The sequence below is a fragment of the Sinohyriopsis cumingii genome, chromosome 5 (genome assembly GCF_028554795.1).
Source record: "Sinohyriopsis cumingii isolate HCF-2022 chromosome 5, ASM2855479v2, whole genome shotgun sequence".
NCBI classification, from domain to species: Eukaryota; Metazoa; Mollusca; class Bivalvia; order Unionida; family Unionidae; genus Sinohyriopsis; species Sinohyriopsis cumingii.
The window spans coordinates 25,998,495-26,142,673 of record NC_142965.1 but is presented as its reverse complement, the minus strand read 5'-3'; the positions used below and the strand labels follow the sequence as shown (position 1 = coordinate 26,142,673).

Here is a 144,179-nt window from a genome sequence, read left to right as displayed (position 1 = left end):
GCTGTAAATTTTCAAATACTTTTTATTCCCCAGAATAATTTGAAAGCTTATTGATTGGGGTTACCAAATTTTTATATTCTCAAAACAGTTAAATTTAGAGACTTTGTGAATTGTTTCCATCGTAATGACCTTTCAACGCCTTTTTTGTCGTTTTGTTTACAAACTTTATTATTTTGTGATTTGCCTTTGAATCAAAAATATTTATGAGAACATGTGGACCCCGTAAAAGCATAGTAACAGTACGGGACTTTTACTTCGCTATTAGTCAACTTCTAATCGTAACAAATTATCTAGTTCTTCAAGGAATATAATGATCACCGAAAATTAAATCCTGCTTACTTGAGAAAATGATCAGTCATGACTAGTGGCCTAAATTATATATGGAACAATTAACAGTTTAACGCTTTTTGTCCCTTATCAGTTTCGATAGTATCATAATACCGTCTACTAGATAATAGACAATCATACCTGAAATAAATGTCATTTAATGTGAAAATTAGCCAATGAGCTACATGTCTCGAATGTATCATAACCACGGATATAGTGTCAACATCTTGTACTTAACCAATCTCATTGCTCTTCTCAGTTTTTCTATTATGTTTTCATTATGTTTTCACTATGTTTTCATTTTGTTTTCATTATGTTTTCACTATGTTTTCATTATATTTTCACTGTTTTCATTATATCTTCACTGTTTTCATTATATTTTCACTATTTTTTCATTATATTTTCACTATGTTTTCATTATGTTTTCACTATATTTTCATTATATTTTCACTATGTTTTCATTATATTTTCACTGTTTTCATTATATTTTCACTATGTTTTCATTATATTTTCACTGTTTTCATTATGTTTTCACTATGTTTTCATTATATTTTCATTATGTTTTCCCCGTGGATGATGTGGAAGAGTCAACGCTAAAGAGAAGGAAACTTAGTAAAACAAATATATAAGAAAATCCCTGGTTCAAACCGTTGTTTACGATCGAGATCAAACACGGCATATCGAGAGAGGTGACACCATTGAATTCAAGATTATTTCAAGATCATGAGACAAAAGGTATAATGTCGGTTTTAACTGTTGTTTACAACAAATTCATTAATTTGCAAAAGTATCCAAGCAATGCCTGGATATGAATTTTATATATGCACTTCAGTAACTAAAATGTGGCGCAAATCTTCGTTCGCAAATTATCCATTACTTTTTGACGAACCCTGTGTGTTAATGAAGAATCCGCCACTCGGGTGAAATTTACGCTCCCAGTATTAGCCTCGTTCCCAGCCCCTACGTAACTACCGCCCATATGTGGGCTCGGTACTAGCAAATCCGCTATGGTAGCAGACAGGTATACGATTTTTATTCGAGTGCAATTTCACACAGTGTCAATAAAACTTAAATTTAGATTGCCAATTTTTCACATTATGAATTATGGAAACTTTGGATTCATATCGTGCATAGAATACTCGTACTGGATCAATGATTTAAGTGGCCAGTATCTTGTGTGACAACGTTGCTTCGATTATCAGTGGTTTTGGATTTGCTTAATACTTAGACGGAGTTGAATTCTTATAAACGTTGGACATTTTTACATGGCTTAAATGGTTTTAGCAATTTATTGACTAGGCTCAGCGTAACTGTGGATACATATTCAATGCACGTGCTGTGTTCAGGCAATTAAACAATTAAACGAACTCAAGACGTGGCTAAAGGATGCCCTTTTACACTCCTTACCAATATGGTACAGTGAAGTGGTTGTCTTATTCCAGGGAAGCTATCGGTATTGTCCAAATGAAAGCACATCAAGAATACTCATTTCTCTTCAATTTTCCGTGCAGCTTTATACGTTGCAATCAGTGCTCGCCAATAGGCATCACTTTATCACCGATTACCACCATTCATCTGTCCTGTCCTTTGAAATGAATTCAGATTCAGCCCATGGTTCCCGGTAACTGCTCAACATTCATCTCCAAGCGCATTTAAACAAAGCGCACTTATCAGATGTTATTTTCATACCTATGTCACAAGTCTTTATTTAATGTTTGTGAATGGACATGGCATTATATTGAAACTAAACATCTATATGAACACCTAGTACTTTGAGATCATTAGTCTTTGTTACCTGTCTTTTCATGGGTGACTACTCAAAAAAAATACTGTTATCTCTCATTCTGTATATGCATTCAACGGTCGACTTGTGCAGGTGAGCAGCGCCTTCATTAGGTATTTCAAGCCCATTCATCGGTTATTTCCTTTTCATGCCTTTTTGGCTTTCAAATATAGATTCAACACAGTTATAGAGAGAGAATTGGTTGTAAAATCAACTGTGGTGCCCCAACGACTTCTTGGGTTAAGGCATTGATGATGATGATGATGATGATGACAGTTATACAGATATTTAATTAAGAAAGTTTATTTCTTGTGTATTGTTGATTTTCATATACAGAAACATACACTGTGATAGAAAAGTATACTTTAGTTTGACGAATGGCATTAGATATGAATATTTATATTATATTCAAATAAACCGATTAAACTTTCATGTTCTCTTGGTAAATTGTCATCCTTTGCACCTTTGTAAATATTTGACATTTAGAATTTTTTTACATAGATCTTTTAAAGAAGATTAAGCTAAATTCACTAGAGGTGGACAAATGGAATTCAGTAGGCGTATTTGCAAAACAAAATTAATTCTTTCTCATTTTTTGTGTATTGGATTGTATGGTGACGCTCGAATTCTGTTCACATATAGCACATCAATACAATTACTGTTAATAAAACATTTTGTGTGTTGCAATAAAGAATAGGTAAATGTAGCACTCTCAAGGTTTGGACAAGCTATTGTCTGTAGATAAATATAACAAGATCGACTTTAATTATCATCCTTTACGCCAATACCTGTGTCATTTGTTCCAGAACTGCATGCCTTTTATACATATTTCCTCAGTGAAACAGTTAAAACATTAAACGATAAAATATTAAATCTAATGCTTCACTTATCATATCCAATACATTTATTTGATTCATATACGTTCAAATTCCGAAAATATCCGCATATTGGCAATTTTGTTTACATCCGTGGCCATATTTGTTTAAGGAAAGGTCAAGGTTTACAAATGCTCGTACCTGTCGTAATTATATGTAGAATTCGGCAGGGACCAGTCTACCCCAGAATTCATCAAATTAAGCACTAAAACAAGGAGAAGTTAAATTATTCAAATTAAAGAAATTGTTTATGGCTGGATCTAAGAAGCGCGAATGATAACAGATTTCTTGGAACAGGAAACAAAATGGCCAAAACCAACACGGAATACAAATAACGACCAAAACAAATTGCATATTTATTTTCTTTCCGATTTCATTCCGGTAAATATGAAGAACAATCACATATTTCTATATAGCATTGTTTACGAGGAACAAAGTTTTGCTTACAAGTATTTCTTTTCACTTACTGAAATAAACATTCAATAAATGGATAAAATATCAGTGACGAAAACTGAACGAGTTTGCAAATCGGTTTCAGGTACTATTTCCTACAACTGTGAAATAAACAAAATAAATAGTTTAATTTATAATGAATTTATAATATGATGATACTTAGACTTGATGATTCATTTCAACAACTTACTAACTTTGTATATAAAATATATAGCCTTGCTAACTTTGTAGATACAATAGACAGCCTTGATAACTTTGCACATAAACATATAACCATGCTAACGTTTTTACATAAAATATATAGCCTTGCTACCGTTTTACATAAAATATAAAGCCTTGCTAACTTTGTATCTATACGAATAAGCTATCATAAATCGCTAAAATATTCATTGATTTTAGGCCACATGTTCGCACTTTATCTATTAAGCTCAAATAGAACTAAAACATAAATAATTACAGCAATTCCAAAATATCTACGAAGAAGTTCCTTATTTTAAAAATATATAGAACTATAAATAAACAAGCAGAGATTCTTCGATCGTTTCTGAAGATAGGGCTTTCAAATGGTATATGAGAACTAGAACTTGGTTCCTTTCGGTTTCTCTTCGCTTCTCAATAATTAATAACTTAAAGCTCCTTGAACCATTATCATAAGCAATAGTAAAAGAAAAAATAGGCTTCCGATTATCGAATCTGAATATGAAGGAGTTTTGTTATATTTCATTATTATTTTTTTACGATATGATTTTAAATAGAATATTGTCACATAAAGATAATGATGTAATAATATTTGATCTTTTTGGGGAAAAATAGATAAATGGTTAGAGTTTGGGTTTTTTGAAGGATTAAAGACTTTCTTACTGATGATTGTCTTAATTTCTATGAGGTAAAGAGGAAGGCAACACATTTGACTAAGCAAGCATTTAGTAATTGTATGTAATCGATGCGTGTGGTTCATAGTTCCAAATATTGATCAGTAATACAAACATTAGAGAAACGAATAGGTTTTAGAGGTATTTTATTGAAAGAGAAAAAGTCTATGGAAAATACTTTTCAAGCAAATAATGTAGTACCTGTGGTTATAAGAGATTAAATAGAAAGAATAAAGAAATAAACTTTGAATGAGGTTGTAATGTCCATTTCATTTCAATTAGTATGGTAGCCATATATTAACGAAATGCACCTGACCGTTCAGGTGGCTTAGTGGTTAGAGCGTCCGTCTCGGATGCTGGAGATCGTGGGTTCGAACCCCGACCGAGTCATACCAAAGTCTTATAAAAATGGTATTAACAGTTGCCTCGCTAGGCTCAGCTTTAAGAGGTTAGTGCTAGGAATGGTCGGTCTGGATAATGTGACTGGGTGGGACATCGTGCTACATGTCAGCGACATGCTGCCCCAGTGCTAGACATCGCTATAAACTGCCACACAGCATACATCGTAGCGATATGACTGAAAAATTGTTAAAACTACGTTAAAAGTCCAAAATCACTCATTCATTCATTCAAGAGGTGCACCATGTAGCTCTTATCGTGGGAATTATTTCAACTTTATTTCACGTAATATTGTTTATCTCACGATGGTGTGATTTAACTCCGTTGCAATTTAATGGTTGGTTAAATAGATAACATTTGCACATTTATGATTTTCCAATCTTTTCATTTACAGGTTAGTTATGCCGTATCGTATCATTGTTTTACCTGTGTCAGTTCCAAGATCTTATAGCTTGCTTATAACTCAGCAATATTATTATTTTACAGTATTCTTTATTTATTCGTTAGAAATGTTTGATATTATATTTTATCCATCTTAGAAGCATGAAAATATCTTTATGTAGTCACATATGCCTTAACTCATTATTTTGCCATTGATCATCAGTGTGTGTAAACAACTTTTGTTCTAAAAAATGGAAATTACATTTTTGGGTGTTGACATCGTGTGAAAGTCTCTTCTGTTTGCCATTTATTTAATTCATTACAATTTATTCTTTGTCCATCGTGTTCTATTCGACTTCATAATTGTTTATATTTTTGTAAGCAATTGGACTATTTGGCGACTAATTCAAAGAAACAAAAGTAAGCAAGGAAAATGAATAGAGAGCGGATAGAGAATTCAACAAGTTCTCTTTAACAACTTCTTGTACTGCCATGAAAAATATTTAATGAACTTGTCAGCATGTTCGTTGACTATTGTGAAAAGGTAACCATGTTAATAAACTTATCAGCATGTTCTTGGATTACTGTGAGACAGTAACCATGGTAATACACTTGTCAGCATGTTGTTTGACTATTGTGAGACGGTAACCATGGTAATAATAGGGCCTAATGTTTGCTTATGCAAAGTCGTAATTGTGTAACTAATTCCATTATTTTAATTAACAAAATTCGATTAAAAAATACAAAAGCAATTCTCCTTTTAAAAAAACAACCTCAATTCTTCATTCAAACACAAATGGAGATCACACCAACAATAATGTAAACTTGCAAAATCTATTAAATACGAAATATGTTCCAAATGTCGTGCATGACAGGGCACACAAATTCCAATAATTAAAGGGCATACAAATTCTATGAATTACAGGGCATAAAAATTCAATACATTAAAGGGCATTCAATTCTATACATACAGGGCATACAAATTTTATACGTTACAGGGCATACAAATTCCATACATAACAGGGTATACAAATTTTATACATTACAGGGAACACGAATTCCATGCATACAGGGCATTCAAATTCTATACATTACAAGGCATACAAATTATATACATTACAGGGCATACAAATTCCAAAAATTACAGGGCATACGAATTCTATACATTACAGGGCATACAAATTATATGCATTACATGACATATAAATTCCATAAATTACAGGGCATACAAATTCTATACATTACATGGCATACATATTCCATACATTACAGGACATACAAATTCCATATATAACAGGGCATATAAATTCCATGCATAAAGGGCATTCAAATTCTATACATTACAGGGCATACAAATTATATACATTACAGGACAAACAAATTCCATAAATTACAGGGCATACAAATTCTATACATTACAGCCCATACAAATTCCATACATCACAGGGCATACAAATTCCACATATTACAGGGCATAAAATTTTATACATTACAGAGCATACAAATTCCATACATTACAGGGCATACTAATTTCATACATTGCAGGGCATACAAAATTCCAATCATACAGGGCATACAAATTCCACATATTACAGGGCATACAAATTCCATACATTACAGGGCATGCAAATTCCATACATTAAAGGGCATACAAATTCCACATACTACAGGGCTCGCATATTACAAGGCATACAAATTCAACATATTACAGGGCTCGCATATTACAGGGCATACAAATTCCATGCATTACAGGGCATACAAATTCCATACACTACATGGCTTACAAATTCCCCATATTACAGGGCATACAAATTCCATGCATTACAGGCCATAAATATTCCATATATTACATGGCTTACAAATTCCACATATTACAGGACATACAACTTCCATACATTACAGGGCATACAAATGCCATATATTACATGGCATACTAATTCCATACAGTACAGGGCATACGAATTATATACATTACATGGCATGCAAATTCCATGCATTAACAGGGCTTACAAAATTCCATACATTAGATGGCTTACAAATTCCACATATTACAGGACATACAACTTCCATACAGTACATGGCTTACAAATGCCACATATTACAGGGCATACAAAAATCCATACATAACAGGGCATACAAATGCCATATATTACAGGACATACAAATTCCATACATTACAGGGCATACAAATGCCATATATTACAGGGCATACAAGTTCCACATATTACAGGGCATACACATTTCATACATTACAGGGCATACAAATGCCACACATTAAAGGGCATACAAATTCCTTATATTACAAAGCATACAGATTCCATACATAACAATGCATACAAATTCCATACATTAAAAGGTATACAAAATTCCATATAGTACAGTGCATACAAAGTCCATGCATTACAGGGTATGAAAAGTCTATATATTATTGGGCATACAATGTCCATAAAGTACAGGGGATGCAAATTCTATAAGTTACAGGGCATACAACTTCCATACATTACTGGCCTTATAAATCCAAGAATTACATTGAATACAAATTTAATACATTGCTGGACGAAAAAATTCCATATATTACAGGGCAAAGAAATTCTATATATTACAGGGCAAAGAAATTATGTATATTACACGGCAAAGAAATTCTTTATATCACAAGGTATGCATGGCGTAAGATGAGAATGACTCGATTGCTATCTCATACAAAATGTAAATGTGCAATAGGGAAAAATACATGTAAATATACTTAAATGTTTTTTTTCCTTTTGCATCATCATGTGTGTGTGTGTGTGTGTGTGTGTGTGTGTGTGTGACTATATAGCTACTTTCTAGCATCAATCTTCATACGCTATTTAATCGGAAGTGTTCATGCTCCACTATCTGTCCATCGAAGTGCTTTTTTGATACGGTCTTAATGCAACTCCGTTATCTTTGGCGAGAAACGGAAGTGTGCTAAAGCATGATAATATAATCGGCATTGTCATTTTGTTTTTGTGAAGCTTCATGAAACACAGCAGTGTACATCTTGTTGATAATTGGTTGCACTAATGAAGCATACAGAAAACACTAATGATGCGTACAGAAAAGCAGCATTTTTTGAGACAGAGCTATGACACCATATTTACGGATAAGACTTCGTATAGTATACACGCACAAGATCCACGGGGTCTTTTCAAACTATTTAAATGGCAGAATTTTGTTTTGTTTCGTAATAAAATGAATTCACTAAAGCATTGAACAAACCGAACGCTCGTAATTTTTCGTTCGTGTAAATGTAAATGTAGAGTTGTAATGAACAAAGTTGTGAGCTGTCAGTGCCACATGATATGGTATATAGATTAAAATGTTAGCTTTGTATCTTACATATTCAAAAAATTGATTTTTCTTTTCTTCTTCAAAATAAAACATTTGTTTTATGTCTTTAGATAAGTTACTTATTAGATGTCTCCTTGTTATATTGCATATGGGAGTCATGATGGCACAGTGGCTAGCGTCTAGCCTTGCGATCGAAATGTTGTGGGTTCGAACTCGGATCAGCCCCATTTCGGCTACCATGGTAATTTGAGCCAGACCTATTATTTGCCTTGGCACTAATTAATATTCTTGCATTGCTGTGACATTAGAAACCAAATTTAGACCAGAACATTTCATCTTATTCCATCTAGATCTGGAAACTTGTGAGCATAAGTTGAGTCCTGTAAGTCTGCTTTTGAATAAATATATGATAAATGGCAATAAATGGCTTTTGAATAAATATATGATAAATGGCAATAAATGGCTTTTGAATAAATATATGATAAATGGCAATAAATGGCTTTTGAATAAATATATGGTAAATTGAATAAATGGCTTGTGAATAAATATATAATAAATGGCAATAAATGGCTTTTGAATAAATATATGATAAATGGCAATAAATGGCTTTTGAATTAATATATATGATAAATGGCAATAAAAGGCTTTTGAATTAATATATATGATAATGGCAAGAAACGGCTTTTGAATAAATATATCATAAATTGCAATAAATGGCTTTTTAATTAATATATGATAAATAGAATAAATGGCTTTTGAATAAATATATGATAAATGGCAATACATGGCTTTTGGATAAATATATGATAAATGGCAATAAATGGCTTTTGAATAAATATATGATAAATGGCAATTAATGGCTTTTGAATAAATATATGATAAATGTCAAGAAATTGCTTTTGAATAAATATATGGTAAATGGCAATAAATGGCTTTTGAATAAATATATGATAAATGGCAATAAATGGCTTTGAAATAAATATATGATAAATGGCGATAAATGGCTTTTGAATAAATATATGATAAATGGCAATAAATGGCTTTTGAATAAATATATGATAAATGGCAATAAATGGCTTTTGAATAAATATATGATAAATGGCAATTAATGGCTTTTGAATAAATATATGATAAATGTCAAGAAATTGCTTTTGAATAAATATATGGTAAATGGCAATAAATGGCTTTTGAATAAATATATGATAAATGGCAATAAATGGCTTTGAAATAAATATATGATAAATGGCGATAAATGGCTTTTGAATAAATATATGATAAATGGGAATAAACGGCTTTTGAATAAATATATTATAAATGGAAAAATATTAGAATCAGTTTAATACGTATGCTGAGGCAACAATAAATTAAATCTAAAATAATAAGAACTTCTTTCTAAAGCAGATAAATGTGCACCTTTATCCACATCACATAGCGTAGTTTGTTGTTTACAAATGAAGCCATTATCAATTTCAATTGGATCCATTCTTAGCTACAACTATTGCCAGCTGGTGGAAAGATGGACAGGTGGTTTTAGTTATCACCAAAAAGCAAAATTGGATTTACACCAAATGTAAAAGCTTGCGATAATATTTTGATCAATGCTCTATGTTAAGAACGAGGAGAAAGAAGATAGACGAAACCTGATTTAAACGGCTTTGATGTTTGCCGCAAAAGGTTAAACTTCATTTCTTCAGATCATAAATATTTTGCTGGTGATGACAACAGAGAATGATTTGGCATGGGAACAAAACATTTTCCTGCCCTGTAAGTACCGAAGAAAGATTCTACAGAAACATGTAATGAGGCTCAAGTAAGGTGTATGTCAATTGGTGAGTACAATATGACCTTCATTAATCCATCCCTCCTGATAAGAAAGGTATCTATTTAAAGCCATTTCTTTGTAGTGGATGTGTTTAACTGTTACTACTGATTTTTTCCATCTCCTAACGATACACACACAATACTTTACAAAAGGATCATTATTCATAGATTTGATTGGATGGGGAAGCAGTAAAAAAAAGGTAAAGAACTTATGGTTTTACGAAACAAATCCAAAATAATCCAAGAATAATCCAAGAATTAAAAATTAGAAGTCGTAGAAATAAAATGTTCTAATGAATTTGAGTTCGAGTCCCGACGAAAATCCAAATATGGAAGGCGATGACGTATACTGTAGTCAGTATAGTATTGGCGTGTCAACAGTTCTTTGTTGATCCACAAACAATAATATTCCGGTGTTTGAATTCCGAATAATATTTCAATGAATGTCTTTGTCCAAGAATTCTGTATGAGCACTTAAATATTCCCAAGGAAAAGAACTAATCACTTAGAATCCAAATAATGTAAAGAAAAATTAAAATATAACCCAAACTAGTCACAATAGAAGATAAAAACAAAACACCGCCTTGATGACGAAATGTTTTAAAATCCCAACTGAGATTATTTCTCAAAACATCGGTATTAAACCTGACTACTGCGTAATTCCGGTAAAACCAGAATTTCGAAATAGAGGCTAATGCATGTAAAACCAAAAAAAGTAAAATGAGTGTGTGCGCGTGTAAACCTATATACGTGTGTGTACATGTAAATATATATGTGTGCGTGTGCATGTAAATCTTTGTGTGTTCGTGCGCCTGTAAATCTATATGTATGTGTGTGCATGTAAACCTATATGCGTGTGTACACGTAAATCTATATGCGCGTGTATGAATGTGGTTTACACGCAATTCTACTTGCATGCTTGAGCATAAGTGAATGCATTTAAATCTGTTTCCGTTGTGCATGTGTGTGTGCACCAAAAAGCAAATTAAACATTAGATGAATGCCTATGAAATGAAAAATTGCACAAATCTCTATTTAAGTGTTATTTATTGTTGTAGTAAAATGTGCATTATCGCATATGAAATCCTGTTTAGCTGTGCGGGTTAGAGAGTACATTGAGCAACTTCTATGGACTGATCTTTTGCATTTAATGTTCTAATGTGCACTGAAAACGTATTAGTGTATGCGTAGATATGCTTTTATTTTACAACGAATATGTTAGTTTTTTTTACATTTTGAACCAATGAAAATTTCATTTTCTGATTAAGGTACGCCCCTCACATGCAAGGGGTGTGTGTTGATTGGCGGATTGTACCTTCTTTCAAGGTGTCCGCTTTGTTCGGTTCTCGTTATCTAGAAGATGATCGCCCTCGGAGTTATTGCCCGGACTGAGTAAACTTAGAGGTGAAATAAATAGAGATCTGAGCAGATATATAGAACAGAATGACACGAGCCCCCGTACTAAAAGAATCAAAATTTAATCAATTACATAAACACTGGAGATAATATAATACATTCGGAAGATACACTTCTTTGAAATGAATCTTTCACCGAATTTCAAAACACAAATATATTTATAAAAATAGCCGATCTGTTTTACTGATATAATTAGTCATCATACGATGGAGTGAACAATCGATGTCGTTGCCTTGTACAAATGCAAAACCTGCTTAGCTCTGGTTCCTTCCAATTTCACTGTAGCTGTTCCCGGCCCTTTCGACCCTTCTTTCCTTCCTTTTTCTTTCTCCTCTCCAACCTTTCTACTGCTTCGCCTCCCTTTGGTCCTCTCTCTTTGTGTGAGTAGGTGGATATGTCAGCATGTAGATACACAGCTACTTGGTTGCGTCAGTACGTAGGTACATCTGATGATTCGTCGGAAGAGGTTTTTTCCCCTTTTAAAATAAACAAAAAGCGACCTAAATTTTCCGTCGGCTATCCGACTGGGAATAGGTCATTCCTCCCCTTCTCGTTATCAGATCATACTATCGGCATTCAAACAGTTATCAAAGGCTATTTAGTCGGGCCAAGAATGGAAGACCAAAACAACCCTAGTTTCATAAAATTAATGTACTTCCTAATGGTTATAACGGTTCCACTCTCGTCTCAATTACACAAATGAATGAATGAAATTCATTATAGGTCGTACTTACGCTATTTCAGTGAATATACACATTCAAGTCTTTATCATACGTGAAATCATTTAAGATCGGTGAATTCAAACGGATTCCCGTAACTCATATCAAGAACGGTTATACATGAATTCTTAGAATACCCAATTTCTATACAAACATAACGACAAATTCAAACAATTCATCCACTAATATAAAGGTTATACATAAATTCTTAGAATACCCAATTCCTATACAAATAAGACGACACATTTGAACAATTCGACAATCTTTCTCTACTTCCGCCAAAAATTGTGAACGATGAACCTTCAGACCTCCGGTCCCTTGGGTAAGTGTTTTACGAAAGAGAATATCTTTCAAATTCCTCTCGGAGTCCAGGTACGTTTACTCTTGCAGCAAAGCTTAGACTAATTAGATTTCCGATGGGGCGATATTTAAAACTAGGAAATTCAATGTGGGAAACACGCCCCTTATTTAGCGTAACCAATCATGATTAAATGTAGTTACCACCTTTTATAACTAGTCGCTTAATCTCGGGTCAATTTGGCCTCCTACGTTGCAACTAACGGTTTATGGAAATTTTCACTTTTTGACAGTTCCACTATGAAATCGAACTTTAACCGTGTCCCTAATAGTCCGTCTGGCTGCTATATTAACAAAAGTGTAATCAGCCTCACTACCGTTCCCTACCAGACATTTAGATTTCCTTGCAGTACAGCGATTTAACAAGCGCCTGTCTCCATAAATCTAATTCATTGTTCTCTGGTATCAAACTAATGTGTTCTTCATAGATCGACAGAAATTTGCCCCCCTCACGTGGAAATATTAAGTAACCACTCAACCCGATACATTATTTCATGATCAATATTCTCTCTTCATTTGGAAGACATATTGTTTCAATCATAATGTAATAAATTTCGAGCATTTTGCTAATAGTACTCAATTTTAAGGAAGTCTTATATTTTTGTGATTACTTGTTTGATTACTGAGACTCGGTACAGTGGAAATATTCCTTAGCCCGATATTATTAGCTAATTACTAGGAGCAAACGTCACGGAGTGAAGTGTTCCTTAGTTTCAATGATGATATGGTTTACTTTTGGTGAATTCAGGTCGGATCTGCATGAGTGTCCCTGTCGTTTCACAATCCCTATTAAAATCTAGTGGTGTACATTGGTTGTGTGACTGCAGGTGAAGTATTTATGCTAGGAGACAGGTAAATTACACAATGGAATAAACAAGGGGCTCGGCAGATACCCTTTAGATCGCCATGGTGGCAAATGTGATGCATTTTTACAGGCGAAATGTGGTCCGAAACTATGATTCGACTGGCCTACGGTGCCGTAGTAAAAACAGTTTCCTGTGTTTCGGCAAGTTGTATAGTTTTACGGCGTGAAATGCTGACGGTACGGAAAGTTGATGAAGAGAAACCATGAAGAAGTGCGGTTGATAGACAATTGGAAAGTTGTGAGATCTCTTGTTGAAAGTTGTGAGATCTGTTGTCTTGCACTGATAAGAGTAAACTTTATGTATAGAACAGGCACGTTGGGCTTTCTAATTTACAACAGAGGTTGTATGGAAATCTTTGTAAGTTTGGGGAACACTTATTACTTCTAGCGGAATCGTGCCAGGGTTTGACACCGCTCGGTCAAGCAAATACCCCTGGCTTGTAACAAGAAATACTAAAGACAGTGGCATGCATTGACCCTTTCCTTAAAAAATAGCTCTTTCAATAATGAATGTGCAAATGGCTGTGTTTATTAAATCGTGTCCGTAACTGGACTACAGTTTCCCACCAAAGTGTAATAGACCATTGAAAAGCATTTCCTTATCTCTTTCCCTACAGCCACTGGAAGCCTGGTTATTTACTGCGGTGTATGTAGTTACAGACTTTTGGAGCCTGACCACTTACTGCGGTGTATATAGATGAAATCATTTGAAGCCTGGTTATTTGTTGTGGTGTATGTAGTTACAGCCATTGTAAGCCTGGCGATTTACTGCAGTATATGTTGTTTCAGCCATTGAGAGTCTGGTTATTTGCTGTCGTGTATGTAGTTACAGCCTTTGGAAGCCTGGTTGTTTTGTTGTGGTGTATGTAGTTACATCCACTGGGAGCCTGGTTATTTACTGCGGTGTATTTAGTTACAACCATTGGAAGGAAGCCTAGCTATTTATTGCGGTGTATGTAGTTACAACCATCGGAAGCCTGGTTATTTACTGCGTTATACGTAGTTACACCAATGAGGGCCTGTATATTTACCTTGGTGTATTGAGTTACAACCATTGGAAAGAAGTCTGGTTATTTATTGCGGTGTATGTAGTTACAACCATTGGAAGCCTGGTTATTTACTGCGGTGTATTTAGTTACATCCATCGGAAAGAAGTCTGACTATTTACTGTTGTGAATGTAATTACAACAAGTTTGAGTCTGGATATTTACTAATGTTTATGTAGCTATAACCGATGGGAGTCTGGCTAAGACGGCGCTCTTCAGTTTTTGTATTTTGCATAAGGGTTAGAATTTTAAAGAGAAAGAATCTCCCCAGGTTAGTTACTGGTTATATTGGCTATTTAAAATACAACGTGTATAGCTTAGGCATTGTTGAAAGAACCTTTAATTCCCTTTATTTTGGTGTATGATTAATGGGTGTAATATGGGTTATAGAGTATACAGCTTGGCCATACTCCCAGATGTGCACCTTTCAGACAACTGCTAGCTTCACAAGGTAATTTTTACTTATTGGACTTCAGAGGTAAATTGTAAGAAAAAGAGCCGATAACTTTTTTTACATTTTATATATGTAGTAATTCATCCATTGCACTTTCTGAAGCTGGTATTGTCTACTTAGGCAAAATTCATTTTCCTTATTTTAATAGGTGCAAAACATGCTGTACTTTAGACTAATTCAGGCTGATTTTTTAAAATATGGGAGCAGTCATTTTAGTTACTAGTGTGCTTAGATCATGTACAGTTTCCATAAGTACAATATCCAAAGAAATGTCAGCCACATTACATCAAAGTAGCCCTGAGGTATGCCAACATTCTCTATACTGTTCATGTTTCAAATGCAGACAACTTTACCTTACATAAGTTGCTCTCTCAAAAAGTACAAAATTACTGGTGAGCGCCCTCTAATTACTACTCTGCATGTAGTTACAACCAGTGGGAGTCTTGCCATTTACTGCGGTCTTGTAGTTACAAACAGCGGGAGTCTGACCATTTACTGCGGTGTTGTAGTTAGAACCAGCGGGAGTCTGACCATTTACTGCGGTGTATGTAGTTACAACCAGTGGGAGTCTGGCTATTTACTCCGATGTATGTAGTTTTATGTATTATGTACTTATCTAGGACACGTCTTTCAGCGTTTAGCAAGTGAATTGTGTTACCTCCATTGTGTACTGGAACACGCTCACTCACGATGTTTCGACACCATGTGATAAACAGATCTGGTTTGTATTGTAACCTTGTATCTATAATCTATCTATAAATACGTTGACGCAGTCACACTTGACTGTTAAGCAACGGGTGGTACGTGGTCAAAGATAAAGTAAAGATGGAAGTGATAGGACAGTCAGAAGAGTAATGATAGGAAAGGCAGAAATAAGTAAAAGTGTGTAAGTGTACCTTATCTTGTATCATGTATAAATTCCACCAGGGCATGGTCAATTTTTTCCGTAATTACATTGTTTTGCTGTGCACTCGCTGCCAAAATACGTACTAATTCGCCATTTGTACTCTTCTGGTCAGCGAGCGCTATGGAAGCTGATTGGCTATTGGTCACATGACGTTTTTCTATAAATAGCACCACGTACATGTAATGTAGACCTTCACTATTATCTTGTCCAGCGTTCGGAGCAGACAGAAGTAAAGCATCGGGTGACGTTGTAACCATTTCATCTATTCTATAATGTCTCTAGCTATGTTGGATAAACATAGTCAAGTTGCAATGGTTAGTTCTAATGAAATTTGATATGCTTGCGTGACATTACGGGGAATTCCAGAATTTATTTATTATTCATGAGGTGATGTCTGCTACCGTATTGGTTGATATGATTTCATCTTCGGTGAATTATCACCGCGATTAAACTATGTAAGTGAAGGCGAGAGATTACTACGATATATATAATCCTGGGAAACATACAAATTGTTCCCTCAGGAACTGATATATAAGTACATTAACGTTAAGTCGCTACTAAATCGTCACTCTTCACCTTCGTTACAAGGCGAACTCACGTTGCACCTTCGCCTTACGATACTCACCACCTTCAACACCCGAAGGTTAATACTTCACCGTCACTTTATTCACCGCCCCGATTTAAGCAATTCTTTCTTGTACTTCCATAACGTGAATTCTGTGTGATACAAATCATTACAAATATATTCTTAAATCCACTCAGAGAGGTGGAGAAGGTACAATTATATTTGAAGCTCCATTGCACCTTCCCCGACGGGAGTCGATTACCTTTGTCTCCCGTGATTCTTTTGTTTACCTAGGTCTGGTATTAAATCTTAAATGACATTCAGTAATTGTATGTTCACCTGCTGTTGTACTTAAGGTAATTTACAAATAAATACTTTCGATGTTGATTCTATAACGTCTTGTATTCTTCTTTCTACTTAAAAGCTAGACAGGAGGACCCAAAAATATTGTAGCCGGATACGGCCTTACAGTAGTTACAATCAGCGGGAGTCTGTCGATTTACTGCAGTGTATGTAGTTACAAGCAGTGGGAGTCGGGCTATTTACTGCGGTGTATGTAATTACAACCAGTGGGAGTCGGGCTATTTACTGTGGTGTATGTATGGTATGTCTGACCATTTAGGGGACGCTCACCAGTTGTTATGTACTTTTGAGAGAGTGATGTATGTAAGGTGAAGTTGTTTCCATTCAAAACATGCACAATGGAGAGTATGCTGGCATACCTCTATGCTACATTAATATAATGTGAATGATATTTCTTTGGATATTGTACTTTTGGAAATTGTACATGATCTAAGCACACTGCTCACTAAAATGACTGCTGCCGTATGTGCTAAAAAATCAGCCTGAATTAGTCTAAAGTACACTATCCATAGCAGCTATTGAAATAAGGAAAATGAATTTTGCCAGACTAGACAATACCATCTTCTGAAAGTGCAATGAATGAATTACCAAATATATGGAATGTAAAACAAGTTATCGGATCTTTTTTATACAATTTACCTCTGAAGGTCAGGAAATGAAAATGACCAAGTGGAGCTTGCACTTTTTTGAAAAGTGCACATCTCGAGTAAGGCCAAACTGTATACTCTATAACCCATATTACACCCATCAATCATACCCCAAAATAAAGGGAATTAAAGGTTCTTTGAATTATACCTAAGATATACAAGGTTATTTTTAAATAGCCAGTATAACCAGTGAGGAAAGCAGGGGAAATTCTTTTTCTTTAAAATTCTAAATGCAGTGCAAAATACGAAACTGTAGAGCACCACCTTACTACGGCTTATGCAGTTACAACCAGTGGGAGTCTGGCTATTTACTGCGGTGTTGTAGTTACAGCCAGTGGGAGTCTGACCATTTACTGCGGTGTATGTAGTTACAACTAGTGTTAGTCTGGCTATTTACTGTATTTAGTTACCACCGGCGGGAGTCTGACCATTTACTGTGGTGTATGTAGTTACAGGAAGATGCGGCCTGTCCATTTACTGCGGTGTATATAGTACAAACCAGTGGGAGTCTGACCATTTACTCCAGTTTACGTTGTTACAACCAGTGGGAGTGTGGCTATTTACTGCGGTGTATGTAGTTACAACCAGTGGGAGTCTTGCTATTTACTGCGGTGTATTTGATTATAACAATATGGGGCCTGGCCATTTACTGCGGTGTATGTAGATACAACCATTTTAAGCCGGGCTATTTACTTAAACCTGGTGTCGGTAGTTAACACAATATTGCCTAATAGTGAACAACATGTGTGGGTATTTATCACAAGTTGAACTAAAATATATAATATCTACTTGTTACAGTAACCCAGAAACGGTTGCTTTGTTTTTGCTCAAATCTGAGGTAATTAATGTTTACTTACAGTAACCAGTCTGTACATTTTTATATTTGTTGTTACATTAGAAAAATGTACTTAAAATGAGAGTCGACAGGATCAAAGCAATTTTTGGAAACTTCTATAGAAACCAGTTGAGTGGAACTTTCGTGTCGTGCTTCGTCCAACTGGGTAAAAGCACGCAATTTAAACTAGTCCGCTTTGCCAGTTGTGTACCATGTATAAAACTCTAACGTTCTGTCTCTCACTGTCTCTCACATCTGCATTTTGATTACGTTAATTCACTCTAGTTTAAGCATTTCTGAATCTGCTGGCATTGATAGGATTTCCAATTAATGTAAAGTCCGAATGGGGAGTTAACTCTTCCTTTCTTAACTTTAGTATGCTTTTAATTTAATTTTATTCATGTTTAATGTTAATATTTATTTGTTCATGAAAATCATTTATAGTTATTTTATTTCCCTACATTGTTGTATTATTTCATTTCCCATTTGTTTTCTCCAGAAACTGAAGTGCTAAATCTACTGGATAAAAGGAGGAATTTTGTCGTGACGTAATAAATATCAATTATACTGCCCCTCGGCCATGTTTGCAATAGAAGTATGGTATATTGTGTCCGTGTTAATTTGTATTTGCATCTATCAGGTTATTGTTTATAATTTTATTATAACCTTGTTTGGTATAAATTCTCTCTGTTCAGTATATAATGATACATCTTCACTCATATTATTTCCTCTGTGTTCTGCAGGGCTTCTGTTTCATCTCTCATACAATGTGTATCTTATACAAAAATGGTATCATACTTAGGATGTCGTTTCATATTCATCCCTGCAAAATTTGCCCATGCTGCAGTTCCAGTTCTTGTTATTGATGTAGTATTTGCTCTTTTTCGGATATGCACTTTACATTTCTCTCTAAGGAGAGTGCTCATCATTTCGGGATATGTACTTTACACCTCACTCTAACGAGAGTGTTCATCATTTTGGGTATGCACTTTACACCTCACTCTAACGAGAGTACTCATCGTTTTGGGATATGCATTTTACACCTCACTCTAAGGAGAGCGCTCATCATTTTGGGATATACTCTTTACACCTCTCGCTAAGGAAAGTATTCACAGCCCGACTGAATTATTTATTTGGCTCTTCCGGCAGGTCTCTTTCACCTGATGCCTTTGTCCTCTTTCTCTTATTAGTTTTTCTAATGGATGTAATCTTCACCTCTTTTTTTCGGTTTCCGTTTATTTCTTCTCAGTCGCTGCTTGGGAAATATTAGAGTTTATTCGGGCTCACCTAAAAATACCAATGTTGGGGTGATTTCTGAATCTTGTGTTTCATAACTGTATTATTTTAGTTCGTTTTCATTTACTTGATAGAAAATCTTCATCTCTGAAGTTTGGTATTGGTTTTCATGTGTACCTCCCTGAAGTTTGTTCCTCCAATTCTCCACCAGTGTTCCCTTTTTGTACTCCATTCCCCCCTCAGTTTGATCATCCAATCATAGATTTTCGTTCTTATATCCCGACTATTGGTGGTTCCCATGGCCACTTCTTGTGCGTAGTGTCGGCCTTTATCGTATGGGACACGTTTTTCAGTACTATTCCGTGGGAGATGGCCCACATGTTTGCATCTTCCATATGGTTTAAAGTTGATACACACGTAAGTCCAGGAATTATTTTTAAATACCATGCGGTACAAAAAGCTAAGTATCTTTCTATTCGAGCGTCTTTCCTTTCAGTCTGCACCACTCTAAGTCCCGTTTGGTAACCATAGTATGTTGCCATTTTATGTCCTTCTACGTTTCACTAAAACCTTACAAAAACCTGATCTATTTATTCATCTTTTGATATTTCCAGGGGTATTCTCATAATATGTTCTATCGCGGAAATATTGTCTTGGCCTACTCTTTTGATTAAGTTCCCACCAGCTAGTATGAGTCATTTCCCATACAACACGTGCCTTAATTCCTCCACGTTCTGCGGGGCTTATATTTCATCAGTTGTGACACCCCCACCCCCACAGGCCAAAAAGAGCTGTTAAGATGCATGCAGATCTAGGCCTTGTATTGTACTCCACCGTGTTCAGATCGAGGCCTCTCATTGTACTCTACCGTGTTCAGATCGAGGCCTTTCATTGTACTCTACCGTGTTCAGATCGATGCCTTTCATTGTACGCTACCGTTTTTAGAATTTGGATTCCTTGCAACCTATACGTCCTTAATAGCACCATACACCCGTCATCGTTGGGAACAGCCGCTCTCTGCAAAAATGTATTAAACTTTGTTACTTCCATTTTGTTTTCTACTTAAAAGATTCATAAATTTACAAATGCTTATAGAATGAAGAAAAAGAATGAAATTTATCTAACTTGATGACAATAATCAATCTAAAAAGGGACATGTATCTACGCAGCACATATACTTTCAAACATGCATACAGTACACAAAATAATTGAACACTTGTCAAAATGAATATTCTTCCACGAATTAATTAAGAACTGTCTGAGTTGATGCCTAGACAGTCAAACACACCTACACAAACGAAGGTAACTGTAAATATGAATCCTGAACTGCCTGCACAGTTAAGCATGAAAAGTGAAAAACAAATTGTGAATTGATTGTCAATGAGAAAATAAAAATGAACCAATGTCAAATGAAGTTAACAGAAAGAATGCCTATAATGACTGAATACTCACTGCACGAACTCACTTTTTTATATTTATTTATATTTTTTAATGTGCATTATACATGATACATATATTAATAAAATTGTTTATTTAAATTTATTCATAAATTTTGAGATAGTTATCAATTGAGCTATATGTATATTTAAGATCAGTTTTAAGTATTTTTATGTATTAAAATATTAATCTGTGCTGTATATGCATATTTCCATGTCAATTATTCGTCAAGGAATTATAGGTTACTGCATTTCTATGGGAAAATATGACGGAGATTTTCGAATGGAAATACTGCACGACCTTGGGAGTGAGGTATATCCATCCGACAAAATGAGTTCATATTTTCCCATACAAATGCAGTAACCTTTATATTATATGCTCATTTTTTTTATTCTACCTAATGCTTAAGTAAATTAACAAAATACAATACACGAAACAAAGTAACTGAATGTATGCCGTGTTCCAAACTAAATACACAAGCGCGGATTCATCATTATACAACAGCAACATTATTACAGCACACATACCTCCGATCAGATAAATTTGATCTTAGTTGCGCACTCGACATAACTTTTGAAAGAAAATGGCGTGTCTAGTTAAAATTGAAATTTTGAGTCATATTGTGAATGAATGCGCATTGCAATAACTTTTCCTTTTGATCTGGAATGAATAGATTTTGGTATTTTTCCGATTCTACGAAATTTCGTGATTATGGACCCGATTTATATGTGACAATTCCTCATGAAATACATTGGATTGAATAAGCATGTTGACATCTGCAAACGTGTTTCTGTTTCTGTCACTGAATGTTTGAAATCATAATGTGGGAAAAATATGAAGTCTTTCAATTGCAATTATCGAAAAGACGCGATGGAATTTAATGCTTATTTCATGTTTAGTGCAGCATAAAGGATGTAATTGCACTTATATTCGAAATTACAGTACAATGTCGAAATGTCTAAACAAGATTGAGAACGTATGACATGGCTCGTGTAATTCGGATTCGCAGAACTAAGATAATACATTTTGAGGAAATTTACGATGCAAAACTGTAAGTATATTTTTTTTTTGCCATTCTTATCACCAGCTAAAGAAGAAAGTATATGCCTTGTCACTTGTATGTTATCTGTAAGGACCCTTTATTGCGTCTGTTGTATAGCTAGCCTAAATCCGAAACATTGTATCAAAAAAGGTAATGTGGAATGTGCCAAAGCAGCTGGTATGTGGCAGTCCACGAAACATCTTCTTTACTTTATGCACGTGAGTGCTTAGATCCAGTATTGCCTTCACTAACTGATGTTATTAATACCTCTCTCTCATCCGGGGAATTCCTATCATTTTTCAAAACTGCCATTGTACGGCCTCTGCTGAAGAAACCAACACTAGACCATAACGATTTAAAGAACTACCGCCCAGTTTTTAATCTCCCATTCATATAAAAATTCTTAGAAAAGGTTGTTCTATCCCAGCTTGTATCTCATCTAAATTCAAACAGTCTTTCTAGCCATGTACAATCTGCATATCGCCCTTGCTACAGTACTGAAACTACTCTTCTAAAAATAGTTAATGACATTCTTTCTGCGTTGGATAGCGGAAAGATTACAGTCCTCACCCTCCTTGATTTGTCGGCAACATTTGACACAATAGGCCATGATATATTACTTCACCGTCACCAGCATGTATTTGGCACTCATAATACAGCCTTACTGTGGTTCAAGTCCTACTTGGTCAACAGGACACAAATTGTATCTGCAAATGGAATACACTCTAGTCCATTTGATCTATATTGTAATGTTCCACAGGGGTCTGTTCTTGGACCTGTTCTCTTCATTCTGTACACTTAGTCGCTCTCAAGTGTCATAGATCAGCATCCAGTGTCTCGCCAATTGTACGCTGATGACACCCAAATATACAAATCTAGTCACCCAACTGAAGTTGATGCTACCATCCAAGGTGTAGAGAGGTGCATCTCTGATGTGAAATCATGAATGACATGTAACAAGCTGCAGATGAATGATGATAAAACTGAGGCCATTCTGATCACAACACAAAGACTTTCTCCTTCACATCCTTTACCTCAAACAATAAATATCAGCAACACCAACATTAAATTCACACAATCAGTACGAAACCTAGGTGTTGCTCTGGATAGTACTCTCACATTGCACCAACATGTCATGAACATATGCAAGGCTGCATATCTTGAGCTGAGACGCATCAGATCAATTCGAAAATATCTTTCAGTTCATGTCACTAAAACACTTGTGTGTTCATTAGTACTTTCAAGACTGGACTATTGTAACTCAGTTATGTCTGGTTCATCTTAATATTTGCTCCAGAAACTTCAAAAAGTTAAAAACACAGCTGCTCGGATCATACTTAGAGTACCACGATCAGAGCATACCTCCCCGCTGCTCTGTACCCTACACTGGCTATCCATTCGATCCAGAATCAAACACAAAATTTGTTCTCTGTGCTTCGTTTCACTGTCGGACTCTAGTCCAACATACCTATCCGACCTCACCCATGTGTACACACCAGCAAGATACTTACGCTCCTCTTCTGACAATCGTATGCTCATTATTCCCACTATGAAAACAAAGTCATATGGACAGCGTTCTTTTGCATACCAGGGCCCAGCAACGTGGAATGAATTGCCCACTCAACTTAGACACAAAAGACACAGCGATCACATTCAAGAGTGCTCTCAAAGCTCACTTATTTCGCCTCGAAGAACAAACTTTAAGACCTAATAATGTTTCCTACCTTAAATATTCTCAGCATGTTTTTTTTGTTTTTGTTTGTTTGTTTTATTTTAATGTTTTCTAATTTCATGGTGTTTGTTTTTGTAATCATATCATTATATGTTTTTTATCTTATAGGTGTTGTCTAATGTTGTAAAGCGCTTAGAGCTGCTAAAGATTAGGCACTATACAAAGTCCTCATTATTATTATTATTATTATTATTATTATTATTATTATTATTATTATTATTTACTTCATTCAGAAACAAATTTAAATTACCACAACGTAAGGCGACTACTACGCGAGTGTACATGATTTGTTTACAAATCAAAAGTGCTGGCGTCTGTGTCCATTGTTTGTTTACAATAGAAAGTAGTTCCTTTATGCACGTGAATGCAATATGTGGATTTGCACGCGAGTTCAGTATCGTGTAATATTGCACGATTCCGACAATGTAAAGTTAACGGAGAAAAAAATATGGATATAATAATAAGACAATTAGGTTAAAAATGTAAGCTATGACGTCATATTGTTTATGTCATATTGTTTATATCATTGATCACTTAGAAACAGAATATATTTAATGACGAAAGCAATGATATTAAATTTAGTTTCAATTCAGTCTAATGAAGCGATAAAGTGAAACCGGTCACACATTCTACGTGTTGGTTTTGTTTATTTTATTATATATATATATATATATATATATATATATATATATATATATATATATATATATATATATATATATATATATATATATATATATATATATGTATTTGAATTCATGGAAAATATGGCCAACAGTACATTGTGATGACTGTGGAAAAATAACGTTAACGAGCTTCGAAATGCAATCTAACCAGATATTGTTGTCATTTCATTTCATAACAAACAAGATACAATATAGTGATACTCCCTTTTATATGTAATTGTGTAACAAGTCCATAATTAGAGGCAGAAAGAGGCCTTCATTCTTGTTAGAGAATAATTGCTCGAAGCCTTGTCCACACATAAATGTAATGTTTACGGTCAATAGCTCGAATTGTAATATTTTTAGAAGGTGAGTGAACTTCTTGCTGTAAATTCTATTCAGGATCCGTAAAGCAATTTCAAGGGACGCAGTTTGTTAGCCAGGTGATGGAATAAGTGAGCCGGTTACATTCCATTAGGCACCTGACTACTACCCCGTATCACCCGCAGTGCAATGGTCTAGTAGAGCGTTTCAAAAGGACGTTGAAGCAAGCTCTGAAGTTGTGCAAAGGTCGTCCCAAGGACTGAGATCGGTACCTTCCAGCGATACTTTTCGCGTACTGCGAAGTACCCCAAGCTAGTCTGAGATTTTCACCTTTCGAACTAGTTTATCGGAGGACGGTGAAAGGACCCATGGCTGTATTGAAACAGTTGTGAACTGATGAAAACGCATCCGAGAAGTACGAACAACGTAGCAGTGTGTTGTTGACCTCCGTAACAAACTGAAGGAAGTTTGCAACTTGGCCCAGAAGAATCTATGTGATGCACGAGAACGTCAAACAAAGTACTACAAGAAGAAGGCGAAGGAACGGAAGTTTGAAGTGGGTGACAAGGTGTTGTTGTTGTTACCTGTAAGCGACCCACGGTCCACTTTGTAGAAACCTTACACAAAGTCCCCTCTTCTTGCAAGAGGTTTGTGGATTGGTGGATTGTACCTTCTTTCATGGTGTCCGCTTAATTTGGTTCTCGTTTTCTAGAAGTTGACTACCCTCGATGTTATTGCCCGGTTCGAATAAATATAAATATAAGTGGTGAAACTTATAGGTGGAATATATAGAGATCTGAGCAAGATATAGAACAGACCAACACGAGCACCCGTACATGTAAACAACAATTTAATTAATTACATAAAACAACTGTGAGAATTCATTACATCAGGAATATACTCTGCTTCTAGAAATAAAACTTTCACTGAATTCCCCCCAAATATATATATATATATATATATATATATATATATATATATATATATATATATAAAGTAGCCGATCTGTTTTATCTGTTTTACTGATAGATTTAGTTCATCATAGGATCGAGTGAATAATCGAAGTCAATGCCTTGTGCAATTACATAACCTGCTTCTCCGGTTCACTCCACTTCTACTGTATCTGTTCCTTCGACTTCCCTCTTTCTTGCCTCTTTCGGTCCTCAACTCTGTGTGTGGCACGTAGATTCACAGATACCAGGATCTCAGGATAATAAGTCTCAGGATACGTCTCAGAATACGTCTCAGAAATAATATGTCACAGAGATAATACGTTACAGGATACGTCGCAGAGATAATACGTCACAACAGCTATTTTCTCCCTTTAAAAAAATATAAATTGAGACAACCTAAATTTTCTGTTGCTTATGAAAACGGGCTTGCATTATCCCCCTCTCGTTATCCGATCTTATTATTGGTGCTAAACAGATGCTAAGGCTATCATCAGTCGGCTCCATTTGTCCTATAATGATCCTAGTTTAATGGCTAATTCATCACGCATTAACAACACACATTAACACCATACGAGGCATAACGGTTCCGAGCCAGCCTTATTTTACACAAGCGAATGAATGAGATATATTATATGCTTTACTACGTCATTTCAGTCAATACACACTCAACCTTAATCATACGTGAAATCTTCTAAATTCGGTGAATTCACGCGGATTCCAGTAACTCATATTAACTACTGTAGTGCATGAAATTCTTAGAAACTAATTCTTTTGCAAACAAGACGACAATTCAAACAATGCGTCAAACTTATCTAAAGATTAATGTACGACTTCCTATGTATAAACACAATAAAGTCGTGGTCAGCTTGACCTTGTAGTTTGAGTAACAGTGTTCTGCGATCTTTCAATTTCGACATTTACTCTATGAAATCGAAGTTAGCTTTTGTCTCCACCAGTCTTCTGCTGGCTAAATAAACGAATGCTTAATTACGAATATAATTCTCCCCTCGAAAAGACATTAGTATGGCGATTTGATACGTGCCTGTCCCCATAAATCTAATTAATTGTTTTTTGGCCCAAGTTAATGTGTACTTCGTAGATCGCCAGAAATTTGCCCTTCACATTACGATTGGAGCACAGCAAACTAAAAGTATCCTGGAGGGGACCGTTCGTTGTAACGGAAAAGAGGAGTGGAGAGAACTGCCGTATCCGGGTAGGAGATTAAGAGAAGTTGTACCACGTTAACCTTCTTAAAAGCTACCGTGAAAGGGTGACACCAACCGAGTTCGTGGTTGCTACAGTTATGACTGAAGAACTCGACGACAACGGAGGAGTGGCAGAAATACTTCCTAGTTGTCCTTTGACGAAGGTTGAAACCTACGTCGACGTTGTCCTTGACGTAACCTTAACAATGTGAATAGGTGGAGGACATAATCCACGACTACTCAAGTGTCTTGACAGAAAGACCAGGCATGACGGATTTGGAAGAGTCCAGTTTGAAGCTGCTGGATGAAACCCCTGTGAAACTGAAACCCAATCCACTACCTCATGCGAAGTCAGAAACTGTACGGGGCGAAATTAGAACAATGCTTGACTTAGGGGTCATTGAAACAGTCGAATCTGCATATAGTTCACCAGTTGTTTTGGTCCAGAAGAAGGATGGCGATCACCGCTCTTATGCCGACTATCGGAAATTAAACAGGATCACAGAATTTCAGGTCAAAATGTTACTGGATCCTGAGTCCATATTTGCCGCAGTAACCAACGCCAAATATTTCTCTAAAATAGACTTGTCCAAGGGATGCTGGCAAATTCCAGTTCGTAGGGAAGACCGTCCGAAACTTGCCTTTGCAACACCAGATGGGACATACCAATGGATAGTCATGCCGTTCAGGGTCCGGAATGCACCTAGCATTTTCACCCAAATGATGTGGAAACTGCTAGAGCCTTTAAGACGGAGCGGAGTTTCAAATTTCATGGACGATTTGTTATTGGCGACACCTATTTGGGAAGAAAACGTGATCTACCTGAGAAAAGTTCTGGAACGACTTAGACAGACAGGGCTCACTGCCCGACTGTCTAAATTTCACATAGGATTTCGGAGACTGACTTATCTAGGACGCACCCTCAGTTAAGATACATTAACACCAGACAGTGCTAAAGTTGACCGACTTCGGAACGCCGCACGTCCGTCTACGAAGACAAAAGTGCGATCTTTTTTAGGACTTGCGAGTTATTATCGTACTTATGTCGCAAACTTCAGCGCTAGTGTTAGTCCGTTGACTGACTAGACAAGGCAGAAGGCTCCGACGAAGGTTATTTGGACAGACGCTTGTGAGAGAGCATTTCAGACGTTGAAGGATAGGTTGACGTCAGACGCCGTAGTGAGACTACCAGACGTGACAAAGGAATTTGCCTTACGTACCGACGCTTCTGACAAGGGTGTTGGTGCAACTGTACTGCAGGAACATGATGGGAACTTATTTTCGGTTGCTTATGGTAGCAGAAAGTTGTCGCCAGCAGAGCGTAATTATTCTGTTACCAAAAGGGTAATTCCTAGCGATTATCTTTGGAATCTCTAAATTTCAGGGCTATCTGTATGGACGAAAGTTTATTCTGGAAACTGACCACCAACCACTTGCTTATTTGGCCCAAGCTAAATTGACAAATGGACGTTTAATGAGATGGTCATTATTTCTACAGCAATATCAAGTTCAATTGCGTTACATTAAGAGAAGCGCCAGTGTAGGAGCAGATTGTCTGAGTAGACTAATTGATTCTGATGTGAAGGGTTCACTTCATGACATGTAAACAATAGCTGGAAATACAGCTCCAAAATTCGGAGAGCGAAATCCCTGATTTTACTCTTAAAGAGGGGCCTATGTGAAGTGTCGAATTTTATATTGCAATGAACTTTAAAGTTGAATGTATTGAGCATTAAAATTTTATCGAATTTAAGCCAGAAGAGTCTTTGTGAAGGGTCATTTCGACCTTTCTTCGTTCATCTCCCCCCATGTTAGTGTAAACTTTCAAAGGGGCAGCATTCCAACTCAGTAAAATTGACCGGGGTATCTTAGCACGGTCCTCAGAAAGTAAGCATTGGAGCTACCAGCCCTAACCGCTTGGTAGGAACCTATGTCCACTCATCATTTTTTCAAAGGGAAATTGTTACGCACTGTCGTTCACAGATTCCGAGCTGTCTAAAGCTGATGAAAGGAATTATTTATTTGGGAAAAAGTAGGGACCGCTGCCTACCATTGGGCGGAATAAATTTAGGCGTACACTTTAGAGCAATCAGTGAAGACCTTATTGAAATTCTTTAGTCTGAAAATTGCCTGGAAGAGGAAACGTAGTCGAACCCGTGGAAGCCTAAAGAGAATAGTGCTTTTCTTGTTAAACAAGAAAGGGACCAGGTGGCCGTCTTGTAAAAAAAGAGACAGGTTTTAGTGCTAGGACGCACAAGTTCTGAAAGGGAACAGCAATAAGGTACAAAATTTTAGTTTCACGTAATATTCTATTATTTGATTGTTTGTTTTATGTTCGCTATGACTCGGTTTCTATAATATGTATCGTTTATTCAATTTCATGGAAATGTGTTGATGCTGAGTTATTATGCAATTTTTTTATTCAATTTCATGGAAAGTGTTCATGCTAGAATTGGTATGCAATTCCGCTTGTAAGTGTACAGTTATTAGTTCATTGGTAGAATGGATTGCATGCGATCCAAATGTTCTTATGTTTTGGATTTCATAGGGTTATATGAAAAAACTTCCTTTGTTTGTTAGGACGATACAGATTATCATGGTGTAACGATGCTTACCTAATTATATCTTTTTTTGTAATGTTTGAATAATCTTGAGGTTAAGGATTGCTGTGAGTTACAATTTGTAAATTTCATGCAATAGTAATCGAAGATCTAGTAGCATGTAAAAGAATACGGTAATGTTCGATAGACGCTCACGTGGTAATTTAAGGCCTGCCGCTGGAAGCGAGGTCAATGTCCTACCATACTAAGTCAGAATTTACGCAGTGTGTGGCGCCAACATGCTCTGAGTAACGTAAATGAATTGTATTTACCTCTGGAGAGTGGGGTATACAGAACTATGGGGTAATTTTGTCCTTTAAGGAACAGCTTTCTGAGAGAGAGAGAGAGAGAGAGAGAGAGAGAGAGAGAGAGAGAGAGAGAGAGAGACGGGACAGTCTGAAGACAGAAGTCCGAGGCAAAGAAGGACGAGGTCATAATAAAAGGACCAGGAAGTCCATGAAGGGGACAAAGCATATAGCTTAGGAAGGATGAAATAGGTGACGTTGATATACGGTCAAAAGGAAGGAAGGTGATGCACATCAGTCGTGGACATTGCACTCTTTTCACCTCTCCTTATGATTATGAAATATACACCTGTTAAATTCTATTGATATAATCTAACTTGAATTGGCATTGCCGTTATTAATTTGTTCTGAATAAATTTGTTATTTTCTTGTCAGAGGAGGCTCGTATTGCTTTATGTCTTCCCAGAGTTCTCGCTCAGTTCTCTGTGGAAATTATATTCTTCTTCCATTCCCGCCGGGCTATAATATCGAGGAAGGTCATCCTCTAGATAACGCCAGCCAAATCAAACTAACCACCCCTCTTACTAAGAGGGCGACGTTTACACACATTAAAGCAGACTTCATCGGAATTACCGAGAGACATTTTATATTCATACTCATTGAAGCAGACTTGATTATCATTACAGTGAAACCTTTGACTATCAATTGGCATTGGTACAAACGAACATTACCATTCGCATGAGATTTGTAAGCGAATAGGAGACTCATCAACACTCGATTCACTAAACCAAGATCTCGGTAGCAGTTAAGTGGAAAGTTATTGCGACAAATGTAACCCTTCTGGGGCCAATGGGAATTATGATTATGTCCACCATCTTGAAACAATGACTCTATGGCGACTAGGGGAATTTAACATTACTCCATTGGATTGACATTATAGGACGCTCAGAGATCAAATGAAAATATAACGTTAACAAAGTCCATACCATTAACATTATGTAATTGTATGGCGACAAGGGAATTTAACATTAGTCCACAGGTCGAACATGATGTTAATATGTCTCAACAAGGGGAATTTAACATTAGTCCACAGGTCGAACATGATGGGAATGTGTGACAACAAGGGGAATTTAACAATAATGTATATGCTAAACATGGCTGTACCGTCAGTGATCGGGGGAAAAAGTAATGCGAAAACACACGCCTACTTACCTGCACACTGATACAATGAGCAAGACAAACACCTACTCACGAACAATCACACCTACTCACGAATATTCACTAACACATATACTTATGGACCTGCATTCACGTCTGCTATAAGAGATTTAATGGTGTGAGGCAAAGTAAAGAGGTTCAGCAGAAACCAACCCAATGACACATCTAAATAAGCACATACACCTCCTATAACCCTATACAGCCAAAGCGGGATTAACGGTATGAATGCTCACTTATATACTAGTATACACTAAAAGACAGAAAGGTAGAGGACATTGGGATTGTTTGGACACACTCTCTTTTGTAGCCACGTCTCCTAGGTTCATTGGCCTCCACTTCGCAAATCATGTTTTTGGGGATGTTTAACGCTGATGTTGCAGTTGTTGCATCCACGGTTTTTCCCCTCTCTTTACCCTAATTTAATTTTTGACCCTGTCCCATCTTTTTCATCTAAGCCTTACCTGTTTCTCTCCAAGATACATCCTGCAATGTTCTTCTTCCTCCCTTTGGCTGAAACATTCTTGGACCCTCTACCATCTTTCTGATGGAAATATAAGTTCCTGCTCATGCTTGAGACGTTTTTGTTTCTGCCCACACTAAGTTTGTTTTGCTAATCTCTTCTTCCGATATATTGTGTATCAGTTGCTTGGGTGACCGACAGGAAGTCGTTTACCGTTTCAGATGTGTTCTATTCGGATGGATTTGTAACTCTCCACCTGACACATGAGCTCTCCGACTGCGACTGAACGAGTTGACGGTAATGGTTACAATGGGCGCATATTATTTTTGGGCACACTGCTAATGTTCTCTATTGTGAGGCTTTAATATATCACTAGTCAAGAAAGAATTTAATTAATGTTTTAAACAAAGCAAGGGAATTTGAATTACGTACTGTCAGGGGTAAGGAATTTCATTCAGTAGGTGCTGATATAGTGAATGAGATATTGTATTTGTTGGTTTTCAACCACGGAATCTGGAGATCGTTGTTAGTTGTTGATCAGAGATTAGACTCAGTATTTGTTGATTTTGGTGCAGTTGGGTTACATATTTAACTGGAGAAAGATTGTTCAAAGTCTTATATGTCATTATTCCTTTATAATAAAGAATATGTTTTTGTAAAGGTAGATACTGAAGACGTGAAAACAAATTATTCGAAGGAGTCATAATAGGAAGTTTCAGAATTATTCTTCAGGTCCATTTCTGGAGTTTGTTAGTTCTGTGCAGATTATAATTGGATGTGTTTCCCCACATGGTACTGCCGTAGTCTATCAGTGGTAGTATATATCCCAAAAAAATAAAGTTCAGATGACGTGTGAGGTAGAAATATCGACAGCAATTTAAAGAGACTTAGACTACCGTTACACATAGGTGATCGATCTGTATACTGATCAATGTATATACCAAGACGTTTCTGATTTTTGACAATATATACGTCTATGCTATTTTGAGTTGGAAGTAAGTCCGTGTTAGTCGATAGGCCTCTGCCCTTGCTTTCGATACATTAATATGCATTTTCCTTTGCTGACACCAACGTTATATTTTCTTGAGGTTGATTTGAAGTTCAGTTTTAATGGATTCAAGAAATCTGGCAGATTGATGCAATGTAGAGTCGTTGGCGAAACGATCTGTGTTAGAGTGCACTGGATACAAGGCTAAGTCACTGATAAACAGTAAAAGCAAGAAAAGGCCCTAATTATAGAGCCTTGATAAACACCACTTATAATATGACTTGATTCGGAAGTATATTGTAATAAATTTGGAATATGCTCATTTGTTTATAGAACTCCATTTTAAGGATTTCTTAGATTTTTGCGATTACTTGTTTGATTATGGGAGATCGGTGCTGGGGATATAGTCCTCAGACCGTACAATTAACTAATTACGAGGAGCAAACATCATGTGGTGAAGTGTTGGTGAGACTTCATGATGTCATGGTTTACTTTCGATGAATTCAGGTCAGAGTCGCGTGAGTGTCCCCGTTGCTCAGTAGTCCCTATTAAAATCTCATTGTTTACATTGTACGTCTGACTCCAGGTGCAATATTTATGATTGGAGACTGGTAAAATACACAAAATAATAAACAAGCGGGGCTGTTTCGTCGTCAGCAGGTGCCGTTTATTGTTGCAGTGGTGGTAAATATGGTGTAGTGTTACATGCGAAATGTGGCTTAAAATCATACCGTAGTGAAAATAGTTCCCTGTATTAGGTGGTTAAGTTGAATAGTTTCACGGCGTGAAATACTGGCTGTACGTTACGGAAAGTTAATGAGGAGAAACCACGCAGTTGTGCGGTTGACAGGCAATTGTGAGATTCACAGGCAGTTGTGCGGTTGACAGGCAATTGGGAAGTTCTGAGATCTGTGGTCATGTATTAATTAGAGTAAAATTATTTTTAGTTTGGATGCGTTGGTTCCAGTTTACAACAGTAGTAGTATGCGAGTCTTTGGAAGCGGGAAAGCGGGTTTGTCGCCAGCGTTGACGTCGCTCTGTCAATAAACTCCTCTGGCTTGTTACAATATTTCCACGTGCAAACAAACTAGAGTATGTTAGTGTGATTACAACGTGAACCAAGAAACTGAGTTTGAAGAACACTTATTGGCTCATATAATTTTAATGAGCACCAAATTGTCAACCAAACCGAATGCTTTTTTTTAAAAATCTATACAGACTGAGACAGTAAATTCGTCTAATTCAATCACTAATAGCCACTGGTCTATAGGTTTTGTCAATGCAGATTGACATGAATGTTTCTGTCGAAAGCCTGATTGTGATTTCAATCAGACTTTCAAGCTGTGAAGATGAAAAAGCCACAAAAAGTCACAGTTCAGGTCAGAAATTTACAGATAATTATTGGAAAATGTACAAGGTCGAGCAAGACCTATGGAGAGATTCATGACAACTCCGCACGTGATAAATGCGATGAGTCTACTTATCCCTGTCAAGAGACAGGATATATGATTCCAAAATGTCAGCATCGTCAAAGAAAAGGAATATCAGAGAAAGGGAAACCCGTCACCCAGAGAAAGGCAAAGATATATGCCACCATTGCAAGAAGTAATAGAAGAAGAGACAAAGGTACCCGCTGATACTAAACAATTCAAACGGAATGTAAAGATAGGGGAAACGGTAGATAAAAGAGATTTCAGAAGAAGAGGAAGAAAAAACCCACAAAAGCTGATTCCAGCTGAGAAATTCAAAGCAAGACATAAAAAAGAAATAAATATACTTTTGTGACTTGACTGAAATGTGTTGTGATTATTTTTCGCGAGAATATACCAAACGTATGTGTGTCAGTGTCTTCTGTTATTTACGTTTTTCATTATTATTATTATTATTATTATCATTATTGGTTTTGAAAAATATTAGGTCTTGGATTTGATAATATCAATTTCAACAATCTTATACATTTTACAAATCCAAGTCCCGCTGCTGCTGCTGAATTGATTGGTACAGTTCGATTACAAAAACCTTAGACACTGCCCTGTTGAATGACACGGTTTTAAAAAGAATGTTAGTGTATGGACTCCAAAAGCAGCGACGAAGGACAATGAAGCAATGTCACCGCTGTTGGTAATCTTTTAATAACCTCAAACATGTTTTTGCGATGTCATCCAGATCTCTCAAAAATAGAGTTTTATGTTTATGAATTTGTTTTTTGTCAAATGTTTGCTATATATTAGCCCCATCTACGCTCCCGTAAATTCCGTTTATGATAGTATAGCATATTATGTAAGTGGCGGCATTCATACTGTTTCGTCCCACTTTGGGCAATTCTTTTACAAATACTAATTGTAACCTCGGTCAAGTAGAGCACTTTATAATCTAGTTTGTTTATAAATTACTCATTCGGGCTGTAAGATCTTGAAGCAGAATCCTTTATTGTGCTCAGTAACTCATTTGGGGTGGAATTATTTATTCAAATTATTGTTCACTGAAATTACAAAGTGCTCTGTAATATTTTGGACAGATATTAAATGGGACTTACAGTGAATTCAAACAAGGGCATCTTGGATTATATTACTGTGATTCATCACAAGCCTTTGGACTTTTGATGGTCAATTAGTCAGCACAAAACTGGCAGTTTACGAAAAGTTTAATTTAGAATCGGAATGTCTAAAGATGTACTTATCATACTTCGTATCAACCCACATACACACGTACATACATACTTACACACTTATACTTTATATGCGTACATAATTTTAGAGCAATCACTGTTATAAACCTGAAGTGTTTATAAGAGATTGTAATACGTCTGTTACAAAGATCTTCAAGTCAAAATTCTAGTATCGATCACTGGAGCATGATTGCACTGCTCTTATTGCTAATAAATAGCCATATAACCGTATGCGATCAATGTTCGTGCCATCTCTGATATCCACATAACGGTATGCGATCCATGTTCGTACCTTCTCTAATATCCATATAACCTATGCGATCCATGTTCGTGCCTTCTCTAATATCCATATAACCGTATGCGATCAATGTTCGTGTCTTCTCTAATATCCATATAACCGTATTCGATCAATGTTCGTGCCTTCTCTAATATCCATATACACTGTATGCAATCAATGTTCGTGCCTTCTCTAATATCCATATAACTGTATACGATCCATGTCCGTGCCATTTCTAATATCCATATAACTGTATGCGATCCATGTCCGTGCCTTCTCTAATATCCATATAACTGTATGCGATCCATGTTCGTGCCTTCTCTAATATCCATATAACTGTATGCGATCCATGTCCGTACCATCTCGAATATCCATATAACTGTATGCGATCCATGTCCGTGCCATCTCTAATATCCATATAACTGTATGCGATCCATGTCCGTGCCATCTCTAATATCCATATAACTGTATGCGATCCATGTCCGTGCCATCTCTAATATCCATATAACTGATGCGATCCATGTCCGTGTCTTCTCTGATATCCATATAACTGTATGCGATCCATGTCCGTGCCATCTCTAATATCCATATAACTGTATGCGATTCATGTCCGTGCCATCTCTAATATCCATATAACTGTATGCGATCCATGTCCGTGTCTTCTCTGATATCTATATAACTGTATGCGATCCATGTCCGTGCCTTCTCTAATATCCATATAACTATATGCGATCAATGTCCGTGCCCTCTCTAATATCCACATAAGCGGATGTTATCCATCTCCGTGTCTTCTCTAATATCCATTTAAATGTATGCGATCAATGTCAGTGCCTTCTCTAATATCCACACAACTGGATGCGATCCATATCTGTGCCTTCTGGATAAAATATTATTTGAATGCTGAAAAACGTAAAATCTGCACGTATCGGCTCTATTAATCACATTATTGTATTTTATTGTATTTTATTTTTCTTTGATAACTCAAGAAAAAAAACTGTGACGAAGAAAATTTATAATATTCAAGAAAAACGTTTCTACGCCATAAACGTCAAAGAGATGTTTTATATTATAATCTTAATCTCTGGGCTCATTTCGATTTTTTAATTATCTACAATACACATCAATCAATTCTGTATTTACCGTTTTGCAACTGACATTAATCAATTCGATATTTACACTATCGGCACTAGAGATTAAGAAATTCGGTATTCAGAGTTTCGCCAATAGTCATCAATCAATTCGATATATACAGCATCAGCAATATACGTCAGTCAATTCGAAGTAAGTTTCGTTGTTCAAAAGCTGGGTAAGAATATTGTCAGTTCATATTAACTCATGTAACTTATTTTAGACAGAATAAATAACGTTAAATAGCGATGAGGATCTGGGGCTCAAGTTCTGTAAACACCCAATATCTCTCTCTCTCTCTCTCTCTCTCTCTCTCTCTCTCTCCACTTTCCATTTGTTTTGTTTAAGAATTTTTGATCTTTTTTTCTTTCTAAGTTTCATTTTCTCATTGCCCAACATCACCACAAAAGGAGAGAATATGAATATAAATTAATAGATCAAATTATGAAGGAATCCTTATTGATGAAAAACGTCTTTTCGCAAAGAAAAAGTATGACTTTCGCTATAGAAAAATAAACAGTAGAAGGACAAACAAAAGATAAACAGAAAGAAGAATACCACTATCCTGATCCATAAGGGCTCATTTAACATTTATATTCAAGCACAATTCAATTTGGATTAACGTAATACGTCAAGATCAACCACTGATCTCTCCTCAGCTGAATAAAAGGAAGGCATATCTCTACTGAGATACAATGATCTGCAATCATCAATCGACATTAAATACAAAGCATGTCTCTGATGAAACCTAAATACAGGAAATACAATGCATTATTCTGCTAAAATCATCAGCATATTTCTGTTGAACTCTGATGATATGCGATCCTCGCAGACATTCAATGTTTGCTAGGCTTTGTTGAAATTCTAATGGTCTGCATTCAGTATAAGACAAGCTCTGCTCAGAGTTGATCTGAGATCATCGGCAGGCGCTTACTGTAAGCCACGGTTCTGATGAGAGTTGATCTGAGATCATCGGCAGGCGCTTACTGTAAGCCACGGCTCTGATGAGATCATATGATCTGCAATCTCCAAGCATTGAATCAAAGCCATGGCGCTGGTCAGATCTTATGATCGGCAATCTGCGTGCATTGAATAAAAGCCTTCGCTTTTGTGAAATCATGTGATCGGAGATCAGCATTAGACTTTCGATAAAAGCCACATTTCTCTCTCTCTCTCTCTCTCTCTCTCTCTCTCTCTCTCTCTATCGCTATATATATATATATATATATATATATATATATATATATATATATATATATATATATATATATATATATATATATATATATATTCAAATATATGTACATCAGAATGTACATCAAATTATGCATTTCAGCTTAATGTAAAATCGCTTTTGACAGTTTTTAAACAATTTATTGAGCTTAAACTAAAAGTGTAATTTTGACACAAATTCAGTGCCAATGGGGACTTGAATATAGTACATTAATGAATAAAATAAAATTCTTCCTAGTTTAGACAGTGCCCATATACGATAAATTTCAAGGTGACCTCCCTTCCACTATTACATTTCTGACAAGGTCAATTTACTTAAATCCTACTAAACCAAATATTCATCAATGGCCGCAACAACTGGTACTCATACAGGGGTGTGGTAGATAAGAAGTAAATTCCGACTAAGTCACACATATTATCCGAGTGCTTGTTTTATAAGTAGATACATATGTATTGCAGTTTGACGTTCCAGTCTCAACGAAATTCCCAAATATTTTTTTACCGTAGTTCCGTAACACACTCAAGACTGGAGTGTAATCACGTGAACCCCATGTGTATGTGTACCAACTTCACCTCACTATTTGCGCTGCTGATACGGTGTGATCGAATTAAACACAGTACTTCTATTAACACCTGGTGGATTAATCGATTCACTAGGTAACTCATTATTGCAACATTTTTTTTTCTGAGCCTATCAAAATAGTCCCAGGCTGTGCTGTAAATACTCGTGCACTTCGCGTCTCAGATTCCACGCAGACTCGAGCGCTCTGCATCCTTGCACTACCATCATGTTATGGCCCTGCCGGAATGAAAAGTCGCTACGTTGATCTATCTGTACTGTATGAATTGGGTTTGTACCAGCAGATTCATTGCTTTCAGTAGATTACTGGATTTTGCTGATGCAGGCGTCTTTCACGCGTACTGGATTGATTTGATATCGATAAAATTTGGTTTTGGCCAAGTTAGATTTAGTCGAAAGATTCGTCCTCGCTCTGATATTGGGAATTATTTGAAGTAGCATAAATCCACTGTTCTCGTGTAAAATGGCAATCACTCCTTATGTTTCTCAGAAGGAGTGGTTGTTCGCTTGTGAACGGATTAGCTGAATAATCATGGCATATTCCGTGTCAACAGAAGAGATCGATACTTGACCTGTCACGTTTTACAGAACTGCTTTAAACTTATTTGTGTTCTTCAGTGTGGATAGCATCGACATGATGAAATGGCATAGATGCGGCGTACCGATGAGGTATAAACCGATTGCATGGTAAGTATTGTGTCCATTTTTACTGGTACAATACATAAAAATATGACTTTTATGTTCAACGCGGAATTTGTACTATTGACCAAGAACACAATCAACTGACTTAGCTATTATTGGCGATTTCAAAAGAGATCACTTAGTGACGTGTATCTTAGAACTATTAACCTTAAGGTAAATACATATATGGCTTCTCAAAACACCGAAGTAGTTAACCCAGGCAAAGGTCAGTAACTACAAATCCACACGGCATGCTTCAAGTATTAACATTTGGGTTTTGGTACTGGGTCATCTTCGGCATTCCTCGGTCAAATTTTGCACTATTCATATCTGAAGACTTAGATATATAATCAATCTTACGTCTGAAAACATCTGGGAAGTAAATCGTTCTTTGTATTCGTTCTTTAAGAATTAGTTTGATAAATTAAAGGTCAATTCAACCTTCCAAAACTAAAAATTGGATCATTTAACAAACACGGGTCAAGACTGGATCACACTGTATGTCTCATATCGCTTGATAGGTGAATTATATAGATCAACCTAAAAATTGTAAAGACACTAAAAAGTAGACGTGGTAATAAAATAATTGTTATGCCATGATTTGACTTTGAATGTGATACCCCTCCCTCCCCCACACCTGAAACATCTGAAAGTCTTACTTTAATGTGATACCCCTCCCCCTACAGCTGAAACAGCTGAAAGTCTTACTTGGCGGTCTATCGGGAAATATAATATCGAGAAACTTCCCTTTTTCACTCTTTCAAACTGCTAAGTAATTAATGACGTCACCACGTCGTCATGAATTCGATGTAGGTGCCCATGACAAGTTGTTAAAATATGCAACATCAACACTTGATAAGAACAGTATGTGTGTGTGTGTGTGTTGCATTTTTAACGTGGCTTTAACAAGTTTTCAGTCATAACGCTATGATATCAGCAGTGTGGCAGTTATGTTGATGTCTACCACTGGGGCATCATGCCGCAGACATGTAGGTCACTTTTTCCTGACATCAAGCCGACCAGTCGTAACACTAACCTCTTAATGCCTAGCGCCAAGCGAGGCAGCTGTTAGTACCATTTTATAAGCCCTTGTTATAACTCGGCCAGGATTCGAACCCGCGACCTCACGCATCCGAGGCGGACGCTCTAACCTCTAGACCAACAAAGCGGCCAATAAGAACAATATAACCACACTGTACAATAAATACTATGATATAAGAAAGTTACAACATGGTGTATGAATCTTACATTACTCTTATGACATAAGAAAATTACAACACCGGATATGAATGTTACATTATTCTGTGACATAAGAACGTTACAACACACTGGGTATGAATGTTGCATCATTATATGACATAAACAAGTTATAACACACTGGGTACGAATGTTACTTCATTCTTATGGCATAAGTTAGCTACAACACGCTTGGTATGAATGTTACATCATTCTGTGACACAAACAAGTTACAAGAAACTAGTACGAATGTTATACTTTTATATGACATAAGAAGGTACAAGACAGGGTATGAATGTTGCTTCATTCTATTGCATAAGAAAGTTAAAACACACCGGGTATGAGCATTAGGAGTAAATCATTATATGACACAAGAACGTCACAACACTATGGGTACAAATGTTAAATCATTCTATGACAGGAAAGTTACGAACACACAGGGGTATGACAGTTACATCATTCTATGACATACGAAAGTTACAATACATACAGTATGCATATTACATCATTCTATGACAAGAAAGATACGAACACACAGGGGTATAACAGTTACATCATTCTGTGACATACGAAAATTATAATACACAAAGTATGCATGTTACATCAGTTCTATGGCATATTCAGACACCTATCTATCAAAGCTGACTCATTTAAAAAATAGTTCACAATCCAGCCTTCCGAATAGGCACTCCATGTCCACCAGATCCTTGGACTTGTCCCTCCAATTACGTTTTCTCCATGTTTTACTTCACTTCACACTTAAGTTAGGCAACCAGACTTCTTATTCCATTCTAAATATGTCTGGTAATGTTGGGGGTGGGGGTGGGATGCATTTGTTAATCTAGTAAAACAACAGTGGAGTTGGCTGATATTTTTAGTAAACATAGTTACCATGACGGAGTCGTGGAGGTCTATTGTCAAATGAAACCAAACAATGACCAATACGAACTAATAATCTTTAAAAGTATTTGTACCAGCTCTGCTCACCTTTTAGAAGAAAAAAAAAGCCAGATCGTTATAAATTTGGAAACAAAAGTCAAACTCGGAAAGTTGGATGTTTCTGTCCGTGTAAATAAATCGTCTCTGTGAATGATTCTCTCGTTTGTCACTTTTAACAGAATTGTAGGCCTCCCATCTGAGATAACTTTGAAATAATACCAATTTTACAAGTCAAGTTTTAAGAAATGTCATCCGACCAAAATAATGAATTACGACATTTATTTCGTGTAATACTACTTATAAACTGATAAACATTTGTTGAATAGACACATATATTAGTCAACTGAAAGACACGACATTATCAAGCGTCGAAGCTTAACTATTTTAGCTCTATCATTCGGAAAAATCAACTGTTGATTTGGAGAAATGTATGGTGAACATACGCTTATATATATGTTAAACACTGACGATACGTATTTATGAGATTATGATTTTAAAAAAACACTGACGGTACGTGTTTATGACCTGTATGCTAAACACTGACGGTACGTATTTGTGAGATGCATGCTAAACCCTGACGGTAAGTATTGATGACATGCATGTTAAACACTGACGGTACGTATTTATGAAATATTGATTTAAAAAAAACACTGACGGACGGTATGTATTTATGACATGTATGCTAAATACTGACGGTACGTATTTATGAGATGCATGCTAAACACTGATGGTACGTAGTTGTGATATGTATGCTAAACACTGACGGTACGTATTTATGAGATTATTTTTTTTTAAACTGACGGACGGTACGTATTTATGACGTATGCTAAACACTGATGGTACGTATTTATGATATGCATGCTAAACACTGATGGTATGTATTTATAAAAAATATGGTGAACAAAGACGTACGTATTTATGATATGTATTTATTATGTGTAAAGGAATGTGCCTGTTTCAAGGGGTCTCCGCGCGTGTCTATTTCTCAATATACGAACAACATAAGGGAATGTCGGACGCAAGAGAAAATGACAATATTAGACTATGAATGAGAATGATTGATCGAAGAGTATCTGTTATGGTTTATATTAGGTTATCGTGTATGGTTTATCTAAGGTATAAACAAAACGTCCATCAATTAAATTTGATTTTTCTTTTCTGGAGCAAATGGAATCAGTTTTGATGTGAGCAGCTATTGACTGGTGCAGAATTGGAGATAAACAATGATTACCTTATGCCCAATTTGTTTCTGCAAAAGTGATGGGCGTGTTATAATCAATCAAAATCAACCGGGACTCAAGGAGGAAAGCATTTTTAACATGAATTGATTTATCTTATGATCTGAACAACATGCGTGATAAACAAAGGAAGAAACTACTTGACAAACACTGCATTTTGGAACATATTACGTGATAACCACTGCATATTGGAACAAATTATGTGACAATCACTGCATATTTGGAATAAATTACGTGACAAAAGTTGCATTTTTAGATTAAATTACGTGATAAACACTGCAATTTGGAACAAATTACGTGACAAACACTGCATATATGGAATTACCGTTGAGGATACTGATTGTGTTTTTCCGATACATGTCAAAGAAGTAATGTATTTTTCGATTGTTTTCCAATGCAAATATTTGTGATAACATTATATATATATATATATATATATATATATATATATATATATATATATATATATATATATATATATATATATGTACACACACACATGGGCGTACCGTCAGTGTTAACATACATGTGATACATCAAAAGTGATGTCAAGAAAGAGTTGATTTTAACTTTATATTTTTTTTGTTTGTTATTTTGAGCTGACTTATTTTAGTAAACAACATACAAAATGTCACCTCTTAAACTTCTTTTATCCAAAGTATTTGTGTTTTCTTTCTTCTGTTTTTCTCATCATTAAGTTGAAAATTCATGTATGATTGTTTGTTTGCTTGTTTTGTTAAGCGTGGCATGTCGTATTAGGATGAGTCATCAGTAGAAACGTTTATATTCCGATTGACGTGAGTTACTTTCATAAATATGAAAGCTGTAATTTTGACTTTTCAGTGTGAAGGTCAACAGAACATGACATCATATCGGTGTCTTTCACAATACTCTATCTCTATTTTAATCAGGATGTGTTTTTAGTTGATGTATATACATTGTTTGATTATTTATATTATTTCGTTATAAAATTAATATATTATTGTAAGTGAAATTTAATACAATGTTATGATATGAGCATATCTATTTGCGTACTCATCTCTCCATTGTGCGGACGTACCGACGAAACACATTTGGCGTCTTAAAATATGAGGGTGTATTGAATCAGTCGATGTTTTTAAATATGTGCTCTATTTAGAAATGGGAACTAACAACTCTATAATACAACTCTATGATACTCACTTTATCAGCATGTAAAGCAACTAGGCTCTTGATTAGCTCGTGCGAAATCTAAATAAATACACACAATTCTGATTGTAAATAAACACCGTGACGATGACATTTACAAAAGTTATTTTTATTTTGTATTTAAGGCCAATAGTCCTTCGTTAGTTTATATAGCCACTGTCCCATAATAGTTGGTATTTAATGCCACTGTCCCATAATAGTTGGTATTTAATGCCACTGTCCCATAATAGTTGGTATTTAATGCCATTGGCCCATAATAGTTGGTATTTAATGCCACTGGCCCATAATAGTTGGTATTTAATGCCACTGGCCCATACCCGATTCGTGTTATTAAACAAATGTCGCAAGAGCGTCTTAATGATGCTGGTGGTGTACTTTTTAATCACGATGATGATAATGTTGATGTCGCTGTTGTTGGTATTCCTATTGCGTTAATGGAGTGGAAATTAAAAGGAAAGTAGCATACAGTCATGGTGTTTCTCCATTGTTATTTGACGTTTTCATTTTTTTTATTTTCTAGTGTTTTTCATGCAATAGAGGGTCTATGAGCTATTAGTTGTAATTATTACAAACTCTGCAAACATGAATTATGAGTGTAACCTATTAGTAACACTTCGTGTCACATGATGTTTTTCATCTTTGGAAATATTTATTTAGCTGTAACAACAACAACAAAATTTAAAAAAAAATACAAATCCCCCTCCCACCCCCCACCCACCCCCCAAAAAAAGAAAAGAAAGGCAAAGGCAGCTTTTGGTTTGTAAAGTATTATAGTTTGTGCATGCCACCAACGTTTCACTGGAAACCAGGAATTTGGTACCTGCAACCACAATATAAACAGCGAAATGGAATATATATAATTTATGGCCGCGTTGTGCTGCAGTTCCGCAATACTTTCGTGATTACACACACACACGCACACTACCTTGTACGTATTCTGTTATATTTGTGGAAAACTTTCTAGTGACTCGTACATTTCATTATTCATTATTGACTGTTTATCCGGATGTAATGTTGAAAATGAATCAGGCATAACACTGTGATTAAATATGCATTTACTAAATTTAGAAACCGGTTAACAGTCATAAATTACGTACACATAAACACATATAGACATTCTTTGATTTCGTAAAAAGGAAACTTTAGGAATCTTAAATACAGACAACCTATGAATTTCGAATCACTGGCAACTAACAGTGGAGTTAAGCACAAACTGTTTTGTTACGAATGACGTTACGAGTATTACGCTCTATTGTGTCCTATCTCGGTAGTATTAAATTGCAGTGACCCGTTATTCCTCCCGCGTTGTTCAACCTTTCAAAACACATGCTCGTTGTTAATAATGTATGGTTGACTGTAGAGAGTCACTCGTAGGCCACAGCTATCGCCTAGTGTACACCAAGTTTAGTATTTGAACGGTTTAGGGCGATACCGCCTCTCATCCTGTAAAGCCCATATCAATCAGACACTTTAAATAAGGGCTTTCAAAATACCTTTAAAAAAATTCCCGCTTTGCCTGGTTACACCTTATGTGACGTCGCTCATTGTGATTGTGTGTCTCATATAAGCTAAAAAACACGAGGATTGACTGGTACAGAAATAGTCACGTTTGTTAACAGCCAGTCATTATTCGGATTTAGTGGGAAATCTAAAGTACTGTATGCTGTATGGACAGTCTCACTTTCGGTGATTCCTTTGACCGTTGGTCTTAAAGGTAAGTTCACGATTGTATTATTGAATAACATTTTTCTAGATGACTTTGTGTATGATTTATTGTGTGCAATAGATCGCGCGCATGAGAGATAAAGAGACAAAGGTATTTGATACTGAAAAGCATGGGGATGTAGTCATAGTTAAATTTGTGCGGGTTCGCTCAATTACCGTACTTGTAGAAAATACAAGTATTAGGTCGAATAACCACTGTCGTACACATGTTGTGCGCAGATGTTGCACATTTTATCATACATAAATTGCCTGTTTAAATGTTATCAGTACGCCCCAAGTGAGATATCAAAATATACATCCATAAATGAGTAACTTTCTCTTTGTGATGCGTACATGAATGGGATTATTCACCAAGTTATGCGACCAGATGTAACAGTTAGAACACAGAGGACAATTCTTTTACGTACCAACAGGTCAAAAAAAGAGGCAACGCTGTCAAACTTCACATCAAAGCTTTCAATTTAATAATGGGTGAGTTAACAATACTAATGTTTTCTATAGATTGTTGGTGGATGTTCCGATCGTTCCAATATCGATCGGAACATCGTTGGGCCATTTCCGTCAGGTCATGAATTAACATCGGAAGTGTGTCTGTGTGTGTGTGTGTGTGTGTGATTTGTATTTTTAACGTAGCTTTAACCATTTTTCAGTAATATTTCTTCGATGTCTGCATTGTGGCAGTTTATAGTGATGTCTAGCACTGGGGCATCATGACGCAGACATGTATCATGATGTCCCACCCAGTCACATTATCCTGACATCATGCCGAACAGTCCTAACACTAACCTCTTAATGCTGAGCGCCAAGCGAGGCAGCTGTTTGTACCATTTTTATAAGTCATTGGTATGACTCGTCCGGGGATCGAACCCACGACCTCCCGCATCCGAGGCGGAGGCTCTAAACATCGGGAAGTAGTTGTAACAATACGCATCAATTCGATGAGTTCGGTGATTGGAGCACCGCATATGTTACGACAGGAAATACCGCTAATGTTCCGATTGTGACTTTGTCTTCTTCCACCGCCATATTGTTAAAAACTGTTTTATGATTTAGTTCTCAATGTCGACGAGTATCCTTCCCAAAATGACGAACTAATCTGAAGATATTCCGTTTGTTCGAATGTATGTCGAAAGTGTCATTCGCACCACTTTGGCTATTTACGAAAGTTTGATTGACCCACAAGTTAAGGATGATCGAACTTTTTTTAAACATTCGTACCTTGTCTGTAAATCCTAGTCAATCCAATCGCAGAAATACCATAGGCGTTCTGTGTATATTGGTGTTGGGTTGGGTTTGCTTAGATCTTTCCAATGAGCAAAATGAATGGTTTTTCTGTAAATTATTGCTCCGACTTACGTTCGAATGATGTTTGGGGGTGGGGGTGGGGTGTGTGCAGAAATGGCCGAGGTTGCTCCTAATGTACACGCGTCCGCCGTTACAATGCTTATTACGTGAACCGATTATATACGTGTACTGACTATATACATGTACTGATTATAACCTAAAAACGACTCAAAAAGACAGATGTGACACCTCAAACACTTCTGTATTTGTTTTTCACAATGGTAAACATTATTTCGAACAAAGCTTCGAATTTATATTCCCGTACTTTAGAGTAATAAAATCCGCTAGAATATAATCTTTTAAACATTTAACTTTAACCGTCACGGTGATAAAATTTAATTGTCCGTGTTTATTAAAAGAGAAATCATCCAGGAAACTATAGGACTTACCGATATGTCCCTGAAATTTAAATGAACTTTCAGATTGAAACGTACAGAGGATTTCTGACATTTTAAAAATTATCCTCCAATAAAAGAAACCAAAATGCCAAAAATATCGAAAATCATTCAGATTTAAAAAAAAAAAAAATGCTTTCGTTTGTATACCTCTTTGATATATCATCACAAATGAAGACTAATTATGCTTACCGACATGTTTCTCATTTTCTTACAACTAAATACACTTGAGAGAGTGCGGTATTTCCATTGTTTTAAAATTTTAATACGGTCATACTTTTGTGATTTTGTCATGCAAGTAATTTCAGGGAAGAAACTGTATTTTTCTTTTGTAATGTTTATACAAGGCAAATCGTTATCTTTTCAATTACTAACCAAATAGATGAATTTTAACCCAGAAAGTTGGAGAGAAAGGATGGTCTAGATCGGGGTCGCAAGTATTTCATCATCGTCTGGTGTTGTTCCACCCGTTTTCTTTGTAATAAGCAATTTAGTGTATAGAAAATGAAATCGTTTATATAGAAAATGTTGATAAATACTGAAATTTATTCATGACGAAAGTGACAGAAGTCATTTATTTATTATTTTTATGCAGCAGTGTTGCTTTTGAGATATTGCAAACTATTATGAAAGTTGTAATCTTTTGATTGGTAAAATAGTTTACATCTTGTTAGTTTTCCGGTAATGTATAACCCTGACATTCATCTGTTTACTGATTATAATAGTATTATTGATATATTTGCAAATAAAATGGGTTGTTCAATTACTTACTTATTTCACTCGGTCATTAGGGTATTCATATATTCATTTAAGTACCGATTTACGTCAGATTAAAAAAGAAAATAATTAATGAATGAAAGGACACGTGAACGAAAGGTTAAGGTGCGTAATTAATGACATGCGGATATGGACACGTGAACGAAAGGTTAAGGTACGAAAATAAGGATATATTGACAAGGATACCTGAATGAAATGCAAACGTAAGAAAATGATATTAATAAGGATACGTGATCGAAAAGTAACGGTAAGAATATAATGACATACTGATAAGGATACATTAAGGAAAGGTAATGGTACGAAATAATGACAGATTGATAGGGATACGTGAATGAAAATTAAAGGTACGAACATTTTGACGTACAGATAAGGTATAAATATTTAATACTATGTGCACATTATTTTTAATTATGTAATGAAATTAGTTAAAAGTTTCATAGTTTAGAACTAAAATGTAAATCATAGAGGAAAATAAAAACCATCTCTTCATATAATTCCTCGGGAGATAAAAGGAAGCAATTAGATTAAATTGTGCGGCATAAAGCTCATATTGAACGACAGTGAAAGTTTAGGTTATGCAGTGCACGTAATATGTTTTTCACATCAACCAACTTTATAACTTACATACTTGTGCAAATAAATGACGTTTGCAATTAAACTGTACAACATTTTCGGCAGCATCTTGCAACGGGTGATATAAGTTGGGTATTGGCTGGCGGCACCCATTCAATCATGGAAGCGTCATCATCTATATAATTTTTTTCTTTCTTCATCTCCGCTGTTTCGGGGCACAGTTGAGCGTCGACAAAGGCACGGTGCAATGTTGCTAACTCTATAACACTAACAATGCAGAGAAAGTCACTGTTAGGACAATTATTTTGTTGTCTAAAGCAGACAGCTGATGAAAATGATTGTCGGGGAAATGTATTTGGAATAACACCAGGAGCACTAACTTTCCATGTCCTTACCATACAGAAATTCATTTTTACATTGTGTAGGCCTTTCTATTTTCTGAAAGTGCCCTGATGAAATTAGCAAATATGAATAAAATACGTAACATTTTCAGCTCTTTTCTTCAAATCTGACCTTTGAACTGCCTGAGATGAAAATAACCATTCAGAGCCTACCAGTTTTATATGAGGCACACATTAGAAATATGGCTTAGCCGTGTACTCTCAAACCTAAATCAACCCCATCATTCACATATAAATCATAGAAACTGTGTACTCACAAAGCCAAATCATCCCCATCTTTCACATATACATCATAGAAATCGTGTATTCTCAAAGCCAAATATATCCCACCATTCGCATATATATCTTAGAAATCGTGTTCTCTCAAAGCCAAATCAACCTCATCATTCACATATCAACCATAGAAAATGTATAATCTTTAAACCTATCTACGAATATACCCAGTTCCCTTTCACGATAGCGAGTGGGTAAATCAGGAAAATACCAGTGGGTAAAATCTGGGGATATCAGTGGGTAAAATCAGAGGGACACCAGTGGGTAAAATCAGTGAGATATGAGTGGGTACAATCAAGGGATAAAAGTGGGTAAAATCAGAGGGATACCAGTGGGTAAAAGCAGTGAGATATCAGTGGGTAAAAGCAGGGGATAACAGTGGGTAAAATCATAGGGATACCAGTGGGTAAAAGCAGTGAGATATCAGTGGGTAACATCAGGGGACAAAAGTGGGTAAAATCAGGGGGATACCAATTCGTAAATTGATGTAGATAACAGTGGGTAAAATAAGGGGGATATAAGTGGGTACAATGAGAGACAGACCAGTGGGTAAAATCATGGGGATACCAGTGGGTAAAATCGGGGAATAACAGTGGGTAAAATCAGATGGATATAAAATACGTGTGCATAAATCATGTGCCAAAAACATGTAACTACAATAAACTTGACATATTCACAGTTTATCATTTTACCAGGTAGTAATTTTCTTATTGTTATATAAAAACTGAATTTGTTTATCTTTCACCCAAAACAATGACTGTTCCCCTTCATTTAAGCACCATCGAATGATTATTTACTGCGGACCCTCGTACTTGTCTGAGAGAAGCCGTTTGCCGTCACGAGAATAACCAATCGTACATTGTTTAAACATTCCTTTTCTCACTGATATTCGGACATTTTTTAATCTGGGGTATGACGAATTATGGATTCGAAGCAAATCGAACCGAACAGGACTAGATCGCACTATGACGACACTTAAGTACCTGCTGAGGGGATCCGCGTATGCTCAGATGGTAGAGTGTAGGACTCGTAGTCCAAGGGAGCTGATAGATACCAGCACAGTCCAGCCCAGGTCAGATGTCACGGTGTGTCCTTGGGAAGGTGCTTTGCTCCATTTCAACGGCTAAATATATGCAATATTGTGTTAAAAGTGCTTTCAAAAGCCACTGGAACAAAAGCACAACTACAATATTTAAAAATAAATCTAGACAAGATATCTAATGAAGGAATACCGTCAAACTGTAACAGGTACATGTACAAGACAAGGAATACCGTCAAGCTGTAATAGGTACGTGTACAAGACAAGGAATACCATCAAGCTATAGCACGTACATGTCCAAGACAAGGAATAACGTCAAGCTGTAACACGTATATGTACAAGACAAGGAATACCGTCAAACTGTAACACGTATATGTACAAGACAAGGAATACCCGCAAACTGTAACAGGTACATGTACATGACAACAGATACCGTCAAGCTGTAACAGGTACATGTACAAGACGAGGAATACCGTCAAGCTGTAACAGGTACATGTACAAGACACGAGATGCCGTCAAGCTGTAACAGGTACATGTACATGACAAGAGATACCGTCAAGCTGTAACAGGTACATGTACAAGACAAGAAATACCGTCAAGCTGTAACAGGTACATGTACAAGAGAAGGAATACCGTCAAGCTGTAACATGAACATGTACAAGACAAGGAATACCGTCAAGCTGTAACACGTACATGTAAAGACAAGAAATACCGTCAAGCTGTAACAGGTGCATTTTCAAGACAAGGAATACCGTCAAGCTGTAACACGTATATGTACAAGACAAGGAATACCGTCAAACTGTAACACGTATATGTACAAGACAAGGAATACCGTCAAACTGTAACAGGTACATGTACAAGACAAGGAATACCCGCAAACTGTAACAGGTACATGTACATGACAAGAGATACCGTCAAGCTGTAACAGGTACATGTACAAGACAAGGAATACCGTCAAGCTGTAACAGGTACATGTACAAGAGAAGGAATACCGTCAAGCTGTAACATGAACACGTACAAGACAAGGAATACCGTCAAGCTGTAACACGTACATGTAAAGACAAGAAATACCGTCAAGCTGTAACAGGTGCATGTACAAGACAAGGAATACCGTCAAGCTGTAACACGTACATATACAAGACAAGGAATACCGTCAAGATGTAACACGTATATGTACAAGACAAGGAATTCAGTTACTAAAAGATGTTGACAATTGTCGGAGAGTTTTTCACTTATTGATGACTTATATGTATTGCGACTTTTTATATTTGCAACGGACTTTTATATTTACTGAGGACTTTTTGTATTTACTGAGGACACCATGAACGCGTTTACTTAAGCCTGAGGAGGTCCTGAATAGCGTTAAACATGAGATAGTTGTTCCAATCATGTTTTGGAAAATATTTAACTCTGGGATGCACTTTATTGATCACCCATCTATGGTTAAACATATCTTTAGGATACTCCAGTTTACGTCCGTTTTAATGACTGCTCTATTTGGGAACATTTGCCCCGCCAAGTATTCAATGACATAGTTTTCTCCGTGTCACTCGGCGGCTTGCATCCCTATCTAAATATGTCTAAATAAAATCAAAAAATTGTAAACTTATCCAAGATAATGATTAATTTCTCTCAAATATTCTGAACTTTTTCATTTTTTTAATGAACAGAAAACTGCGCCCCTTAAAAGTACACCCGCTAGCAACAGGAAAAAACTGAAGCTCGCACTTGCCGTCTGTACTCGTTATAAGTCATATCCAACTGCAAACTACTATAGACCCAGATCTTTTGGCGCATTAGGCACTAGTCAGGTTTTTAGCAGTAAAGAGTAGAGCAAACAGCATAGATCCTGGCCCGCCTGCACATTAAACGACTTCAGATTCATGATCTTTGCTATTTGTCGATGGACCCGACTTATAAGCGAGATGAAATAGTACGAGTCGATTCAGTGTATGATTGTTAGTCGATGGAGTTGCACGCTTTGGAACTATTCATTAGATTGCCTGGCATACACTGATCTATATCCATTTGGTTTACTTCACATTCACGTAAATATTATTGCCTGACTAACTCCATTACATTTTCACCTTTGAGCGCAAGTCGCATCTTGCTTCATCAATCACATTATATCGTATTCACTCTGTTAGGAGAGATCCCTGCATATCTTTCCACTGTTCACTGTAAATTGTGTACGCACAGACCAGGAATATTCGATGGATAAATATTCGGACTGGTGGATGGATAAATAAATGGACCTATGTATAGATAAGTAAACGGACTGGTGGATGTATAACTATATAGATGTTTAGACTGATATGAATGGATGATACAGAAAACATGATGTTCATTAACATTGTCAGGTGATATAATTCACGTTTGTTGTAATGGTGTTATTTCATGATATTATTCACTCTTATTGTAATGGTGTTATTTCATGATATTATTCACGCTTATTGTAATGGTGTTTTTTATGATACGATTCAAGCTTGTTGTAAAGGTGTTATTGCATGATACGATTCAAGTTTGTTGTAATGTTGTTTTTTCATGATACGATTCAAGCTTGTTGTATTTGGTGTTATTTCGTGATACGAATCAACCTTGTTGTATTGATGCTAATTCAGGATGCGATTAAACCATGTTTTAATGGTGCTATTTCGTTGTTACATTTCAGTAAACTTTTTGTAAACTTAAAAATAACCAGTACCGTCGTATCTACCCTAAATAACATGTAACGATGCCAATGAACATAATGCAGGATTTTACCTTTTTTTTTTTAAAATACCCCCCCCCCCCCCCATAAAAGGATCGTTTACAGTCAGCAATATATAAGGTACTTACATTCAGGTAATATACATCGAGTGACAAACACTAATTCTACATATATTCAGGTAATATACATCGAGTGGCATACACTAATTCTACATACATTCAGGTAATATACATCGAGTGGCATACACTAATTATACTTACATTTAGGTAATATACATCGAGTGGCATACACTAATTCTACATACATTCAGGTAATATATATCGAGTGGCATACACTAATTATACTTACATTCAGGTAATATACATCGAGTGGCATAAATGATAAAAACGATGGCATACACTAATTCTACTTACATTCTGATACGATACAAGCAGTATCATACACTAATTCTACTTACATTCGGCTACAATAAAAACGGTGGCATACACTAATTCTACTTAATTCGGATACGATGCAAACAGTGGCATACACTAATTCTACTTACATTCAGATATGGTACAATGGCATACACTAATTCTACTTACATTCAGATATGGTACAATGGCATTCACTAATTCTACTTACATTCGGAGACGATACAAACCATGTCATACACTAATTCTACTTACATTCGGATATGTTACAAACAATGGCATACACTAATTCTACTTACATTCGGATATGTTACAAACAATGGCATACACGAATTCTACTTATATATCACTGGTGAAAGGCTTTTTTTTTATCAAACAACTTGGTCTATTTCGTATTGCCGAGTGGTCTACAGCGCTCTCCGTTACGAATCACTGCCATCTCACCTCTGCGTGGGTTCGAGTCTAGGATTCGGCCAATGTGGGTATGTGAGAAAGCTTGCCAGTAGCTTCTCGTGGGTCGGTGGCTCTTCCCGGGGATTTCACGGGTTCTTCCTTCACCAATAATACTGGCCGCCATGCATAGCCTATAGTGTGCTGAAATATGGCGTTAAACCCCACAACAGCAAAAACTATTTCGTATTATACAATAAACTTACTAGATGTTGAAAGAAATAGGCTGAACTGACACCTTTACCTTTGTGTTAGTTAAAACCAGTAGGAATTACCTTAGAAGGCCTACAGCTTTATCCATGCTCATGACATCATTTACAGCTGATAGCCAGACATACATTCAATATATATGCCAGACATACAGTCAGTGTATATGCCAGACATACATTCAATATATATGCCAGACATACATTCAATATATATGCCAGACATACAGTCAATATATATGCCAGACATACAGTCAGTGTATATGCCAGACATACATTCAATATATATGCCAGACATACAGTCAGTATATATGCCAGACATACATTCAATATATATGACAGACATATAGTCAATATATATGACAGACATACACTCAATATATATGACAGACATACGATCAACATATATGCCAGACATGCAGTCAATATATATGCCAGACATAGTCAATATATACGCCAGACATACAGTCAATATATATGACACATCTAGAAAAGAAGAAAGACAATGGCTTGTGTTACAAGTAGCGCATTACTTTTCTCCCTGTTATTCATTTCATTGTTTTCTATTTTTAACAATGAAATCATCTTTTTTTTTTTCAACGAATCATTTAATTTCCGTATCTTCACATGATCACGTGTTAACGGACATGTAGAGCATATGTTCGTAGGATTTCCTTATGAAATGTCAATTGTTTGTCTGTCTATATTTCTCTTTGTTGATTAAAGAGATTTCTTGTTACAAATTGATGGTTTGTTGTTTCAAAGAAAATAAAATTTCACTGCTTGAAGTCGGATGGATGCAAACTTTTCTAATGTATAGCCCAGGTAGAATCATATCTTGCAGAGAGTCTTCTAGATTGTCACAAAGGACCATTCAGTTAGCATTAAATAAGGCTGGAAAGTTGTCGATAAGTAGTTTAAATCCTTCATAGAATAAGCTCTTTAATTAAGTGACACTGCAAATTACACGAAGTATTTTTCATGTATATAGATGCCAGATCAGAGAAAATCCGTGGATACTTTTTATAAACGGCTGACTGAAACCAAATAATAAATCTTCTACCGTCTACTACTACTACTACTACTACTAATAATAATAATAATAATAATAACAATAATAATACTAATAGTAATAATGTACTATCGCTGTTAAAACCTAAGCATCTCTATGTGTATATGGAGACAAATAAGGTATGTGGAGCATCTTAGGGCACGGCATCACAGTACTTTCTCTATAGTCAACACTACTGATTCATAAACAGCTGTTATGTCTCGTTACACATTAGTAACACTGTTGGACATTAGTAACACTGTGTTTTGGACATTAGTAACACTGTGTTGGACATTAGTAACACTGTGTTAGACATTAGTAACACTGTGTTGGACATATCGCTTCATATGATTTTGTCTATCATTTCTCTTTATAGCACGTTTGTTTATAGTCATAGGTCTTTTGTTTATTATATCCTGTCAAAGGATGAGTCTGTCACATTATTACAGGACTTCGGTTTATCACATCCCTTTATTGGACCTTTGTTTATCATATCCCTTTATTGGATTCATATTTATCACATCCTTTTGTAAAATTTCTGTTCATCACAGCCCTTTGTAAGACTTCTGTTTATCAAATCCCTTTGTAAGACTTCAGTTCTTCATGCCCCTTTATATGACATTGTGTGTCATGTCCTGTTATAAGACGTTATGTTTATCTTTTTTTCTTTATGGGACTTCTGATTGTCATATCCCTTTGTATGGCTTTGTATATCACATCCCTTTATGAGACTTCCGATTATCATATCCCATTGTAGAGCGTTGTATATCACATTCCTTTATGGGGCTTCCGATTATCATATCCCTTTGTAGGGCTTTGTATGTCACATCCTTTATGGAACTTCCTATTATCATATCCCTTTGTAGGGCTTTGTATATCACCTTCCTTTATTGAACTTTCTATTATCATATCCCTTTGTAGGGCTTTGTATGTCACATCCTTTATGGAACTTCCTATTATCATAACCCTTTGTAGGGCTTTGTATATCACCTTCCTTTATGGGACTTCCGATTATCATATCCCTTTGTAGGGCTTTGTATGTCACATCCTTTATGGAACTTCCTATTATCATATCCCTTTGTAGGGCTTTGTATATCACATTCCTTTATGGGACTTCCGATTATCATATCCCTTTGTAAGGCTTTGTATATCACATCCTTTATGGAACTTTCGATTATCATATCCCTTTGTAGGGCTTTGTATGTCACATCCTTTATGGAACTTCCTATTATCATATCCCATTGTAGGGCTTTGTATATCACCTTCCTTTATGGGACTTCCGATTATCATATCCCTTTGTAGGGCTTTGTATGTCACATCCTTTATGAAACTTCGGATTATCATATCCCTTTGTAGGGCTTTGTATATCACCTTCCTTTATGGGACTTCCGATTATCATATCCCTTTATAGGGCTTTGTATGTCACATCCTTTATGGAACTTCCTATTATCATATCCCTTTGTAGGGCTTTGTATATCACCTTCCTATATGGGACTTCCGATTATCATATCCCTTTGTAGGGCTTTGTATATCACATCATTTATATCCCTATTTCACACTATTATTGATCACATCCTTTTGCAGGCCTTTATTTATCACACCCCTCTTATTTATGTCTGTTAATTCTATCCCATTATATGACTTCTGTTTATCATATCCCTTTGCAAGACATTTGTTTAGCATATCCTTTCATAGGAGTTCTGTTTATCACATCACACCCCTTTATAGAGCTTTATGTTTATCGTATCCTTTATGGGACTTCTGTTTGTCATATCCCTTTATAGAGCTTTATGTTTATCATATCCTTTATGGGACTTCTGTTTATCATATCCCTTTGAGAGCTTTATGTTTATCATATCCTTTATGGGACTTCTGCTTATCATATCCCTTTATAAGACTTTTCTTTAGCATATATCTTTTATAGGTCTTTGTGCATCACATCTCTTCTTGAGGTTTTTATTTAACATATCCCCTAATAGGGCTTTTGGTTCTCAATCCCTTTATAGGACTTTATGTTTATCGTGTCCCTTTATATGACTTTATGTTTATCGTGTCCCTTTATATGACTTTATGTTTATCGTGTCCTTTGATAGGACTTTATGTTTAGCGTGTCCTTTATTGGACGTTTTGTTTACCGTGTCTCTTTATAGGGCCTTTGGTTCTCAATCCCTTTATAGGACTTTATGTTTATCGTGTCCGTTGATAGGACTTTATGTTTAGCGTGTCCTTTATTGGACGTTTTGTTTACCGTGTCTCTTTATAGGGCCTTTGGTTCTCAATCCCTTTATAGGACTTTATGTTTATCGTGTCCGTTGATAGGACTTTATGTTTAGCGTGTCCTTTATTGGACGTTTTGTTTACCGTGTCTCTTTATAGGGCCTTTGGTTCTCAATCCCTTTATAGGACTTTATGTTTATCGTGTCCCTTTATAGAACTTTATGTTTATCGTGTCCTTTGTTAGGACTTTATGTTTAGCGTGTCCTTTATTGGACTTTTTGTTTACCGTGTCTCTTTATAGGGCTTTATTTTTATGGTGTTCCTTTATGGGACTTTATGTTTATGGTGTTCCTTTACGGGACTTAATGTTTATCGTGTACCTTTATGGGACTTTATGTTTATCGTGTCCCTTTATATGACTTTATATTTATCGTGTCCCTATAGAGGACTTTATGTTTAACGTGTCCTATACTGGACTTTTTGTTTACCGTGTCTCTTTATAGGACTTTATGTTTATAGTGTTCCTTTATGGGATTTTATGTTTATCATGTCCCTTCATAGGGCTTTTGTTGATCATATTCCTTTAGAGGACTTTTGATTTGATGTACATTCGGTAGCTGCAGTTCTATTACAAGAAGACACAAGCTTTCAAAATAATTGGACATTGAGAGCCTTGCACCTGAAAATCGGTATATATTGCAATACGGCTCCTAAAACGTGAAAAAAAAGTATGCGATGACTTTGATTTATTTTGCTAGTAAAAAGATTTAAGTTTTGTTCCTGTTTTCATGTGCACAAAATATTTAAATAAATTTTGTTTCATCTAAATGAAAATTTGCTAAAAGTAACGACATATTGTTAGCCACAGTTGGCCGTTCGATAATAGTATTGTAAAGATACAACTTGCCAAATATACATAAGAAAACAAGGGTGCCAATATTATGCAGATTTTTGTTTCTTGGCAGTTGGTGTACAATTAACCGCTCCCCGCAATTATCACGATATCATCCTATTTCAACACAATCGTATTCTTAACACAGATCCGATATCAAGCGGTTAATGAACCTTTTCAATCAAAACATGATTGGTGTGAAATATCTTCAACAATAAAAGATGATTCCACAGGATCAATATATACCGCATGTATTCATTTATAAGTCCTAACTAACTGCAAAAAAAGACCTTGATCTACCGTTGCATGATGCGCAAGCAGATCAGGGTCTATGTTGTTTGTTCTACTGGCTACTCCTAACACACTACACAGACCCAGATCTACCTGTGCATTAAGCGAGAGCGGATCTTGACCTATGTTGTTTGCAGTTGTATACATCTTATAAAAGGGGTGTAGATTCTTGGAATCAAAATTCGACATGTATATACTATATAGATACAAATGTAAATATGCCTATAATGATAACATAAAAAACAGAAGAATATTTAGCAGCGCAGGGTTCCTAAATCTGACATCCTCCGAACAAATGTTTCCTATCTTGGACGGATCTAGAGTCGATGTTTTTCAGAACGATAAGACATGCAATTCGTAAATTTAGCATGGTGGGAAAAATAAACTTATAAAATACGTCTGCGTAGATTTTTGTTGTTGCTGAATGGATAACGAAAGATCCATGGCTGCGGTAAAATTTTACCGGAATATTAACTGTTACTATGTAAAATTGGCGAGTCCCGTCGTAACAAGCGTATAGACGATGATCGTCTTGCAGAAAAACTGTTGTTTTTTGTTTTTTTGTTTTTTGTTGTTTTTTTGTGCATGTTCACATTTGTGTTTCACTTTCATGACGATATACACGGCCCATGTTCTGGGTATAACAGATTTATAGTGATAACACATTTATGGCCTTAACAGATCATGCATGTAATGTACACTTCTTTTAAGGATACTATATGGGTTCCAAAATGTTATTTTTGGATAACAAAGCTCACGGTTTGATACATATGGAAGTTATTATCATTATTATTATTATCATTATTATTATTATTATTATTATTATTATTATTTACTTATTTATTTATTTATTTATTTACTTATTTATTTATTTGTTTGTTTAATTTATGTTATACAGGTTGTAACAATTAGAAGTCGTTATTGAATAATATTAGGACGTGTTTTTTGCAATTCATTGTATACACTATAATGGAAGTGGGGGGGGGTGACTGTCGTATTTCCGGTAGATCTGAACTACCTTTTCCGGTGTTAATGACAATCTGTTGGAAAAAAAGGACAAAAATTTGCTTCCAAACAGTGGAATTAAGACAAACCTGTCGGAGAGTGTACCGAAATAGGACAAAATCAGGCTCACAGATAAGTACAATAATATTGTAGGGATAGAGGTGCGGGTTTAGAAAATAAATGAGTGTCACGAAAACGATAGCAGTGTTTACCTTTCAGGTTTCATAAACCTTATTTAAAGCAAATCAACAAGTTGTAGTATTTTTGAACAGAAATTAAACAGGGACCAAGAAAACAGCAAATTTGAAAGGAATAAGGACACTACTCCATGTGTAAATACTATACATTAAATCTGTGAAAGGAAAGAAATTCGACGCTTTTGTGACATTTATTAGAAACTAGCAAATAACTGATAGTAGTGACACCACTTATATCTTCTGAAACTGTCAGTCTGCAAACTTATAACATTATGTTATAATGGAATAGCTTAACATCGCCGCTTATAAATATTTCCTTCTGTGTAAATAACTTTTGTCTACATAAGTCGATACATTATTCAGATAAAGTTAAAAATTCTTGTGTACCCTCCATGTCTTTCCAGTTATACTTCCCGTTATTAAACATATGCTTTTCACATAATTCCCGGAAGCGGAAATGCTTCATTAATTGGCAGCATGATCTGGGGACGGAAGCAGAATTTCGATATTACTTGGCACCATGATCTGGATTATATGTCTTAAAATGAAAACCGTATTTTAATTGAATAGTTTTCATTGCGTTCTCATCCTAGCAACTTACTCTCATTTATCTTTTGCTTTGGTCTTTTTTTTTCTTTATGAAGAAATTTCAATGAATTTTTTTTATTAAGCTTTTTTATAAGTTAATACACCGTTTAGTACAGTCACGTGATAATATTAAAAACCAATTGGGATTTACTGCCACTATGTAAATTCCAAGCACAATGTGAGAGTATGAAGCGTGCATTGATTTCGTTTTTGATATGTTAGAATTTGAATTCCACACAGATTAAATAACGCTAACTACATTTATTATACGTACCATTTTATGGTGGATAACCTTGTTTTATGGAGATTTAACCATATCCGGTCCTAACATGTAAGTCTGTAACTTATCGTCATAATCCATTGAGCAAAGTAGATAAGTCGTTGGGCAGGTACGCAGGTTGCTATGTGAGGCACATCATAAATTTCGAATCTTAGATCTAATTACCCAGAAAATATTTCCCCCAGAGTGTACTAGTCTCAAAGTATTGATAGCAAAATATTTTTGCAGTTCTATGTATAATAAGAGAGAATGTTTTCCGTCTACTAAAAGCACCTACAGTATTTACTGTTTCTTTTGTTAGGTTGGTTATGGTAACAACTGAACGCTGAGAAAATGCGTACGTTCAGATAAAAACAGGGCGTGAAGACCCTTTTCATTGGCGAGCTCAAGATATCAAATATGTTATGAAGCGGAACGTACATTATCTGTTTCCAAGACGACTTTAGAATGGTTCTCGTCTTCACAGACAAACCATTTTAAATACAAGTATTTCTTAATGATCAGTTTATTTCCTGAGGACAGACTCATTAATAGTCGTCTTGTGATGGAAATTGGGAGAGATACAACTGCTATACGCAGGAGGACTCTCTACTGAAGGAATAAAACATTGCGTGAGCGTGGCTTAAAGTCCATTGCCTTCCCCTATTTCTAAGCACCTCATGACAACCGTCATTATCAACTGAAATGTTCTTAAACACGCATATATTAAACAAATATCTCTAATCATCTAATGACTACACATCACGAAAATCTATTTTAATTGTTGAATGCTTTTTCCTGTTTCACATTTATATGAGTCACCAGAAAGCCTTTCTAAGTCTAGTATTAGTACTTAACTCCATGCAATACAAACACGACCCAAATACCTAATTCAAAGGGTATATTCCCATTTCAAATTACTAAGCACCTATACATAAAATATCCAGATAATTCCCTATGTTAAGAAATTAGGGAGGTCCAATTTACGAAACTAATACACGTTTTATAATAAAAAGTTATAAATAGTATATGCCCCAGTTAAAATGCAAATTTCATCTATATGTTACAAGTTTTCCAAATATGCTCTGCTTTCTTTGTACAGACCCAATTTTATTTACCATATTTAAAGTGTACTTAAACTAGTTTTATACTAGATTTCATTAGACCTGTATCGTGGAGTGTTCTTTACGCGGTAGATCTTTTTCTTAACATCATTAGGTAAGTGTAACTTTTTCTGAATTCTGAGGTAACTGCTGAAAAATCCAAGGACCCTCTTACACCACCTTTAGGGGGAGATAACTCAAATCGAGAAACGTATGTGCAGCGAGTCAAGATTGTGCATTTCGTGTATAGGCGATTTGTGGTGGTGGTGGTTGTGTGTGTGTGTGTGTGTGTGTGTGTGTGCGCGCGCGCGCGTGTGTGTGTGTGTGTGTGTTCTACGATTAAATATAATTCATACGCGTTTCTCTCTCACTTCGGCTACTTAATGTGGGTCATGAAACACAGAAGTTTTGTTTCAACTAATTAAAACTAACGTTACTTTTGAAAAGTCAACAGTTGTATCAGAATTAATCGTCACAATGGATCATATTCTTTTCTATGTTACTGTTATCTACGAACGAAAATAATTAATCAGATAAAGTAGTGAGATGCGTTAATTTATTATTTTGCAAAGTGTGATATAATATACTATAATTAAAATTTGGCATCCTTTATTGAAGTATGATTGGGTCATATTTGATTAATATCTGTCCAGATTGTATTCATTGCCAAACGAATTACAACGGTCAAGCCACTTAATAAGCTTATTCGTTATATCAAGGAGCCCATAGAATAGCCGTCTTCATAAAATAACAATGGGTTTCTGCATATTTGAAAGATATCTGACATCCAAGAGCTCACGAAGAACGAGATAATTGTCCAGTATGCTGTCATTTTATGCCAGATGGCTGGTGTAATTATGTTGATGTCCAACATAATTTTATTTGAGGGACTTTGAAGTGTGATATGTAAATAGAGGGACTTTGAAGTGTGATATGTAAGTAGAGGTTTCTATACTTATGAATTAGTATGATTTGTAAAACAAATTCGAACAGGTCTGAGGAGATGTTTTTTTCAGGGTTACGTTGGTGCATACGGGTGTAACGTCTGCATATAGATTTTAAATGAATACTTAGTATATACTGCTCGTCTGCATATAGATTTTAAATGAATACTCAGTACATACTCCTGAAAAAATAACCTTTTCATACAGCAATGCCTATCACTACACGGTTTCCATACAGTAATGCCTACCACTGCACGGTTTCCGTAAAACAAAGCCTATCACCACACGGTTTCCGAACAGCAATGCCTATCATCACACGGTCTCTGAACAGTAATGCCTATCAACACGGTCTCCGAACAGCAATGCCTATCGCCACACGGTTTCCCAACAGCAATGCATATCACCACACGGTCTCTGAACAGTAATGCCTATCACCACACAGTCTCCGAACAGCAATGCCTATCACCACACGGTTTCCCAACAGTAACGCCTATCACCACACGGTTTCCCAACAGCAATGCCTATCACTACACGGTTTACTGCAGAAGATGATTGATCTGTAGGTACTGTCATATCCCGTTTCTGTATGCAGTGTAATAGACCGGTTAACATAATTTTCTCCAGTAGCAATCGGTAAAATTATTTAATCGTTTGGAGAGAAAAAAAATGGATATGTACTAGAACCAGGCCATTTTGTCATAAAACTTTAGTTAGTCAACATTTTTAGTAAAAAAGAATGTAAATCCAGGCTTGGAAATATTGCTCAAGATTGACAAATACATTCTTTTGGTTGGTCAGAATATTTTCGAGTAAGATTTTTACTCGAATCAAGTTTTATGGCGAAGGGACCCGAAGTTCAGTGGTGGAGTAGCGTTCCATAGATGGAAGTAGATTGTCGTGCTGCACAGTTTTTGTTGTATTGTCATTGTTCATTAGTATATAAGGCTTGTTCAAAATGTACATGCGTGGTTGACTATTAAACTATTGACAAATAGCTTGGCTGTTTAATGCAACTTCTATTACACTTCATTTACAACTTATATTATTCTTCATTCCGAATTATATCACTCGTCGTTCCATGGTAAATGCCCATGGACTGGGATTATGTTGGCTTAAAGCAGATAATTGGAAAATGTAACATAGAACTGTTAATTTACCATGACTGGACCTATTCCACGTTTAGTCCGAGTTTCCTCTGACCCTTGCCATCCCATTTTTTTATATTTGGACGTTTGTGTTGGGGTGGAGGGTTAGAGTCCATTGCCTGTCCATTGCCATTGCCGACACCATTTTGTGGATGCTTATGGTACTAGATGACCTAGTAAGCTTTAACGAACTTTCTCCGAGATATACATGCATCAAATCGATAGGACCATTATTTATTTTCTCAGATACTGCGAGTATAGCATTTGTTATATCTTTAATCCGCTGACAGACTAACTGAAACAATAGCGTTGATGAAATTTGACCTGAACTCGACAGTTGCATTCCGAGTCCCATGACTACACAGCTCTCGCGACCCACATGTCAATGAGATCAGAGTTCAAATAGTCACGTGATATCAACAATAAACCTTATCCAGTGCGTGTGTGTATGTGTATATGTGTGGCTTAGAAAGCCGAACATTTTGTCATTTTAATTTCATGCCGAGTTATGCAAAGGTTTTAGTCTACCAAATTCTGGAAAATTGTAAACAAATCATTTTTTGGCCAGTCTTTGTTAAGACTTCGATGTAAGAATGTTCGCACGATATAAATGTTCGCTTGACTTCACACCTGTCTATTGTCTTACATTTGATGTTGTCAGTTCTTGTTGTCAACATAAACATATCAAGAGTTCTTCACTGACTTGAACTATGAAGTAAGAGTACACCACTGACTTGAATTTGGTACGAGTACCAGTGGCGTCCCTAGGGGGATGCGGACTCCAGCGGGTGACACCATCAGAGGGGGTGACACCAAAATGACTGTGTATAAAATGTTTGAATTTGTGTGCAGGAAGGAGGTCCATGGAGGTGACTTCATGAGTTACCGCACATGACTGTCTTTAAGATTTTTGAATTTTTGTGCAGAAAGGCAGTCCATGGGGTGACACCATGAGCTACCGCAAAATGATGGTCTATAAATTTGTTGAATTTTTGTGCAGGAAGGAGGTCCATGGGGGTGACACCATGAGCTACCGCACTGGGTGACACCAACCCTAGTGAAGCCATTGGCGAGTACTTCATTTACTCGAATTATAAGTACGATTACTTCACCGACTTAAAACTATGAAGTTCATGGAGGTTTTTTTTTAAAAAAATATTATAGTGAAATACTTAAAACTATGAAGTTCATGGAGTTTTAAAAAAGATATTCTAGTGAAATACTTAAAACTATGAAGTTCATGGAGTTTTTTAAAAAAAATATTCTAGTGAAATATCAAAGATTATTGTAAACAGGAGTACATACGATGATGTATCGAGGAGTACATACGATGCTGTATCGAGGAGTACATATGCTGTATCGAGGAGTACATACGCTATTGTATCGAGGAGTATATACGATGTTGTATCGAGGAGTATATACGATGCTGTATCGAGGAGTATATACGATGTTGTATCGAGGAGTATAGTATATACGATGCTATATCGAGGAGTATATACAATGTTGTATCGAGGAGTATATATAATGTTGTATCGAGGAGTATATACGATGTTAAATCGAGGAGTATATACGAATCAGAATTGCCTTATTTGTCGTCATATTAAATGGATACAGATTACAATGTCCATTAGTAAATAGAATTCCCCAAGTACTGATTTCTGCTTTGAGAGACTTGGGGAGGCACTGGGTTAATAAACTTACCCTGTGTTTAACCCGTAACAAATGCGAACAGAACACACTGCGTCTGTTTATGAGTGTGTATGGCTTCCAGCTGAAATCTGTAGAACAGGTAACGTGAACTCTGACCTGCCAATGTATTATACAAAGGCAGATCTGGTATACGTTGTTCACACTCAAGCGCACGTAATACGTGATCATAACACGGTTCTTAAGAGAAGATACAACCTTGACTACTTAGGTACATGGTGAGTCAAGATGGACAAAGACTGCGTTTATGAAGTATTAGCAAGAGTTTCTATTCTCACCACTTTTTATTTTATCGACCATAAACGCCAAAACGCGATTTTTATTAGCGACAGACTCGTTGAAGTTTTCTTTTTTGTCAAGGTCAAGGCCAAGATGAGTTGATATTTCGAGGAATAATGTGTCTGGTAACTGTTGCTTTATGATTCATCGTTTGTAATTATTTTTCTTCGTGGGTGAAGTGGGGCAAGGTTGAGGAAACTCATTTCGTGGTATAAACAAACTGTCCAGCAGAAATAAGCTGTTGCTGTATGACGGACATTCTATTAAGCAGAAAATTTGGCTCTCTCTACATATTCCAGACATACAGTTATATCTTTTGGACACGTGGGCATGAATGTTGTTTCCTTGCAAGTATAACGCATGGCTCTTTTGGACACATGAGGATGAATGGTTTTCGTTACAAATGCGATGTATGGATCTGTGGATTGAATGACTGAAAAATTTCCAAGCAGTTGATTGATCGGTGGATAGGAAGAACTTGTTCTGTTGGATAAAATGTTCGGATGAACGCATAGATATGTCGATAGAGAACATACGAACAAGCAGACGAATGAATATATGTTAATTGTAGCCTGTGATCATCAGGTTTCCTTTAAATGCATTTATTCTACAAGCATTTATTGATTTATTATCAATACAAGATTTTATTGTTAAAGCTACTTTAAAAATCCTAATCACACACACAAGATTTTATGATATTAACTTCCAATTAAAAATTAAATGTTTATTGGTTATTCATACTTTGAGTATCATTTGTCTGTTATAATCGTTGTAATTTTTCAATCTTAGCACCGTTTTGTTACTGAAGTTTATATGCTGAAGCACATTTTAAATCGTAAACCATTTTCTTTGCATGACTGTATAACAAAACCCAATAATTTTGCCTTTCACTGGTTATATTTATGGTTCCACACATAATACTCACTCCTTCTAATACTTCCACCTTAAGACGAGAGCATATCTTATATCGTTTGGAATACTCAGTCCATTCATTAACTTTTGCTTTTTCGAGTCATGTCTTTATAGCAATTGGAGTTATTTTCACGACACTTTGCCCAAGTTTATACGATGACTAGACAGTGTGCCTGTGACACTTTGCCCAAGCTTATACGATGAATAGACAGTGTGCCTGTGACACTTTGCCCGAGCTTATACGACGAATAGACAGTGTGCCTGTGACACATTACCCAAGCTTATACGATGACTAGACAGTGTTCCTGTGACACTTTGACTAAGCTTATACGATGACTAGACAGTGTGCCTGTGACACTTTGCCCAAGGTTATACATCAACCAGTGTGCCTGTGACACTGTGTCCAAGCTTATGCGATGACTAGGCAGTGTGCCTCTGACACTTTTTCCAAGCTTATACGATGAATAGACAGTGCCTGTGAGAGTGTGTCCAAGCGTATACGATGACTACAGTGTGCCTGTGACACTTTGACCAAGTTTATACGATGACTAGACAGTGTGCCTGTGACACTTTGTCCAAGCTTATACGATGACTAGACAGTGTGCCTGTGACACTTTGCTCAAGCTTATACGATAACTAGACATGTGCATGTGACACTGTGCCCAAGCTTATACGATGACTAGACAGTGTGGCTGTGACACTTTGCCCAAGCTTATACAACGACTAGACAGTGTGGCTGTGACACTTTGCCCAAGCTTATACGATGACTAGACAGTGTGGCTGTGACACTTTGCCCAAGCTTATACTATGACTTGACAGTGTGCCTGTGAGACTTTGCCCAAGCTTATCCGATGACTAGACAGTGTGCCTGTGACACTTTGCCCAAGCTTAAATAATGACTAGACAGTGTGCCTGTAACACTATGCCCAAACTTATACGATGACTAGACAGTGTGGCTGTGACACTTTGCCCAAGCTTATATAATGACTAGACAGTGTGCCTGTGACACTATGCCCAAACTTGTACGATGACTAGACAGTGTGGCTGTGACACTTTGCCCAAGCTTATATAATGACTAGACAGTGTGCATGTGACACTTTACCCAAGCCTATACGATGACTAGACAGTATGCCTAATATCATAATTAGGACGGTCAATGTCCAGGCCAGGGAAGACCTGACTGTGTGATATGTAGCCTTGTCTGGAGTATAACGTTTGAACAACTGGAGGTATTTAATATTAACTAATCCACCTGCCTCAAGATCAAGGTAGCAGCAAGGGAGGACATAATCCTTGACTTCAATTCATATACGGGTTTAACTTTTGAACCAATGCTGGTAATTTAAAAATGCTTAAACCTGTTGTATGTTTCGACTTGATACTGTCTTGTTTATTGACAGTCATATCTGCTGCTTGAAGATCGAAGTCACAGCAATGGAAAATGACCCGTTTTGATGTTGTTTTTTTTTGGGGGGGGGTGTTGTGGTTTTGTTTTGTGTTTATCCTTTAATTTTAACCCCTGCAGATGTTTCGCTGACACTTTATCCAGGTCCGCACCGCATCATACAATGCATATAATAATCAAGCCCTCCTCCTCCTCCCCACCCCCTTCAAAGTTGTAAGGGTCATTGGCAGGGAATAGGTCCCGAAAAGGGCGTGCCATGTGCCGTTTGCAGAAATTGCTTTTGTTGGTTCCCTTTTTGTGTTTTTATGTTTAAGTTCATCTGATTTTCACAAAAATGTGAATCCAATCACGTATCAGTTTATCACCCGGATGCAATTCTTGTAGATAATATCTGTCCAAACAAAACAATCCTTAACTCTTTTGTCAAATATTAGTAGCAGTAATAGTAGTAGTAGTTGTAGTAGTAATAGTAGTAGCAATAGTTGTTGTAGTAGTAATATTCATTATCTGGCTACAACATTCTTATGACATTAGCCCTTTACTGGATCCTCCATGCATAACTTTACCGGGATATAATATAGTTAGTACGTATTCTGTATATTATGATCTACAATGGCATTCCTATTCCCACGGCTTTCTTGCTTAGTCCTGAGCTTGGTTGGTTCTGTTGTACAATTAACACGTAGCCACACAGACAACTCTTCCTATAAATATTTGCTAGCATAACAATAAAAATAAAATCTACAAGTAGTTTACACATTTTAAGACCATTTTTTTTAATTGATTTCCTTTTCTTTCTTCCAGTGTTTTAATCCCCTAGTAATTCAGACACATAAATGTCCAGGTTTTCTCTTAACCTTTATGCTTAGTGTTTATTTTGTGGATGTAAGTTGCTATATATAGTCATTAATTACTAGGTCGTCATGCGAGTGTGTCTGCTACACACGAGTGCATATAACACTGATTGATTAACATCATTTTTTTGGTGATGTGTGCTCAGTCGTGAGGGAATATTGGCTCATGTGTGCAGGCAAGGCGATGGGTGCCGTTTACGCGCCGACCTGGGTTCGAATCTCCGTAGAGTACGAATTAAAAATTCTCTAACCTGTATTGTTTGTATTAAACTATTAATTATGACTACTATTATCAAGTATTCTTCTATAGAATCCAGGGATAGCACTTTCCGTTCTGTCTGGTGTATATTTATTATTCAATTTTCAATTCGAACTTTCTGATCCGGGTCGGCGTCCTGTCTACACCCACTATCCCCTGTCAATTTAGCTCACATCCACAAAAGTAGGATGGGATCTAATGGCGGATATATGGATATATGCATTTGTGCCCTAGCATACATTTATGTTGTCCGAAGTCTCAAACCTAAATGTTTGTTGATACTTGTGGAATAATTTTAGATTGTTTACAGACAAATGTGTCCGCAATATATCTGTGTACATTTTAGATACTTGGCGGTTTTTATCACGTTTCATGAGCCGAATTCGATTGAAGGGTCATTGTATCAATATTTTTAAAACATTTCCGGATCTAGTCCGATGTTTGACGGCCTGTCAATCCACGTGGAATAACACATAATTCACGTGGAATAACACATCTATATGTCTTACGGCCATTTTGAATTTCATGAGTACATACGGCTGTTACCAAATATAGGTAGATGTCTAAACTGTGCGGATGTGTTCCACATTGATGTTTATGCAGCTAAGTTGCACACTAAGTTTAATGAACTGACGACGTCAGATCCACAAATAATCCAAAATATCGATGCAAATTTTGAGGATTGATTTATGGGACTAAAATCTTCAGCGATTCAGTAATTAATTAACTCTATTCTGAATACACAGTAACTCCAGATTCTTCTGACAGAAATAAGGCATGTAGACGTTAATATATTAAGTTATTATACATAGAATGGAAAATGCAGTCTCTGTATACGACAGGAGTATGCGTGATAATAGGAAGTTAAATTAGATATATTGAAAGATTAAAGAATTTGTAATTCTTTATCTACTGAGAAACAAACCTAGATGGCCTTGTCTAAATATGTTTTAAAAGATCAAACTTTCGGCTAGTTTAGCTTCTGCTTACGAATCAACTAAAAAATTACAAGAACGTGTTTCAAAAGTATGTCAGTTTTGTTCCACAATACCTACCTGATATTCTAGAGTTGTTCATTTTTTCTGCCTTGAAGCGGAAAACTACAAGGAATCGTGCCGCCGTAAAATATCGTAGTAATTAGGAAATCGATGATATTCTGTCGGTACGAACCATGCATGAATTATCTGCCTATAGGATCCTTGAAATAGTATCCCAGCATGGTGGAGGGGATCTGAATAGCATAGACATAACGTGCAGATTTAAGCAAAATGACAGTTTATTCTTTCGAAGAATTCTGTCTGATGATATGTATAGCTTAGATTTACTGAAATCCTAACAGAATTAGATAGATGGTGAAATAGAGATGGCTTTCTTTCACAATGCTCTGGCAATCAGACACCGTTTTTATAGCGTCTTTGACCTTGAACACGTAATTTCAGACAAGTACCGTCTCTTTTGCGTCTATGAGCTTGAACACGTAATTTCAGACGAGATAGATACATACGAATTAAATCAGAGACCAGATTGCACTGATAATATTTTCCCCAGCGTTTGCTTGGCTCCCAATATTTATAGTGCTTTTCTAATAGGTATTATATATATATATATATATATATATATATATATATATATATATATATATATATCCTGCGTAAATTTCATCACACGACACGATGGGGAAATTTTGACTTCCACGTATACAACTCTGTAAAGAAATCTTCTAGAACTTAAACTGTTCCTAAAGTGCACAAACAGCCTAGAGCTCTGAGTGTGTATAGAAAAAAAAAACATCATAAGCTTATTCTTCAGGGAATCTATCAGTGTACAATACTGCATGTGATGAATATTGAGACCTATGACCCCCACCTCCGCCAAATATAGAATTATATGAACCGAGAAGATCCTCCTTCACTCATTTTTAACAATTTCCAGTATATCTTTTTAGGGTCATAATTTAACAAATTAACAGAACAACAATGTATGGTCCATAGTCACGTGGAAGCTGTAGCCTCTCAGCTTTAAAATATTACACTATTACAGACTGAGGAGATAAACCTAAATATTACATTATTACAGACTGAGGAGAGAAACCTTTCAGAGGTAACACGAGTGTGCAGTTTCGGGACTAACGACACAAATAATATGGAAGAATGGGAACCAGTCTATAGATGGGTGAACATATAGTAGTGTATATTTGGGTTTGATTTGCCACGATTGGTTCATAATGAAAGTAAAAGTTTAGTTAAAATAATCCCATGATACTATATCCTAGTTGTAACTCAGAAAAGATATAGACAATTTTTTATTACTGGAGTTCCAGTCCTTTTACTGAAACTAGCACCCGACGTTTTGGTGCGGACAAATGATTGAGACACACGTAGATCGATAAAATGTCGCAGCTCAAATGCTGTTCTCTGTACAGAAGCTTGCAGCAAGGATCTGTCTATAAAGGATAATTGTGCAAACTTACTGAGGAAGAATTTGTAGAGAGTGTGGGGATTTTAGGTGTTTATTTTCTTCTAAATCTGTTTTACGATCTCATCGATTAAATTCATTTAATTGTGCGAAACTTGTATCTATACCTCCTTTATACGTGTGTAAAAACGATACATGCGTAATAACTAGAGTTACGGTTATTGCCAAATTCCCCGATACAGAACTGTAGATTGAACTGTGTTAAGAATCAAGATACAATAGATTTTGTGAAATTTACGAATGCAGTTTATATTTGCATCACGCTGTAACGTAAATATGCACGCCAGTACATCAACCTGGTTAGCACGCACAACATATTCGCACATAGAAATTTGATTCTGCAACATTCTGCGATTAACGTTTTTAATAATTTGAAGAAGAAAAAAATCCAAGTTTAGAAATAACGTCAAATGAAGTTGAAGGATTACATATAACTTTAATCAGTTTAGTGATTCGCCTCCGGACGAGTTCACCGCATGTTGTGACAGAAACGTCCAGTCATGTTCCGACTGACTTTTTCTCCTTCCACCGCTTATTGTGCCATGTGAACGAAGTGGTTCTGAAATATGCTCTGAATTTCGGCGAATTACGTCAGAGGGTTCTTTCTGGACCTGGAGGGAAATATAAAGGTTGTCTGATTGACAAGTTTAGTGTATTGTAGCTGAAGAACACCGCATTCAAGACAGTTGTTTGGTTATGCAGCGTTATGTTATTATTTCTCGTCATCTGATCACGTGTCCTTTCTAAAATGAGTTTTGAGTACATTTTCGTTAACAGGGCTGAAATTTCTCCCGAAATCGAAGCCTTGACGCGCAAAACAATGAGAATATTGTCGTGTATCGAGGTGTTTATCCCGTTGATATTCTTCCAAGGACTAAGCGCGTCTTAATATCGGCGAAGGATGCATGCATTTTTATGAAGAAAGATAATGCAAAGAATAAAATAATAAAATGTGTTTTGAATTAGATTTGCAGCTCAGTATAGAAGTACAGTAAAACCCCAACCGTTTATCAAGCACTCTTGCAATTATGTTTCGTACTTTGACACGGAAGACTTTCCCCCAGCTTTTTATTCAGTTTCCCTTCGAGTAGAATAAAGATGATATTGCTTACAACCTTTAACATATATGCATGGTCATCCTTACGTCCACCCAAAATATTGATTAAATGTAAGATTTGCTAGATAAGATAGATTAATTTATTCAGAGATTTAAGAGTATGCATGTTCAGTCGAGTTTGTGATTTATTTTTCTCACCGTTAAATCAAACACTGTAGCTAACGGAATGATCTAGTTTCATAGGAGCAGTTGTTTCTTGCAGAGGCAAGAAATGCGGTTTCGTCGCCAATTTACGTGATGGTTAAAAGCGGAAGTACATCATCCGCCACGTTTTCATTACAACGAGTACTGATGAATCAAGCCTACTATACATTCCGTGTATCAAAGACCTTGGGAAGTAACAAATAATGATGATGATTGGTGTTTGGTGAAGTAGTGAATAGGTTATTGGAGTGAAGCCTAGCTGATGCTATAGTAGGATTCGAACCCGAACTATTTCAGTCGCGAATCCAGCACTCTTTCCCATGAGCCACTGTGGTTCCTATCCCCATTTGTCGCCCCTTAACGGCATACACGAAAGTGCATCAAGTCTAATCTACATATCCGAGCTCGCAGGACATGAAAACTATAAAACGACCAGTTCCAAGATTCTAAAATTCCTTTCGTAAAAGTTGAAAGGTAAGCAATATGGATTTACAGATTTTGTATGAGTTTGTATTCAGTCGTTGTGGAACATTGGCTTTCTTGTGTTATGTATGTGTAATTTAATTATTAGTTTCTTAGTTTTAATTTTTTTCTATTACATGCTATTGTAATGTAATATTATTTACTGGATTTGACATTGTCCAGAAATTCAGTTAAGTTCTGTTTGATTTTTCTATAAATTTTTTTTTTATTTCATTGATAAACACATGATACTAGAAACACTGTATCTGGTTTCTGAACTTAATTCAGAACCAGTGACATTTTTGGCAAACAACTATTTTTTAATAATTTTTTAAAATTCTTTCTCAGAGTAAGAATCGATAAGTTAAGTCAATTATCATGTAACAAACTTATGTTCCTTCTGGAAGGATGAACTCTTGACCCCCATCCGGGAATCTGTTTTGCGTTTTAGTTAGTCTTATACCTGATGTTATGATAAGAATTCATTCAGTTGTGCCGTAACACTTGAAAAGTCAAGTTGTTTTATGTTGTGTCCAGTTTGGGCTAATTATTTTATTTTCTTCAAATTATTTGAATTTCAAGTGATTATTTTCCCTGGAAATACCTAAATGCTCCTACAAAATTATTGGACAAAGACATTCTTTGAAATTTATACGGAATTAAAAACTGGAATAATATTTTCTATGATTCAACAAGAAACTGTTGACATAACAGCACTTCGCAGGTTACAACAGACGTCATCGTCTTCCATTTTTTATTTCATCGGGATTCGAACTCAGTTTCATTCAGGACTTTTGATTACTATTATTTTTAATTCTTGGATTGTTTTTGGATTTGATTCGTAAAATCGTAAGTTCTTTTATTTCATTTTCACTTGATATTCTACGGAAATGGATTATTTGTTAAATTTTACATTCAGGACTTTTTATTACTATTATTTTTAACTCTTGGATTTGTTTTGGATTTGATTCGTAAAATCGCAAGTTACCATATCTCATTTTTCACTTGATATTCTAGTGAAATCAATTATTTGTTAAATTTTACAAAGCTTGTTTCTTCACTCTTTTCTGTTACTTATTTTAAGAGCATAGACTCGTAACACTTGTAAACCTTAACAAGAGTTTCATAACTGCAAACTCAAACGCTTGCCACTTGTACATGAAATATGTCATAATTTGAAAAGTACAGTATGCGTCCACAACTGACAATAACTGATTTGTTGCATTATATTTGACCTTTAAATTAGCCGATGAATATTGCATTGAACAGGATTTAATTTGGAATATCATATGAAATATTGACTTGGACCCTTACGGTTACCAATGTTTACAGTTGTTGTTGACTATCACAATTTGATCAAGTAACATCTACGTTTGCAAAAAGTTATGACCTTGATAATTCTCTCTGTTCATGTGTTATATCTGAAATGGCAACGCACACATCATAAAACCGATTGAAAGTGGCTAGCAAGTATTAATGCGCTCGCTATGGAATAGGCTGTATCAATTCCCTTCGCGTATTGGGTTCATCAATCCGGGTTCTTCAGTCTGCAGTGTCTATCTGAATCTGGAATACTGGGCTTGAATAAAAATTCAGAAACGATTGTAAATCTGTTATTTTTCTTCTTTTTCTTTGACTCTAAACCAGTCACAATACAAATATATTTGTGTATTCTAGCTTGTGGTCGCTTGGCAGACAACATGCATGCGATCATGGTTATCTGAATTGGTATTTAGTTGTCAACAATTACTCTAAAAGAGATGCAGACGCCTTATACACGGCTGTTCATTCAAAATCCGTTTTTGTTTATCAATTTATTGATGTTGCTATGGATGGCTCGTCTTAAGATTGTATGTTTTATATTCTGGGAAATGAATTAGACTGGTTATTTCTTGTACTTGGCAGACTGGTCCGTATTCGGATATTTTCTCTGTCAAAGGGCAGATTCGGATTTTCTCAGTGTCTACTTGGGATGCTGCATGATTCTGTCCTCTCTCTAGCGCATTACTTTTCTGAGGTCCAGCACCTTAAGGGTCACTTCATATGATTCTATTTTAAAACTATGTTTGATCTTTAAACAAAACGCAATCGACGAGTGTCACAATAGTTGCAGTGAAAACATTTTAGTCTGCTGTTGTCACTAGCGAGTTTTCTTTGACTTAACGAGGAATTAGATTCAAGAAAGAAATTTGTATCAACACAGGATCCCTATGATCTGGGTTTTAATGGAACATGATTCGCGGTCAATATGAACATATCGTGTCCTTTCTACAAATACCGTCTTGGAAGTACTTCCATGGAGTACCACAGCGTAAAGAAGGGGAAATCGCCAGAAAATGGCAGAGAACTAAGGTGAAAAATGTAATATGCTTTTAGACTGGTATATTGCACTAGTTCAGTAAATGGAAGTTCTCTAATGTCTGAAATGCTCGAAAACACACAAATGGAACTGTTTCGGACAAAGGCCATCTCAGTCGAATCTCCGTAATGAAGCCTACAGATATATGTGACGTCAACAAGACGTCATTTTCAATGACAGCTACTGTAATATTTCCGATGTGTTTTTCCTAAAATTGACGGAGTGGCCCGAACATATTTCGATTGGATACACGGACAACATCAGGCTAACCAGAAAACGAAACTTAACACGAATCCTTTCAGGCAGTACTAATTTATATTACTTACAGCTAGTTCATTATTGCCATTTAACCCCAACTTTTAACTTACTTAGTATCAACCAACCCACATGTATTAGCTTAGGGTGTCAAATATTCTTGTTTCTGGAGCTGATTCCAGATATATGTTGTCAATGGCAACCATGTTGAGAACTAATTATTTAGATTTATGATTATTTTCATCAGTGAGACGGAAATTGCGAATCTCATTGTTCTATCCATAGTAGCAGTAACATAGGTTGCCAATCAAGACGTTTCCCATAATGCATTAGGAAATACCATACGACTTTTAAAGCCCTTGTCCTGACTTAAACATTTTCGTTTTTTTTTTTTTCTGGTGGGATCGAAACTCAGAAAGTTATTTTAAATTATTAATTAATTTAATTCCACAAGAAACTATTTTTAGTTCTTAAAATCCCTCGGAGAGATGCAAAAAGACCAAGGACTGACAATTATACGCAGAAACTAATCTCAAATAAATTTGAAAATGGAAAACTTTAAAAGACTAGGATTAAAACCTTGGAAATCATGCAGACTCGTCTGTTTTTAAACAGTGACGGTTGTTTTGTATCGAGACATCGAGTTGTATAATACTTTTTGTATGAAAATAAATTGTATGTGACAAAGGTCAGATTAAAAATCAGGAAATATTCAAATCTTTTTCTTCACGCCGATGCTTTGGAACTCATTGTCGAATTTAGAGGCCGCGTTTACCTTTTATTTACATTGAAGATAAAAGCGTTTTCAAATAGGCGTCTGTTTTGCATTTTAACTCGTTTTTGAGATTTTCCTTGAATACGGCAGGGTAAAGTTCCTTGAATGCGGTGAGGATAACGTTCCTCGAATACGGTGAGGATAACGTTACTCGAATACCGTAAGGATAAAGGTCTTAGAACACGGTATGGATAAAGCTCATAGAACACAATAAGAGTAACGTTCCTTGGTGACGGTAAGGGTAATGTTTCTTGATCATGGCAAGGGTACAGTTAATATAACACAGTAAGGCTAAAGATCCTAGCACACGTCAAGGGTAAAGATCCTAAAATACGGTATGGGTAAGGTTCCTGGAACATGTCAAGGGCAGAGTTCCTAGAACACATCAAGGGCAAAGTTCCTTGAACACGTCAAGGGTAAAGTTCCTAGAACACATCAAGGGTAAAGTTCCTAGAACACATCAAGGGTAAAGTTCTAGAACACGTCAAGGGAAAGTTCCTAGAATACGGTACGGGTAAAGTTCCTAGAATACGGTAAGGGTAAAGTTCCTAGAACACGTCAAGGGTAATGTTCCTAGAACACGTCAGGGGTAAAGTTCCTAGAACACGTCAAGGGTCAAGTTTCTTGATCACAGTAAGAATAAAGTTCCTGGAATACAGAAAGAGTAAAGTTACTTGAATACGTAGGGTAAATAGAGTTCCCTTGAAAACGGTAAGGGTAATGTTCCTTGAATACGGGAAGAATAACGTTCCTTGAATACAGCAATGACAACATCTTTTATAAAAATTACAACAACATACATTATCAATTGAAGCCGTCAGTTCAATTCCAAAGTAGAATTCTACAGAACCAATATTTTCTGAAGGGGTTATTGTTCGCTTGTCCACGAAGTTAGCTTGCATGTACCATAATAAAAGAAACTACCGCTATTCTTGTCATATTGCTACGACTAGTTTGCATTGGCTGATAGTATCTTACCTTGGTATATTGCGGTGACTAGTTTGCATTGGCGGATAGTATCGTACCTTGGTATAATGCGGTGACTAGTTTGCATTGGCGGTTAGTATCATCTCCCATTGGTATACTAAAGTGACTATTTTAAATTGGCGGATAGTATCATCGTACTTTGGGATATTGCGATGACTAATTTGCATTGGCGGATAGTATGATAGTACCTTGGTAAATTGCCGTGACTATTTTAAATTGCGGTTGGTACCATCGTACCTTGGCATTTTGCGGTGACTATTTTGCATTGGCCTAACAATAAGTGTTCACTTGTATCAAAGTCTTGCGTCTTTTAAAAATTAAACAAAATATCAAATTTGTGCAAATCAATCATTGTTAATAAAATCATAGATTTGTTTATGTCTCAGTTAACTTATTAAATTGTCATCCCCACATATGGTTCTGATTTTCGGAATTGCGTCTGTATATATAATGGATTATTTGATATTCACCACCCGTGGTTACCTGACTTGATTTCAAGTACTGCAGTGATAAGCAATGGGCGACATTTAAGTTTGTAACGGGTTGCTTGATCTTGTTTGTTTTTAAAAGTATGAAATTTATTTCGTGTCCGTCATTCAATATGACAATGGGGGGATTGTTATCTATGTTACAGTCTATCGTGCGCTTCTTTTCAAATGAGATAACCGAACAACATTAGATGTGACGTAGCCAATAATCGATCATGTTTGGTATGCACATTTTTTAAACTTTTTCTGAAGCCTTCAAACTTTATTACACAAAGTGGAACAAATCAAGATCACGTAGCTTTTTTTCCTAAAAAAATGCTAGAGATATAATTGAAGGAAAGGCAAGGTTAAGATGTTTACAATAATTTTATTGGTTGACAGTATCTAGCAGTAAACGTGTAGTCAGAAATTTTCGCATCAACAACTTGGGCAACTACGAGTGTTACATTAACATCAAGAGTGTCAATAACGAACCTGAACCACCCTGACTAATAATAATAATAATAATAACTTTAATTTCTGAAGATAATATATATGGTTTCAAATTAATTAACCAATTTTACATATAGTCCTAATAATAGAATCTCAAAATATCAATACAGTATAATGCAGTGTCTGACACACATGTAACATACATACATACATACATACATACATACATAAAAAAACTGTTAAAAGTTTAGAGTGAATAAATTGTGGTATAATTTTTTATAAGATTCCTTGATTCCGCTGAGAAAGTATTTGGAGAATAAGCTGGGACCAGTTTAGGGGTACATAAATTATGGGAAATAAATCTTAATACAGCTGTGTATCCTAACGTATATAGTGAAATAAATCTTAATACAGCTGTGTATCCTAACGTATATAGTGAATACATTGACCTTCCTAGCGTGTTTGAAGGTGAAAAAGCTTCCAAACTAAACAACTGGAACCCTTTGATAACATTGATATACACACTGTAGACGAGCACATTTTAAATAATGGATTTTATACTGGAGATATATTTTACCAATTTATTGCGGAAGTATTGGTAGCAACAGGAGAATCTGGATCGGGATAAAAAAGTAAGATAATATGCAGCGTGCATGGATATTTATCTTACAATACCAGACATATCTTGGGGACGTGAGCTGTTGATTTTACATCAATTAAAATACCGTTAACTCAGTTTATTGCTGGCAACAAAAACACCAAGTTATTAAGTTTTACATCGCATATTTAAATAAATATTTTTTTACTTAACGTTTCGTATAATGTTCAGTCAGTAATTTATGACTTAACATTTACAAAGCTTTGATTGCTATCCCGTGGTTTTACTGCTGATGCTCAGTGGTACCATATCAGAATTTTAAAGCCACGCTCGTGTCTTTATAGCATGTTGAAAGCATATAAATTTCAAAATTTAATTGTGTATATCACATTAATAACTAATCGTAACGGAAACTGTATATTTAGTGCAACACCGATAACCAACGTGTAGAAATTCAGATGCAAAGAAATATCGTTAAAAAATATCTCTATTAAATCCGATCAGTGACATAATTACTAACGTGGCAGTTTTGACTAAACGAACTGTCAGCCATTTTGTGGGTTGTGTACACTCATACCACCAGAGAGGCTGATTTCATTCAAGACCATAAATAGAGTTTTCAATTTTATGATTTAATGTGTGTTATTTTGTGCACACACACACACACACACACACACATTATATATATATATATATATATATATATATATATATATATATATATATATATATATATATAACGTTTGAGCTATCGCCTATCCCGCTATCAGGCAGCAAACTAAACTGACATTCTAATGACGTCATATATATTTTGCTGTATCATTGATCAAGAGTGCTTTCCCTAGAGTTATAAAATTGGGAGTTCCTGAGGACAAGTTCGAATGAAGCTAAAAAGATAAAATGAAAGAGATGAATACATGTATTGTGTTTATTATTAATTATAGATGAATACATGTATTTTGTATTGTGTGTATTATTAATTAGAGATGAATACATGTATTGTGTTTATTATTAATTAGAGATGAATACATGTATTGTGTTTATTATTAATTATAGATGAATACATGTATTTTTATTGTGTATATTATTAATTAGTCTTCCATCTTTAAAAATGCTCAGCTTAGGAAGTGACATATGAAGCAACTTAAGTGAACGGACTCGTCATTTACTTCTAGTTCGTAATGACATTATAAACACATTTCAGTGTTGATGCTTATTTTATTTTGAGGCTCAATATAAAAGTAAAATATTTTAACTCATGTGCATGTTGTGAAGCCTCAAATTCACTGTTTGTTACTTCTGACTAAAAATGTGCAGTACGCAACACGTTTGTTTTCTCGTCATCAGCTATATATATTCGAGTTCCTGTACATGAGGGTCAGCAAGCCATATCATGAAAAATTGGTTTAGTCTTACTGGGTTCAGCCTATTGCTTACATTCTTATTCAGGACATTTTTTTGAGAAAGACTATTTAACAAGGTGTTCTGGATACATGTATTGAAACGGCAATTGAAGCCAATTTGACAGAATCAGGGTAGCATCTTTGTAGTCATCAATACAATCTCAATATACCCTTCAAAGCCTGGCATATATATCTGTGACAGATCCAAGTGTCTGAATGGCAAATAATGCCTCTTGCAGCCGTTGGTATGTAATATTTTTGCATATTATTCATACAAATTGTCCATGCAGTCATTTGCATTGGTGTTCATACCTGCATGTTGGTCCTAGATACCATCTGCGATTTAACTTTCAAGAATATTAAGTTGAGCATGTGGAAATATATGTTTCTCAACTCGTCAGTAACATTGTCCAAGTTCCTGGTTCTAACATGTTTAGATGTTCTCCTTAGATTCTGGTCATCTGGAATCTCCACACCTTTGTAATTATTTTTCTGAGCATATCCTGGTGCATTACTTATCACGTTCAGGGAATACTACATCAAAAATGTGAGGACCCCGCCCAATTGTTCCAAGAATATTTGCAGTTCATCCAGCATCGTATCTGATAGAAAGAAGAAAAAAAATATGCTGTCTCTTTGACTCGTCAAACTCAAATCCTAGTAACAGTAAGAATGTCAGTAAGATAATATGTAATGACAGAAAACTTGAGGTAACAACAAGCTTGCATATGCCTTTAGCTCTACCAGTCTTGTTCGTATGGTCTTTAGCGTCCTACGTGACATGACAATACCATCCATTTCATTTTAAAATCATATTTACAGCACTTTCAATTAAGACTTGTGTACCGTCTGATACCGATTGACATAAAATAGCTGTTAAAGTTCTCAAAGTTTATCAGAACGAACTTGAGACTATGATAGAATGATAAAGGTTTTGCAAATAGCATCTGTAATCCACCGTAGATTGGAACCATTACTATCTTGGGAGGCAGCCAGAGTCAATACATGTGGTTCATGTGTAATGCAATGGACTTACTCTAATTTTTTTTTTTTTTTTTTTCTTTGGTTTGTTTCAATTGGACACCCAGACTTCCGTGACACATGAGCATAAATGATGCTCCATCAGTACGTATGTCCATTATAGATGAGTAGTCGTTTTTTATAAAATGCATATTTTATTTAAAAAATTCACAAACATAAATTTGCATACCTTCTGCAATGCAGTTATTTATATACATTTTGCCAAGAAAGGAAGCATGGACCTTTCTATTCTTTACATACCATATGCATATAACAAGTTTGTTCTCAACAGACATATCACATGTTTCATCAAAATTGGTATAAAATGCACGAGTCGATATCCATGATACCAATACACGAGTCCAACAAGCACGGTACCTTCACACGAGTCAACAAGTATGATACCAGTACACGAGTCAACAAGCATGGTACCAATACACGAGTCAACAAGCATGATACCTATACACGAGTCAACAAGCATTGGTACCAGTACGAGTCACCAAGCGTGGTACCAATACAATAGTCAACAAGAATGGTACCTATACACGAGCCAACAATCATGGTTTAAATACACGAGTCAACAAGAATGGTACCAATAGACGAGTTAAAAAGCAAGGTACCAGTACACGAGTCAATAAGCATGGTTTCAATACATGAGTCAACGAGCATGGTACCAATACACAAGCCAACAAGCATGGTACAAAATACATGAACTATCAGTAAAGTCATTTAGAGAACAGATTTTTCAGTATTATCAAATGTTGCACTTTTCATGTCATAAGTAATTCTGGTTAAATTTTGGAACTCATCAACATCGCTGCAACTGTTTGTATTTTCCAGCTCCATAAAATCTCAGAAAGTATTGCCCGCAATGACATTCTTTCAAATAACATATCCTGTCCTAACTTTATCGCACATGTTCAGTTCGTATATCACTTTTCAAAGAATCGTCCTTTGCTGTGTTGACATTTCCTACAGCTTTTCTGAAGTGTCATTGCAACTACTTTTTGTTACAACCTTTGGACGTGCAATTTAGGCACTTAATACTGTTGAGTTTCTCATACTTTGTATCTGCAATCTTAAATGAATTTGACTTAGCCATTTTGTTACCACTCATCTCGTGCCATCATTAGTTGAGCATTGTCGCATTTCAGCCTCAGAAGAGCCAGGAGGAGGGATGTAACGTGTCAGCTTACTTTTTGCCAATTTGTTGTGGTTTCATAACCTGGTGAAACTTTACTTTGACTGCTACTAAACACTGCACATCTATCGATTAGAATGTTGAGTTGTGTATAGACGAATATATTGCTCGGTCTACGATTAAATATGTTTGGTAACTTGAACGCTTAATTTTCAGGAATAAAAAAAATCTGCATCTGAGCATCAGGATCAGGACGACACTACACGTATTACAAAATTCAAAAGACAAATGGCGATAAGAGATCCTCTACTGATGGATGATGTGTGTCAAGGATTTCGATTTTCAACTTTTTTCAAGTCTTATTTTAAATCTTTTGCATTACTTAAAAACAATTGTTTTCAGGTAGGCCCAGACTTTGCAAGCATTTCCGATTCAGATTATTCAGCAATGTTCATAAATTTCAAATTTAATTTGAAGTATGCCAAAATATAAAGTTATACAAATTATATAACGGAAACATAGTGATTTTATTTTACTAAACCGCAAAATAGTGTAGCAAAATTACTTTGTTGCCGATTCGGATACCTGAGTCTCTACCTTGTGGTCTTGATAGTCATATTCCACGGCATGAGGTATTCTTTTACATGCTGCGCATAGAAAAAAACCAACGTAATACTGGTATATTAACCAAAGTAACAGAACATGCATGCGGTAGAAAGGATTATTCCATGCTAAACTGAGAAATGGATCAAAAGATTTGTTATTCTTTTATAACTTTGAATCAGTTAAGATGGAAATAACAATTGTCCTAATGATATCTAACAGAAACGTTCGATCGAAAATATATGGTCTTCTTCATGTGGGCTGTGTCAGTATGATTGTCCGAATAGTATTGTTACAAGCCAAGGGTCCTTACTTGACCGAGCGGTTGTCAAACCCTGGCGCGATTCTCCTAGAAGTCATAAGTTTACCCCAATTTTCCAAAGACTTCCATACAACTTAAGTTGTAAATTAGAAAGCCCGACGTGTCCATTCTATACCTAAATTTTTACTCTAATTAATGTACGACCACAGATAAAACAACCTGCCAAATATCTATCAACCGCATATCTGCATGGTATATCTTCATCATGTTTCCGTACCGCCAACCGTTCACGCCTTAGAAAATATACGAGTATCCTCTAACGCTGGGAATTATTTTAACTCCGCCACCGTAGGTCAGTCAATGTATGCTTTCCAGGCACATTTCGCCAATATAACTGCACCACATTTGCCCCCATGGCGACAAAAACAGTATCTGCCGAGTCCTTCTTATGTATTCCCTTGTGTAATTTACCGGTTTCCTACCGCAAATACTGCTACTGCAGTCACACCACCAATGTACACCTCTAGATTTTAATATGGACTATCTTACTCCAGGCCAGGGACATTCATTCGGTTTTGGCCTGAATTCACTACTAGTGAACCATGGCATCATGGAAACTCACCAACACTTCACTCCGTGACATTTGCTCCTAATAACTGGCTTATTATTTCGGGCCTGGGATGTTTCCATTGCGTCTAATTCCAATAATCACACAAGTAATCACACAAATCTAAGAATTCCTTAAAACGGGGCGCTATAACCAAATGCGCATACTCTAAATTTATACAGTATCATCCAAAACGTTTTAAAGATGCTGTCATAATATTAAATACTATCTTACATTGGGAAGGTTTATGCATGGTTTGGAAGAGAGAAAAAAGACACAAACGTTGTACCTTTTGTCATGTTGATTTTGCGAACGAAGGTAGATCTGAATGGTTAGGAATATCAAACACCAGAAGAAACATCAGTGAGAAGGTGGAGAGAAAAATCCTGTTTTTAAATAAATGTTACTAAGATAATATGGCTTTGCAGTTTTGGAACGAGAGAGAGAGATTGCAAGCAATGACATAGTAATCCATGCATCTTCCAAAATTTCGTATGCATCCATTTGCCTAAAGCGTTTGCTACTCTGTGATCTACTGTTCAGATACAAACGCGAAGGAACATTTAAAAGTTAATCCTCGAGAGATGGATGATAAGGTGTTACAATTACTCGACACCAGAAGAAAAGGTGTGGCCTACAGAATTCTGAAGATTTGGGTTGCGTATTTTCCATACATAAAATTCATTTGATCGTATCGCAATGAAGGCGTGGTCCAACGTAAAAGCTTGCTGCTTTTATTGCGCGAAGTTTCCTTCTGATGCATTGTAGTCTCTAATTACTTCTCAATTTAGTAGTTTCTTCAGAGCGCAAAGTTCATCAATCGTTCTAAAAGCTGTATTTGCGATAAATTTAGGGTGAAATTGTACGCCTTATAAATGTTTATCCATGTTCAACGTTTACAGCGAGGCATGCGTACAGCTTGATACTGGGTAGCAAACAGAGTTAATGCATTCGTTTCCTTTGATATCTGTAATGGTCATTACGAGCAGCTAACGAAAACATATTGTAAGATAACATATACTTATATATCCTGTCTTTTCTCGCCAAAGGTCCTGGAAATAACATAAACCCTAATAATATGTTGTAACATAAATACGTCGGCAGATATCGTTTTGTGTTTCTTGTTCTGTTGAAACTGCTTAGATCAATTTATCAGTTTTCCAGTTCAGGTAACATGTATTTCAAAAGTGATATCTTTCAAGAAGGCAGTACATACATACATACATGCATACATACATACATACATACATACATACATACATACATACATGGGTTAGATCAGAGATTCATTCTGCAAATCCCCCACTATATTGTTGGCAGCAGCATCAGAATGAGGTACGTGTCCTCAGCAAAATCTATGATTGCATTTGTTGTAGAAATTACCATCTAATTTGCTTTCATTTAGGAGCCTAGCTCATAATACACAACTATAATGATATTTCCTCGGGCAATTATTTTTCAACGGATTTCAAGTTGCCTTTCTCAGGTTTATTATTATCTAGAATTGTACGACGTGGCTTTATGCATTCGGAATGAAACTGTACAGTCTCCAGCATAGTTAAAGTTGTATAAATCCGGTGTATGCGTTGCGTTCCGCAGATCTTCGGATAACAGAGAATGACAAAAAAAATGATAAATTTAATATATGTTCTTAAATTTCTAATATAGAAAAATATTTATGTCTTTTATGATATATTTTGATATATCTAAATAACAAATAAATACAAGACTTGAAAAATATAGTGTCATTTTATCGCTCCATGAAGACCTACTTGAGAGGGAATTGATGCAACATCCGCGTATCCAAATTTAAGAACTGTCCTTGACCGGAAGATTCTTTCGCAGGCGCTTTACTTAGTTACCAGCTAGTCATCTTAATACACAAAATAAAGATGCTTAGTTACCAGTTCGTCATCTTAATACACAAAATAAAGACGCTTAGTTACCAGCCCGGCATCTTAATACACAAAAAAAGATGCTTAGTTACCAGTTCGTCATCTTAATACACAAAATAAAGATGCTTAGTTACCAGTTCGTCATCTTAATACACAAAAAAAAGATGCTTAGTTACCAGCTCGTCATCTTAATACACAAAATAAAGATGCTTAGTTACCAGTTCGTCATCTTAATACACAAAATAAAGACGCTTAGTTACCAGCTCGGCATCTTAATACACAAAATAAAGATGCTTAGTTACCAGCTCGGCATCTTAATACACAAAATAAAGACGCTTAGTTACCAGCTCGGCATCTTAATACACAAAATAAAGAGGCTTAGTTACCAGCTCGTCATCTTAATACACAAAATAAAGAGGCTTAGTTACCAGCTCGTCATCTTAATACACAAAATAAAGAGGCTTAGTTACCAGCTCGTCATCTTAATACACAAAATAAAGAGGCTTAGTTACCAGCTCGTCATCTTAATACACAAAATAAAGATGTATAGTTACCAGTTCGTCATCTTAATACACAAAATAAAGTTACGTTGTTACCATCTAGTCATCGTATTATACCTAATGAAGATAAATAATCTTTTTTCATACATCCTCAGAACCTTTCGTTAACCACGTATTTGCATTAAAAGACAAAATAAAATGTACAATGATTTTATTTATTGCTTACCTTATATTTTGCTTTCTTACTTTTACGACCATGTGAACTTTATATGCACTTATACTTCAACCACTCGGGTGGTCTAAGTAGTGAGAGTGTCCGCTTCGGATGCGGGAGGTCGCGGGTTCGAACCCCGGCCTTAGTCATGCCAGAAACTTAAAAATGGTACTAGCAGCTTTCTCGCTTGTCGCTTAGAATTAAAAGTTAGGACTGGTCGGCCTGGTGTCAGGATAATCTGACTGAGTGGGACATCGTGCTACATGTCTGCGGCATGATACTCCAGTATTAGACATCACTATAAAACTGTCACACTGCAGACATTTTATCGATATGATCTCAGATTGTTAAAGCTATGTTAAAAACACTGGACAACAAATTTTTACAAAAGTCATGTTACTGAAATAAAATTAGTCAATTCTTATCAATTTTTATGTGCTGAACACGAATATGACAGTCAAATTGCAAAATTGGCTCTAGTTTTTTTGTAATCTGCAAGAAATTAATGTTTACATAACGAAATGCATTCCAATAGTAAAAGGTCAACTGTAATAGCCTACCTATAAAAAATCAAGTCATTGACTACATCTTAGATTTCTTCGCCTGTCTCTTGTACAGCTGTTCGGGAGCATCTCTGAGGAGTGTCCAGCAGTAGTCAGCCAGCATTGTAGTGGACCATTTTCCCTGGTATCTTTGTTCCATTGTTGCGATATCTTGATGAAAACGTTCGCCGTGTTCATCACTAACAATACCACAGTTGCTAGGAAAGAAATCCAAATGGGAATGAAGGAAGTGAATCTTTAGAGACATATTGCAGCCAAGTTTCTTATACTTCATCAACATGTCTTCTACTAGTTCCTTATAGTTTTCTGCCCTAACATTTCCGAGGAAGTTTGTAGAAACTAGGCGAAAAGCATTCCATGCTTGTTTCGCGTCACCTTCCAGCAAGTTGTTGAACCGGTCATCTTTGAAAAGCTCTCGAATCTGAGGACCCACAAAAACTCCCTCTTTAATCTTTGCTTCGCTGAGTCGAGGGAATTTTTCATGCAGGTATCGGAATGCTGGCAAAGTCCGGTCAATGGCTTTCACGAAGTTCTTCATCAAACCTAGTTTGATGTGAAGGGGTGGTAGCAAGATTTTCTGAGCCTCAACCAGAGCTGGGTGTTGGATATTCTTCTCTCCAATGGCTACATTCTGCCTGTGAGTCCATTCCTTCCTCATGTAGTGCATTTCCCTTGCTCGGCTATCCCACTCGCATAAGAAACACATGTATTTTGTATATCCTTGCTGCAGTCCCATTAAAAGGGCAACTACCTTCAAATCACCACAGAGGTGCCAGCTGTACTTGTTATACTCAATGGAATTCAGTAGCTGCCTTAAGTTATCGTATGTCTCTTTCATGTGGACAGCATACGCTACTGGAATAGATGGAAGAATGTTTCCATTGTGCAAAAGCACAGCCTTGAGACTCAGTTTCGAAGAGTCCACAAATAGTCTCCATTCTTGTGGGTCATGAGTGATTTTTAAAGCATTCATGAGGCCCTCAATATCGGAACAGAATATCAGATTACTTTCCTTTCTGAAGAAAGGCTCCAATTGCTGGTGGCGCTTTCGATATGCAGTAATTGTGACATCTTCTTCTAGAAGATTCCATTGTTGGAGTCTTGATCCTAGCAATTCTGCCTTGTTCTTTGATAAGTCCAAATCACGAATCAGGTCATTTAGTTCTTCCTGTGTTATTCTGTGTGGGGTTGATGATGCACCACAGTGAAAATCTGGATCACTGCATGCTGATGGACCAGGAGAAGAACAAGGTCGACTCACCTTTGTCTTCGTCAGATGAATCAAGAGAATATTCTGCTGGAGGTTCTGGAATAGGAAGTCCCTCACCATGTGGAACTGGTCTCAATGCAGACGGAATGTTTGGGTAGACTATTCTCGACTTCTTTCGCTTCGTTATTCCGCCGGAAAGAGGAGGAACCAAGCAGAAGTAACAGTCATTTAGGTGGTTGCTTGGCTCTCTCCACACCATTGGGACTGCAAACGGCATTGATGACCTTTTGCAATTCAACCACTGTGAAAGCTGTGTTGTACATGTAGCACAGCATATATGCGGAGCCCATGGCTTGTCTTGGTCACCAACCTTGCATCCGAAGTAAAGATGATATGCCTTCTTCACTTGAGAATTGATACTTTTCTTCTGGTTGGCAAATGTCACTTCCCCACAAATATAGCAAAAATTGTCCGCGGTATTAACACACTTTCGAGGCATTACTGTTCTTTATTGTACGTAAATGGATAAAATAATAAGTTTTATGTAACAGTAGCTTGAACTGTCTCGCACAACGTCTAAAATATTTTAAATGCTGAACCTATCTGATTGGGCTTTATATAGTACACTGCTTACGTCAGCTTCAGCAGCCGCCTGGCATTAGTATAATAGGCCTACACATGTATAGTACACTGCTGACGTCAACTTACTTCAGCAGCCGCATGGCATTAGTATTGCATTGCATCAGAAAATGATGCAATCAACTGTGGATGATGTGAGCATGATGGTATTATGCAATGTTACATCATTATTCCGGATGTTGCTGCAGTCCTACTGGAGAAATTTACACAGTGAAACATAGAAAATGAGGTATATGAATATCTTCAAAACGAGAGCCAATACAAATTTTTCACGGTTATATTCGTGTTCGGCACACCAAAATACTACAGATTAGGGCCTTTTCAAGTCAGTAATGATTTCACTGTTGACCAGTGAAATCTAAGCACATACATATATTTCGGTTAATCAATCTGAAAAACACAACACTAAGAGAAGTTGATTCATTTACCATTTTTTTCTTTCTGAATTTTTATCTTCTTCTTTTTTTTTTTTTCTTTCTTTTTGCAAATAATTTGTACAGATGCTTACAGGTAATTATCAGACATCAACAGTAGGGGCGTAAATACTCAATTATCGTTCTAGAGAGGATTTGTAAATGTAATGTACGGATCTACGGAGCAGCCATGGGATAAGACAGATCGATTCGTTTTGTATCCGTGAAAACAAATAAATGGTTATTCTTAATTGAGTATTTAGTCAAGTACGATAGCAAATCTATGATTATTCTTGATTAGGGCTGTTCCAGTAAAACATATACCCCCCGGAGGGAAGGCACTTTCAAATTCAACCAACCCACAACAGAAGCAGTTTTAAAAAATTATGATCCACCGTCATATGTGTTTTAATCGAGAAACAGTGCTCCCTACAGAAGTATAATTTTTTAACATAATTTCTGGCTATGAGTTAGTGGGCGGTAGAAGCGATTTTAATATTGGGTTGTTTGTAGTCATTCATTATAATCAGTCTTTTGTCCTTTTGTTTGTTTGTCTGTCAGCCAAGTATGTCTCAGATACTGTGAAATCACAAATTTTTGTGGTGACTTATTATTTGTAGATGTCATTTATCAGTACCTTAATACCTACTAATTTAACATCCATGGATACAGATTTTATAATAGATATTTCTATTCTAATACAGAAATCATGAATTTGTATCCTTAGTAAACTCTCTGTTTACTAAAGTGATCACTACGTCTTGCTATTTTTCTTTGTTCTCAGGCATGCTGCTTTTGATTAGAATAATAGTTAAATCTTGTATTGCTTTATATGTGTGATCAGATTCTTCGATTCCTTGTTATTATTTTTTTTAATAAAGGTAAACTTATATGATTTGTCAGAAAAAAAACCAACGATGCCTGTGGAAGTGATGTCGCATATTTTCTGCATACTTTTACACTATACCATTTCTTGTAAGAACATCTTTTTCAGTTACCGATGTCTTATTTTTACGCCTTGTTGCAAGACTAATATAAAGTTATTAAAAAATATAGCAAGTCAAACATTTTTATATCATAAGTTAGATTTTAAAAAATGGATGAAAGTCAAGGAATCATTTTTTCCCAGAGCACTCATAAAATCCATGTCATTGCAGTTAACTGTATTGTCAATAGCATCATCATCATCACTGATGGCCTAGCAGTAACATTCTGCACTTTCAATCCAGTTGTCACGGGTTCTATTTCCCACTTCTAGTCTTTCATATGAGACTTATACCTATGGCCTGAGGGGCTTTCATGGCAGAGTGATATAAGATGCTTGTCTTGTGATACAGATCTGAGGGGCTTCCGTGGCAGTAGTACAATATGCTTGTCATGTGATTACTTGCCTCCAATGTGTAAATGAGAATGTTGCCAGTTACTTGTGGAAGGTCAGTGGTTCTACATAAGTGGTGTTTGGTGTCTCAAAAGGACTTGGATTTTCTTCAGCAGTAAAACTGGCTGCCATATATAGATTCTCTTCATCTGAAAATGGTGTAAAGGCCATAATGATCTACTGAAACCCCGAGATCTCGTGTCTAAATGACTTCAGCTCAGTTGGAGATAAATGTCAAATCAACAGAGGCTCCATGTGCCCAAGTGTACTAAGGTGCTTGCTTTTACATCACTTGCACATCTCACAGAGCGAGTTTGTGTCACAGATCAACCAATTTTGGTTGGTGGTCTTTCTGGGTTCTTCCTCCACCTAATATATTGTTAAAAAATCACCAAAAAAACCCCAAATCAAACCACACTAAATCAACCAACTAATCAACTGTGGCCACAGCAGCAAAGGTACTAGTCAGTCATTTTTGCCACAGCTGAGTGAGTTTATAACTTTTGACTCAAGTAATTTTTGTAGACCTTAGAATATCGTTAATTATGCCTTTCTGACAGTTACCTAAAAGTCATCATCAGTTGGTGCAAATAGATTTTTCATGGTGAGCATATGAGAGGGAAAATACTCGAGCAATCCTGCATCACACACTGTCGAAAAGTTTACATTTTAGCTCACTTAAATTTTCTCTTAACAATGTTCATTCTTCCAACTAGAACTGTTATATATTCAAGCTATATTAACCAATATCTGGAGATATGCATCTGTAATAAATATTTATAACAAAGTATGAGAATGCATCAATGTTTTTCAATGATGTATTTGAATTGAGCAACAACCACAATCAACAAACCAAGAAATAAAATTAGTCACATATCTCAGGCAAAAGTAGGGTATAATCATAATCTGCCAAAAGATTTTTAAATTTTTAAATTTGCCAAATATTTTTTCCAACCATACTGATTCAGTGGACATATCACCAGAATGGACAGAAACAGACCAGAAGGTTAAAATCGATTTGATACAGCTTTTAAGTAGCTAAACTCATATTGGTTTAGTTAACTGTACACCCTTGATTGTCTTCCTTTTGATGAAATTTCTTACTGAAGCTAAGAAAATAATGTTACACACATCAGAAAGAGGCATACTTCAACTCATTATTGTTTTTATTATACTTCTCCATTCCAGCCTGTTCTTATCATCTTGTCCCCCCACATACTGTTTGTCTTGTTTATGATATGTATCTAAATTTCTCACTTACTTATCCTACTACTATACAAATGTTCTGTGAATATGCATATCAGTGTGAAACACAATGGGGAGACTAAATCAGAGATTGAAAACCTCTACATTTCTGGATGTATTCTGCTTGGATTCCATATTTCTGCACAAAACTCAAGAGTTCAGGACTCTCTGTACTAATTCAGTTCCCACTATAAATTTGTGCAAACACCATGATATTAAAATTCAGTAACTTAACATTTTGAGTACTCATGATCAAATTTGTATCAGTATAGACACATGACAGGTTTTGTGAAAAGAAAACCATAAGAAGCCGCACTATTTTCTGGATCTATACAAATCTGAAATGTTTGCTTTCAATATTACACCAAAGTGTCAGCTGCTGATTCAGTAATGAGTCGTCCAAACTCGGGTCTGTAAAGGGACGGAAATTATGTTAATAAAACAATGTCCCTCACTTTTTTCAGTTACAAGTAGGACAAGCTCTCAACAGATTGTTTTTACTACAATCTTACTTTCATTATCAACCAATCAGGGACAGTCAAACCCATATATAAATAATCTTCACTGATTTATAGTATGGTTCTTGTTCTTTCACATCTATAGTAATGCGAGTCCTTTGACAACTCTCAATGGTTGTAAGCCTTTTTCGACCATGCTGAATGGACACACTTTAAGATAATGTTCAAGTAACAGAAATACTATGGGATAACCAGAGACCAATAAAATCAAATAGTCAAGTTATCTCCCCTGCAGGGATGCTGCCAGGATTTCAGGACGTACCCTTAAGTTTTGTGTGTGTGTGTGATCTCCAATGAGGAAGTGGTGGCGGTGGGAATAGCCTAAATATCTGTCACTCTTTCTTACTGTTCCACTCTGTTACGGCTCTACTGTTATCAAAATTCTCGAGGAGATGTCATCTCTAGTTGTATAGCGATTATTACTGTGATGTCATTGGGCATGGTCACATGGTTGTGGTGGGGTCTTGGTTGGGATGGCATAAAGACCATAGGCTTACTCCATATTTGACAGCTAATTATGATGTTGTCAAAAGAATTAAAAAATTTCCAACAGTTCAACTGGACTCGGATACTTGATTCATAGTCAATGAACAGGTTCTAAAACTGATGTGTTTATTTTGGAGCCATGTTCCTCCATCACATTCAAGATTTGGATATACCAAAGCTGAAATTGGTATAGTTGCATCCTAAACTACTATCATGGCTACTTCAAATGTTATTTAATGTGAGACTCATAGCTTCAGTGATTTTGGGTTTAAAAAAATTAACTTCTTCTCAAACAACTCAATTTTGTGCAGATTACATTGTTTTTTAATGATACAGTGAGAATTCTTGATGTGTAAAATTGCGCAAGAAATGAACATCATCAGATCAGAAAATTACTACCACTGGGAAAATAATGATAGGAATATACAGAAATAATGATATAATTATTTAAGTAGAATATGTGGTGACAATACGAGTGCTAGTTCTACAATTTTGTGCAAAATACATCTTGTACAACTATTCTGTTGTTTCTAACAGCAATGTAATATGGCAATAATTTCTGTCCACTTTTTACTTTAGTCCTCTGCTAATTAATAGTTTTAGATTTTACAACATTAAGCACATTTTACTTTTTGACAATAACACATAACACATCATTATAAATATTTAGATTGCAAGAAAATATAATATTTTATTAAAAGCACTGGTACCAGTAAGACTAAGGGAGATGGTAAAAAAAAGAATCAGAATGAACAGATTAGTAGTGTAGTAAAGAATCCATATATCAGAATGACAGCAAGTATTTTTTCATCAATTTCATCATCAGTTAATGATACTGCTTAAAAATGTATTGTACTAGATAATAGACTTTTTTAGTTATCCATTCTGCAATACAAATACCAAATGATGGCTTGGAACTAAGTGCCAAAAGGTCTGCAGAAAATACCACCATGATCTATATATATGGAAGAACCGAACATAAACAGGTCAAATTTTATCCATCTTGCTTTGAGTTTACACAGATCAGTCAGCCTCTAATGTTTAATGTAATTTAAGTTTTGCACATAGAGAGCATGTATATCATTTGGTCATACATCTGCATGATATAAAAGTTTGTCTCTTTATTCTTTTGTTGCCACAGTGGTTCTGCCAACTAGAGATCTTCACACAATTATGCTGTATGGAGACTCTCTGATGTTCCCTATGAGCATTAATCGGTTAATTGATTCTGAATTTAATATGATCCTCCTCCTCTGTGTATGACTATTATTCTGTGCTGTAAACTCGTTTCATTGCCTGTTGTCTGAAACGCATATGCATAACTAGCTTGAACAAGTTACTGTTCTTTATGGTTGCGCAATTTTCAACATCTTACATGTATGGCCCCATGGGTATTCTCTCTTGGATATCTCTGTTCCTAAAAGAACAGTTTTGAACCAGAGGTAAAAATATGAGTCCCACCAGGAAAAGTTGCAGTCCCCTCTCAGAAAACTATGCAAATTATAATAACTATTGGTTGCCATAGAGTGTAATTTCTACATTCTTTATAACACTGACATAGCTCTTTCTTGTTCATCTGAGTGAGTCTGAATTTTTTCGATCCAAGGAAGGTCTTATTCAAAGCACTAAGCTAGGCATCACACACTTTCTTACACTTGGCTACTGCCCCTTCCAAACTATCAGTTTTAGCAACTTCAGCACTCTCCTGAATCTCATTACAATCTTCGTCAGTTTGCCGTTGAACCCCAAAATACTCATTCAAGTCTAAGTCTCAACATGTCATGATTCCGAGGTTACGTGCACTGCTTATTCCGTTACACTCGGAAATAAACACAATAATGAAAGCTAAAGTTGTTTATTTGATGTACTGTTATAAATGACCACATGTACATCTCTGGGTATTTCTGCCTCTGAATTCAAGCACTGTAAATATCAGTAGATTTTCCCACCCAGTTGCCAGTCAAAGCCTTTGATCTTGCCGCTTAGCTATTGCAGCATGTTCTTTTGATGTACTCTTATAAAGGTGACGACTTGCGGGGGGGGGGGGGGCTTTCAGCCACTAAATTCTGTCATTGTAAATATCAGCACAGCTAACTGATCAACACATTTTCCCACTATGCAGGTGACTGAAGCAGGACTGGGAAGTCTTTGAATTTTACCGCCCACCTAAATAAAAAACATTGGCGTCCAAATACGCGTGATTATAAGCGTTTCCGAGACCTCTGTCAGTTTTCACTATCATGAACTCTGCCAAAGATTCACTTACTTGAATCAGTGTTTTGCTGCCTCTTATGCCAGATTTTTCTCTTCCAAAATGCTGTATTAGGGTTTTAAGTCCAACATTTCCATAATCTGCTTGTTTAGACATGGGTATCTTGAATAAATATAACCGGCATATTGTCCATCCAACACGTACATCGTACTCGCACTCAACATCAATTTTGGGATCAAAATCACACACTGGTATTTCCAGTGACATTTTCCCAATGTCCAACAGACCGATGTACATGAAATTCATTGTCATCATAGCTATCACCAGCCACTATTTGCCGTCTGCAGACAAACCGTGTTGTCATTCAACCATTTTGGTTTCCTGTGTGGCCCTTATTGGAAACACGCATTGTAAAACTTCCACGATGAAAATAAGGCTAAAACTCCATAAAAGACTTATTCCAGGGCCAATGAGCCAATCAAATTTAGTTTAACAGCCATTCAAGTCGAACCGAAGTATCCAAATATCTGGATGTCGCATCAAGCGCTGTGAGATAGATGCGACAGCGCGAATTACGTCGCGTAATGCACTTTTAAAGTTAAAAGTTTAATAAAAATTGCATACTGCGCAAAGCACATTTTTTATATCCGCGACGTTGACGTAATTTGCTGAACGCGTATCACTGCTTTAAAAGTACGCGAATTCGTACAAATTACGTGTACAGGCATCATTTTCTAACCCAATGTTTTATTCACGTTAGAGGGGGTTAGATGCGATTTTAAATATATATATGTTTTTTTTTTCCTTCTTTCTGACAACCCCACCAGCGATTTCTCATTTTGTTAACACAACCCACAACATAAGTGATTTTCCTAACCAACCTTCCACTGTCAGAATCAAAATAGTTCGAAACACAACCTCCTACAGAAGTTTTTTTGAAGTGCCGTCCCCGGGGGGGATATATGTTTTACTGGAACAGCCCTTATGTATTTAATAAATTCAGCTGTTAGTGTTGTACTTCCGATATTGATATTGCTACTACTATCGCTATTAAATTACCATTTACCCACTTGTTATCTAAACACCTATGGAACGGGGCTGGACGGGGACAAAATGGTGGGATGTTTTATCTTGCATTTATTACAATGTCAATCCAGCCATGTGTCGTGATTGATTTGCTTGTTGTATCTTTATATATGTCTTGTCACAACAACAAAATCAACATCACAGATACTGTCGTCAAATTGGGTCGATTTCGCTTTGAGATTTTATGAAGCGTTGGTAAAAATTCAACAAATTGCTAATTTATTACTGCAGATCTCTGCTGCACCTTATTAAGCACTCTAGGCCTGTAATTTAAATGGCATGCAGTACTACTGACAAATAGTTTGAATTGATTTACGTTTACTCCTTTTTCTTGTTACAAAGCATATCGGGGCTTTCTCTCAATTCGCCTTCAGTGTACACGCATCGTTACATACCAATTCGCCTTCAGTGTACACATCGTTAAATACCGATTCGCTTTCAGTGTACACATCCTTTCAGGCCAATTCGCCTTCAGTGTACACATCCTTACAGGCCAATTCGCCTTCAGTGTACACATCCTTACAGGCCAATTCGCCTTCAGTGTACACATCATTACAAGTCAATTCGCCTTAAAGTGTACACATCGTTACAGGGAATCGACACTGTTATCCTTTACTGAGTCCTCCGTAGTAACCAGGACAGCATCAATTGTAAATGTTTTCGAGTCCAATTGTATCTGTTAAATCTGTTTGAATGTAAATACTCGGTTATGTATTTGATTCCAATTATAGAACGAATATCTGTTTGGATGTTAAGACTTGGACATGTTTTTAATTCCAATTATAACATGTATATCTGTTTGAATGTTATGTCTCGGACATGTTTTAATTCCAATTCTAACATGTATATCTGTTTGAATGTTATGTCTCGGACATGTTTTAATTCCAATTATAACATGTATATCTGTTTGAATGTTATGTCTCGGACATGTTTTTAATTCCAATTATAACATGTATATCTGTTTGAATGTTATGTCTCGGACATGTTTTAATTCCAATTCTAACATGTATATCTGTTTGAATGTTATGTCTCGGACATGTTTTAATTCCAATTATAACATGAATATCAGTTTGAATGTTATGACTTGGACATGTTTTTTTATTCCAATTATTGCATGTTTATCTGTTCAAACGTAAAGACTTGGGTATGTAATTGATTCCAAACATGCCATGTATATCTGTTAGAATGTAAAGACTTGAACAGTTTGGATCGAAAACAAAATTATCGATGTGTATATTGTTATTACAGTTTGGATGGAAATACAAAATTATCGATGTGTATATTGTTATTACAGTTTGGTTGGAAAGACAAAATTATGGATGTGTATATTATTATTATTATTATTATTACAGTTTGGATGGAAAGACAAACTTATGGATGTGTATATTGTTATTACATTTTGGATGGAAAGACAAAATTATGGATGTGTATATTGTTATTACAGTTTGGATGGAAAGACAAATTATGCATGTGAATATTGTTATTACAGTTTTGGATGGAAAGACAGAATTATGGATGTGTATATTGTTATTACAGTTTTGGATGGAAAGACAGAATTATGGATGTGTATATTGTTATTACAGTTTTGGATGGAAAGACAAAATTATGGATGTGTATATTGTTGTTACAGTTTTGGATGGAAAGACAAAATTATGGATGTGTATATCGTTATTACAGTTTTGGATGGAAAGACAAAATTATGGATGTGTATATTGTTATTACAGTTTTGGATGGAAAGACAAAATTATGGATGTGTATATTGTTATTACAGTTTTGGATGGAAAGACAAAATTATGGATGTGTATATTGTTATTACAGTTTTGGATGGAAAGACAGAATTATGGATGTGTATATTGTTATTTACAACTTTGCTTCAGATGCTGCATCGTTTACATTTTCGGGTTGAAATAGGGAAAGAAGCAAACTAACACACGTGTTAACAGTTCTGCCCAAAATTCAGTGTTAGGAAATGAAAGTAGACGAATTGAATATAACCAGCATCGTGTTTCACCCTCTACGATGCGTCCAAGATGCCTTAAAACTCTTACAAAAATATCTGAATTCAACCGGATTAAGATAATACTTTGTACTCATATTGATGATTCGCAACTTTTTTCACAATTTAAATCCAGTTGTCCGAGTTATGTGATGTTGATTTTCTATTATCATAGAGAAGTAATAAACAATTTCTGTACTAGTTCAATTTGTTTTTATTTTGTCGAATAAAATGGTATTTGTATTCGATGGAGAAAGATTTCTTACAAACACATTATCTTTTAATTGCAAGCCACTAAAATCTGATAATGTCAACCCTTGTGAAATTACTTCGCGAAAGTTTTCGTAAAAAGTTAATATTGGTGTCTAATTTTCACAACTTACAATTTATACGTCTGCCATTATTCCTTAACGTTTCCTTTACTGCACGATAACTTGCATCACATCGCATACCATAAAACTTCACGGATTCTTTGCAATTGGGGACAGGACCATGCTTATTGATTTTAAGATCAAAAGGTCGATTGTCAAGAATACTATGACTGAAAGAAGAACAAAATTATTTCGACACAGTAGCATTAGTTTTACATTACACACAAATGAAAGATAATTTGAGCTTACCTTGTACCTGGAGTATGAAAGAAAGTTATCGATATCGGGTTTTAAAGGTCATAGATCAAGGTTACTGAGAATAAAGGAAGAAAAACGGTTCTTGTACAATAACATTAATTTTTCATCACAGACCTGGACCAAAGTATGTAGAAAGCTTCTATTTGGGATACGGTGGAAGCTTGTTGACCTCGAGATCCACACGTCACGGGTCAAAGTCACTGAAGGAACAAAATGAGTTCCACACTATAAAATTAGTTCTACGACACAGACCTGGACAAACGTGTGTGGATAGCTTAACCTTGGGGTAAAGTAGAATCTGCAAACCTTGGAGATAGCTAGAAGGTCACTGTCACCCCATCTGCAAGAAGCAAAATGTTTTCACACACAATAATAGTAGTTGTATATCACATACATAGACCAAAAAATTCTGGATAACTTGAATCTTTGGAACGAAATAACCTTTTGTATTTTGTGTTAAAAATGTAAACATCTAAGGTCACTAAATGAAAAAGATAGCATATTTTCTGCACAATACTATTAGTTTTGCATCGCTGACCTGTACTGAACATTGTGAACATGATGCAGTAATTTTATCGAGTTGGCTGTCAAAGGTCAAATGTCAAGGTCACTTTGACCGAAAGAAGAAAAGTAGTTTCTGCACAAGAATCTCAGTTCTTGACTATGTACGTTCATTAAAGGTTGTGGAAGACTTGTACTTTGGGTTACAAAGAAATCTGCTGATTCAGGGGTCAAATGGTCAAATGTTAAGGTTTCTAACCTAACGAATACAATTGTTTAACCAAATAATTTGAGTTTTGCATTACAACCCATGCCAAATTTGTATGGATGGCTAGCATGGTAAAAGCCATTGATTTTGGAATCAGGTCAGAGGTCAAGTTCACGGTTACATAAAAACAATAGCTTTTCTTTCTATGATGACTTCAGTTCTAGATCAGGCATTTCGACCTAAGTATGTGAAGGGTTTACGCTTAGGTTGTGACAGAGATCCGATTATGTTTTGGTGGAAAGGCCGGTATCATTGTAACTCAAGGAAAAGTGGGTTAAGGAAAAGAAACGTTATGATATTGTAAGTTGCTTGCCCAAATCTTGTGGATTGCTTGAACATAAGCTATTTTTTTTAAAAAAATGTTGAGTCTAGGGTCTACAGTGAAAGCGGGTGGTCAAGGTAATCTAATAAGATAACGGTGATTTCTGTATTGTAACTTTAGTTCAGGACAGCACACCATGACCAAAGGTCAAGGTGATTAAGACGTATTGATCAATATCTTTAGAGGTCACTATGCCACGCTAGTATTTTTTTTACAGATAACTATTAAAAAGGGGGCGGGCGAGCAATGTGTCTTTTACCAATTTTCGAAATCAAATATTTACTTTCTTACGGAAACACGAAGCCGTACCTAAAAGTACACGAGATAGGTGTCCAAATAATGTAACAAAATTGCATGTTTGCCTTTAATAAAGTATGGTTGTAGTGACGGTTTTCTGAACTGGATTTTTATCAGTTGAGCTTACCCAGCCTTTGTATCGAATAAAGTTTAACGTTTTACATACCTCTGAAATTCCGTCTTTAAGAATGGGACATCCATTTTCTCTTTTGGACGTGAGATAACAAAATCGATGTTGACACTTAACCATAAATATATGTTTCCAAGATATGTTCTGTCTTTGCTTCCCAGTTATTGCATGTTGAAAGTTACTTAGTTTATTTGTAATTGTGAGTACACATTAATCTATACGTCTCTTTTAATATTTAATTTGATCATTTAAATTTGTAATCAAATTACAGCTTAAATTAATGCATGACTTTCTACGTTCCCCAGTAATTGGTTTTGGGGATGAGGATTAAAATAAGACACATTCTGGAGATTTAGTTTTGAACTAACTGAACGAGTCGTTCCTACGTTTACAGTCATTACCGTTTTCTAACGGCATACTGATGTTAGCAATTAGAATTGTATTTATCTTGGCAAAAGTAAAGAACAGAGCACATTAATAATATCAGTTCCATTATACATATGTATGACAATTGATAATTATTAAAACTGCGCTCAAAAGGCTAATTAGTTAAAATAAATTCGCCCTATTATTTAAGGCAAGGGAAGGACTTATGTATACGCATTATAATTTATCCTGATACGCTGCCATTTATGATAGCCCTGCGTTGCCATAGAGTTTTGATGCCATGTATTGGTATACTCTGCTTAGGAGCTGGATACAGCTTTCTTGCACACTGGCATCATAAATCTGATATCTCTAAGCATGCCTCCCCCCCCCCTTAATTATTATACTGTATTCTAGGTTTACGTCTCATAGGGTGATTAAAGTATCATCGATACACTAATTAATACAACACTGAGCATGTGCAAAGTTGACATCGGCATTTCGTAACTAGTCCAGGGGAACTCTCAAAAACGTCATACAGTCCAGTCATGTATTTCTCTAAACTGATCACTTCCATTTAGGCATTGTGGGATTGCGGACTAAATACAAGATTTCCTTACGTCCGAAACTGTGGAGCTTCATTATATGGACAGACCATGTACCTCCGAAGATGAAGAGATGTATTACTTTGATCTTAACAAGTCCTCACAGCATAAAAAGCAAAAGCGAAAAGTTTTTGGAACTATTTTTTTTGAGTCTTAACATTGATATATTTGTCCGCCGAGCTGACTGGCATAGGGATGATAACTAAATTGTATAGTAAATAGCCCGACAGTAGAGGCACTTAGTAATGATGGTGTAGAAAGGCGGCACCCGAAACTTTCCACTCTTGTATATTAGGTCAACCAAGGAGTTTACGAGACCTTGAACTGACCCCGTATCTCACCTGGCACCTTTTTCACACTTGAATGGGGTTCTGCTGGTTGTTCTGTCTCTGTGGCACCCAACATGAGTGCTCCCTAAGGACGTCCCCAGTAAATAAGTACTCCCTAAGGACTTCCCTGGTAAATGAGTACACCCTAAGGACGTCCCCGATAAATGATTATGGTTCATAGTTTGCATAGGGTTAGAATTTTAAAGAAAACGAATTTCCCCGGGTTTCTTCACTGGTTATACTGGTTATTTCAAAAATACCGTGTATATCTTAGGTATTGTTCCAAGAACCTTTAATTCCCTTTATTTTGGTGTATGATCGATGGTTATAATATGGGTTTTAGAGTATACAGCTTGGCCTTATTCCAGATGTGCACCTTTCCAAACACTGCTTGGTCCAGTTGGCCATTTTCACTTCCTGGACTTCAGAGGTAAATTGTAAGAAAAACAGCCAATAACATTTTTTTTTTTACATTTTATATGTTTGGTAATTCGTCCACTGCACTTTCAGAAACTTGTATTGTCTAGTTGGGCAAAGTTCATTTTCCCAATTTTAATAGGTGCTAAAGATGGTGTTCTTTAGACTAATCCAGGGTGATTTTTCTAGCATAAGGGAGCAGTCATTTTAGTTAGCAGTGTGCTTAGGTCATGTACACTTTTTATAAGTACAATATCCAAAGAAATTTCAACCACATTACATCAAAGTGGCATTATGCCAACATTCTCTCCACTGTGTATTTTTCAAATGCAAACAACTTCATCTTACATTCGTCACTTTCTCAAAAGTACATAATAACTGGTATTAGATTTAATACTGATTGTATTCCAAATGCGGTCCTTGGAAAATAAGTACTCCCTAAGGACGTCCCCGGTAAATGAGTATTCCCAAAGTCGTCGATGTTAAATGAGTACTTCCTAAGAATGTCGCTGGAAAATGAGTACTCCCTAACGACATCCCTCGTAAATGAATCCTTAATACTGATAATATCCCTGTGACTGCCCAGAATTTGTCCAAAACAATTACATCAGAATCCCTTCCTTGGGGTTGAGCTTAAAACACCCTGGCAACACCCAGAAACAAAATGCAGTTCATGTGCAGAAGTGCATTTTATCTTTCCCTGAATTGTCACGATTTGTCCTAAGACTTTTACACTGACACGTTAGGCCGACACTTGACCGTTCAACGACTGACTTGTACCACATCTAAGAGGTTCCCTGGCAAGTAGAACTGAAACGAATACCATATTTTGTGTATTGGATTAATTGTGGCATGCTTTCCGATAGGATTCGAATATTTATATATGTTTATAAAGCTATCAAATTATCTTTCTTCTATTTGCTTTCATGTTTTCCGGGGGAAGGGAGTTGCAATTTGGTATTGTTTGAAAACTCCGTCATCCCCTACCGCAGCCGCTCTGCATTGAAAATGCTGTGAATTCGGTCATCTAAATCTAATTAAGTTACATTTTTGGGATCCTGAAAAATTAAAACTTGTTTCATTCAGACTATTGGTCAGATAAATGTATGTGCTATTTTCGCCTTCTTTCTTCATGTTGCTTTCGTGCTCAAAACGGACCTTATGGAAAACAGAACAGAAACATTTTCGATTACTTGTTCACTGAAAAGCTAGAGTTAACAATAATCAAACGAAATAAGAAATAGTTATTTCACAATGGAAAACAGTCATATCGACCTTTAATGTAACTTTTTAGGAGTGGGAAAACTTTAAGACAATTAATGCACGCAAGATTGCTAATTTTTTTTCTTAATCTTTAAGTTTAGACTGAATTATAGTTTTTATTCTATTATGAAACAGTGCTCAAATTATCAATTAAGTTACTTTGCAGAAAATATTTATTGAACTTAATATGACCCCCATCCTTTAGCATAATTATGTTTAAGCCACATCTAGTTGTGATTGCTTGTAAGGGTTAATATTAATCTGCACCTTTTCAGATTACAAATATCCACCAATCAGAATTTAAATGTAGACTATTTACAGCGTGTGATACCGGAAGTGTATACCCTCAAAAATGGATTCAAGTAGTCAAGGCAAAGTGAAAATTTGCTTAAAGGTGACCACTAAAGGATCATTAAAGTACTTTCTATTAAATCATACATGAGGAAAAGTTCGTAATATCTCCATTACCTTGGTATAATTTATCAATAGCTGAATACGTGTACGTTTTTAGACATTAGCACGGAATCGGGCAAGGGTCATGTTTTGAACTGCGCGAGTTAGCCAACATGTGCTGATTGAGAGAAGTGGAGAGGGTGTTATCAAAAGTTTCCATTTTTTGCTGAAAGAATGGTGTCTCTGTGGTCTTGTAAAACACACACAAACACACCCACCCACCCACCCACATAATAACAACAACTACAGAATAGAATGCAAGAAACCAAACAGGAACAATTAAAAGAAACGAGTTGTTTTCAAAATATGCTTCACCCCTACGAGTAGATCCTGTCGGCATTGTCAGCAGTTTTAAAAAGCTGCAAGATTGAATTTAATGTGAAATAGAGAGCATGTCTACACCTCTATGAAATGTTATACATAAGGGGACCGACCGTTTTTAAATTGGAGGAGGGGTGGGGGCTCGCTTTAAAGATTGGGGTCTAGTATTTTTTGGAAGATAAAGAAAAAAGTTGCTGCTCAGAATGTTTGAGAAAATTATCTTGATCTGATTTGCATAGAAAAGGATCTTATTTAAGGTTGAAACAAAAAGTTAAATTATCTAATGATAAAAGAAGAAAAATATCAAAGTCGAAAATAAATAATATTACTCGGTCCCTTACTCTCAATTCGATTTCGAGCCTGAAAATACAGTAGCATAGTTGCTTGCATGTTGGACTCGCGATCATCCCTGGTCGCAAATCCAGAAAAAGACTCCTCACTCCCATTGCCTCATCACTGACGACCGTTTATCTGCTAATGTGCCGTTAATCACCAAACAGTAGACCAATCACATTTTTTTCAACAATTAAGAATCAGCTTAAATGAAATCGACTTAGAATATACGACGTTTAGGATTCTGGCTACAGTTTAATTCTTTTCTTAATTCTTAGCTCAAGATTGACCATCGCCCAGTGCTCCGATAAATGTTTTAAGTAGCACAATTAAAGGTGTTGCTTTCCAATTATTAGTAAATTTCTGTATGCCAGTAAACGATATTTCATAATATGTTGCCATTCTGGGGGTTAGCGGGTTCGAACCCCGGCCATGTCATATCAAAAACTTTTACAAATGGTACTAACAGCTGCCAAGCTAAGCGCTCAGCATTAAGAGATTAGTGTTAGGACTAGTTAGACTAGTGTCAGGATAATGTGAATGGATGGGATATCATGCTACGTGTCTGCGGCATGATGCCCCAGTGCTAGACATCACTATAAACTGACACTGCAAACATCGTAGCGATACGGATGAAATTTATTTAAAGCTTCGTTAAAAATCCAAATCACACACACGCCTTGTTGGGTCTTATTATATGTAACAAAATGAAAGTGAAACTAACAATTTAAGTAAAATCAACAGATGATTTATTTGTCATGGTCACAAAGTGAAACTGTAACATACTTACATTATTGTAATTAAATCCCAAATCATCCTGAATGTTCTATCACAAGTCAAAAAGTATAGAATGTTCCGAATGAATTCTAATAATCCTAATTGTTTTATCACAAGTCAAAAAGTATTGAATGTTCCGAATGAATTCCAGTAGTCTTGAATTCTAGATCCGCCACATTGATGCAATCTAGAATGTCTTTGAATGAGTTAGCCATAATTCCAAAATGATCTGTCAATGAGCACTTAGCAAGACTAATGAATAATTTGAAAAAATAATTCCTCTCAAAACACGTCACAGTCCCAATATCTAATAAGCATTTAAATATACTTAAAATCTGTTCCATCTCAGCAAACACGCTTTACAGAGTTGGACACGTTCGCCCACAAGTCCGAGACCCATATCTACCGATGCATAATGCGTTCGTGGGTCTGGATCTATGTACTTTATTAGGACCAATCAGTAAAGCAAACAACGTATACATTGATCTTCATGCGTATTGTGCAATATCAGATCAGGGTCTTTGTTATCTGCAGTTGTTTGAGATTTATTCGCGAGTATGCAATGGTAATATCACGTTTGTTTCTCTACCGAGAAGCTGCACGCGTCATAAATATAAGTGACTATTTTTCCAAAGACGATAATGTGGAACCATGTCCGGTATTTATAAAAATTTATCTTAGAAATGTTACAGTATCGTTTGAGTATGTTACGTACTGTGGTCATAAATGTATGTCGGCATCACTGTTTTGTATGTTTACTTTGCATTGTTTGTTTGGCAGTTATTTTTATTTTCATTATATTCTATGGATAAATGTATTTTGGACTTCACCGTGTCCAAAATGAACTTCATTTTCTACCTGACCTGAATCATTGATTTTTGTTTCGTATTAAATACGTGTGTCTCAATCTAAGTCTAGAACTTTGGAAATTCCCAATAAAATGCTGGGTCTATCTGTTGTTTGCCACTATTTATATTATAAATTTATATTATAATTTTAGAAATAGACTTCAATTTATAACTAAGCTTTTATCTTAAAAACAGTTGGAGCCTTCCAGAAGGAAACTTTCAATTCGTAAAAGGTTCTTTCACAGAAATTGCTAAGTGTGACCTGAGGTCAGGTAGAGAACTATATATTCTCGTTTTCCTAGAAATCAATTATTCGTGCTTTAAGATCTGAGAAGAATCAATTGTATTATTGTTGTGTCCAGTTATTCATTTGGGCTGGAATTTATTTATTGAAATTATTTAGTTCAAATGATTCTTCTCTGGAAATACAAAGTGCTCTTCAAAAATAACATTCTTGGAAATAGAGACTTGAATTTATACTGAAATTTCAAATAAGGATATTGTCTTGGATTGTATTATTGTGATCCAACAAAATACTGTTGACACATCACCACTAAACGGGTCACCACAGGAACATCAACACGTCCAGTGTTGGATTTAATTTATATTTCCATTAAAGGTTGTTCAGATATTTAATCAGTAATACTTGTCTGTAATACTAGGATTATTTGAGATTTATTTCGCAATACCGTAAGTCCTTGTTCTTACTTTTAAAGCTTCTAGTCTAGGGAAATAAATTATTCGTTGACATTTACAAAGCTCGTTGCTTCTCACTCGTTTCTGTTACATGCATTAAGACCATAGAGTCGTAATATCACTAATACAGGCACTCCCATGTCGGAAAAAATCCTAAACCATAATACGTTTGAAAATACTGTATTTTCCTTTGCTAATTTCCTTTCATTCATTATTTAGTTTTTGTCTATTTGTAAAGGTGAAATTTATGATTATTTCTACTTCTTTCGTTTCAACTTTCTTCCATACACTGTCTGACAAATCATTAACTTTCCAGTGTTATTTTGCAATGCGCTTACTCGTAGTTTAAAGGTAATCTCTCGTTGATTGCATGGAGAGGAATTGTGACCATCATTGTTTTTTCTTGGAAGCTTTAAAAACATCATACGGCCTGACATTACTCGTACCTACCAATTATATACGTGATTTTGCATTATCTATATGTAAAGTTCTAATAACTGTTCTTGTCATTTATTACATCGGATCAAAAAATGTTATATCCGAGATGACTTCCATCTACTGGTTATAGTAGTGCATCTTTAATACTTTCCATTTACCTTGAGTGGTTAATCATAAAGAGGAATTTAACTTTCGGACTAATTAAAAAGGTTTTGATATTGTAAACTAAGCTTTATAAGTCATATATGGATTAATTTTCTAGGTTTCGTAATTGATATTTAGATATAAGATTGGTCCAACATGTCACACGTTTTCCTATCGATTTTGTTACTTACTCTTTCTTTTGTTTGGGAAACATTTTTAAGATGTCACCATGATTTATGGGCATTTTAATAAAGCATTCTAAGTTTTCAATTAAATAGTCGATTATCAGATAAAGATGACCTTTTTAAGGTCATTATGTTACATCTAAATGTTCGTTTTCCACACTGTTGTTTAACACGTAGCAACGTCACATGGCAGTGTCATCGAATAAAGCAAAGTCCATAAAATTATGTTACAAAACAGAATATCAAACTCGTTTTCTTTTCATGTGAAATTTATGAAACACGTGAATAATAAAATATATGACAATCCATATAAGTATCTCCTGACATATTATACTTCAACTCGTTTCATAAAATCTGCATGAAAAGAACATTAATTTACTGTCCTCAGTCATATATATCTACTGAATCGCAAATTTATGATGACTCTAATAATTGCATTGCACTCGACCAAACAAATCGAATATACTAACGCAATTGTACGAATAAAATATTAAATATATATTACATTTGTCCTAATCGTTACGTTTGATCTCGTAGTTCGCATGCAATGGATATAAGAACAGCAGCACCGATTGGACTGTATAGTCTCGTAGTTCGAATTTAAAGGACATAAGGACATTAGCACCGATTGGATTGTATAATCTCGTAGTTCGAATGCAAAGGATATACGAACAGCAGCACCGATTGGATTGTATAGTCTCGTAGTTCGAATGCAGAGGATATAAGGGCAGCAGCACCGATTGGATTGCATAATCTCGTAATTCGTATGCAAAGGATGTGAAAACAGTAGTACCGATTGTATTGTATAATCTCGTAGTTTGGATGCAAAGGATATAATAACAGTAGCACCGACTGGATTATATAATCTCCTAGTTCGAATGCAAAGGATATATGAACAGTGGCACCGACTGGATTATATAATCTCGTAGTTCGAAAGCAAATGATATAATAACAGTAGCACCGATTGGATTGTATAATCTCGTAGTTCGAATGCAAAGGATATAATAACAGTAGCACCGACTGGATTATATAATCTCGTAGTTCGAATGTAAAGGATAAAATAACAGTAGCACCGACTGGATTATATACTCTCGTAGTTCGAATGCAAAAGATATGTGAACAGTGGCACCGACTGGATTATATAACCTCGCACTTCGAATGCAAAGGATATAATAACAGTAGCACCGATCGGAATATATAATCTCGTAATTCGAATGCAAAGGATATGATAATAGTAGCACCAATTGGATTATATAATCTCGTAGTTTGAATGCAAAGGATATAAGAACAGTAGCACCGATTGGATTGTGTAATCTCGTAGTCAGAATGCAAAGGATATAATAACATCAGCACCGATTGGATTCTATAATCTTGTAATTGTATAATCGCGTCGTTCGAATGCAAAGGATAAAAGAACAATAGTACCGCTTGGATTGTATAATCTTGTAATTGTATAATCTCGTAGTTCGAATGCAAAGGATATAACAGCAGCACCGATTGGATTGTATAATCTCGTAATTGTATAATCTAGTAGTTCGAATGCAGAGGATATAGGAACAGTAGCACCGATTGGATTGTATTATCTCGTAATTGTATAATCTCGTAGTTTGAATGCAAAGGATATAAGAACAGTAGCACCGCTTGGATTGTATAATCTCGTAATTGTATATTCTTGTAGTTCGAATGCAAAGGATATAAGAACAGTAGCACCGATTGGATTGTATAATCTCGTAATTGTATAATCTCATAGTTCGAATGCAAAGGATATAAGAACAGTAGCACCGACTTGATTGTATAATCTCGTAGTTCGAATGCAAAGGATGTAAGAACAGTAACACCGCTTGGATTGTATAATCTCGTAATTGTATAGTCTGGTAGTTCGAATGCAAAGGATATAAAGAAACAGTAGCTCTGATTGGATTGCGCTATTGTTTCTCAGATGTGTCAAGTGTCTACATAATTTTTATTTCAAAAGAAGAAACATAAATCGTATTGTGATGAATGGAGTTTTTGAAAGTTAATCTCGGTAAAACACGAACTGTAATTTTTAGAAAATGAGATTATCTAAAGAAGTCCGAAAAATTGGTCCTTGAAAATCATCATTTAAAATTTGCTTCCTGCTCTTAAAATCTTGATCTGGTCAATTCGTCAGATTGTGGCATTTGCCAGATGGTGTTTAGTACATATGTCAGATGGTGTTTAGTACATGTCAGATGGTGTTCAGTAAATATGTCAGATGGTGTTTAGTACATATGTCAGATGGTGTTTAGTACACATGTCAGATGGTGTTTAGTATATATGTCAGATTCTGTTTAGTACACATGTCAGATGGTGTTTAGTACACATATCAGATGGTGTTTAACAAATATGTCAGATGGTGTTTAGTACACGTCAGATGGTATTTAGTACATATGTCAGATGGTGTTTAGTACACATGTCAGGTGGTGTTTAGTACACATGTCAAATGGTGGTTAGCACATATGTCGGATGGTGTTTATTACATGTCAGATGGTGTTTAGTACATGTTATATGGTGTTTAGTACATATGACAGATAGTGTTTAGTACGCATGTCAGATGGCGTTTAGTACATATGTCAGATGGAGTTTAGTAAACATGTCAGATAGTGTTTAGTATATATGTCAGATGGTGTTTAGTACATATGTCAGATTGTGTTTAGTACACATGTCAGATGGTGTTTAGTACATATGTCAGATGGTGTTTAGTACATGTTAGATGGTGTTTAGTACATATGACAGCTAGTGTTTAGTACACATGTCAGATGGTGTTTAGTACATATGTCAGATGGTGTTTAATAAATATGTCAGATGGTGTTTAGTACATGTTGGATGGTGTTTAGTACATATGACAGGTAGTGTTTAGTACACATGTCAGATGGCGTTTAGTACATATGTCTGATGGTGTTTAGTACATGTCAGATGGCGTTTAGTACATATGTCAGATGGTGTTTAGTACACATGCCAAAACGTCCTATCAGAACTGATTGTGCTGTATTTAGTGAGCAGCGAATTGTTTCGGTTTGGGAAAAAGTCTCTGATACAAAGCGACGGCCTGTCCTTCATTATTGATCTGGGTTTTTAGACAAAGCTACGGCCTGTCCCTCATTATAGAGCCGGGTTTTGATAAAGCTACGACCTATCCCTCACTCTAAATCCGGGTATTGACACAATACTACGGCCAATCCCTCAGCATAAATCCGGGTTTTGATACAAAGCTACGGCCCATCCCTCAGTATAAATCCGGGTTTTGATACAAAGCTACGGCCCATCCCTCAGTATAAATCCGGGTTTTGATACAAAGCTACGGCCCATCCCTCAATATAAATCCGGGTTTTGATACAAAGCTACAGCCCATCGCTCAGTATAGAGCCACGCAAATGAAAAGGTAATTTAAAACTTACTGTAAATATACATTATAACTTGCAAGATCTACTGTAAATGCTCTTTACTGGTGACAGAGAGGAATAGTAAAAACAATCTGTAGATACAGTTACATAGATTAAATACCGATTACAATTAAGGAACATAGTAACCTTTGTAAATCACACACACACACACACACACAGACACATATATATATATATATATATATATATATATATATATATATATAGAGAGAGAGAGAGAGAGAGAGAGAGAGAGAGAGAGTTTTGCTATGATAAGCAGAGGTATTGCAGTCGGTCCTTGTCTGAAAACTATTTTGACAATGGCACACGCTGTACAGTTTGTAAGATCTAATAGTTAGTTTTGGTTGTAGAATTTCTCAGTTTATTCAATGTATGACTTCAGCCGATTTTGTTTTAGGGTTCTGTGCATTTCCTTTGCGTGTATTCGTATTTAGAGTTTTAGAACTTGAACTTACAGTAATTGGTGTGTTGACATGCTCACACAGACGTTCGTAAATAATGATAAGGCGTTGTACATTTGCTGTATTGTTCACATCAGTTTATTTTTCATTTCAGATTGATCCGAGAATGCAGTTTTGGCAGTATGGGTTACAGGTCTTCGTGTTCCTTCTTGAAGGTAGGTGTATTTCAACTTCAGTGAAAGTTGGATTGCCAATGAATCATTGTAATTGTTCATATATACTGTAACTTGATTATTAACTCGATTCATAATAAGATGTTATAATTCTCAGAGGCCACGAAACAATTTACGGCAGCTGTTTGAAAATGTAACTGGAAATCCTTGTCAGAGTGCCTTCATTCGGTCACTGTGACAGATTTGTTTGACTTTTGACATTGTATTGAATTATGTAAATGTAAATAGTTGAATTTTTTACATATCCCTCTAAGCTAGTTTCATATGCTCGTGTTTCTCTCCACGATAGCTTTGTATACCACATTTCTTTCTAATATATATTTATTTGCCCATATTTCTCTTTATCTTAAATGGCTTTGTATGACCAAGTTTCGCTCGAAGATAGATTTATATGTCAATATCTCGTTTTAAGATGGATTTATATTTTCATATTTCTCTCTAACATGTTTATGTGTCCATATGTCTCTCTGTGATTAATTTGTTTACCCATATATCTCTCTCTGACGGCTTTAGAATCCATCATCTCTTTTAAGATGGTTTTAGGTGCCCACATTTCTAAGATGACTTTATATGCCCACATCTCTTTCTAAGACGCCTGTATGTACCCATATTTCTCTCTAAGATGGTTTTATTTGTCCGTATTTCTCGTTATGATGACTTTATGTGCCCATATTTCACTATGATGGCTTTGTATGCCCATATTTCTCTCTATGATGGTTTTATTTGTCCGTATTTCTCGCTATGATGACTTTATGTGCCCATATTTCACTATGATGGCTTTATATACCCACATTTCTAAAATGGCTTTATATTCCCATATTTCTCTATAAGATGATTTATATGCCATATTTATCTCTATGATGGATTTGTTATGCCCATATTTCTCTCTATAATGGCTATATATATACAATATTTCTTAGATGGCTTTACATGCCCATATTTCTCTCTAACATGGCTTTGTATGCCCATATTTCTCGCTGTGATGACTTTATATGCCCATATTTCTCATTATGATGGCTTTATATGCCTATATTTCTCTCTAAGATGTCGTTATATGTCGATATTTCTCTCAGTGATGGCTTTATATACCCATATTTCTCTCAATGATGGCTTTATATGCTCATATTTCTCGCAGTGATGACTTTATATGTCCATATTTCTCGTTGTGATGACTTCATGTGCCCATAATTCTTAGATGGTTTTACATGCCCATGTTTATAAGATGTCTGTATATGCCCATATTTATCTCAATGATGGCTTTATATGCTCATGTTTCTCTCAATGATGGCTTTATATGTCCATATTTCTCTCAATGATGGCTTTATATGTCCATATTTCTCTCTATGATGGCTTTATATGTCCATATTTCTCTCTATGATGGCTTCTAAATATCCTATATCAATATCCTATATCAATCTGCGATCTTGAGTACCCATGTATCCATATATACCCATGTATATAATAATTACCCATGTATCCATGTATACCCATGTATATAATAATTACACATGTATCCATGTATACCCATGTATATAATAATTACACATGTATACCCATGTATATAATAATTACCCATGTATTCATGTATACCCATGAATATAATAATTGCCCATGTATCCATATATACCCATGTATTTAATAATTACCCATGTATTCATGTATACCCATGTATATAATAATTACCCATGTATTCATATATATTATAATTACCCATATATACCCATGTATATAATAATTATCAAATGTATGGCAGTGTCAGTACGTACTATACGACACCATTTTAGAAGAACAGATACTTTACGAGTATACAAGTTGGACATAGAACTTTGATGACCCTAACATGCAGCATGCATTCAGATTTATTTAGGACAGGGATTGACTCGTTTAACCGTGCTGACGGTTTGTAATGGAAATAGAGAAATAAGCCGATGAAGGTGCATGAAGATGGTTCCAACTCACAGAACTCCAGTAAGGTCAAAATTGTGTGGGATTCCAACATCATGACCGACAACATAACACTGCAAAGGGGGTACTAATTACTAAAGAGTGGGGCCTAACCTACATCAAATTCACAGAGAGGGGCTACTCGCATAAACGTGAACAAGAAAAGTAACAAAGTACACTGACCTGTCCACAAAAACTTAGAAAGGTTTGGAAACCTCAGACAGAGGGAGCTCTCGCCGTAATCTCCCTAAGGCTAGATGATTCTTGAAGATGCTAGAACAGCACCATGGTGCTGTCCATTTAGTACGTACGCATGGAGGGGGAGGGGACTTTAACCCAAATGCATACTCTTGCGTATGGGAGGGTCTACTGATAATGTACATACACATTGGAAACGGGGGTGGTGGTGAAACCTCGATAATTATTTGTCTAATACTTAACCTGTTCGACTGGGTTCAGTCGGCGTTTGAATTTTAGCGGATACTAGACAAACTTTTTAAAGTTACGCAGCTTATTTCTTTGATGCAGACAAAACAGTCAACGTCGGTGGACAATATGTTTTACGTTGATACTAGTAGTCGTTATTATTGATCGTTCCTGCGTGGATTAAATATAGGCCGTTCTATAGAAATGGGGGATGGCGTCTAACGTACGTACGCAGGTGGCGGGGTTGTAAAAAAGTACGCGTGTGTACAGGGAGGGAGGAGGGTCAAGCTTTGCCAGAGTTTTGCGTTCGTGCTAAATGGATGGCCCCTTATAGACGTTACTTCGACAGAAAAATGCACTCCACGGAATAGCAACGATTTTGAGGAAGGTCATTGCACGCCATCAAGGGACTGTGGAAGAGAGAACGAATCATCATCATTATCATCATCATCATTGTTATTATTTTTTTTAATTATTATTATTATTATTATTATTATTATTATTATTATTATTATTATTTTGCAGTAATTGAGGTGTTAGCTACAAAGGACCAGTGGACAAAGTGGAGCTCATGGTCTCAATGTTCGGTCACGTGTGGTTATGGAGTCATGAAGAGACGGAGAGTCTGGGAGACGAATAACGACGATAACCAAATTACATATGAGGACATCCTGGAGTGCTACACAGAGAAATCGTGCCCCAGTAAGTTTAATAATGATAATAATAATAATAATAATAATAATAATAATATTAATAATAATAATAATATCTTTTTAGCTTTTCGTATTTAGCCAAGTGTGTAAAGTATTTATTTTAATTAATGAGTAGTGATTCATAACCTTTTGATTCTGTTGTCACGTGATATCAATGGATCGTCGAGTCCAAATACGACAGCAAAATTGTATCATTTTTGAAAGCATCATTGAATGCTTCCTGCAGAACTTACTACCTTTTCTCAGACTGCGTGCTATGTGACAGCATAGTCCACTTCTCTCTGACAGCATGGAAATAAACAACATAGTCCTTGTATACACGTTATACAGATAATCATCCTTGTATACACGTTATACAGATAATCATCCTTGTATACACGTTATACAGATAATCATCCTTGTATACACGTTATACAGATAATCATCCTTGTATACACGTTATACAGATAATCATATATTGTGTTAATTTAATTGGTAGTGTAACATAAATAACACTTCCTTGAAAGCATCATTGCTTGCCGAGCCATATTCTTCTGACATTTTACAACAATGGATACAACAATACAGTTACTATATTTTGGCTGACGTAAAACAAAGGAACATAATAGTGCGTGTTATTGCGCAAAGATAATATAATCAGAGACAGATGTCTTATAGTTTTATTATAAAGTTTTAACCTTTGCACAAAGATATTTGTAGAATTAAATATCTAAAAGTAGAACCCTAATCTCGAATCCATCCGTACGAAGTGAAATAATGGATACCTCACATATATGTAGATGCATTGATGTCAACATATGTACTGACTTGTATGCATGCACGTGTACGTTCGTACGAACATATACATGCATTTAGATCGATATATCCAAATGGATGCAAACAAAGCAGGTAATTGAAGAAAGGGATCGAATGGCAATCATTTATTTATTAGTAAAGCTTTATCAAAGATTATCTCAGTATCAATACTTTTACTCATAAAGTTTCTTTATCACACTTGTAAGGAATTCCACTCTCAGAAATATGACCACTACACCTGTATTACATGCCACCAACTTTATATGAGAACCACTGTATTACTGATATTATATGATTTTCCGCCTTTGGTACCTCCCGCTTACTTTTATAAAAGAACTAATGTATCCCAGAAATATGACCACTCCACTATGTCCCGCTTACTTTTATAAAAGAATTAATGTATCCCAGAAATATGACCGCTCCACTATGTCCCGCTTAATTTATAAAAGAACTAATGTATCGCAGAAAGCAGTTTCTTTAATCGATCATCGAAATTTTGCCAAAACATTCGACGTATGTCCTGATGTTACCTATTACTCAGACAATTCCGGCGTCAGAATAATTTACATGGATAACGCAGTCCATATGCAAAGATTCGGTGTGACTTGGTCTTTGGCTGTATCAGAAGTCACGATCCTGATCAATGTTAGCGAGATGGCTATCTCCCATTGCTATTTAATGACATAAGGAGACCAATTGACTTACAAATACCTTTTTATAACATGTAAAACAACAGGATATCACAAATATATTATATAAAATTTAAGTAAGAGAAAATCAACAAATACAGGCTACATCATTATTTCTATAAAATAAAGTCCGAGTTAAATGCTAATTTGATGCATCTTGCAAGTGGATTTTAAGAGATGTATAACAACTGGTTTTTATTGCCATCCGGTGTCATCATGAGTCCAACATGCCAGTGCTAGTTTTTTTATAAGTTGGTGTAATCGATGACAAAAAGAGAAAATATTTATATTCTTTTTGTATGGATTGTCTGTTATTACTTATTATGGGGATCATGTACTGGCATTATGTTAGCAATTCGAGTTGATTTTTCCCGTAAAATTAAGATTTGGCAGTTTGAAAGATAATAGATTCAGACAGGCGATGGTGATTCTGGTTACGGATACAAAAAATAAAAACAAACAAACAAATAGAAATAGATCTTGTTGATGATGCTTTCTTTACCGCCCATCGTCTTATGTCCACTTATGTCCGCTACAAATATCAAACATGCTTAGGTCTCTTACAAATATCATATCACACATGCTTAGGTCTGCTACAATATCACATTTCCTAGGTCTGCTACAAATATCACATTGCCTAGGTCTGCTATAAATATCACATTGAATATATCTATTAAAAATGTAATATCACACATGCTTAGGTCTGCTATAAATATCACACATGCTTAGGTCTGCTATAAATATCACATTGCTTAGGTCTGCTATAAATATCACATTGCTTAGCTCAGTTACAAATATCACCTTACTTAGGTCTGCAATAAATATCACATTGCTTATGTCTGCTACAAATATCACATTGCTTAGGTCTGCTATAAATATAACATTGATTATGCCAGCCAAATATCAGATTGCTTATGTCTACAACAAATATCACACATACTTAGGCCTGTTAAAAATATCATATCACACATGCTTAGGTCTGCTACGAATATCACACATGCTTATGTCTGCTACAAATATGACACATGCTTAGTTCTGTTACAAATATCACACATTAAAAATATAATATCACATATGCTTAGGTCTGCTATAGATATCAAATTGCTTAGGTCTGCTATAGATATCAAATTGCTTAGGTCTGCTACAAATATCACATTGCTAGGTCTCCTACAAATACCACATTGCTTATGTCTGCTACAAATGCCACATTGCTTATGTCTGCTACAGATACCACATTGCTTATGTCTACAGCAAATATCTCACATAGTTAGGCCCCTTCGAATATCACATTGCTTAGGTCTACAACAAATATCTCACATACTTAGATCTGTTCAAAATATCATATCACACATGCTTAGGTCTGCTACAAATATTACATTGCTTAGGTCTGCTATAAATATAACATTACTAAGGTCTACAGCAAATACACATACGTAGGTCTGTTAAAACTATATCACACATGCTTAGATCTGCTACAAATGTCATTTGACAACATGCTTAGGTCTTTTACAAATGTCACACATGCTTCGGTCTGCTACAAATGTCATACATGCTTAGTTCTGTTACAAATATCACACATACCTAGGTCTGCTATAAATATCACACATACTTAGGTCTGATACAAATATCAAATTGCTTAGGTCTGATACAAATATCACATTGCTTAGGTCTGCTACAAATATCACACATGCTTAGGTCTGATACAAATATCACATTGCTTAGGTCTGTTACAAATATCATATCACACATGCTTACATGACCTATGCATATTTCATATGCCTAAATTCCTTACAGTCTGATGAGTGGCAAAAAAGTTATAAATATAATTTGTAAATTATTGTGGTTTTAGATTATATTTACGAGTTTATGTAAACATGCGGTACATCGAGTTATTTTGGCGAAGGAAATTTTAATTCAGTCCATCTTCGGTTCAGTTCCTCGGATTATTGAATGCTAATTCCAGTACAGATGAGGCATAATTGCTAGCAAATTGTATCGTTATAAGTTTGGCGAAAATCCATAAATGAATTAAATAAACCTCAGCTTAAATTACCCGAACGATGTAGTTTTGAGCGTAAATGCCTCTCAAAAAGCGTAAATAAACCCTTCTAAATGAACCAGCATCGTATTTGTAATATCTCTGAACATCGGTCTTAAAAAAAGAAATAAACATGTTTTCCAAATATAAGATACTCGAGTATTTACTCAGTTTTCAATACAAGAATTTCATCTTAAATCTCTCTTCATTTACTTCAGTTGACGGTCGTTGGTCGTTTTGGGGTCCGTGGAATTCGTGCACAAAGTACTGCGGAGGAGGAAATAGAATACGATACAGAGAATGTAATAACCCAACTCCACAATTTGACGGAAAATACTGTGAAGGCAAAAACTTTGAAGATGCTGAATGTAATAAATGGGAATGTCCACGTATGTATATATACATATATATTAATGTAATAATGAGATGCTCTCTCTCTCTCTCTCTCTCTCTCTCTCTCTCTATATATATATATATATATATATATATAATGTCTTCAAGTCAGTTATAACATAGTATCAAATAATGACTTCAAGTCACATATATAACTGTTTAAAATAATGTCTTATAAAGTCTGATATAGCAGTGTGTCAAATAACGATTTCATCTCACACATATCACTGTATCACATTACGACTTCAAGTCACATATAGCACTGTATCAAATAGCGACTTGAAGTCACATATAGCACTGTATCAAATAACGACTCAAGTCACATAAAGCACTGTATCAAATAACGACTTGAAGTCACATAAAGCACTGTATCAAATAACGACTTGAAGTCACATAAAGCACTGTATCAAATAATAACTGCATGTCACATATAACACTGTATCAAATAATGTCTTAAAAAGTCTGATATAGCAATGTGTCAGATAACGACTTAGTCTCACATATAGCACTGTATCATATAGCGACTTCATGTCACATATATCACTGTATTAAATAACAACATAAGTCACATATAGCACTGTATCAAATAACGATTTCAGGTCACATATAGCACTGTATCCAGTAAAGACTTCAGGTCACACATAAAGCACTGTATTCAATAACGACTTCAAGTCACGTATAGCGCTGTATCAAATAGCGACTGCAAGTCACATATAGCACTATATCAAATAGCGACTTCAAGTCACACATATCACTGTATCAAATAACAACATAAGTCACATATAGCACTGTATCAAATAGCGACTTTAAGTCACATATAGCACTGTATCAAATAGCGACTGACTTCCAGTCACATATAGCACTGTATCAAATAACGAGTTAAAGTCACATATAGTAATATATCAAATAGCGGCTTCAAGTCACTTATAGCACTGTATCAAATAACGACTTTAAGTCAAATATAGCATTGTACCAAATAGCGATTTAAGTCACATATAGCACTGTATCAAATAATGACTTAAAGTCAAATATAGCACTGTGACAAATAGCGATTAATGTCACATATAGCACTGTATCCAACAACGACGTCAAGTCACATATAGCACTGTATCAAATAACGACTTAAAGTCACATATAACACTGCATTAAATAGTTCAAGTCATATATAGCACTGTATCAAATAATGTCTTAAAGTCAGATGTAGCAGTGTATTAAATAACGACTTAAAGTTTCATATAGGGCTATAATGACTTCAAGACAGGCATGGTTCACTGGCCAATAATGGCTTCAAGTCCGAAATAGTATTATATCAAATAAGGACTTTGAGTCAGATAAAGCAGTGTATTACAACGACTTGAAGTTAGGTTTTGCATTGCATCAAATACGACTTCAAATCACATATAGTACTGTATCAGATAACGACTTCAAGTCTATTGCTTTACTTTTGTTCCTAATACCTTCATTTTCTAAACTTTGTCACACATTATAATAACATTAGTCACTCTGTCATGCAATGTAGTAACAAGTCACTGTCACGTATAATAATAACAAAAGTCATTCTGTAATGCAATGTTATAACAAAAGTCACTGTCATGCAGTGCACTAACAACAATCACTATATCATGCAATGTAATACCAAAAGTCACTCTGTCATGCTATGTAAGAACGTCACCCTGTCACGCATTACACTAATAAACGTCACCCTGTCACGCATTATACTAATAAACATCACCCTGTCACGCATTATAATAACACTGCCATGCAGTGCAATCTAATAACAAAAGTCACTCTGCCATGTAATATAATAAGAGTCACTCTCTCATGCACTGTAATAACAAAAGTCTCTGTCATGCAGTGCATTGTAATAACAAAAGTCACTTATTGATGCAGTATAATAACAAAAGTCACTCTGTCATGCAATATAATAAGAGTCGCTCTCTCGTGCACTGTAATAATCAAAGTCACTGTCATGCAGTGCATTGTAATAACAAAAGTCACTTATTGATGCAGTATAATAACAAAAGTCACTCGGTTACAAATATGCCCATTGAATGATAGGATTGAATGGGATTCGGAATAAGTTAAGCCTATCATTTACTTCAATAGACGATAAGAAAAATAATTTTAGGTTGTTCAAAGAAGAAGAAAAAAGGTATATAGCGCCTGACTCGGATGATGCTGTAAACAATCGAAAACCGAAATTCCGGTGCAAAAAGATGTCATCCTGCCGAATAAACAATTCTACACCGCCTTTGACTTAATTGTCTAAATAGAAACTTAACTATTTTTCCATTATTCCAATGCTACTGGAAATTGGTCCTTTACTTCATTAATGATAGAAACAAGGGATGTATTGCAGTAACATTTTAAAATAGGGAGAAACATGTGACAGTAATAATGACGAATGTCAGACTGAGTAAATAAACAAACCGTAATGGAGTTGTAATTAAGATACAATGACACAGTTTGATAATAATGGAGACGATTGTGGCATTAGGTTATATACAATTTGCATTTTACATCTATCTAGTACGTCAGGCCTCTGTTGCGAGTAGCCATTGCTGTCAGTAATTTTAACAGACGTCGTCATTATGCAGTAGCGCCATTAGAATTTATAATGCTCTTTGGAGCTTTTGTTGTTAGTTCAGTGTAAAGGTGCTATTTCTTACAGTTTTTGAAACCGGTTAACAGGTCAGCCTAATGTGAGACTCCAATCACGTCTGCGATATAAATGTTGAAAGAGAGATAACTCAGTCTGGAACATAAAAGAAAACAATATTGTAACTGTCTCCTTGTATCCTTCATTGTGATTAGTACCTGTTATCAAACATCAAATATTACATTGTTCATTGAGAGTGTTAAAATTTGCAAGACATTTTACTGAGACAGTTTCTCTTTCGCTGTGATTTTATGCACAGAAGTGACATATACCCTAGGTACACCTAATATCCGCATGATATATCCCCTATGTACACCTAATAACCAAATAAGTGATATATATCCTAGTTACACCTAATATCCACAGAAGATTTTATTTCTTTCTGGATTAAAGAACAGTTACATCTTTATTTCTCTGGAAATCAGTCTTGTTGCATTTGTGTAAATGTTGATGATTTCCTCAGATTTGAAGAATTATCCTGCACTTCCGTTTTCAGAACTAATTTATTCTCGCATGTGCAATTTTAACATTTTTACATTTGTTGTTAATCCTTCCATATTATTTTTTGTTACCACACTGATAAAAGTACCACACTCAAGATAAGTAAAATCTGAATTCGAGGAGAAATTTTGAGAAATTTATTAAAACACAGACCGTCATTTTAGTCATTTCTAGGGGAAAATGCATATTGTCCACTCTTACATTTTCAGAATTGCCGCCCAACTTTAATATTTCTCAGTGTAACGATACAACATTCATGTGCTACAACAAACTGCAGTGTGTGCCGAAACACGACAAGTGTGACGACAGTCTCCAGTGCCACGATGGAAGTGACGAGGCTGATTGTGATTACTTCTTTGATGCTTTAAATAGTAAGGAACTGTTTTCTGACATGGTATCCGCCCAATCGGAATATCCCATCGTATGCTAGAAATAAATATCGGATGTAAATATTGGCCGTTTTGAACTGCCCTCAAGCCTGTTGTTGTTACTGCCTGAATAATATCTTTAATATCACAATGACTAGACGATGTGTCATCACTAATCGCAACGTAAGCAGTCGGGTAAGGCTATTAAAACGATGCAGGAATAACATTAAAAATCCAAAGTGCATGTATTTCATTGATTGTTGAAATGTCGTTCTGTTTAATTTTCAACACATGTCATTTTGGAAAAATCTGTTCTTCGCACATCTAGCTGAATGTTTGTCCGCCAAAACTTAACAATCCGGGAAGTAGCACTACGATTACCTCCAAGTAACTTTCAGAGTCGAAGTTATTGGACTAACATCGGAAAGATGTGAGCCTGCTCCGAATGGGTCTCCACCCAATCGGAACAACTCGTTACTTTTCTAACATTTTTTTTTTCTCCTAGGAGATACATCGAATAAGTGATACCACGTAGAAACAGGGAAATCACCGGAAAATGTCGAAGATTTCAGTCACATGATCATATCATAAAGGAAAAATATAACAATGTCGAAAGCAGTAGGATACCAATATGGAATTATTTGCCGACGTTCATTTAAAGAAAGCTCTTTTAATGAGCTCATGCTTGAAAAAATAAACGTTTAGGCCAAGAATAGAGTATGTGTCACGTGATTATGTTGTAGCATTTACTCAGACGAAGTTAAATTGCCATTTATAGTTATGTGTAATCAGATTCTTGAAAAGGACACCCATTTCTGAAAACGTCGGTATTGAAAGCCTATATGACCTGTATGACTTGTTATAGGTCATTGTTGAAAGCGTATATGACCTGTATGACTTGTTATAAGTCATTATTGAAAGCCTGTATGACCTTTATGATTTGTTATAGGTCACTATTGAAATCCCTTAGGACCTGTATGATTTGTTATAAGTCATGTTTATCAAATAGTCGGAACACTTTGCATAGTGTATGCAGTTTAATATTTTTGATATGACGACATGTTAACACATCACTTTATGTGAATCCAACTAAACGAGATAAGCCCATGAAATGCTTGCGAAGAATTCTCTTTACTGATTGGTAGCGTACATGCCACCTTTTATTTTTACAATTACTATCGACATTTTGGCAGCCGATTTTCGAATCGATTGCCCAAAGTGTCTTAGGGGAAAAAAGAGGTCACGTCTGTCGGAATCTAGCCAATATTCCCCACAGGATCTCGTTAAACATAAAGGTATCAATGGATAAAGGGCAGGGGCCGGATACCTGTAACGTGGAATCCACCCTATGACAAGCGTGGTCTAAATGTTGAGGAAATAAACTCAGCTCTGTTTAGAGAAGAATACGGATATAAACCGGTCTCTCTGACAGAAGGTTATGCAATAAGAGCATCGGGATTTTCTGTGTCTAATAATCATCCTTTCACATGAATACCCAACAATTGGAATGTTTCGTGGTGAAACTGGCATACTTTGTTAACATTCGTACTGAAATCGATGTGTGTGGCTTGTCTAATCTAACTGATATCACACATTAATCCCCATCGGTGTTCCAGTCTTGAAAGATGATGTTGTTTGTGTTAAACGTTCTGTTAATTTGGAAGGACAGTTTCTCCTTAAATAAAGTTTTAAGACATCTACTTTCATATGTTACTGGTTATAGAAATGTGCATCATTAATTCAGCTGGCGTCTGGGGCTGTTTATGTCCATGCAACAAATGAAAGATACGTCGTCTGATGCAGAATGAACAAAATTATTTATTCTTCTTTCTCTCTAAAATATTTCCATTAAAATAAAAACGATGTGAGAAACAGATTTTTAGCTGTGTAATGATTTAAAATTAACTTTATGAAGCTCTTTGAATAATGTCCAGCTTTTGCTCGCCAAGGCTGGCAAAAGCTTGACATTAAACTCATTTCAGAAATTCAATATTAAATCATTACCCATTCGAGATCCTCTTTATTTTCAAGTACGCCTACTGTGGTATTTATGAGGTGCTTTTCCGATCTTTGAAGGAAAGGCCTGAGGGTGTCCCGATTGGGTCTTTGTTTGACTTTTATTATCTGTCTTAATATTGAATTAGTGTTTAATTAAATCATACTCATTGTTACCTCTTAGTAAAAACAGGTGTCGTGTGTCTAAATGCTTTAGCCTATTCTGTCTTACATTTTAATGTTTTCTTACCGATCTTATGTCTTTTTCAGGTGCAAGCACACGCGAGACACGGTGGAGTGCATACGTGATGTTACTTCCTGGACTGTTTTATATTTGGTTGTATTTATGACCAGTATAACGTGTTAAGTTTACTGTGATATTTACACTAATTCCATCAGCTTTAAGAGGAGGGAGTTCTCGTCCAAAGCTGGATTTGTGAATTGATAGCTTGTATAAGGATGACTGTTTGGGGACGAAAAAATGCTGATATCACAAGTGTGTGACTCCAGCAATTTATCCGTAATCAGCATTCTGCAAGAACTCTATGTCTCACAGGCAGTTTGCCAATTATTTTCTGTTTTGTTTTGTTATTTTTGTTAGTTTTCGGGTTCACCGTGACATGGTAACAAGAGTTATTTCCCTTACAGTAGAATACAACTCACTTCCTTGGGTCATATAAATGAAACAGATTTCTGTAATTCTCCTTCATCGGACGTGTGTAACCACGTGGACACTTTATAAAGTACATGACCAAATACCATTAAAAAGTTCTCTCCTTCATCGGACGTGTGTAACCACGTGGACACTTTATAAAGTACATGACCAAATACCATTCAAAAGTTCTTAATGCAAGCGATAAATTTATTTCTTAAAATGTAATTACAAAAACTGATTATATCTCGCCATCTTTCATTACATGGGTGTTTAAGAACATGTTTACGTTTTAGTGTTGGCAACTTCAAATAGGAGGATAGCAGGTATGTTTTGTAAATTTATTTATCCGAACTGTTCGATTCCCTGGGTAGGCTGTCCCCATGTACACTTTGTCCTTATTGCCAAAGTAAAACTATTTATAACCAATTAGCGAAACACATTGAAGTGAGCATAGAGCTAGCAGTCCAAAAATGTTCTTGTGCATCTGTGAATGCATAACATTTAGAATTGACAAAGACTGACTTTAATGTTGGGCTTTTTGCATAAAGACTCTACGCCAATTCAGATGAAGGGGTGGGAGTGGACAGGTGCACAAAGTGCTTAAAGGACACAAATGTTAGCATTGGAATTTTAGGACAAAGCAGGCTTCTGTAATTTATTTGTTTTGAGTGGACCAGTCTTGTATGCGTGTATGTAGACCGATCTGTTTGTTGCCTATATAATCGAAGTCGCGAAGGGAAGTAACTGTTGTAAATAATTTGCACCCAACAGGTTATAGGAAAATTCTTTATTAAAACGAATTTTAAGTTAGATGTATGCAATGGAATAAATATCCTGTATGAAAACCCAGTCATTTTAGCCGATCACAGTATCATTGTGTGGGGAGTATCTCAACCCAAAGCTTGCCTGTGTATGGTCCTTAAAGAACGCTGTTAAAAATGTAATTCCATTCCGTTATTGGAAATACCTTTGACATCAGTAAACATTAACTGTGATCTGTATATAAAAGGGTCTTATTACGTGAAAGGGGTCTTATTATTACCAGTATGTCTTCTGACTGGCTAAACCCTAATTCGAATCACATTTCCTAATCCTTAACCCAATCCTCAACTTTTCAAAACGTTTTTAAAACGGGTCCCTCTGGATTTGTCATAAGAGAAACATGGACATGCAGGTCTCATCCAAAGTAAGGTTCTGACACATAGCATTCGAAAATCTGCATCTTGCAGTACCATCCATGTTTTATAGATGTCCAGAGCAATGGAAGGAAATGAAAGTGAAAGGAAGCAAATCAGCGCCGTCAATATTATACACGGTAGTATATTTGGGGTATTATCATAGTTCGGTTGATTTTATAGCATATTTGGGTTTATCAGGAGTGTATTATCATCGTTCGTTGATTTTGTGGTACATTTGATTTTATCTGATGGGTGTTGTCACAGTTTTGATCATTGTGCAGCAAGACAAAAATCAAGAAAAATAACACATCCGAGTGATTTAACTGATGGGGGAAATATATGTGGATATTTGCATTCAGTATAAATGTTCTTACGATGATATAGTTATGGGTTTTTTCACAAAGATTTTTGCAAGTTCCTTTGCATCCTTTTTATAAATGCGTCTTTGTGCACTGCGTTCATTTTAAACAGGACGAAATAAGACCAGATAAGCAGGACAATTAATGTAGTTTTATGGAAAATATCACAATGCTTGACTCCAGTAATCAAAGTATTGTATGTCACCATTATTACCATTGTCGTCGTCGTCGTTGTTTTCATCATCATCAACACCACCACCACAATCACCATCAACATCATCATCAATTCAATATTTTCCTTTTTGAGTAGCTTGGTCTGTCCCATAAGTGATGACTTGTGAGAACGGTTGATTTTTAAGCACTTTATCTTTTCCTGAGATTTACAATGGCTGGGATGATCTGCAACCTAATTTACCTACCTAACTGCGGTTTATCTAGTAGCATTGAAATCCATTTTATGGACAAAGCTGATTATGAGCAAACCAGTCTATATAACTAAGTTATGAACAGAAGAAGGGACACATATACATGGTCTGTATCCATAAAATGTAAACTTGTTTGGTCATGTCTTTAAAGGCCCACGCAGTATTTTAAAAAGAAAGAGAAAAACGGAAGCTCACTGGTAAAGTCAGAAGTGAGGGTAGTGTGCTGTTCCAAGGTGACAATGTAATTATATTTAGAGTTATGAAATTATATGCAATTAAGAAAATTGCTTTATTCGTATATTAGAAATGAACAGAGGTGTACACACAGACACACACACAGTCACACACACAACAACAAAACTATCTGGTTGATTTATATACTTATCAACCCTGAGATAAGTAATGTGAGGAAATCGAGAACTAAGAACTTTTTTTAATGTTGTGTAATTCATAACATGGCATTACGGACTGTAGAGATTAACAAATCTAAACATCATTTGTTTGATTTTCCTAAAGAATATATTTCTATCCTTTATTTTAACGTTATAACACATTCCATATATGTACAACTTGCATAATTTCTTGTAACATGTCATTTTGATTCAGTATGCTTACGATATCGTTGAATAGTAAACCGATCCATATAACACGATGCCACAAATATGAATGAACATGGCACCTGAATTATTTTTTTTCCAAAATATAATTTTGTCTGATTTGTTTCATAACGCAGACGTCATAGTCATCTCTTAAACAAACTAACAAAGAAAACTCTGTCAGGAATGCAAAAGCACCTATCTTAAGACAACACATCTTTTGCTAATGAAAATTGGTTTCTCAAGACATGTGACCTATCATAAGAGGTCACCAAATTATATAAATAATTAGATCTGTGCATTAATTTTTTCTTTTTCTTTCTTAAAAGTCATTTATCTGAGTGAATTATTTTAGCTACAATAGAACATAACCGAAGAGATCATCCCTTCGGCAAACAAAATAGATCTTCTTGAGGCAGTAGGTCTCTCAATACAGATGAAATTACTAAACAAGTGACTGAGCAGTATAGTGAGATACAAGTAACTGAGCAGCACAGTGAGACTATGTAGTACAATGAGACTGAGCAGTAAGTACAGTGAGACATAGTAGTACACTACGACTGAGCAGTACAATGAGACTGAGCAGTACACTAAGACTGAGCAGTACAATGAGACTGAGCAGTACAGTGAGACTGAGCAGTACAGTGAGACTGAGCAGTAAGTACAGTGAGACAGAGCAATACAGTGAGACTAAGCAGTAACTACAATGAGACTAAGTAGTACAGTGAGACTTTGTAGTACATGAGATTGAGCAGTACAGTGAGACTGTGTAGTGCAGGGAGACTGAGCAGTACAGTGAGAACATTCTCTCTCAGTACAGAATGTCTTTCATGGCAGTGGTCTTAAAAGACAGGTTTTAGTGTGGAACTTCTACGGACCGTAAATTTTTTGAATTTATCCTTGAATATAACAATGCTAGTTTCGATTTCCGTACAATTTATCACAGGAATAAGACGCTAGTTCATACCGTTAGCATTGCTAGTTTCGATTTCCGTACAGTTTATCACAGGAATAAGACGCTAGTTCATACCATTAGCATTGCTAGTTTCGATTTCCGTACAGTTTATCACAGGAATGAGACGCTAGTTCATACCATCAGCATTGCTAGTTTCGATTTCCGTACAGTTTATCACAGGAATACGGCGCTAGTTCATACCATTAGCATTGCTAGTTTCGATTTCCGTACAGTTTATCACAGGAATGAGACGCTAGTTCATACCATTAGCATTGCTAGTTTCGATTTCCGTACAGTTTATCACAGGAATGAGACGCTAGTTCATACCATCAGCATTGCTAGTTTCGATTTCCGTACAGTTTATCACAGGAATACGGCGCTAGTTCATACCATTAGCATTGCTAGTTTCGATTTCCGTACAGTTTATCACAGGAATGAGACGCTAGTTCATACCATTAGCATTGCTAGTTTCGATTTCCGTACAGTTTATCACAGGAATACGACGCTAGTTCATACCATTAGCATTGCTAGTTTCGATTTCCGTACAATTTATCACAGGAATAAAACGCTAGATCATACCATTAGCAGTATTCGAGATTTTAGATTGATCTAGTTCAAGTTGAAAATATTCAGTAACGATGCATTTGCTCCCTCTGATATTAAAAGTTGTGCTTTTGTTTTGTTATTATTATAATTTCATATTTGTATTTTATGATGTGAAAACATTTTCATTGTTTATAATTTGTAACAGCTAATATCTTTTTGAGTTTTTTCTTTCTTTTTTAAATCATTAACTGTGTATCCTATTTAAAATCCCAAACTGTTGTAAATATTCTGTTTACATTTCAACAACAAACTCCTTCGTAATTTTGTCAACTTCTTGCATCTTTCATTCCACAACAGATGGTGTGTGTGTGTGTGTGTGTGTGTGTGTGTGTGTGTGTGTGTGTACTGGCATGTCATATATACGATTAATACATTCCTGGTTAATATTTTGGACCAACTGTTGTGAACGATAATGTTTCAAGTGCTAGTCCTAGACAAATGTCTTTACACTGCTTTGAAGATTATTTTGTCCCCAGATACATATAAATGTATCATCTTGTCTACCTGTTACTTGGCAGGTAGAGCATAAAGTCTTATATATAAATCTGCTGCCACATTTTATGAGGAATGTAATTAAAAGTTTGGGACATTGTTTTAATTAAATTTTAAATTGTTCTGAATAGAACTAATTTATATTCGTATAAATTGCGCATAACGAATCCTCTCTCTATATAAATATGACTATTTCAGTTTTATGCATCGTGTCAGTATGAGAGAGCTTTAAGAGGATTTCGAAAGTTGCAAAGAAAATTCTGTTATACTAATGATCTGAAATGTCCTTTTCTAATTCAGCATTATAGTTTTGAAGATGTCGGTACTATATAGCAGGAATTCTTCTTAATTTAGTATTTTAGAAATATCAAATGCTACAAGAATACAATTTTGAGATCTTTGTATGCCATCTATTGTCGCGTACAAAACGCAACCGAAATGCAAGCAGCATGGACGCAGACCCGCCCGCGCAAGCAGTATGGACGCAGACCCGCCCGCATAATGATATTGTTAAAGATTATCATCTGCACGAGTCGTGATCGTGTTCCATCAGCCTGCCTGGAAAATTAATGACGCTCAGTTTAGAATTTTGCGTAAAATACGAGGCATTCTGAAGAAATCTTGAATTAATATGTTTTGTGTGTTATGCAAAAACCCGACCAACCATTTTCTTACTTAGCAGGCCATTCGCAGAATCGTCCACTTAACTACTGGTACGCAGAAGGATTCGAAATTTATGATGAAAAAAATATATTGATTTTTTTAACTGAATCGCAAATAACGTGTTGAGGGATGAGTCCTTTTCGAAACACCATAAACATCCTAATATTGATTACGTGCAATGTCAAAACAATTTTAAAAATTAAAACAATTGGTATTTCAGTAACGTCATACAATAAATCGTTTTATATGTAATGTGTGAGTTATCGTTCGTGTTGCTCGAACATAGTAAAGTGTGGATAAATCTGGTTGAATTCATTAGAATAATATGATGGCTGGTTGTTCCATTACTCCCAGTGAATCAAAAATGAGTTCCAGATCATGAGTGTGAGAAAGTACTCGTGATTTGAGTGCTTACACGCTGCCGCTGTTCCATTAAGCAAAATAAGTTAAAATCAAAAACTTTGACAGAAAAACTCCAAATAGAAACAAACAACACTTAAAAAAAATGAAAATATTAAATGAATAATACAAAAACGTTTGCAAGCTTTTTGCGCATTTTGTCGAAGTCAGAAGTCTTTAAAATATATTGTTTTACATGTAGACAGTACCGTTGAAGGGTATCTGGTTTTGTAGAGAAAATGTGTGTCATCAAATGTGAGGCAAAGTGATTTCTTGATATACTATATATACGTATTGTATTTTTATATAAAAGAAATGAATAAAATTACAGGTGTTTTTGCAAATAGTTTGTCTTGTAATAATTAGAAACAGTTGACCTGTCATATATGTGCCAGTAGCTTCTCGTGGGTCGGTGGTTCTTTCCGGGGTTTTCCCTGGTTCATCCTCCGCATTAATACTGGCTGCCTTGTATAGCCTATCTTGCGCTGAAAAATGGTGTTAAACCTTACAACAACAACAACCTATCACGTACAGACATTTGAAAGGCATGCACACGCTTAAAAATGTGTCTTTATTTGCATGGGTCGGTAAGTGTGTGTGTGTCTCTGTGTGATTTGGATTCTTAAGGTATCTTTAAGAATTTTTCAGTCATGTCACTAAGATATCTGCAGTGTGGCAGTTTATTGTGATCTCTAACACTGAGGCATCATTCCGCAGACATTTAGTATGATGTCCCACCCAGTCACATTACCCAGACATTACCCAGACACTAGGCCCACCAGTCCTAACACTAACCGCTTAATGCTGCGCGTCTAGCGAGGCAGCTGTTTGTACAATTTTTGTAAGTCTTTGGAAAGACTCGGTCGGGCTTCAAACCCGCAACCTCCCGCATCCGAGGCGGATGTTCCAACCACTAGGCCACCGGTGCATGGTTCGGTAAGGAAACTAGTTCAGGCAGGACCTGCTTGGAAAGACTTGTATTCATATCGACCTACCGATTTAAGAGAAAGACAGAGATAGAGACAGAAAGACAGGCAGAAGTCTATAATACAACTTAGAGATATATTTTACAAGTAGTCATCAAGCGTTGACTTGGGCATGTATGTAGGTATGACAAACCAAACAAATATTGATGTATGGCTTAGTTTTTGTCTGTTTAACGCAATATTTTAGTACACTGTTATACATGGCGGACGGTATTTAATTTGGCGGAGGAAGATCTCAGGAAGAATCACCCACTCATGGTAGACACTGGCAAGCTTTCTCACATACCTACATTGGTCTGGCAGAGAACCCATGTCACAGACACAGAGGTGTGGCGTGTTAGTGATCTGTACGCCTTAGGCCAATCGACCGCCTAAGGCCCCAAATACGGACGTAATTTTGCTTTATGCATGTAGCATGTGAAAAATGTTCGGTCATTGTGATGAGAAAGAACTGTTTACACATAACATACAGCTGACAAAACGTGGGAAGTAAAATGATGAGAAACTTCTGTACTTAAAAACAAAACCAAATAAGAAAAGCATTTGAAATAATCATTAGCAATAAATTATTAGTTATCTTTTTCCTCTGTATATGCATCCCCACGAGTCAGCTACGGTTCTAGGTCGAAATACTCCTCACGTGACTTATGTCGCGACACAACCTATCTGACTTCGTCATCCAAAACGTAATTACCACAAACTGTGGAGAGGTTCATGAAATAGAACCCAAACCAGAGTGAACAACCTATTTATAGCTCATTATCATGCAAAACAGTTTACACTCATGGACAAAAATTATATATGTAATATCTTGAATACATGCTCATTACAATATATAATCATGGACAAAAATTAAACAACAACATAGATAGACATAACACAATGCTTCTTTCTCCTTGAAGTAAGTTAACTTAGCCATCAGCTAGTAATACATACCTACACGATTTCTTTACCCTTCCATCCAAAGCACCCCGCCAAACTGGATATTGTCAGTAAAAGAGCCATCCGTCTTCTTTTTACTTTTATATCAATCGTTTATATAAACCTCCAGTGTCCCAAGTGTTTCTACTAGGTTCTCTGCAAAAAATTGTGAAGACAATATTTTACTTAATAGATGGTCATCAGGTCTATCAACGGATAGTTAAGTTCCAAGTTTTCTTTCTGAACTAGTTTGATTTGCTGCTCCATGGAAAGTCGCTATAAGTGCTAGACCTGGAATCCCCTAACACAGAGAGTCGCTAAAGTTGTCAGACCTAGATAACACCTAATATAGAAAGTCGCCAGATTTGTCAGACCTAGATAACACATAATATAGAAAGTCGCTAAAACTGTCAACACCGATAAATTGAACAAATGCTAGATGAAACACGCACCATTGTGCAGTGTAGAAAATGACAACGACGGAGAATAGAAAATGTAAGGTGTATTATGTACAATCGGTCGTTGCTAGTGTTCCTCTCCGCCTTATTACACAGACCGACCTTTTTACAGAGTCTGGGATTATTACACTGTCACTTATTACACAGTCCGGCATTAACAATTTAAGCTATTTGGTATGCAGTGCATGTACATGACACACTGCACTTAAAAGCAAGTCAATAAATATAATTATTTTCTTCTCAAAATTTTATATTTTGAGTGAGAGAATAAATTGTGAATAATTGGTCAAGTCCTCTAGGTCCTGCTTAGTTTGAGCAGGAATGATTATTCTAGTCATATAAAAAACTCCAAAGAATTGTTTACATCTGGCGTGAATGGTTTCCACAAGAGCTTAATAAAGTAATGGGCACATAACTTTCAGGGATTATGGCGTCACCCTTATTTTTTATGTATATTTGTGTAGTTATCAGGACCGGGTGAGGTCAAGTGATGGTGTTGGAGGGGGAAGGGGCCAACATTTCAAAAGAGACCCGACTTTCACAGAAAGTGTACCAAAGTGAGTCTATGTGTCTGTTTACTCAGCGTGTGCATAATATCCAATAAACATGCTCAAGAAGAAAAAAAAAAACATCGAACTTCAAATGGCACGTAACAGTACGTTTGTGTGTGTACGTTTTGTTCCTTTTTTGCTGGAGGGTGAGTCCGGAAACCCTGGAAACCTCACCCCTCTTCGTCCCTGGATATAATACTTCCTAGTGTCCAGGATATTGGTGTGATACAAGTTTCCAGTATCAGGTTTAACAGTTATACATAAATGGGTAACAGTAGTTTTTTTTCTTTCTTCAATATATTGTCAATCCTGAGAACATTTGAATTGTTAAGAGTACGTAAACATTTTGCAATCTCTGAAGCCGAAAATATTTAAATTGTGAAGATTTTGTACACGTCTTGCAATCTCTAAAGCCCAGTAAACATAATTATTGTAGGTGCGTAAACCTAATTATTTTATGTGCATGAACCTAAGTATTTTAGGTGCGTAAACCTAATTATTTTTATTGTTACTATTAAACTTCCTATTTTCTTCATCTTTGTTTGCGTCATGGTTCATTATATTACAAACCTTTTTTATAAACAAAAATATTCCTATGACTCCTGAAAATCAGTTTGATCAATTGTCTTCCTGTGTTTTAGTACATTATTTTAATCTTTTTTTAATTCCATTAGGACCCAGTAACGGAATAAATGTTTAGAACCTTGTACACTTCGACAATGATACGTATTGCTGATCACTTCGACAATGATACGTATTGCTGATTACTTGTACAGTGTGACAATATTTCCGCAGTTTTCACCAACTGTGCGGATTTTGCTTATGTTGCGAATTTTTTAATATTTTGTTTTGTTGTAATTTAAAATCTTTCGAAACCGCTCCGGTGGCCTAAGTGGTTAGGAGCCTCCGCCTCGAACCCGACTGAGTCATCCCAAAGACATAAAAATGGTACAACCAACTACCTCGCTTGTCGCTCAGCATTTAGAGGTTAGTGTTAGGACTGGTCGGCCTGGTGTCAGGATGATATGAATGGGTGGGACATGCTACATATTTGCTGTATGATGTCCCAGGGCTAAGACATAAATATAAACTGCCACACTGCAGACATGGAACCGATATGACTGAAAAGTTGTTAAAACTCCAACTCTCTCTCTCTCTCTCTCTCTCTCTCTCTCTCTCTCTCTCTCTCTCATATATGCGGACACATATCTTTTTAAACTTTGTCTACAGCTGATAGAATTTTCCAAAACGTATTTGTCCAACAATAGGAAAATGTCAGATCGTAGTGATTATGTATAAATTGCATGGAAATTGTGACTTTGAAGTGCACGTTGACAGTGATAAATTGCATCAAGTTAAATGGTGGGGAGAGTACAAATATCTGTTTCGCTAGCAGCAAAGTTTTATAACTTCTGGATTTTTGTACGTTTTTGAAGTGAAATTTTGCGAATTTTTCGTAAAATTTGTATGATTATCCTCCATGAACATCTGAGAATCATTATCTATACAATGTGAACCAATATTTCTTTTTCTATCGATTTCCTTTAAAAGTATTATGTGAACAATCTATGAAATCAACAGCAATGGAACGAACGTAATAATGTTCGAGTTAACTCCCTTAGTTCTCTTGGCCCACAACAAATTCCCTCTTTCTTCTGTTTATCATGTCTATATTTGCCTGGGTGTGGCATGGAATTCTTTCCGAGTGCTGCTGTAGAGATGGCATTTATTATTTATAAATTATTAAAAAGTTGTACGAATTGATAGGCGCCGTAGCGGACAAAATTAATCCATTCAAAACGTTGTCGTTGAAATGTTAATGCCATATGCCCATAATTCAAATTTCACGTGTTGTTTCAAAAATGCTTGTCCTTAAAATTCCATTTTCTAGGTCGAGATTTTAGATTGTATCTGTTGAATTAAACAGTAGTGATTGAAAGTTATATTTTCCATGTCGAGGTTTTAGATTGTGTCGTTTGAATTACACGGCGGTGGTTGAAATTTCAACGTGATACGTCGAGAATTCCTTATTTACGTATTGGTTCAAAAAGTTTATGTTGAAATTTCCATTTTATATGTTTATTATTTAGATTTCATCTGTTGAATTGCACAGCGCTGGCTGAAAATTCGATGTCCAATGTCGTGTTTTCAGATTGTATCTTCTGAATTACACGGTGGTTGTTGAAAATTAAATGTCATATGTCGATAATTTCAATTTAACATGTTGAATCACATTGATTGTGCTGGAAGTTCTATTTCGTATCTTGAGTTTTTAGATTGTGTCTGTTGAATTACACAGCGATAGTTGGAAATTTCATTGTTCTTGTCAGAATTGCTATTTTGTATATGATGAAATGATGTGTTGGTGTTAAAAGTAACATTAAACAATGTGCACTTTAACAATTCAAAATAATATCAAGTATTAAGATACATCATTCGTGTATTCAATTATGATGTACCATAACATTTCATGCATTTACAGTTTGAAAGTTACCAATCACAGGTCGAGAATTACTATGAATTTCTTCGCTAGAGGTTGCTCTCATCACAGGAATCTTACGTTTTATCAATAAAGTACGGCGAAATATCTGACAACATGAAATCGCCTTATCGGTAATATATTACTGATAAGGTGGTTTCATGTTGTCAGAGATTTCGCCGTACTTGATAAAACGTCAGACTCTTGTGCTCTCATGAACGAACCGCGTTATTTTTAAACAAGTAGGCTGCTTCTCGTTGCTGTGAAATTCAGCAGATGAAATCTAAATACTCGCCATATTAAATGGAACTCTTATCACAAAGAGTTACATTCAACGTGTGAATTAGCGATTCTGTTCATATGATATTGAAATTACAACCACCGCTGTGTAATTCAAGATATACACTGTAAAACGTGGACATAGAAAATATAACTTTAAACCACAACTGTATGATTCAACATATAAAATCTGAATTCTCGATCTAGAAAATGGAACTTTATGGAAATGCAATTTGATCCAACACGTGATATTGGATTTCTCGATATACGACATCGAAATTTCAATTGCAACTTTCTCATTGGACCAGCTTTTGTCCGCTACGGCGCCTCATAGCTACCTTGCTTGTCGCTCAGCATTTAGAGGTTAGTGTTAGGACTGGTCGGCCTGGTGTCAGGATGATATGAATGGGTGGGACATGCTACATATTTGCTGTATGATGTCCCAGGGCTAAGACATAAATATAAACTGCCACACTGCAGACATGGAACCGATATAACTGCAAAACATTTAAAACTCTCTCTCTCTCTCTCGTATACGCGCACACAAAAATCTTTTTAAACTTTGACTACAGCTGATAGAATTTTCCAAAACGTATTTGTCCAACAATAGGAAAATGTCAGATCGTAGTGATTATGTATAAATTACATGGAAATTGCGAATTTAAAGTGCACGTTGACAGCGATAAATTGCATCAAGTTAAATGGTGGGGAGAGTACAAATATCTGCGTTTCGCTAACAGCAAAGTTTTATAACTTCTGGATTTTTGTACGTTTTTGAAGTGAAATTTTGCGAATTTTTCGTAAACTTTGTATGATTATTCTCCATGAACATCTGAGAAACCTTATCTATACAATGTGAACCAATATTTGTTTTTCTAACCATATCCTTTAAAAGTATTATGTGAACAATCTATGAAATCAACAGCAATAGAACGAACGTAGTAATGTTTGAGTTAACTCCCTTAGTTCACTTGGCCCAAAACAAATTCCCTCTTTCTTCTGTTTATCATGTCTATATTTGCCTGGGTGTGGCATGGAATTCCTCACGAGTGCTGCTGTGGCCATGGCATTTATTATCTTGAAATTATTAAGAAGTTGTACGAATTGATATTAGCTTGGACAATACCGTATCTACCACTGACATTGTCGATACATGTCTGTTGTGTTGTGTCATCGAAAACATGTACTGTGTTGTATTGTCCATACATGCTATGTATTGCATTGTCGATACATGTACTGTGTTGTATTGTTGATACACGTACTGTGTTGTATTGTCAATACATGTATTGTGTTGTATTGTCAATACAAGTACTGTGTTGTATTGTCGATACATGTAATGTTCTGTATTGTCGATACATATACTGAGTTGTGTTGTCGATACATGCTGTATTACATTGTCGATACATATACTGTTTTTTATTGCCGATACATGTACTGTGTCCATAAATAATGTGTGTTGCATTGTCGATACATCTACTGTTTTTTTATTGTACTTGTTGTTTTGTACGATACATGTAATGTGCTGTATTGGTGATACAAAACAGTGATGTATGGTCGTTACATGTACCGTATTGTATTGTTGATACATGTACTGTATGATACATGTATTGTGTTGTATTGGTGATATATTATGGTGTTGGTAATGTCGATGTACCGTCTTGTATATGTGCCCCTGTCAAAAGTGATGATAACATTGATAAGTCAATTTTAGTTGAAACTATTACATGTAGAGATACATTTCGTCGCAAAATCGTTTAAAGTGGTGTTATTCTCTAGAGTGGTGCTATTCTATTTTCTAGAGTGGTGATATTTTCAAGAGTGGTGCTATTCTCTATAGTGGTTCTATTCTCTAGAATGGTGCTATTATATTCTCTAGAGTGGTGCTATTTTCAATAATTGTGTTATTCTCTAGAGCGGTGCTATTTTCAAGAGTGGTTCTATTCTCTTGAGTGGTGCCATTATATACTCTAGAGTAGTGTTATTAAATTCTCTAGAGTGGTGCTATTTCAAGAGTGGTGCTATTTCAAGAGTGGTGCTATTTTCAAAAGTGGTGCTATTCTCAAGATTGGTGCTATTCTATTCTCTAGAGTAGTGCTATTAAATTCTCTAGATTAGTGCTATTTCAAGAGTAGTGCTATTCAAAAGTGGTGCTATTCTCAAGATTGGTGCTATTCTATTCTCTAGATTAGTGCTATTTCAAGAGTAGTACTATTCTCAAGAGTGGTGCTATTTGCAAGCGTCGTTATATTCTCTAGAGTGGTGCTATTCTCAAGAGTGATGCTATTCTCTAGAGTGGTGCTATTCTGACTTACCCAGTTACAGCTCATATCCTTTAAATATTAGGGCGCAGCTGATCATAGAAATGAAAAGATATGTTCAAAGATTTCATATTAACGGAATTTTTGCTATAATTCAGTTGGGTAAAAACCCAGTGCTTTTCAGTACGTCTAAGCCTCATGCAGCTTATACCTACAAATCATAAATTTCATTTTTGTAGCTGTTAGATAGGCAAACACTAATGATTCCTACAAGGAAAGAAATTGTACACTACGTCGGTCTCAATAAATAGGTGATGAATATGACTTTCTTCCTTCGTGTTCTTGTTTTCATGATGAAAGTCAACAATGTAAAACTCACTGACACAATTATTTATAAATAAATTAACACATGTAACATACGACTCTTGAAGGTTAATGGATTATAGTTTCCAAAGTATGTTATCCATATTAAGCATTATTTACTTCATATATTGCAAACTCTGCAACGTGAGTGTAATAAAGTTTTGTTTCTTTCTTGTCCTATATATATTTAATCAATTAGACATATGACCAATTCATCCAACATGCGATGAAAGTGGTGATTTGGAATAGTCTGGATTTGTTTCAATAATATAATTCTTCATAACATCACATTTATATCAATACAAATGTGTGACGTTATCATGAATTAAAAGGACACACAGTTAATACTGAAGGGCACATAGTTAAGACTGAAGGGCACATAGTTAATACTGAAGGGCACATAGTTAAAACTGAAGGGCACATAGTTAAAACTGAAGGTCACATATTTAATACTGAAGGGCACATAGTTAAAACTGAAGGGCACATAGTTAAGACTGAAGGGCACATAGTTAATACTGAAGGGCACATAGTTAAAACTGAAGGGCACATAGTTAAAACTGAAGGGCACATAGTTAAGACTGAAGGGCACATAGTTAGGACTGAAGGGCACATAGTTAAAACTGAAGGGCACATAGTTAAGACTGAAGGGCACATAGTTAGGACTGAAGGGCACATAGTTAAAACTGAAGGGCACAGATTTAATACTGAAGAGCACATATTTAACACTGAAGGGCACGTCGTCATGACTGTAACTTAAACTACATACAGATATCACTTCTTCTCATCAATATTTATCAAAGATCAGTAAAGATAACGGTGTATAAATTATGCTTGTCTTGGTGCATAAAAGGTACCTTGTCACACATACACACACACTTACACTCATACACATACAGATGTATGTATGTATGTATGTATGTATGCATGCATGTATGTATGTATACATATGTATGTATTTAGGTATGTATGTATGTATGTGTGTGTGTGTGTATGTATGTATGTATGTATGTATGTATGTATGTATGTATGTATGTATGTATGTGTGTGTGTGTGTATATATATATATGTATATGTATGTGGAAGTTGTTAAACTCAAATAAAATAAGTAATAGAATAATGAAGGGAGGACATGTGTTATTTGCATTATCATCATCCATATAGACGATGCTATGATTGAAAAATGAGGAATACTTCGCGCGCCTTCAAAATTAATTACACCATAAACATGTCGTCTTTTCAATTGTATAACCCTAAGGGTATCTTCCGTCAATGACACTGACAAATAAATTGTTATGTAACATCCAAGACAACCTTTTCCCCCATAATGGAGATAATTAATACGCCCAAGATGTCCACTTGGTCCTCGAAAGGATGTCACGCATGCTTGAACGACCAATCTCATCGAGTCATTAAGTTGTCTTTAAGGTAAGAAATGCAATCATCAAGTATTAAAAGATTAGTGGCGAACTTGTCGAACTTTGTATCAGATAAAGGAATGGCGATTATTTTTATCGAGCATGTCCATCTAACAAAAAAATTAGGGAGGGATTCCATGCCTCTCTGTCTAAATCGTTTCCTTAATCCACTGTTGACACGTGTGTGCGTCATAAAGTATTGATAATATCAAATGATAGTAGTTGGATTTTGGAAAATAATCTATTTACTAGTTTATTGATTAAAAAAATATGCAAATGGGAATTTCGCACTAACTTTTTACATTATTTTTTCTACTAGAGTTAGTAGGTAATGCATTTATTGAGTTTTGGAAAACATAGAAATTACTAATAGTAGTAGTAGTTGTAGTAGTAGTAGTAGTAGTAGTAGCAGTAGTAGTAGTAGTAGTGTATATATAACAAAATAAGAACAAGATAGCTTTAAGAAAAAAGAATAAGCGTTTACAATAATAAGTACAGGACAGTAAATTTTAAAAGCAATCTGCTAGAATTTAGTATTTACCGTTTTTTCTCGTTGCTTTGTCATCCCGACTGTGCAACTATAATATTGTTAGAAATATTAATGTTTCGAAAGAGCTCTTTTAGCTGATGGTGAAAATCTCGTATCTGAAATCGTATACAGGTACATTAAAGAATATATCGATGACAACTTTGCCTCAGTGGACTTTCTGGCCTTCATTTCTATCTATGTAATTTCATTGTAATAAACTGAAATATCGATCAATCAGATGTGACCATTTCGAAAAACATGCATCCTGGTTTGTACACAGATCTGTACAAATCTGCTTGTTGCACATGTCGAAAAGAAATATAAGTGAAAATATTCATGATTGAAAAATTTAATAACGACAAGATATTTAGTTGAAACCCCCATCGTCGTAATTGTTATTATTGTCATCGTCATATCAACTCCATCATCATCACCATCATCATTATCATCATCATCATCATCATCATCATCATCATCATCATCGTCACTTCCATCCTTACTCAGTTCCGGAAATTTCATTCTAATTAAATGCACATTGTTTTTTTTGTTATACAAAGTATTAACTTCTGAACATGTCAACTATAAGAAATTGCGTGACAAGAATACTCTTTTTAAGTAAACATAACATATTTATCGATTTTGTCAAAATTTAAACACAGACGATTTCAACGCTTTGAGTACTCTTTAAAACTCAACTGTTGGAGTACTCTTTAAAACTCATGTGGCATTTCTAATAGTTCAAATTAAAACTTACTTTCAGAGCCATTGGCACGGAAGAGAACATGCCAATTCTATTGGCGGACGGCCAATCAAGCGCGACCTGAGTCGTATTATTAAACACACGAACTCCGATAGATAAAAACCTGTGCCACTGTAAGAGCGTCATATCGCAATTGGCGCAGTACTAAATCAGTATACCCGAGTCGTAGGAACATATAGTGTGTAGTTTGAAGTGCTGTACTATTATCCAGTATTGCACTAGGAAGAACTTTAAGATTAAGCTGCACTTTAGTTCTAGTGGATAATTGGAGTATGCCCATTATCAATATTCTTATATGGAGTTTGTGCTTTAAAATTCAATATTTTGGAATTTAAATCAGCATTTTTATTTCTGTACAAATCCTTGGATATCCGACTGTTTGTCTGTAAACACGGATAATTAGGATTACGTGGTGCCAGTTGTCGGAGACTTTGATGTGAAGTTGACAATTAGCCAGAATTGCAAATTGAAGAATTGAGAATGAGCTGATTTCTGTGAAAGATTAAGGGGCATTCGAAACAGAATCATGGATACCTATCTTCAGCGAGCTTATAAATCGAAGAAGAGCCATAATAGCTCGGAGGATAAAAACTTTCCATTTTGGGATTACAGGTAAATTTATTATTGGGGAAGATGCTTGAATGGGAGGGGGCTTCTGGAACCGTACATACATACATACATACACGCACGCACGCACGCACGCACGCACATACATACATACATACATACATACATACATACATACATAGTATACATACATACATACATACATACATGCATGCATGCATGCACAGACAGACAGACAGACAGGTATGATATATGCGCAGGATAAAAAGAATATGAAAACCTAAAATTATACATATTACTTTAGTCTCTGCAAATATATGTAAATCACATGTATAGAAGTTTTGAAGGTACCACTCACAATGATTCTAAGTGAGGTACAGAGTTGTTTTGCCTGTTGAACTTGTCAGTTACTGTTGTTCGATGAAAGTGGTATATGATTCATTTGTTTTCAGTTTGGTCTAAATATGGGTAACTACAAGCTTTCAACAAACCTTTTCAATTTAAACTCAATTCAGATTTGGAGTGCTGGTTATTTTGTAAGCTATTATAAAATAATTCTAAAGAAGCTTGATACTGTGTTCATTAAGATACATATAAAGACCGTAAGTTTGACTTTATGCTAAACGACACAAAAAAACACCGCTCGTCTATTAGCAGTTAAAAAAGTAAATAAGAAAGACGAGCATAGTATTTTTAGCATTAGTGTGCAGTGTATTAATCAGTGTCAAATTATTGTACAGTGCATTAATCAACTTAGCATCGGTGTACAGTGTATTAATCAATTTAGCATTAGTGTACACTGTATTAATCAAATTAGCTTTAGTGTACAGTGTATTAATCAGTTTAGAACTATTGTACAGTGTATTAATCAACATAGCATCAGTGTACAGTGTATTAATCAATTTAGCATTTGTGTACAGTGAATTAATCAACTTAGCATTAGTACACAGTTTATTAATCAACTTAGCATCAGTGTACATTGTATTAATCAATTTAGCATTAGTGAGCAGTGCATTAATCAATTTAGCATTATTGTACAGTAATCAATTTAGCATTCGTGTGCAGTAATCAATTTAGCATCAGTATATATTGTGTGTTAATCAATTTATGTTTTGATCCAACTTCCAAACCTTTACTTTACTTATAGTTTTGATGTGTGTCACGTTTACAAAAACTCTGATGACTTATACATGAGTATATACTTATTGTAAAACTGGCAATTTACCCATGCTGTTAAGTAGCGGTACGTACGTTGGAGTTAGTGTAATAAATTGTTAATACACAGTCTTTGCAGTACCATTACCATCTTCACAATGTAGTAATTCCACTAATTGTTGGTGCTTACTATCTTGAACAGATAATACTCCAAGTAGTAGAGCTAATTTATTCTATTTTGCAACATTGCTTAAACATTATTATGGCATCGAAAGAATATTTGGATAAGCAAGATGATTTTTTTGTGCTCATATATATATATATATATATATATATATATATATATATATATATATATATATATATATATATATATATAGAGAGAGAGAGAGAGAGAGAGAGAGAGAGAGAGAGAGAGAGATATGGACCGACGACTGTAAGTTAGGGCCCGTGAATGGTTTGATTCTTTACATCTGTTTCAAATTTTGTTCACGTGACATAACTAAATAGCATGACTTCTTTTTGCTAAAGAGTTTCAATATTCCCACTCAACCTTTAATACGGGCATCGCTAAAAAAGGACATGTAATCTTTGATCTTTTTGAAAACGCACCATTTTTGCTCGTGCTACAAATATGCCCATTGTTCGCTTGATGTTGATT

General features: G+C 35.7%; 2 protein-coding genes across 4 annotated transcripts in view; both read left to right on the top strand.

Moving 5' to 3' along the window:
- Nucleotides 1-38,541: 38,541 nt before the first annotated feature.
- Nucleotides 38,542-131,141, top strand: LOC149798825 (thrombospondin-1-like). 3 transcript variants are annotated; one of them, XM_089957721.1, is made up of 6 exons: nt 38,542-39,075; nt 111,870-111,930; nt 114,844-115,020; nt 118,772-118,942; nt 122,316-122,477; nt 124,740-131,141. In XM_089957721.1, the coding sequence occupies exons 1-6, from the start codon at nt 39,073-39,075 to the stop codon at nt 124,817-124,819; spliced, it is 654 nt and encodes a 217-aa protein (XP_089813847.1). In that variant the 5' UTR covers nt 38,542-39,072; the 3' UTR covers nt 124,820-131,141. The 3 variants fall into 3 exon arrangements, with proteins under 3 accessions (XP_089813847.1, XP_089813848.1, XP_089813849.1); XM_089957722.1 differs by lacking the exon at nt 38,542-39,075 and adding an exon at nt 45,011-45,384; XM_089957723.1 differs by lacking the exon at nt 38,542-39,075 and adding an exon at nt 45,588-45,866.
- Nucleotides 131,142-141,921: 10,780 nt separating this feature from the next.
- The window catches only part of LOC149798824 (protein FAM124A-like), a 12,649-nt gene continuing 10,391 nt past the window's right edge, over nt 141,922-144,179 (top strand). Inside the window, exon 1 of the mRNA XM_089957720.1 lies at nt 141,922-142,408. Coding sequence (XP_089813846.1) covers nt 142,323-142,408 — 86 coding nt within the window. The 5' untranslated portion in view covers nt 141,922-142,322. The remainder of the gene's footprint in view (nt 142,409-144,179) is intronic.

What these genes read in the sequence shown, in the direction of transcription:
- LOC149798825 (XM_089957721.1), top strand. An exon ending in CTTCGTGTTCCTTCTTGAAG is followed by an intron (nt 111,931 to 114,843) that starts GTAGGTGTATTT and finishes ATTATTTTGCAG; the next exon opens with TAATTGAGGTGTTAGCTACA. An exon ending in CACAGAGAAATCGTGCCCCA is followed by an intron (nt 115,021 to 118,771) that starts GTAAGTTTAATA and finishes CATTTACTTCAG; the next exon opens with TTGACGGTCGTTGGTCGTTT.